Here is a 144,179-nt window from a genome sequence, read left to right as displayed (position 1 = left end):
TAAACCAGAAAGTCCATGTGGTATCCAAACTTTGGATTACTGCCATAGCACGTTGCATTTCACCTTTGATTTAAAGATCGAGAACATGTGGCTTCCTAAAAATGAAAAATTCTTTTGCTCAATTCCCAAAAGGCTAATGCAAGCAGCTGTTAAAGGAGAAATAAAAAGGCAGACACCAGAATTCCAAATAAGCCAAACTTCATACAATTGGGTCACTGATCACCTCTCCGTAACCCTGAGGAATCAGGGTAGCAAATAGGTCTCCTTCTCTCTTTAGCTGAACCCTGATCAGATGTATAATTGCTGGGTATAGTTTTAAGTATAAATCCTACAGAATATGAAATTGGTGAAACTAATAACAAAATATGGTAAAGGTAACAATGAGTGATTAAGAACCAGGCATGGTGCCAAGCATCTTATATGTAGGAGTTCATCAAATCCTACCAAACTTGAAAGGCAAGAACTAGTATGTTAGCCCATTTTAAAGATAAGGAAAGTTAAGTTGCTAACTTTAGTGAAAGAGGTGCTATTAGAGAAACAAGTAGTCTGAGTCTTTAGCCTATAGCTTTAGCTGCACTTTAAAAAATAAAGGTGATCAGCAATTAATTTTCTAAAGGGAATTTTTCCATTGGACAAATGCTTCAATATTTGCCTAAATAAAGGATTTCTCAAACAGTATCAAGACCCATATATAGATATTGAAACCTTTGCAGCTCTAACAAGCCCTTTCTGTCAGCAGATGGTGGGGACTCCGAAGAACAGCCTTGCTCAGCAGAGGTCAAACCACCTGAAGATGAAGTTTGAAAGTTTATTCAAGGACATTAAAATGCTCCTCCAAGGTTATAAGTCATGGAAAGTAGGAATGATGCCACTTAGAGATAAATGGCAGGGCTATATCGGGGTGGGGTTACACTGCTTTCTTACAGGAGGGGCTGCTTTTCCTTTCACTTAACATGCAAGTCATAACCTACATTTTCTTTTCTTTGAGATATTGTTTTAGTGGGTGGATTCAAGGCAAAGCTTCACCACGTGAAAACTCACCCTTCTCTTTCTAGCTTCTAAACTGATGTCTACTCGCTCCTCTGAGCCCTGTTTCATGTACTACAAAGGACTGGAGATTTGTAGGCCATCTACCACATGGGGAATATAGCTCCCACCAAAGTCCATGCTCTTCATTTTCCCATCCTGGAGACCCTGTGCCTCGCCACAGCCAGCCATCCCAGCAAGGAAAACGGTCCCTGACTTCTCACTTAAAGAGAAAGCCTTAGGCTGTGAGGAGAAGCAGGCCATAAGTTACCAGCTTAATTAAGCCATTACAGTTTTTAGGGTTTTTTAAATACAGGCAATTTGAATATATAATTGAGCCTGAGCACAGCCTCATCCTATGTTTCCCTTGGTCTGCTCAGAACCAGATTGTTATGGACAACTGCTGGAGTAACCTTCTGGGAGGACAGAGTCAGTTCATCATGGTCACTGTGGTCTCCACGATGGATTTATGAGGTGGCTTCTTCTCTTGGCTTGGCCCCAAAGTGGGGGGCTTGACCCCTTGAAATGCCAGGTACAGAGGTCAACCCCACAGACAATGCTGGGACGTTCAGCTTATCCCCCAATGTTCTCAGGAAGGATATACCACATGTTCTTCTGTAGAGAAGCCTACAGAATGGGCTTGGGGGAAGCATTGTCTTTAGGAAAATAATTCTCCACTCCAGCCTTGAGGTTAGCAAGAGGGAGCTAAGATCACAGTTTAATGTTCTTTAAGTTTGACTAGCAGAGGAAGAGGTCAATCTAAAGCTCTCCTTGGGGGCAAGTGTACATTTGGAGAAAGTGCAAGAAGTGCATCACTTATGCTGTGACCCTAACTCAGCACTTCCAGGATTAGGTGATTTTACTGGTTGATAGTGGTTTACTCCAACAGGGTAGAATATTTCTTGTTTAGCAGCATATTCAGCGCATTAGTTTTTATCTCAGAGATATCTGTGTATCTCTTCAATACACAGAGATCAACAAGTATATACATACATGGAGATGTTAAGAGAAATTTCGCGGTGCTCCCTCGGGCAGCATGTGTACTAAAATTGGAATGATACAGAGAAGATTAGCATGGCCCCTGCACAAGGATGACATGTCAATTCATGAAGCCATCAGGCATAAGCCCTGAAACTATGCAACTCTCAGAAAACATAGGCAGTAAACTCCTTGACGTTGACCTTAGCGACGATTTTTTTTGGATTTCTCACCACAAGCAAAACCAACAAAAGCGAGATGAAACATGTGGGACCAAGTCAAACTGAAAAGCTTCTGCATAGCAAAGGAAACCAAGACAATGAAAAGACAACCTAGCAAATGGTTGTATCTGATAAGGGGCTAGTATTCAAGACTTATCAAGAATTCATGCAGGGGCACCTGGGTGGCTCAGTTGGTTAGGCGACTGCCTTCAGCTCAGTTCATGATCCTGGAGTCCCAGGATAGAGTCCTGCATTGGGCTCCCTGCTCAGCAGGGAGTCTGCTTCTCCCTTTGAGCCTCCCCCCTCTCATGCTCTCTCTTTCTCTCTCTCAAATAAATAAATAAAATCTTTAAAAAAAAAGAAAAGAACTCATGCAGCTCAATAGTCATAAAAACAGGCTGGTTAAAAAATGGGCAGAGGATCTGAATAGACATTTCTCTAAAGACGACATACAGACAACAGACACATGCAAAGGTGTTAGAAGTCACTAATTATCAATGAAATGCAAATCAAAACCACTAGATACCACCTCACATTTGTTAAAGAGGCTGTCAACAAGGAGACAAGAACTAAGTGTTGGTGAGGATGTGGAGAAAAGAGAAATTTAGCACATTGTTATGGAAATGTACACTGGTGCAGCCATTATGGAAAACACTGTGGAGGTTCCTCAAAAAACTAGAACTAAAACTATCCTATGATCTAGCAATTCCATTTTCTGGATATTTATCTAAAAAAAAACACTAATTGAAAAAGATATGTACACCCATGTTCACTGCAGCATTATTACAATAGCCAAGTTATGGAAACAACCTCAGTGTCCATTGATGGATAAAGAATGTTTACATACATGCACGCACACTCACACACATACATGCACATGCACACACATATATGATGGAATATTATTCTGCCACAAAAAAGAAGGAAATTGTGCATTATAGGAGAACTACGCCAGTGCTGTGTTCTGTGTTTGCAGTGGAGAAAGTGTGCCGAGTGAGGATAAGTAAGTATCCTTTACTCTTGTTTAGGAAGTTAAATTCCAAAGAAACTTTCCCTGAAATATGTTAGCATACATTAGGTAAATTTTTGAGTATCTTATAATTATGCTAGTGTTCTCCCTTTTTTTTTTTTTTTTTAAGATTTAAAGATTTATTTGAGAGAGAGAGAATACAAGCCAAGTCGGGTGGAGCAGAGGGAGAAACAGCCTCCCCACTGATCAGGGAGCCTGACTCAGAGCTCCATCGCAGGACCCTGACCTCATAACCTGAGCCGAAATCAAAAGCCAGATGCTTAACCAACTAAGGCACCCAGGCGCCCCAAGATATGTACTTTTGATGTGCACCTTACACATAGTAGCACTTGATAAATCCTTGTTTTGAATCATCCTTGATAAGAGGAACACTAAAAAGCAAAATCTATGGGATATAATGAAAGGAAGAAAATAACAGTGCAGATGGTCAAATCTAAAAGGATAGGGTAACTCAGTGATGCTCTGTCCCTCCTTTGCCAGCCCCAAGTTTTACCAATTCACGTTTTGAATCCTCTGAATTTCTTCAGTTCCTTGCGCCACATGGGAGAACATGCTGTATTTCCAAATGCACCCAACCAGCTATCCAAGCACCTTCAAAGTTGAGAGCCCTTGCTTTGAAATGAGTTCACCAACTCCTGCAACTCCTGAGACTGAGGTTAGTGAGTGCTGCATGGTGTTATATATAGTAACTCCACGGCTTACAGCCAAATGCCATTGGTTCAATTACCCAGTACAGTGGTTCCCAAACTGTAGCAAGTATCAGAATCACCTGAAGGGCTTGTAAAAACAAGGTGCTAGATTCCACCCCCAGAGTTTCTGATTAAAGAGGTCTAGACCGGGACCCAAGAATTTCATTTCTAACAAATTCCCAGGTGCTATTGAGGTTGCTAGTGTAGGGTATGGGGACAACATTTTTGAGGACCTCTGGTCTAGGGGGCCCAATTGTTTTTCAGATGAATAGGAGCTTTTCTAGAAACATCTGTCAGCAAAAGTCCTTGGCACTTCTGGCTTCAGTGAAGATTTGAGTAGGTGTAATAGGGGCATGGACTATGAGCAGGAGGTGAGAAGGTCAAGTGCATTAGATTTCTATTCCATCCATCCTCAAGCTCTAGGGCTGAGAACTACAGGTATTCTAGGAGCCCAGTGGGTTTTCAGGTAATTAAGCTTTTAAAGGATGAAGTCTGCCAGCTTGCAGTTTGAAGGCAAGCAGCCAAAAACTTGTGAGAGAAAAAAGATATGGCCTTAAGGTGCTTGCCCAGAAGCTTTGAATTTATCTGATCTAACCAGGTCGTGACTTGAGGGGGATGAAATTCTGCTTGTTAAAATAATCACTTACATTTCCTAACATTTGGGGAGAAGACCTCAGGGAAAGGTAGTTCTCTTTAAACTCTGCAGATTTGTGGATTGCATCCCCTCACAGGTGTAGCCCTTGGAGACTATGTAATTAAGAAAATGGAATAGTATAGGAACATCTGCGTACAGAGTTAAGATGATTGGAATGACTCACATATCTGTCATAGAGGAACTGATGTTAGGCATATATAATCATAGCTTGATTATCAGACTATCCTAAATAGAAATAGAAATGGGATACAAAGTAAAGAGAGCTTTCTGAGCTAAGGGTTAAAGGACAAATAGAAAGCAGGTGTTCCTAAACAGAGCTTTACTGTTGCATTTATCTGCACTACTCAAGTAATTTAGAAAGAGATGCATTCATTGTATAGTCTTTTTGGAAGCATGGTTTTATTTCTCATCCTTGTTCTCCTTTTCCTTTTCAATTTTACAGATACAACCTGAGTCCCTACTATGTGCAAAACAGTGTACTAGATGTTTTGTTGGATACAAACATAAGTAGGACATGTAAGCCTCTACTCTCTTGTAAGAGGCTATAATGCTTGTCAAATTACAAAGTGTAGTAGAAAGCCACCAACACACAGAGAGAGGTACAAAAGGTATTATTTGAGGAATGTGGAGGAGGGGTTATCATGCGTTCCTCTTACAAAAACCCTTCATTAAGAGAACCACCCCAACTCAACAAGAGGCTCGATGAGACAAGAACCATAACTGTTGGTATCAGTTAAATTAATGATGCATTTTCCACATTGACCCCATAATTAGTAAGAGAGCCAGATAGTCCAAGATTCAGAAATAGAAGATTATATACCCTCCTCCTTAAAATTAATCCCCATGACCCTGAGCTTTGAGTCACACAGGTACCCTAATCCCTTAGCCAATGTCTTCAGACTACAGCCTGTTAGACTCTGATCTAGTCCCTTGACCTACATACCTGGGCTGTATGTATGCTCTTAACATGTTTTGTCTTGATATTCTTCCTTCCTGTGGATGCAGAATCTCTTTATTGCTTTTATACTGTCCAGGATGTCTCTTCTATTTCTTTCTTTGGAAAGCAAGCTATAACACTTTCTTCCCTCAGAAACAAAACTTGAATTCAATTGCTTTTTCATGGGACTAAAATATACAATCCTAAATACAAATGTTAGGGGATACTTGGAGTCCCCTTATAATTTGGGATATCTGAAGTCCTGAAAAAACAGTGATAGAGGATGCATGTAAGCCCTCCAGCATACTTTGTAACTGTGTGTTCAAGGGAGCTGGGATTTTTTTAAGTATTTATTTATTCATTTGTTTGTTTATTTATTTATTTAGAGAGAGAGAGGGAGAGAGAGAGAGCAGGGAAAGGGGCAGAGTGTGAGGGAGAAAGACAATCCCAAGCAGATTCTGCACTGAGTGTGGAGCTGAATGCAGGGCTTGATCTCATGACTCCAAGATCATGACCCTGAGATCATGACCTGCGAGGAAATCAAGAGTCGACATTTAACCAACTGAGACACCCAGGTGCCCCAAGAGAGCAGAGATTTGAAGAAGACTTCAAATGGTTGGTAGCATTTGAAATCATTTTAAAGCCAATTGTGGTGGGGATATTTGTATAATAAAATAGGCTTATGCATAAAGTATGGTGTTTTTTTTCTAGACACTGAGAGTATTGTAATATTTACCTCATCTACCCTTCATGTGTGGGCTGTCCAAATGACCGGCAACTCAATCTAAGCCCAAAACTTCTGTCCCTGCTGCTTGGCGCATTGACATTATCTGTTTGATCAGTTCATTCTGTTTCTAGTTCTCAATTTAAAAAAAAACAATAATAAATAAGTCTCACTTTTGAACATTCTACATAGGGTTTTAATTTTCTTGCACTATTTTAGGAATTGGATTAAATGTTAGTCAATTGAAAATCTTTTTTGGAATGGAGTTAGGATAATTACAAAGTTTTGTGCAGGGAAAAGTTTGTGTGGAACTGGTCTCCTTCTCAATTACATTGTTATTTTTGAGGAAAGAGGGCAAGTGATTTTTTTCATTAGCTAGCTCAGTGACCAACACCGTCAGCTGGCTGGACAATTTCCAATAATTAAAATTATTTCCCAAGTATACCCTGATAATCAACCACAAAAATATCATCAGTGATCCTCCCATGTTTATTTTGTTAAGGATCAGTTGGGGATAGTCCCCGACCTTAGAACTGAACACATGGAATGATATCTTACCACCTAATTTATCACAACATATTCTTGTGTGATAAAAGATGTCATCCAAATGACATAGTTTCTGCAAGTTATGTGCCGTGGGCATAGTCCTCAGAAATGGAGTTGAGGAGAAGGACCAGATCCAGCGATGTTACCCATCAGTGAACTCCTCCTTCTTATTCAGCTGCATTGGATCACTTCATTTTGAGTACCATGGGTACTCCATCAGTAGGATTCAAGAGAGAGCCTGAAGCATTCAAAAGATTGACTCAGCACCCCTAGCATCCTTGCTTTCTCGTGCACTGGTGAAGAACTGGGTCTCAGACCAAGAGCCTTTCTCAACCCCCCACACTTACAGCCTCACCATAATTATATGCCTTGAAAGCATCAAGGTAATTTCATTATGCCCTTTGACTCTATTCAAGCCAGTCACAGGAAGAAACCCCAGCCTCCTAGGTCATGTCCTAGCACAAGCCACTCACTATCCTTTCACTTGGATAATAGGATAGCCACTGAATATTCTCCCTTTTTTCACTTATTCTTAACAGTTACTACACACAGCATCCAGAGTGATCCATTTAGAACAAAGTCACCTATGCCTTTGCTCAAAACTCTCCATGGCTTTCTCTCCTTGAATGTAAGATCCATAAGGCAGAGATCTATGTTTTTCTTTGTAATGTCTCCTGTTGTCTGTACAAAGCATAAAACAGCATCTAGTGAGCACCCAGAAAATATTTATCAGATAGATAGATAGATGATAGATAGATAGATAGATGATAGATGATAGATAGATAGATAGATAGATAGATAGATAGATGATAGATAGATAGATAAGGGACATTTCCTCTTCTCAATGCTGCCTTCTACTGACTTGGTTCAAGTCCTTATTATCTCACTTGGCTTATTTTTTCTGTATTTATACAGTAGTATGTGCCTATAGTTCTATAAAAACTAGAAAACATAAATAAAAATAAAGAAGAAAATAAAAGTTATATAGAGTCCCATCATCCAAAGTTAACAGTTTGGTATATATTCTTCTAAGTATGTCCTGTAGTAATAGTGTCTGCCATTATAGCCCGTCCCTGATCATACTCCTCTATCAACCACAGCCTCAATGTTGCCACCAGTTGCATTGGTTTCCTGTGGCTGCCATAACAAATTATCACAAACTGGTGGTTTAAAACAAGATAAATTTATTTGCTGACACTTCTAGAGGTCAGAAGTCAAGGTGTTGGCAATCTTATGTGACCTCTGGGACTCTAGGAGAGAATCCCTCCTTTACCTTTCCAGTTTCTTATGGTTGGTGGCTCTCTTGGCTTATAACTACATCTCTCTGATATGCCTTCACATCGACGTCTCTTGTATGTGTCTGTTCTGCTCTGTCTCTTAGAAAGATTCTGGTCATTGGATCTAGTCTCTACCCAGATAATACAGAATAAACTCATCTCAAGATCCTCAACTTAATTACATCTGCAAAGACTCCTTTTTTGAATAATATCACATTCACAGATCTTAGGGATTTGATGTAGACATATATGTGTGTGTGTGTGTGTGTGTGTGTGTGTGTGTGTGTGTGTGTATATTTCCCCCCCTTTGGGAGGGGTCATGTGTCACCATTCAACCTACTACAGCAGGATTAAATTCCTAAAACAACATAAATCTCTCTGTGACTATTGTGGGTTAAAAATCCTTCAGTGGTTCCCCGTTGCCTAAGTATTCCAGACTCCTTTGCATGGCATGAAAAGCATTTATGATCTGAACCCTGCCTAATACTCCGGGAAAACAGGCTTCATAATGGCAGACAGTCCTCCGTGGCCACTCCACCCCAGTGATGTCTAAAGAGACAAATAGAAGATGGGGGATCCTTGGGAAAACTGGACTTCTTCCTAATCAGACAGCTAGAAGTACAGAATATGGAGATTTGGTATTTTGTGTAAATGTGACAATTTGAATTCATCAGTGGGTCAGAGCATGGATCATGGAGATTAGTTTACACTTGTGTTTTTCATCACCTGGAACAATACTTGACATTAATAAATTATTAATATATTTCGTTGAAAGGAGTGAATGGATGCAAGCATTGAATTCACGGTTCAAGGACTCAAATTCTTTTTCCCACCCTGCGTTTGCCTTTCTGCTGCCCCTCCTAGCTCAAGTTGTTTTCTACACATTTGCTTTTGAATCTCTCTTTTAGAAGAGTATTCTTATTTATGTCTCACTGAATTAATTTCTCCAAAAAAGGAGCCCATTATTCCTGCCTCTCTCTATTGTTCAGATGTTGTATCAGTGCAGGATGATAGGAGCCAAGGTAGAAGCTATGCTAAGTGACAAAGTGTGGAGTGTGAAATTCACATGTATTACTTAGTCATTTTCTCTCTTCTGTCTCTTTTTCCTAATGCATTAAAGGTAATAGTCTGAATCAAGCCTCTGCAGTTGTTTACTCCTTTCTGACTGAATTAGCTGGGGCAGTTCAGTCTCTCTGATTTATTGTTGAGTCTCATCTACTTTCCATTGCTTTCAGGCATATTTTTTTTTCTTTCATTCTCTTAAAAAAATTAAAATTGCCCACAGTCCTCCTCCACGGTTACTTGGTTTGACAAATTTATCAGAAAATGTAGAGAATGGCTTAGAGTAGATTGTGTTAGCTCTGGTGTATTTGTGATGCAAGATCATTAAGCTTACAGGAAATTTTTTTGAGATGGTGAGCAACAAAAGCCCAGAAGGAAGCAGAGCAGGAGCCGGATACAAGGGCAAGTGGTGGTGGGGGGGTCTGTCCCAGTGCAGACAAAAATGGGGGTGCAGGATATTTTCTTTTGAGGATTTCAAAACAATAATACTACCAAATAATGTCAGTCTACTTTTTTTTTTTTTAATTTACAGTTTACTTTTTTAGAGAAGTTTTAGTTTCACAGCTCAGTAGAGGGAAAGGTTTAGAGATTTCCCATATGTCTCTTGCCCTCCAAACTCACAGCTTCCCCATTTATCAGCATCCCCCACCAGAGTGGTACATTCATTACAACTGATAAGCCTATAATGACACATCATAATCATCCAAAGTCCATAATTCATATTATGGCTCACTCTTGTCTTCTATGGGTTTGGGTATTCTATGTCTAATGATCTATCCATCATTATGGTATCACACAGAATTTTTCACTGCCCTAAAAATCCTCTGTGCTCTGCCTATTTAATCCTCCACCGCCCTCACACCCATCCCTGCAGACTAAATCCGTTTTATGCTTTCCAGCATGCCATATAATTTGAATCATACAGTATGTAGTCTTTTCGGATTGGCTTCTTTCATCTAATAATAATAATAGAGCATGTTCAGTTTTGTAAGAAAGTGCCAAACTGTTTCCAAAGCATACCATTTTGCATTCCCAAAGTAATGAAAGAGAATTCCTGTTGCCCACATTCTCGCCAGATCTGGTGCTGTCACTGTTCTGAATTTTGGCCATTCTAATAGGCGTGTAGTGGTATCTCTGTCTCCTTTTAATTATCACTGTGAACCAATAACTCTAAACAATGTCAGTGATAAAACATTCCTTCACAGAAAAAAAAAAATGTATTTTGTTGGTCTAAGTTTTAAGCAATTATTCCAGTTATTGCTACATTTTAAAATATAGGTATAAGATCCAAATTAGTATATATTTATTATTCTTTAATAAACATTGTGTTCTACATGGAAGGTAATCATACTAACCTACCCACATTAGTTTTGTTTTTAATGTTCAGAATAGTTTAAGATTGCTGCAGGCACAGTGCATCTCTAAGGCTTATAGCACTATAGAGTTCTGCATTTAAAAAGTAGATTCAAAATAATGATAGTTCAGGGGCGCCTGGGTGGCTCAGTCGTTAAGCGTCTGCCTTTGGCTCAGGTCATGATCCTAGGGTCCTGGGATCGAGCCCCGCATCAGGCTCCCTGCTCGGCGGGAAGTCTGCTTCTCCCTCTCCCACTCCCCCTGCTTGTGTTCCCTCTCTCGCTGTGTCTCTCTCTGTCAAATAAATAAAATCTTTAAAAAAAAAAAATAAATAATAATGATAGTTCAGTGACTATAAAGACCAAGATACAGAACTTGAGTTGGTTTAATTCTGTCATTGTATTTGACCACTTGGAACTTTTTATTTGTGTTTAAAATTTTTCTACTGAAGAAACACTTAAAAGTTGAAAAAATATCAATTTGGAAGAAAAAGACATGGAAATTATTATAATTTCTGGAATTTATTATGGAAAGGAATTTTTATGACTCTGGCAAACTTACCCTGGAGTTTAAGATTTTTATTAATTATTTGTCTATTGCTTCATGTGAAAGAAACTTTTGAAACTAACATTAATAAAATGTTTTCTTCAACTATCAATAAAGACAGATTTAGATCAACAAATCTGACTATATTATCTACTGAATAAGAATGTGCAAAAAGGATCAATTTAGATGAGATCATTTACTAATTTGTAAGGTATAAAACCAGAAACTGTCATATTATTATTCATTACTGCATCCAATATGTAGGTATACAAATTCTCCCTTTGTCTAAAAACATAAACTGATGTACTTAAAATTGTTATTTTTTTCTTCTTTAACATTATATTATTTTTAATTATTTGTTAACTAGCATGATTACATATATGAATTTCAATAAAGGAGAATATCAGTTTGCATTTTCTTCCCCTCTCCCAGCTAGTATTATCTGACTAATCTTTCCATTTCATGATTATTATTGAAAATCTGTTGTATGGAAGAGGCAAATGTTAAAAAAAAATGAACTCTTCTGACTTTCAGGTATGCTGGGAACTTAAGCAGTGAGGTTAACTTGGTTGCTAAAAATGTTGAGCTAGGAAGGTAGAGGTTTCAAAGAATATCAGCGCACAGGGAAGGAGTTATAAGAACATACCAACCTAAATTCAGTAAAAAAGAGCCAACAGTGAGCTATGTCAGGATCTTTCATTTCTTATTTGAGGCCCCACCTATACATAAATGATTATCTCCAGGACCCTATCTCTCTGATGGTGTCATCCTATTTCCTTCTATAGTACAAAACTTTTGGGAATCTTGTTCCAATAACCAACTGGCTTTAGGTTGCCTGCCTACAAATGCATGGGTCTCTAATTTTGAGACAATTGAAATCATTTGGTAAATATAGAATATTAATATATGAACAGGAATATTTAAGTTAATGGTGGGTCTTTCTTTTAATCAAGACTAAAGGAAAATTGGGTGCCTGGGTGGCTCAGTTGGTTAAGCGTCTGCCTTCAGCTCAGGCCATGATCCCAGGGTCACATCGGGCTACCTGCTCAGCAGGGAGTCTGCTTCTCCCTCTCCCTCTGCCTGCCACTCTCCCTGCTTGTGCTCTCTCTCTCTGTCAAATAAATAAATAAAATCTTTATATTAAGAAAAAGACTAAGGGAAAATTAATGGAAGATTTTTTTTTTTACACATTGTTGATGTGTCTGTAAGTGAGTAGTTGGTAGTAAATAGTTTCTAATTGAGAATTGCGCTCTATATTCCAGCAAGGTGGGACAGATTCATCTAACACCTCCTTTGAAAACCTGGAAATGCTTAAAAAAAAAAAAAAAAAAAAAAGAAAACCTGGAAATGCTTCATAAAGGGTCTAATGTGGTGGGTAAGATGCTGAAGACACCCATCCCCTATGTCAGTAACTACCTGAGTTACTTCAAAAATAATCCTAATACTTGGCTGGGTTTTAGAAGAGCTAATGAATATAAACAAACAGGCTTGTCAGCATCTGGGAGGAATCAGCTGAAAGAATTTGCTAAATCTACAAAACAAGTAAATCTTTGCTTAAGACTTGCACATGCCATTAATTAAACATTTTTATTGTGTGGCTTGTTTTTGTCTTTTTTTTTAAGGGAAAAGAAACATCTTCCATTATGTGAACAGGTCCATAAATAATGAATGGATTATCCATTTTAGCTGAATGTCAACAAATTTTAGCTGGGTTCTGCAGAAACACACTGCCATTTTACTGCCTGTCATTAAAAGAAAAGGGTTTTAACACTTTGCTAAAGGAGGCCACAAACAAGAGAGGGAACATAGGAGCTAGAGAGCATTGGTTAAAAGGCAAACCACTGAAACATTTTTCCATATCTGAAATATGTACCAGTTTTTTTCTTCCAAGGTCCAAGTACAGAGCTTGACTGTGAAATTTCATCAAGGTAAGTCCAGAGACTGTTTTAAGCACTATAAGACATATGAAGTAAGTTCCTTGAGGACAAAGATTAAGTTAGGTTGTTCTCAATTATATGCTCTATTACTTATCATCATCACCACCATTGTTTGCCCAAGTCAACTGTCTTGCTCTTGATAGATGCTTAATGATAATTCTAATAGCCAATAAATATATATATTCACCGTGAACCATACATTGTGCTAAACACTTTAAATACTTTGTTTTATTTAGTTCTTACAACAAACCTATGAGTCAGGCAGGATTGTTATGCTCTCTTAACAATTCATGAGAAACAGTTGCTTTATAAGCTTGTACCAATTAAGATAACCTTTAGATCTAAGAATCTGACTCAGGATTCAGAAATAAGTTGATCTAACTTATCAATACATGGCTAAGATTTATTATATAACAGTCAATAAATATTTTTTCCACTGCTCCTCAATGTCCACCCCAGTTGCCCAGAACTCCCCACACTGATCTCTTACTTGAGTCGGTTCTTCCATTTTCCCTCAATTTTCTCACTACTCCTAGAATCCAGAACAAGTATCCTTATTTATAAACTATGGCTTAGAAATGTCCTATAAAATGGTAGTTCTAGACTGTTAGAAAAGTCTATACTCTTCTGTTAATGCCTGCCAGCTAATACAGCAAGATGGTAGGAAGAACTTTCTTAAAGGAAAGTTCTGGAGTTGGTCCTCATTAATGTCACTTCTATTTATTTAGGGATTCTTACAGGTAACAACTTGAATTATTTAAAACAACTTAATGAGGATTACTTAATGCAATGTGGAGTGTCACATTTCTCTTTAAGTCTACACAGTTTGAACTCATGTACATCATGGTTAGTATTATTACTAAAACACTAACATATTTTATTGGAACCTAACATTTTCTTGAATGCTTACTATACACTAGTGAGCACTTTACATGAATTAAATGATCTAATCCTTTGAATAACCTAAAATCCTAGTATCTTCTTAAATTTATAGCTAAGAAAGACACAAAGACAAGGCCAGCCTGTAGTGAATAACCTTCAGGAGTAAGATAATTCCCAAGCTGTGAGGAGCATTGGTGACTGGCTGCTCACAGCTGAGTTCCTCTCTGAGCAATATCCTCAGCAGAGAAAGCATAAAGCCCCAAATCATCTCCGTTCCTGAGAGGTAGCCTACAGCCAATGCCTTAAGGCCTATAAAAATCTGCCCCGCCACCCTTACCTTAAGAGATGCATTTGTGAAGATTTGCCCCAGCTCTGGAGCTCCTAATGAAATTGGCTGAGGTCTTGTTGCAAATGCATCACAGCCCAACTCTTCCTTCTGCCCAATCCTAGTGCCTTCACACCCTATAGGTGTCATTCCCAGGGGCACTCCCTAATAAACTTCTTGCACTTGAATCTCCTCAGAGTCTATTTTTGAGAAATTTACCTAAGACATTTGGTAGCAGAAGTGGCCCAAGGGAAAAAAACTCTTCAATGGGCTTTAGACATGAATTAGCCATCTCGCTGGCAATAAAAAGCCCTAGTGTTTGGTGGAGGAATGACCAATTCTTACAAGCTATAACAACGCAATTGTTAACACTTTCTAAGTAATGATTTGGACCAGAAACTGGTGGAAGGGAGTGTTGGTAGCAGCAATATGAGAAGATCTGGTAAATACTAATTATAATGACAATGTAATCTGATGGCTTCTGCTTAGTGCCCAGGATGTATTGCAGAAAGACAATAGAAGATTGAGAATGATTAATCACCAGCTGAAAGGGAAGTTAAAGGGTCTCATTGGCAGCATATAAAGAGACTTAATCTTGGTGCCTGAAGGAGGAAAACTGAGGCTCCCTTTTGGGACTTAAATTTTAAGAGTAGTAGAACGCCACTGAAGGTTGACTTATCAACCTTAGCTAATCAGCTATGCAAAGGTAGGGGACCTAGTTTGAAAGAAATGGGATCCTGAGACTTGACACAGGGCTATCTGGGTCTATGCACTCAAAAACCTTGAAACCACAGATTCCCTCTAAACATTCTTCACTTGTAGAAGTGGCCCATTCTTCCCAGTTCAAGACCAGAGCTCTCCCCTCGTCTGAAGAAAATTCAGGGGCCCTGCCTTGCAGGATTTACCTCCACCTCCCTTCCCAGCTGGCCATCAGATCAAAAGCTAGAGTCAAATCACCATATAACCTGGCCAGAGTACTGCTGGATCTTCTAGGGGAGAAAGGGATTATATCCTGAAGGAGTTTCAGGATATAACCCACATGTAGCAGCTGGAGCCAGAAGAAAACATATGGGACAGGATTCTGAGGATGCTAGATTAACAAGGGCAGAACACAGAACTGGATAATGGAGTTTATTGGTATGTGAGCACTTTCCTGTGGTACAAGATTTAATACCTGGTAAGGATTTCAAGAGATGCTGCCAACGTGGTAGGATGACTCCTAACGAATCTTTTAAAACTGATGTAGAAATTCCATAACTGGCTAGAATAAAAGATGGTACTGAAAGAATCAAAAGACTTAGAGAATGAGCATGCTCTAATGGATATATATTTAAGGTTGGTAGATATACCAGTTAAGTGATTCAGCAGGAGACCCCACAAGGTATTCCCTGTACTACAGTGATAGGGAATGTGCTAAAAAAAAAGAATCATTAAGTATCATTGAGAAGCTCAGTGGTGGTTGTCCTCCATAGGCCAGGGCTTAAAACAGAAGTTGCTCTTACACAGCTGGATTCAGTAATAGCAATAGTAGAGGCTAGTTGGTAGAATTTTCATGAAAAGCAAGGTCAGCACAAATACTCTAAGGAGCATATTAGTCTGCTCAGGATGCATAATGGAATACCATGAACTGGGTAACAGAAATTCATTTTCTCATAGTTCTTGGAGACAGGAGTCCAAAATCAAGGTATGAGCAGAGTTGGTTTCTGGTGAGGTCTCTCTTCCTGGCTTGCAGGGAGACTCCTTCTGTGCCCTCACATTGCCTTTCCTCTGTGCATACACAATCCTGCTGTCTCTTTCTCTTCTCATAAGGACACCTGTCCTATCACATTAGGGCTTGACCCTTATGACCTCATTTAACATTAAGTACCTCCTGAAAGGCCATATCTTCCAATATGTTCACATTGGAAGCTAGGGCTTCAACATATGAATTTGGAGGGGACACAATTTTATCCATAACAGTAAACATCTAGGCTAGCCACTATATGGTCTGACTATATAGAAAGCTATGAAAGTGGCTAATAGGCCATGGCATCCTGGTAGACCTGTTCAGATTCTGGAGGTAGCATATTTCATACTTAGAAATACTCTTCTGACCCATTTCCAGGTGATGCAAAAGATATTAGCTGGGTTTCAAAATAAGAAGGAGGTCTCTAATGGGTTTAGGCTATTGTGTAAGTAGTTCTGCTACTTGGGCTATAAATCCTGCAGATCCTATGGTATTAGAAATATCTATGATGGGAAAAGATGTCATATGGAATTTTTGGGAGGCTACAATAGGAGAATCAGAATATAGTGTGGGGCAGCACCAGTGGTATTCTGAAATCCTGACAAATGGGCTTCAAGTAACCTTGTGTCCATAATTTTCTAACATGAGCTGGGTTCTATCAGACCCACCAAGTCGTAAGATAGATAAATCTGGGAGAGGGCATAAGTAAGCTGCACAAGCAGGTGGTCCAGACCCCATATCAACCACCAATATTACATGGGTTCCTCTCCTTTAGCCCACCTCTGTGGCTACATGGGGGAATCACTTACCACCACGTGACAGAAGAGGAACAAAGCCAAATTTCAGCTACACTCAGCAGTGACACTAAAAGGGAAAAGGGAGGCAAAATACTCCCAGTGCTCAAAGCTTTGGCTGGTGTAGTTTTTTCCTCTTTATATGGATAGAGAAGTGTCCTGGGAGAAGAATATACACAGTGATAATGGACAATGACAAATAATTTGTCTTGTTGCTCAGGACTTTGAAGAAAAATTATTCAAAGATTGGGAACAAAGAATTCAAATAAGAGAAATGTGGATGGACCTATGAGAGTAGGCACGAAGTGCAGGGATCGTGATGATCTTGATGTCACATGTTAATGCCAACACTAATCAGAGGACATCTGTCATGAAACAGACACCAAACAACCAAGTAGACAGAATAACTTGGCCAGTCTCTATATTTGGTCACACTGTGCTAGCACAATGGATTTACAAAGCAGACATGGTTGTAGAAATGGAGGCTATACATGGACTCAGCAGCATGACTTTAACTCACCAAGGCTGCCTTAGCTACTGCTAATGCCAAATATCCAAACCTCCATTAACAAAGACCAATACTGAGCCTCCAGTATGATACCCCCTCTCAAGAAGACCAACCAACCAAAAAGCAAAACAAAACAAAACCAGCCACTTGATGACTTGATGACAAACTGATTACAACTGGACTTCTTTTACCCTAGAAAGTACAAAGATTCATCTTGGCTAGAATAAATGCCCAAGATGGATATGGTTTTGCCTTTCCTGCTCTCAGGGCCTCAACCAACACTATAATCTTAGGGATTACAGAGTATTCATACTCCAGCACAGGACTATACATAATATCGTTTCAGTCTAACAATCCTTCTTTACAGAGGTGACCGTTGACACATGACTGTGGGATCCATTGGCCCTATCACATACTATACCACCCAGAAGCTTCTATAATGCTTTTTTTAAAGATTCTATTTATTTATGTATTTATTTATTTATTTATTTATTTGAGAGAGAGAGAGAGAGAGAGCACAAGCAGAGGGGGAAGAGGCAGAGAAAGAAGGAGATTTAGACTCCCTGCTGAGCAGGGAGCCTGAGGAGGGGCTTGATCCCAGAACCCTGAGATTATGACCTGAGCTGAAGGCAGATGCTTAACCAACTGAGCCAACCAGGCACCCCTCTGTGATCCTTTTTTTTTAAAGATTTTATTTATTTGTCAGAGAGAGAGCACACAAGCAGGGGGAGTGCCAGGCAGAGGGAGAAGCAGGCTCTCCGCTGAGCAAGGAGCCTGACTCAGGACTCAATCCTAGTACCCTGGGATCGTGACCTGAGCCAAAGGCAGACACTTAACTGACTGAGCCACCCAGGCATCCCCTTCTGTGATGCTTTTTAAAGGCATTATTGAGGTGTCTGCTTAAAGATAAAGCACCATTATCAAAGATGCAGAATACACACAAAATCACCCATTTTACAGGTTTTTGTCCTCGGTCGGTAAATGCATTAGTCTAGGAATCAAGGAGTGAAATTAAAGTAGTGCTGTTTACCATCATTTGAGGTGACACTTTTGGAGAATTTGTGCTTCTCTACCTCACAGCTCTGAACTTTGCAATTTTAGAGACTGTAGTTCCCAGAGGGAAATACTTTGACCATGGGCAGAGGAAAATGTCTTAATAAACTTTAAGTTATGGTTGTTGCATGTTACTTTGGTCTCCTTATACCAAGAGATCAACAAGAAAAGTGTGGAGGAAGGAGTAATTGATTCTGATCATTTACCTGCTTTAGGGTAGCTTTTATACACTATAAACAGAGAATATGTTATACACCCAGGTCACCCACTATAATGCCTCTTGCTAAATTTGATAGTAAATACACAAGAGCAGTGGCCATGGCCTAAGGAAAGCGTGGTCACCAAGGACTCAGATCCCTCAAATCTGATAAGGGTATTCATCACCCCACCAAATTAACTTTGATACCAACAGAAGTGTTAGCTGCAGAGAATTGAGAATGGATAGTAGGGAAGAGGCATGATGAGTTGAATTGTGTCTTCAAGTTCAGCTGCAGTAGCAGGGCCTATAGTTATTCCACTCAACTTTCTCTTCTAAATTTCCCTAGTAAAAGAGAACAACAGAATCCTAATGGTGCCATTCCCACAAATTATATGAAACAATTGGATCTGAGTGGTACACATGGTGGACCACAGAGAACACTGTGTGCCTCACCAAGATTCCACCTTCACAACTAACGTACTCATTCCCCCAGCTGTTGGAAATAGTTGACAGCTGACAGCTATCGGCTGAGACCTTCTTGGGGATTTTCCTCAGTTGGAAAGAGATCACCTAGCTCCTAAATAGGATCATCTCCAGGAACTGCTTGTGTCCAATGACTGATCAGTATAGAGATATAAAGGTTTGGCAGCCCTGCTTCACAGAGTAATCCCAGTAAATCGTTCTAAATCCCAAGCAACCTGTAGATTTCTCTGTTGTGCCTGCAATCATATCGATTCAACTCCTCCTTCTGCCTCATCCTCCTCCTTTACTCCCCTACATGTTTTGATTCAACAGTGCAATCATATCCCTGTATCAGAATCTGGTTCCCAGGCAATTCCTCTAAAACAGAGGCAGAGGCACAATTGTAGCCCAGGCGGTCTAAATCCAGAGCTTGTTCTGACTGCCTTCTGAGTAGCAGGCTAAATGCCTTCTCTCTCCCCATTTCCCATTCAGTTTTGACCAAAGCCCCTTCTGTGACATTCTTTTGATGTTTAGTGGTGTGATAGATATAGTTTATTTTTCTCTGGTAGTGCCCACAGTTTGCACTGATTTCCAAAGCCTGCACTGAAAAACATTTAACAAGGGACAAACTCCCAGCTGAACCCTCCTGTGCGTAATGACAGTAAAAGGCTCCCTTCCATCTGGCTGGCTGATCTACTGCCAGTGTCCTTGACCTCTCTGGAGATGGAGCAAATAATTGTAGACAGCTTTATGTCGCCAGGTTATCACCATTAGACGATATCTTATGTCATTCTTCCACATGCCAGTGATCAGTAATGGGGTCTTTGCCTGTGAAGGGTGCATGCTCAGTACTGACACTGGGCATATTATACACATTTACACATTTGAGAGTTAAAGGAGTTCTTCATACATAGGCAGATTAGGGGTTTTTTTCCTAGTAAAAGAGAACAATAGAATCTTAATGGTACTATTCCCACAAATTATATGAAACAATTGGATCTGAGTGGTACAAGTATTTCTCTGATGGCTTTGAGAATGGTATACTAGAAAAACCAAAACAGGGTTGAAGTTGAAAAGACCGGTTCTAACTCTACTGTCTGCCTGGGTGGCCCTGAGTAAGTGGGTTGATCTCATTCTGCTTCACTTTCACCTCTTCTACAATGGTGCTGGAGAACAAGGAGCACCTCCTGGATTTTCAGATAACTTTCACCCATTTTGGCAGTGCCCTTTTTCTACCTGTTTGAAAAAACCCACAAAGACCACTTCCAAACAGAATAAGGCATTTTTTCACATCTGCTCTAAAGGAAGCAAAAATAAATGTTTCTAGCTAGGGTGGGTGCAGATTTCTCCAGACCACAACACTTCCCTTGGTGTGTATATTCTGCTTTATCATTTCTAGTCAGTGATTGTTCTAGATATAGAAAATAACAGGACCTTATACCAGGCACTCTTGTGCCTGGAGGATTAACTGGAGGATACGGCCCAAAAGTGTGAGCACAACCACATATTATGTTAAAAAGGAGCAGGTGTGTGCGTGTGTGCATGTGTGTGTTGGAGGGGGTCAAACGACAATGCTAGAATTGCCTACCAGCCATTCTTCTCAATATAGACCAATATTTAACTCCAAAACACTTCTTCCCATGGGAATTTCATCCTGATATACATTTATATATCCTCAGCTCTATATTTCTAGGCCTTCTCAAAGTGAGGAAAAAACAAAACAAACAAACAAAAAAACCCACTGAATCCATAATCAAAAAGCTCCTAACAAAGAAAAGCCCAGGACCAGATGGCTTCACTGGTGAATTCTATCAAACATTTAAAGAAGAATCAATGCCAGGCCTTCTCAAACTCTTCCAAATAATTGAAGAGGAAGGAACCTATCCAAACTCATTTATGAGGCCGGAATTACCTTGATACAAAAGCCAGGCAAAGACATCACAAGAAAACTATAGTCCAATATCCATGATGAATACAAATGCAAAAATCCTCAACAAAATACTAGCAAACTGAATCCAACAGCATATTAAAAGGATCATACACCATGACCAAGTGGGATTTATCTGTAGGAAGCAAAGATGTTGAATATGAAAATCAATTAATGTGATACACCATATTAACAAAATAAAGGCTAAAAATTACATGAGTGTCTCAATAGGTACAGAATGTTTGCCAAAATCCAACACCCTGTTATAAAAAGCTGGCAATAAACTAGGAATAGAAGTAAATTATTTCAATATAATAGAGGCCATATATGAAAAGCCAACAGCCTACATCATTAATTGCTAATATCTACTTTGAAAAAATGAAAGTTTTTCCTCTCAGATCAGGAAAAAGATAAGGATGCCCTCTTTTACCACTCCTATTCAATATAGTACTAAAGTCCTAGATGGAGCAATTAGGCAAGGAACAGAGATACAGAGTATCCAAATCAGAAAGCGAGATGTAAAATTGTCCCTGTTTGTAGACAATAAGATCTTGCGTAGAGAAAACACTGAAGAGTCCACCAAAAAACTGTTAGAACTAATCAATGAATCCAGTAAAGTTGCAGGATATAAAATCAACATACAAAAATCACTTGTGTTTCTATACACTAACAATGAATTATCTGAAAAGGAAATTAGAAAAACACTCCCATTTACAATGACATAAAAAAATACTTAGGAATGAATTAACCCAGGGGGTGAAAGACCTGTATACTAAAAACTGTGAAATACCGCTGAAAGAAACTAAACAAGATTCAAATAAAATGGAAACACATGTTTATGGATTAGAAGACCTAATACTGGTAGTTAGAATGTCCATACTACCCAACGCAATCTACAGATTTAATGCAATTCCTATCAAAGTTCCAGTGGCATGTTCTAAAGAAATAGAAAAAAACAATTTAAAACGCATATGGAACCACAAAAGGTCAGGAATAGCCAAATTAATCCTGATAAGTAAGAACAAAGCTGGGAGCATCACACTTCTTGATTTCAAATTATATTCCAAAGCTATGGTAATCAAAAATGTATGGTACCAACATAAAAACAGACATATGGACCGATGGAACAAAACAAAGATTCCAGAAATAAATCCATGCATATATAGTCACCTGATCTTCAACAGGGTGCCAGGAATACACAATGGGGAAAGGATCATCTCTTTAACAAATGATGTTGAGAAAATTGGATATCTACAGAAAAAAGAATAAAATTAGACACTTATATACACAAATAAATTCAGCATGGATTAAATACTCAAATCTAAGACTTGAAATGATAAACTCCTAGGAGAAAAAAAAGGAAATTTGTATAATACCGGTTTTAGCAATGATTCTACCCATACTGCAACAAAAACACAAATGAAATAGCAACAACAACAAAAAACAAAAATAAACAAGTGGGACTACATCCTACCAAAAAGCTGTGTACAGCAAAGGAAATAATCAAGAAGCAACCTGAAAGCGGAAAAAGCAACCTACAAGCTAGAGAAAATATTTGCAAATCATATTTATGGTAAAGAGTCTTCAAAATATATAAGGGACTTCTACAACTCAACAGTCAAAAAACTAATAATCCAAATACGAATGACCTAAGGACTTGAATAGTCATTTTGCCAAAGAAGACATACAAATGACTAAAAGGTATTTAAAGGAAAAAAGGCTTAACCTCACTAATCATCAGAGAAATAATAATCAAAACCACAATGAGATAACACCTCCCACACAAAGGACAGTGTTGGCCAGGATGTCCAGAATTTGGCACTCCTCTACACTGCTGGTGGGAATGCAAAATGTGCTGCTGCTAAGGAAAATGGTGTGGAGGTTTCTCAAAAAATATAGAGAGAACTATCATATGATCCAGAAATCTCAGTTCTGGGTATTTAGCTGGGATCTTGAAGAGATATTAATACTCCTATGTTCATTGCTGCACTCTTCACAATAGCTAAGTTCTGGAAACAACCTAAGAACCAACAGAGAGATGAATGGATAAGGAAAATGTGGTATATACATAAAGTGGATATTATTTAGCCTGAAAATGAAAATGCAAAATGCAATATGCAACAACATGGATATACCTTGAAGGCAGTAGGCTAAGTGAAGTAAGTCAGCCACAGAAAGACAAATACTACATGATTCCACTTATATGATGCATCTAAAGTAGACAAATTCATGGAATCAAGGAATAGAATGCTAGTTGTCAGGGGCTTGGGAAAGGGGAGAAGGAGAGTTACTAATTAATGAGCAGAAAGTTTCAGTAAAATGAGATGGATAAGCTCTAGAGTTCCACTCACAGATTGTAACTATGGTCAGCAATGATGTATTATGGGACACTTGGGTGGCTCAGTTGGTTAAGCATCTGCCTTCAGCTCAGGACACAATCCCAGGGTCCCGGGATAGAGTCCTGCATCAGGACTCCCTGCTCAGCAGGGAGCCTGCTCCTCCCTCTGCCTGCCACTCCCCCGGCTTGTGTTCTCTCTCTCTCTCTCTGATAAATAAATAAATAAAATCTTAAAAAAAAAATGATGTACACTTAAAATTTAAGAAGGTCAATCTCATGTGAAGTGTTCTTACAATAATAAAATTAAATTAAAAAGCAAAAACAAAGAACAAACAAAAACCCTGGGATCTAAGATTTAGGATTCAAAACGTTTAGGATCCAAGCTGTATTATTGTTACTTTAATTTATCTTTTACCACTATAGTATTCCCTCTCTGAACCATAAGTTTATACGTGTTAATAATTTGGAACATAAAATGTTTGCGAGTTTTTTGGTTTGTTTCTCTTCTTGTCCACCCTTCTCCTGCTCCTGCTCATCTGCATTTCCTGAGGAGAAACCATTGCTGACAGATGGGCTAGAATATGGGGGCCCTATTCTTGATCTTCCTACCCATCCAGTCACAGACTCTTAAAATTCTGGGACCGAAGTTTACCACTGAAGCAATGCTCGGTTCAGTGATTAAATACCAGAAAAGAAGGATATAAAGGGTCAAGTCATTTCATTAAATAATAAAGCTGTCTGGTTAATATATAATGAAGAGGAGTATTTGTTCATTACAGATTCAATCTCATCCTCCTTCCTACCTGCTCCTACCACTTGCTCACAAACAGGCTTCCTTTCTTCTGCATCTCCCTGGCTTTCCTAATAATAGTTCCAAAGGGTGCTCAAATTGACTAGGACTCACATGTTAATAAATCCAAAAATCAGGAGTACATTTAACTTACTTATTCCTGCTTAGAGGCACAATGCAATTACCAATTTACTAGAACTTCATCCCATGAGGAAGAGACTAGTAATGAAAATTCCTAGCTAGAGGAGCTTCTTAGCCAGATGCAAATGAATAAGTGTCTTATTACAGCTACACAGGCAGAAACTGATCCCCTCAAACATACTGACTAATCCCACGTAAATCTTGTATGGTGCCAAGGTCTGAATGATAGTAAGCAGCAGGCCTGGAATTCAAAGCCAGATCTATTTGAACCCAAAGGCCATGGTCTCTTGAAGAATATCAGTCTGCCCAGTATCTTCTAAACTCACTTAAATTTGGTCCATAGATGTTTTTGCTTACTGTTGAAGTCCCAGCACCTAAATCAGTGCCTGATACTTAGGAGACTTTCAATAAAAAGCCATTCAATGAATGAATACTTCTGTACACATAAGCATCTCCTGAAGGGAGCACCACGACCTTCCATCAGGAGAGGCCCTCCATAATCAGCAGCAGAAACTTGTATTTTTATATTTGGTAAACACATAACCAGATAAACACAGCTTTAGATGTGGATTGAACTTTCAGTGTCATCCAATCTCACCTCTGTATTTCAGGTTAGGAATCTAGACCAGAGAGAGAGGAAGCGGTGTGTCCTAAGCCTCATAACTAATTGATGAGCAGAATAGAATCTGATCTCAGGTTGTTCAGCTTTGTTTGGAAAAGGTTTCCTGTGCCTATTCAAGATGATGAAATGACGAGCGATCTTTCAGCCAAGTGGTAGTGGTTGAGGTGACCTCTCAAAATATTTGATCAAAACCAAATTATTGTAGTATAGTTATTTTTAATCCGTTTTTTTTTTTTTTTAAAGATTTTATTTATTTATTTGACAGAGAGAGAGACAGCAAGAGAGGGAACACAAGCAGGGGGAGTGGGAGAGGGAGAAGCAGGCTTCCTGCCTAGCAGGGTGCCCGATGCGGGGCTCGATCCCAGGACCCCGAGATCATGACCTGAGCCGAAGGCAGTCGCTTAACCAACTGAGCCACCCAGGCGCCCCTAATCCATTTGTTTTTTAACTTTTAAACTAGGTTGTAAATGAATTATGCACCACCATGACAATATCAGAGAATCTGACTTTGACTATATATTTACCATTACCAGTGTGTGTTTTACAAATATATTCATATCTTTTCACCATGTTAATTGGCATCCTTTGCTTTCCACTTAAAGGACTACTGTTAGCATTCCTTATAAGTGGTGATGAACTCCCTTAGCTTTTGTTTGGTTAGGAAAGTCTTTATTTTTCCCCTCATTTCTGAAGGACAACATTTCCAGGTAAATATACTGGGTTGACAGGGTATTTTGTTTTGTTTAATGTGGAGAAAACAGAACCCTCTTGCATTGTTGGTGGGAATGTAAATTGGTACGACCATTATGGAAAACTCTACAGAGGTTCCTCAAAAAAATTTAAAATATAATTAACATATAATCCAGTAATTCTACTTTTTGCTGTATATCTGAAGGAAATGAAATCCCTATCTCGAGTGAGCTATCTATATCCCTGTTGGAGGAGGTCATCAAGAGGATATGACTTCTGGGTTGACCCCTCTCTGGACCTGGGCAATCAGGAGGCTCCTCACCCCCTTCCCTGTCCTTGGAATGTACGCTCTGCCCATCATTCCCATACATGGAACTCTTTCAAGGATGCAGCCTTGAGAAAGCAATGCATTGTTAAGATCATCTGGACTGAATACTTGACTGAACTCAGTTGAGGACTCTATATAAACTTTAAGGGTGAGGAGGGAGATCTACTTGTCTTGTGGCCACACAAGACAAACCTCCCATGTAAATTCCCTTGGTTATTACACTTGCGGCCTACCAGTCTGAAGTGGCTTGCTTCTTTCTCTGGTTTCTCCTTGCCCTCGGTGTACGGGGGCATGTTTTAGATTTCACCCAGGAAAATTCCCGAGTTTGCAAACCAACAATACCTGTGTCCACTGTGGCATTATTTACAAAAGCAAAGATGTAGAAACAATTTAAACTGACATTGACAGAGGATTGGGTGAAAAAAAAAGCGGTATATATACAATGGAATATTATTCAGTCACAAAAAAGAAGGAAATCCTGCCATTTGCAACAACATAGGTTAACCTTACAGATACCACCCTCAGTGAAATGAGTCCAATAGAGAAAGATAAATACGATATGATGTCGCTTATATATGGAATCTAAAAAAATACCCAAACTCATAGAAAAAACACATTAGTGGTTACCAGAGGTGGGGGAAAGGGCAAGGGTAAAGGTGGTCAAAGGTATAAACTTCTAGGTTTATAACAAATAATCTGGGAATTTAATGTATAGCATGGTGGCTATAGTTAATTATACTGTACTATATATTTGAAAGTTGCTAAGAGAGTAGATCTTAAAGTTTTAATCATAAGAAAAAAAAATATGGCTATGTGAGGTGATGGATGTTAAATAACTGTGGTAATCATTTCACGATAATAAATACAAATGTCAAATAATTATGTTGTATACCTTAAGCTTACACAATGCTATATATATGTCAATTGTATCTTCATAAAACTGGAAAAAAATGAAAAGGTGTAAAAGAAATAGAAAAAAAAAATATTTAACCCATCCTACAGCAAAGACACCAACCAATCAGAATAAATGCTGCCCAGGACATGATGTCATGCTGCTCAGAGCAAGAACACCAGCCTCACATTATGTGTGTCTGTGGGCTGTTTACTTCACATCTTCTTGTTCCTCTTCCGCTCAGGTTGGTTAGTTCATCTGTAAGGATTTATCATCCTCCACTCTCTCCTTGTCTCTCCTCTCATGTGATCAAGGGGAAAGGCAGTAACAAAATGTTGTATGGGAAGAAAAAAGGCAGTTCCATGAGGCTAATGAGATGCTGGAACTAGGGCTGAATCTTTTTTTTTTTTATTATGTTATGTTAATCACCATACATTATATCATTAGTTTTTGATGTAGTGTTCCATGATTCATTGTTTGCATATAACACCCAGTGCTCCCTGCAGAACGTGGACTAGGGCTGAATCTTGAGGACCCCACTGCATAAGGAGATGCCAGTGTTGGCCTGAGAGTGACAGGGAAGCTTCTGGGGGTGCTACGGAAAACCTAGCAGGCAACCTGAAGTCCACTAGTAGATTCCAACTGTTGCTGAATACCTTAACACCTGTGCATCTCAGGAAATGAACATCTCTGGGGCACAAAATGTTGAGATACAAAGGATGGACTTGAATACCTTCCCTTCTAGGTGTGTAGTTGGTCTCTTTTCTAATTGACCAACACACTGGCTGCCCTCATGGTAGACTAAGAGGACTTTTTTTTTTTTTTTTAAAGATTTTATTTATTTATTTGACAGAGAGAGAGATAGCGAGAGCAGGAACACAAGCAGGGGGAGTGGGAGAGGGAGAAGCAGGCTTCCCGCTGAGCAGGGAGCCCGATGTGGGGCTCGATCCCAGGACCCTCGGACCATGACCTGAGCTAAAGGCAGACACTTAACGAATGAGCCACCCAGGCGCCCCAAGGACTTTTAATAATATGAGACATAATATGTTTGCTCTGCAAACATGCAATATGCAAAATAGTAATAATTTTCCATAAGAAGTAACAGAGCAGAGCTCGTGAGTTAAAAGGATTACAAAAGGAAGCTAATCCCATCAGTCTCTGTCTCATTCATTGTGGTCACTTCCCACAGTGAGTCACGGGCGAGGCTAAGAAGTGATAGCTGTTCTCCAGGCCTGACGAAGTCTGGACTTCAAGAATGGGTCTCGCTGTGTATGGGAACAGACCTCACTGCAGGAACAGGGCACAGATGGATGCACACCTGAATAAAGGAAAATTTCAAACACTCTACAGGGAAGTTGCTCTAGGGCCTTTACCTCATTAAAGTAGGAAATCTTATCAATTAGGAAAAATAAACTATAATAGCAAATGTTGAATTCCTTCCCCCGGGCATGCTTTGTTTTTGTTTTCCATTCCAGAGAAAGCTGCTTACAGGCTGGGAATTGGGCTGCCTGTCATACATCAGGTCAAAGGAGAGCAGAGGAAAGCTTAGGATTAACATGGGTAAGAAAAAAAGTATTCTCTTCAGCTGGCTGCATGGAGATATTCAAAATGTTTTGAACATCACGAAGATTCTTCCAACACCAACATGGTGACTCCTGATAGAGTCGTCAGGAGTGTTTGGAAACCAGTACGATGACTCTCCTCTCACCAACATCATGAGCCAATTTGAGGAGAACTTGACATCTCCACCGAACAAATGCCTCGCTCCTGAGAGGATCTATTTTTGTTTCGGTTTTTATTTATATGGGGAATATATTCTCAGCCACAAAGGATGCTGACCTCTTTGAGAACTAAGTCCAGGTTTTAATAGTTGTCGTTTTGTTTTTTTTTTTTATAAAAACTGGCTGAGTAGCCTTAAAAGAAATGTTCTCTCAGAAAAACTGCAACCTTAAATCAACATGCTGATTAACTGGAATATCAGAAACATAAAATTTAATCTTTAGAAGGGACTATGAAAAATCATTAGGTGTGCTGTAAGTGCCTGACCTGTTCGCTTTTTTGATTGTAAGGTAAGTGCCTGATGTTAAGCTTTGACTTCGAAAGCATCCATTTTGAAGACATGCGTCTTTGGAAATCAGAGGGGGAGATGAACCATGAGAGACGATGGACTCTGAAAAACAAACTGAGGGTTCTAGAGGGGAGGGGGGTGGGGGGATGGGTTAGCCTGGTGATGGGTATTAAAGAGGGCACGTTCTGCATGGAGCACTGGGTGTTATATGCAAACAAGGAATCATGGAACACTACATCAAAAACTAATGATGTAATGTATGGTGATTAACATAACATAATAAAATTAAATTAAAAAAAAAAAGACATGCATCTTCAGGAAACACCTTTCTGGCCACAGTACTTCCTAAGGAACCATTGCAGTCCACCCATGAAGTTCCCCTTTTAGAAAGCCTTGAGGGGCCTAGAAAACTGGCCGATGGCTTTTCCCTTTCTGTGTTCTAATTCCTGCTCCTACATTTTAAATTCCTCAATAAAGAGTGGAACCATGAGACCCTAGGCACCCCACCCTTAACCCCAATAAGATGGCAGAACACTATGTCTGCTCTATTGCTCTCTCTTCCTGCAAGCTCACTGTGTGCCCCAGGCGGCCTGTACCCTCCAGTACTTGTGAGTAATAAACCATGCTTTTTCAATATTCCCTGATCGTGTTGCCCAGGTTCATTCTGCAATCATCGTCAGAACCCCAAGGGCCAGTACAGAGACTACAGTGGTTCCAGTCGAGCAAATATCTGTGGGGGCTCACCTTGCTGAGCTCACCCAAGGTGAGCGCCCTGAGGCGTCACTATCCACAGGCTGAGACCAATACAAAGCAGGAGGCCACCTCTTCCTCGGAGCAGGAATGCTCCTTAAAGAGAATTCAGGATACCTGTATCCCTCCCTTTCTTTTGTTCCCTTTGTGGTCAGAATGCAAATAACCCCTCTTGATGCCATTTTCTTAAATCGTGGTAAAATACTTATAAAATTTACAATTTTAACCATTTTAAATGTATAATTCAATGCCATTAAATACATTCACAGTGTTGTACAACCATCACCATTATTTAGTTCCAGAACTTTTCCATCATCCGATTTGTTTTTAAAGCCAGATTCTTTATGATTCTTTCTCTCTCTCTCTCTCCCTTTCAATCTCTCCCTTCTCCTCCCACTCTTTCTCAATACAATTGATAGTCAGCAAGTATTAGAAGCTATCAATGAAACAAAATGAGGCAGAATAGTACCAGACATGCAACCACCAAGAATGTATTGAACACCTCCTATTGGATAGTTCTACCATGAATATCAAATTGGGTTGGAAATCAAGATTGTAAATTCCAGTTCTAGTGTATTTAATAACTACCCTACCTGTACTAACTTCCCCCTGCTCAATAGATAGCAGAGACTAATATATAAAGTTAACGGTAATGACTCTTTGGGACTCTCAGGTCCACTGCAAGAATGAAATGCTTTGTGTGTCAACTCCCTTTGAGAAGCATAAGTATAAGGTGTTACCTGACCTCAGGGGGAAAAAAGAGTGAAAGGGGTTTTAAAAAATTAAAAATTTCATCCTGTGGTCCTCTAGAGGGCGCCATATCCAAGAGGTGATTAACAGATATGCATAACATTGGTGTGCTAATCAATTATCCCTAACCAGAAGGGAGATCATTAAATATCTGGTTAGCATCATATCGGAGCTGGCTTCAAACTGGCACCCAAAAGATATATCCAAACCTCTTTCTTTCAGTTCTCTTTTATTATTTGACTTGATTTTTCTTTTACTCCTCCAAACATGACTCATATTTTCAACCACAGTTAGGATCTGATAAGTCTTTGTTAAATACCTATCTTTGTAAATGAATGAATGAGTTGTGAATGTATGAATAAATTATTTGTAAGCTGAGTGAGTTTTGTGATGCAGCAATGAAGAGTTTGTGGTGAACTAAGTTTTTCAGTAATTTCTTTGGAGAGGAGGCATTGACCCATAAAAATCGGGATATCAGGAGACACCATTTTCCCCCCATCCCACAGCTGGAAATGGAAAACACTGGTTCTGTGTGAATCTAGTCTGTGTGATGCTGCCATGCCCCAAAGATGAACACTTCATTGCTATTCTGCCAACTTGAGGTAGAAGGGATTACTTTTAAGAAGAACTCCTTGCTCCCTCTGCTGGCGGTATGGAGTACAACACACACATTGGAAGTCTCATTATTCATAATGGTATGAACATGGAAATCACGCAGGGCCTCTGGGATACAGAATTTATTTGGTTGAAATTAAGTGAAGAGTCTCTTACCAGCTGTAGCAAAATAATGGCAGAAAACAATAATTAACATGAAAATAATAATGGCCAATATTTGTCAAAACTAACTGTGTTCCAAGCATAATTTCAGGCACTTTACATGCATTTTCCCAATGAGGAGATTTCTCTGTGGCTGGTAATAGATTACTATAATTTGGATTGGGGTGTGAAGTAAGGAGGAAGTCATTGCTCAGTCTCATAACAACAACAACAACAACAACAGTTTTGTTTGGCATCAATTTTAGACTACCACCTTCAAAAGAGAGATTCTATTTCAAACTTGAAGATTCAGAAATAAATACTTCCTAAACACCAAGTAAGGAACTCTCAGGTTAAAAGCCACTGTACAAGTATAAATAGTGAACTTATTTTCTTGGGCTTTTTATTTGTTTTTTTATAGTCCAGGGCAATCCTATACTCCAACCTTTCAATTTTAAGAGCCCAAACTTATGTTAAAATTGGTGCTTCAATCAAAATTCATCCAAGTTCTCAAAGCTCCCATTGGAAAAGTTCCTAGATGGACCTCGTTGAGTGGAAACATTCTGCTGTTTGTGTTTTGTTTTCCATCAACTTTTTATTTTTTTGCTCCAAAATGCAAAATGCTTTGGCAGGAACTAGTGGAATCATGTTAATATATTTATGATGCAGAAATGTTTCATTTTATAAATATTTTGAGAAAGGAATGTGTAGTTAAAAGACTGTGCAGAGTATGAAAAGATAACAGACTTGGGAATCAAGCAGATGTGGTTTTGAATCTTCGGTAGCTTGGGGATAATTATAAGATACAGAGCTGTTGAAAGTGCTGAAGATAATGGTGGCCGACTCAGTTCCTGGCAAATAGCAGGTGTATCAGTAAGGGTCCAACAAGATAGATACATACATACATACATAAATGGTAAGCAGGCACTTAGGCAAGGATCTGACCTTAGGCAATCATTATGGGAACTGGTTCAGCGATGTCTGTGAGATTGTTGTCCTCATGACTGGTGCTGAGCTTGAAGTCCATAAGGCAGGAGGCAGGAAGAGCAGAGTATGTAAAGGAGAACAAAGACAAACTAGAACCTACAAGCAAGAGCTGAAACTTAGGAAGACAAACTAAACCCTGTATCAGTTCTTATTGACTGTGCCTTGGTGGTGTGGGTGTCCTGCAGAAGCTAGACACACATGGAGCTTGTCATGGAGCTGAATACACACATCTGGCCAGGGAGGCCGATAAGCTAAAGGAGGATCAAGGAAAGGTGGGACTATTGGTGCCCATTCCTGTCTCATGCCAATAAGGTAAGCAAGCCAATAAACAGCAGTGCGTACAACTGTCAGATAGTTGCTGCTTTGCTTCTTCCCTCCAAATCTCACAAAAAAAATCTCTTTTTTGGCCCACTCAAATCAGAAGCCTAGAAAAAAAGAGAATTTTGGAGATGTGCTTTACTCTAGCCAAGTAGACATATTACAAAGCAACCATAGTACCAGTCCGTTAGCTGCAAGTTACTGGTATCTGTGCATTATTCATGAGGCACCCTCTCATTTAAAAAAATTAACCATAGCTAACATTATTTAGTTACAGAGCTTTATTTGGTGTCTAGTAATGGGGGAGATAAGATACAATCATGACAAACAATGAAATACATTGTAGCCTAAGAGAAGTGGCAGATGTAGGTAGAAAACCGAATTCCACCTTGAATTCTAATGTCCTTTAGTTGATAGTGCTAGACAGTAGTTCTGGGTTGAGAAGGATTCTGAGCTGTATTCGTTCAACAAATTTTAGTGACATCCTATTCTATGTGAGACACTATTAAATGCTACGCTACAGCAGTGAATAGAAACATCAAAAAGCCCTGCCTTCATTCTAGTAAGGAAGAGAGCCAATACACCAACAAGTAAGCACAATAGATAACAAACATATTTGAGCTTAGCAGAAAGAATGCTGTAATCTGTAAGTGATGTCTGGAGTTGAGAGTGGCATCCCATGGGAGGACATTTGTTCTCTCTGGTTTAGAAGGGCAAGACAGTGATGCTGCTAGGAGTGTTCAGGAAGCTTTGAGGTATGGGCAATGTTTGACCACTGAAATCTAGTCCATCTTTCAAGACTCAATTCAAAGTTTCTTTTCCACTTCAAGAAATCTCTGCTCTGAGAAACAAATACGGTGTGCTTCAGTTGATCAGAATGGTTGAAGGAGAGGGTCCATGTAAGTGTAGCAGGTGTAGGAGTTGTGACTGAAAAGAAAGACCAGGGTTAGGTTGAAGAGGACTTGAATGTAAGGCCTGTTACATAACATTTGTTTTACTAAGTTGTGCAGTATGGATTATTCCAGAGGCTCATAAAACCAGCAGTGATAGGACCCATGTTGGAGTTCAATCCCCTTTCTCCATGTGAGGTTGATTGTGAAGATGAAAATCAGTAGGCACTAAAGGTAGTTCTTGTTAAAACTAAATTGGAATGATTGATTTTCCTCTGGATCATTTAGATTCCTGAAATCGGTGGGCCTCATTATGGAAAGAGAAATATTTACTCTTCACTTAAAGTTTTATAGCATAGAAAGAAACAGATAAAATCCAAATATCACTGGGGAAAAATGCAAGAAAACCAGGTCTTTATGTGGCCATTTAAGGTAATAATGTGGCACATAAAGAAGGGTTAATGTGCCCTGACTGCTCTGAGAACAAATTTCATCATCAAAATAAAAGCTCAAACGCTGGTAAACTTGGTGATTGTGGGGTGGGGTGGGGGTGGGGTTATGACTTAAAGTGAATTAATCCAATATCCGTAAAGAAAGTTCAATGGATTCCTCCGCACCTCCAGAAAGCTCTACTCTGAGAAGTAAAAGGTGTTTGGGGGAATCAGAAGTACATTAGACTGTCGGATGAAAAGAGTTTTTCTGGGGCACAGGTAGGAGACATGATTGAATAGGTTCTTCAAGTCATCGTAGAACATGCAGACATTATCTGGGACATGTAATATATGGTGCAAAAATACCTACTAGTAAAATACAAATGCCATCAATAGCAAAAAAGAAAAAAAGAAGGCTCAGAATCAATGATTTGTAAGAAAAGTGCTGGTTGACTAGGGTGGGTGGCTTTAGAGAAGTGGAAACATCCAAGTTAGGTGGGTCCAGAAGGGAAAGGAAGGCTAACTAACACTTCAAGTAATATAGATATTTAAAGTCAAAAGTTCTTTTTTTTTTTTTTTTTTTTTTTTTTTAAGTAGGCTCCCTGCCCAGCATGGAGCCCAACATGGGGTTTGAACTCACAACCCTGAGATCAAGACCTGAGCTGAGATCAAGAGTTTAATGCTTAACAAACTGAGCCATCCAGGCACCCCAAGTCAAAAAGTCCTTTGAGACTGAAATTCCAATTTTTGAAAATTGAGGGCCAATATAAATGCTTTATCAGACAATTTTTATATGTTAGGTAATATATTTTCCTGTTATTATATGATAATCCAAGTAATGGTTCCAGTTCATATTCTAGTCCCAGAACCCGGCACCAGGGCTCAGGACATTCAATTTTCAGACCAGGGCTGGGAACAATGTCAGAGAACTTGGATTCCCCTCCTGCCAACAAGCCCTAGTCTTTGGAGCCTCTGACTATTGCAGTGGAGGATCATTTATATCATAGGTACTCAGTACTGTATATACTGATACAGTCTAGAATTCATCTGGAGTAATATTTCAACAAGACTTTTTGAAAAAGATAAATTACATAGTCTTTTATCCAGATGTGTATGTTCCATTATCCCTGGACAGGATATTTCAATAAACTTTCTGATCAATTTGTGGAAGGAGAAAAACAATTAAAGCACATGGTACCTGGTGAGAGTCTCCTGACTGATTGTTGAGAATATCTGGTGCTTTTGCCCATGCAGTATCCACTACCCTTCCTACATCAGCACCTCAATTTCCCTTTAGGGAACTTACTCTCTCTTCACGTGAGCCAGTCCTTGGCTTCAGAAATCGACAAAGGTACGGGTTTGGACAATCAAAACACCACATGCCTTTGGCTACAGTGATTGTTTTATGGATAGGCCTGTGGCTCAAAGCCACTCCTGTGATATTTTCCCAAAAGTTCCAACGTGAGGTGCTCTCTTTTCACTGGATCACTTAAAAGGTTCAATATAAGCCTGAAGCTAGTTTGGCCACCTTTCATGTCTGAGAATAAAGCCGGTACATTGGAAAACACAGTGAAGATATAGAAAAGACCACTCCATGACGATATTGAATGAGAATCTGAATGACATTTACGAACTGGTGAATTCCACTTTCAGTTTACCATAGACTGAATGAGTTTTGCTGCAAATAGCAAAAACTTAACTAATATGCATATAAAGAAAATACGTGTGTAAAGAAAAAATAATTTCTTACTGGATTAGAATCTTATAAAAATATCACTCATAAGACATTATCCAATTTCACTGATAATGAAGATTTAAGAAACACAAACTTTGTTTAATTGATTTATCTGAAGTCTCATCATAATAGTATGTTAATAATAATGGCTAAGATTTAATGCTAATATTGAGGACAAGAATAGAACTCACTTATCTGGCAGACAGTTCTTCAAAATCTGCTAAAAAAGTAATAATAATAGTGATAGTACTACTACTACTACTACTAATAATAATAATAATTTGGGGTGGATTCTAGCATAGATGCAACCCAAATTATTGGTCACTAATATTGGTTGTAAATGCAAAGGTCAGTAGATTATTTACCATTTCTAAACATGTGAAAAGTTCCTCAACATGAAAATGTGCTTTCCACATTTTCTTCAGAACTTCCTTAAAAACTGAAAGCATTTTATAGCCCTTTTCACAGAAGAATAATACAATCTATGTTCAGTAATTCAAACAATAATGATTAAATTAAGTTACTCCTCATATTGACATCCCACTTATAACCAATGAGTTGCCCACAACTGTCTTGAAATGCCTTTAATTCGAAAGTACAGTATAAGTGAATTATCACACTTCAGAGCCAAAGATAATTACATTCATTTAAAAAATGAAAGATACTGTCAAATTGAAGGTTCACAAAGTCTAAAGTATTAAATCTATTTCTTTATGATATATGGGGTATTCAAAATCTGAATAGTAGCATGCAATTAGAAATGTTAAAAAAAGGATGATCAATTTATTCTTTCTATATAATTTAGGAATCATATATAATAATAAGTATTATTGGGATTCACTGAAATTATTGATAAAATAACTGTGAACACCATGAATTTAGAATGTACCTTCCCACTAGGAAGTTGTGAATGCTTTTTACTACTTTCATCTTTTTAGGTGTTTTAAAACCACAGACATTAGGTACAGCATATGTCCAAAACTATTTATCCAACTTACAGATTGAAAAACACAAATGGAATTTAAAAACAAACAGAAAACAGAAATGGTTGAAGGAAAAAGGCGGGGGGCAATTATCATTGATGGAAGAATAATTCATACTCTTCTATGATGCATTAATAACAAAACCCCAAAGATTCCAATTTTAAAAAAGGAACAATTAAACAACTACCACTAGGAAATACAGATAAATAGCAAAAAAAGAAAAAGAAAGAAAGAAAAAGAACATGCAAAGTGACATAACAATGATACAGCAAGCTCTTTCTAGTAGGTGAGCCAAGAGAATAAAAGAACAAAACGCATCACAGTAGGAAAAATTCAAATAAAATTACTGGTGGAATAAATTTACCAATTTGCCTTTTATCTTATAAAAATTTCTCACAATTTCTGCTCTGCTGATGGCATCCTGACTCCTACCCCAGCCCACCAACAGAATGATGGCTGACTTATTTTTAAATATCATTTTTTTTCTGCTATTTTAAGTGGCCAAGTTGGAGAAATGAAACCATATGTAGTAAGTCTACCAACATCTTCCTTAATAAATAAAAAAATATATATATATTTACAATTATATACACTTGGAAATAATACATTAATATATTACAATATGCAATATACCTTAGACCATAATATATTATGCACTATTTTTATTTGAAATATATAAACATATATTTAAAATATATACTATATACTATACATCATTAATTGTAAATAAAATGATTGTATATATTACACACGGAATGCTATTATATTTACCGTGGATTTTTTTTTTTCCAAATGCAATTTTATTCAGAATGGTGAGGCATAAATAGATGAGTGAAAGTGTCCCGTTTACAGTGGGGAAGAGGGCCCAGAGCCCTACTGTCCTGGCTTCCTCCTCATCCCCCTCTCATGTGTATACATCTCTCAGAGTAGCTGCTTTCCACGGTGGGAAGAGTATAAACCAAACACTCTACGAGTGAAAGGCATTAAGAGATGATGCTCATGACATGGAAAGCTGGATTCACATTATTCCCAATGTCACTTAAGCATATAAAATCAGTATTAAATGCACACCTGATGCATGGGGGCTCACAAGCAGTCTCCACAAGAACATTCCTGATTTTTGATTCTTGATTCCTATCAGCGTTGAGCTCCCTCTTGAACTCTAGCAAAGACAGTGACTGTTGCTGTATATAGATAGGAAAGGAAAAATTCCACAATCTGACTCGAAGTTAGCCCTGGGGCACTTGCAACGTCAGTTTCTGCAGTAACCATACTGTTCCCTAAATTCTCTTCCCCATGCCCACTTCTTTACCCCAGGCAACACTGATAGTATCTTAGGTGATAACGGAATTCCATTCAAGAATATTTCTAACCCCTGGGCATTTCAACTACAATGATCTACTATTCTTCAAACTCCACCTATTCTTTCTTTCTTTTCTTTTTTTTTTTTTTTAGATTTTATTTATTTATTTGACAGAGAGAGAGACACAGTGAGAGAGGGAACACAAGCAGGGGGAGCGGGAAAGGGAGAAGCAGGCTTCCTGCTGAGCAGGGAGCCCGATGCGGGGCTCGATCCCAGGACCCTGGGATCATGACCTGAGCCGAAGGCAGACGCTTAACGACTGAGCCACCCAGGCGCCCCCTCCACCTATTCTTAATACATGTATCTTGGAGTGAACCAACTTGGGAAACCCCATGTCCTTTCTTACTATTTTATTAATCTAGGATTGCAAGACCCTATCTAATATGTCCAGATCACCCAGTTCTTATAAAACACAACCACCCAGAATAGAAAAAGTTGAAATTAGGACACTTTAAAATAATGGCCTAACCATAGTTAATTTTCTTGGTATTTACTATAAAAAAAAAAGAATCCTGATGAACTCTTCAGTACGAATATGGATGCCACTTACTAGCATTTGTACAGAATTTCGACTTGAATTCAACCGTAATTAACTAGGCCATTAATTTAAAGTGCGAGAGCACGAGATAATAAAACATCAGTTCATGTATAAAAGACATCTTAGTTCTCCATGAAAACAAAAGACTGTCTCATACAATTGCTACTTAATTTGTCTTAGTCACAAACGGAGACAGAATCAGCCCAGGGGAGTTTTACTTTCAGAACATGTGATTCTACTTTCCGCATGGTGCCATGGACACAGAAATTCCGTTTGCCTTTAAGGAGCATGAAATACCATGATATTCACTAGTTGTATTTCTTTTCTAAGCTGGACTAAAATAGTTGTGGCTACTCAGGGGCTTGGCAGGTAAAGAAGGAAAGTAAAGAAGGGAAGACATTTATTTGTTCACCAATAAGGCAAATTATAGCATATCTTATGTCTTGCAGCTTCCCTGTATATTTGCCTGATGTTTATAGTGGTGTTAATACTTTCTCAGGGTTTTAGCAAATGAGCTACAAGTTTAAAGAACTGATAAATTTGCTAAGGTGTTAACTAACTTGTCCCTTGCCTTTTGGGACACCTAAACATACTAATTTCCTAATAAAATACTCTTTAAAATTCTTAAAAAAGAGAGAGACATTTCAAGACTTAGAATTACCAGCATCAGAACAGTGTTTTCTTCCTCCTTTCCTGAAAATGTCTCCATTTTTGTCAACAGTGAAGCTGTGGTTGAGGTGACCCCTGTTCCCTGTCACTCACCACACTCTATATACCCATTGCCAATATTAGATTAGCCATCTGGCTTCCTTTCTGCAAATTCAGCTCATCTTAATAATCTCCTCTGAATCCTTTCCAAACCTTTTGTGTCCCTCTGTATTTCGGGGACACTGATATGGAATTAATTATGAAGTGCAGGAATATTTTGCAAGCATAAAATAAAAATCACTTTATCAGTGTATAGAGACATGTAATGATGCTCTATAAGGTTTATGCTAGTTTTTCTCATACAGCTGATTTTAATTTTTTGCTCTGCCTTAAAGAATCCTCTAGTCTATGTCCAAATCAATATTCCCTAAAATGAATATAACAGTTTCAGGTATGTATACATATGTGTGGACTTCACAGAAATTGAGACTATGGATCCTGGAAATGCAGTTAGAGTCAAGTGCAAACAAACACAAACCTAGTATACTAACTCTAAAGTCACACATCTGCAGTGGCAAAGGTGATGTTTTCACTTCCAAACAGAGAGTTCAAAATAGGAGACAAGAGAAAGATAGGCATAGAGGCCAAACAAATTGGAGAGAGAAATGAGAGACAGACAGACAGACAGACAAGCTCACAAAGGCAAATGAGATAAAGCCTATTGTCAGCCAGGAAACATGTTTAGGAGCTCCAACTTACCTTTATGTGTGTGAAACTTTTTCCACCCATGGGGTTTCTTAAATAATGTAAGTCTCTAGACAAGCTAGTTAGAGACACCTTCAATATGATAGAGGACATTTCCAGCAGTTTACATACCCTGCAGGGAAAAGGGCAGCACTTAATAACTGTTATTTAATGGTAATTTTACATAGCAGAGAAAAGATGTTTCTGCCCTTTCTAAATGTGGGTAAACATGGTTTTAGAGGCTTCTTGAAATTAGATGACATACATATATTTGTAGGATTTTATGATACAGAGTAATGAAAAGTTTGCTCCACTACAGTCCAAGACAAAGGGGACATACTGACATTTTTATAAAACTCTGCTTTAAAAATGGAGGGTCTCAACAATGTGGTTGGACCTATAAGGTATTATGCTCAGTGAAATAAGCCAGACAGAGAAAGACAAATACTGTATGGCTTCATTTATATCTGGAATCTAAACACACACACAAAAACCAAATGAATAAATAAACAACAACAACAAAAAAAGAAAGAAACACAAAAATATAGAGAACAAACTGGTGGGTCACTAAGGGGAGGGTGGTGGGAGGATAGGTGAAATGGATGAAGGGGATTAAGAGGTAAAAACTTCCAGTTATAGGGCGCCTGGGTGGCTCAGTTGGTTAAGCGACTGCCTTCGGCTCAGGTCATGATCCTGGAGTCCCTGGATCGAGTCCCGCATCGGGCTCCCTGCTCGGCGGGGAGTCTGCTTCTCCCTCTGACCCTCTGGACCCTCCCCCCTCTCATGTGCTCTCTCTCTCAAATAAATAAATAAAATCTTTAAAAAAAAAAAAAAAAAAAAAAAAAACTTCCAGTTATAAAATGAATAAATCACAGGGATGAAAAATACACCATAGGGAATATAGTCAATAATATTGTGATACACATTATAGTGAGCATTTCAGAATGTATATAATTGTTGAATCACTATATTGTATGCCTGAAACTAATTTAACATATGCCACCCATACTTCAATTAAAACTATAATTTTTAAAATGGAGAGTCAGGACAATAAGAAGCCCACAGAAATGGAAGAGAGCATTTGGAACCTGGAATTTGGGGAATTCATCTTTAGCAAAAAGTTCAAAGAGCAAACAGTCTTTAGATTTCTTGGTTTAGGTATGAGCAAACAAGAGGCAGTTCCCTGGTTAGCAACGATTCTGAATTCCAACCTAGTGCTTTACCAACAGACTTTTCCTAACAGAGGACTACATCACTTAGTACAATGTAAAATTGGTCAGTCTTCAAAGGCTGAGTATGTCCTGACACATCTCTGAAGAGCTGGACATTCCCAAAACTTCTCTCTCCAGGAGCTTACACTGTGTAAACTCATAACTATACACTGTGGGTGCTTTACATAAATGATCTGTAATCCTCGTGTCAACATGACATCGTTGGAAAGCAGAGGAAACTGAGTCTTGGAGAGTTTAAGTAGCTTATACAAGCCACCTACCAGCCCAGGTGTTTAACAACCGTACGGCTCAGGTGGATATTTGATGAAAGCTATCTTACCCCCCAAATAATTTCATTACTCCCAGGACATAGGGTGTTTCAGAAGCAGAAATTTAGAGGTTGCAGCAGCTAGCTTCTGCATCATTCATTCATTCATTCATTCATACAGTTACTAAATATTACTGAGTACTGCCTGCATGCCAAGCACTGTGCTAATGATGACGGCAGTCTTGGGGAAGGATATATGTTAAAAGCTGCTAGATATGTCTCTCTTCCAGGTCAGTGAGAAGGATAGGCTGCCTCTAGGAAGCAGTAGTTAAGGGCTTAGAAGAAGTTTTTCAGGGCCGTGTGATATGAGCAGCTCATTCACAGACAGCATGTTTATAAGTCAAGAACATGAGAGTGAGTATCTCATTTTGAGGACCACAGAAATTTTGAATGTGTGCATGTAAACATGCCTATAGAAAAAGATTTTAGCAGTATCAAAGAGTATAAAGAAAAAATGTTCAAATGGCTCATTTCTTAGGCTTCTTCAAGCAGCAGCTATAGTAAGTTGAGTACAACTGGTTTATGTGGAAGGGGATCCCAGGAAGGCTTCTTAGGGGAGTACGGAATTGAGTCAAGGGAAAGAATCCAGTGAAGGAGCCTTAATGAGGAGGTTACAGCTGAGAGCAATTAGATTTGCTGAAGGCCTCTGGAAGAGCGAGGAACGTGCCTCAGACCTGTAACCACTGTACCTCAGAGGAAGGAAACTGGAGTGTATATTTTCTCAATACCATATATCATTGGCTGAGGAGTCTACTCCAAGACTTTATTTTTCCTTTCTTCCAGATTGTTCCATATATGGAGCTCGAGAAAGATGGGGGACAGTTCTAGAAATTTGCAGCAGAACACTGTCAAGCTTGTACAGGAAAAATGAAAGCTAAGGGGTATGGAATGACCCCCATGCCACCATCCATAGCAAACACTGTCAACAATCTGGTAAACCTCCTTCATTCCAGTCATCTGTCAACAAATGCATTTAGCTGTGCTTTTCTGTGATATGTTTTTATTAATTCACTCAAAAATATGTCTTAAACATCCATTTATATTAAAAAAATCTCTATAGTTTTTTTTTTTTAAGATTTTATTTATTTATTTGAGAGAGAGAATGAGAGAGAGAGAGAGAGCACATGAGAGAGGGGAGAGTCAGAGGGAGAAGAAGACTCCCCGCTGAGCAGGGAGCCTGATGCGGGACTCGATCCTGGGACTCCAGGATCATGACCTGAGCCAAAGGCAGTCACCCAACCAACTGAGCCACCCAGGCGCCCAAAAATCTCTATAGTTTTAAACAGCTGCATGATGTGCCATTAACTGTGTGTTGTAATTAATTTGTCCAATTCCCCTATTGATGGACACTTGTTTTAAGTTTTTATTATTATAAATATTACTGCCATAAACATATTTTGCAATACTTTTAATTTTTGCACTTTTCTTAGATTAAATCTCTGGATCAATGTGAATGCAAAGTTTTAAAAAAAATTCTATCATTCTCCAGAAATGTTTCAACAATTTATATAGTCATTAAAAGTGCATAAATTTGACCATCTCAAATCATTCTCAGTAACTGTGAGCTCTCTCAGTCTTGTTAATATTAGACATTTTATTGTTTTGTTTATTTGTGAGACGAAACATCTTTTTCCAATGTTCACTGACTACTGTATTTTTAAAATCTCCTTTTAGATGTTTTGCTAGGGAGTCTATTAATGTGTTCATTGTTTTATTTTTAATTGACTCTTAAGACTTCCTTATGTTTTGGTGATATTAACCTTGTGTCTGCCACAAGCATTGTAGATCGCTCTTCAAATTAATCATCCATCTTCCAACTTTGTTTCTGTACATGAGGTAAAAAATAGGTTATTAGTTATTTTATGTGCTATGTTGAGGAAGACTATGCCCATGTCAAAATTATGAACATTTTTAGCCAGATTTTTTCTGGGATAATTTCACAAACTCTTTTCCAAAGAAATTATTCCAGGAAATATTGATCAGAATATCAAGAAAAAGCATGTTTAGGAATCAACTAGTTCTAAGAACATCAGATTCAACATTTTGAGCAAGAATCCTTATTTCAGGGCTACTCAGAGCTTTTAATATGTTAATAGGAATTATAAGTCTAAGGGAAATAGAATATGCCATCTTTCCAAAATATATTTGACCTTGGATCACTTAAAAATATTTTTTCTGGTTGTATTTATTAATGTCATTCAAACAAATGTTCTATAGGACACTATTTTGGAAGACACATAAAAAAGCAAAATCATGAAGGGACTAGAAATGTTTGACTGGAAAAGATGTAAATATCTTTCTAGGATTTTTGTCTGATAAACTTGGTAGTAATATGGTCATATTTATTAGTATAAATCAATTTTATCTTATTATAACTCTAGTCCAAAGCCTAGTTATCTTATTGAGAATTTAAGTACAGATTAAATATTTCAGAATCCTTATATGAAAAACAAAATTCTGAACATAAGGTCTAATTTTTGTTTTGCCTTTTTGGTCTCCTGGTAATATTTCTAACTTATGCAAACCTTTAGATTTATCTCAAGATATTACCATAGAGTATTTTAAAATAGTCTACATGCTAAGATTTCAACTGAGTCAATTAAAAATCTTTTAATTGTACCCTCTTTGCCAAGTATTATTGCCAAGTATTATTTTCATTTATGCTCATTTCATGAAAAGGAAAACATAAATGTGGTTGATGTTAATGTTGCAGTATGAATAAGTTAAAAACAGTAAAATGATATTCAGGAAGCCTCAGGAGAACAACTTTTAAGCTACCAGATTTTAATAGCTGGAAACAAACTTGAAAGTTGACCAGCCATCACCTTCTACAAACCAGGAAGTGGGTTGGCTGGCCGGGTTGGGCAGAATAGAGAAGTTCCCAGAAGACTTCATAAAGAGAAAGCTCCATGTTAATCCTTTTGAAAGGACACTTTGGCAAAAAGCATTCTGCTAAATTGTAGAGCTGAGATTGAAATAGCATTTAATCATTTTTAAGGACAATTATCACAAAGTAAAATGATTTGTAAATGATGTCTAAAATTCGTACCCACAAGTTAAATTTTATAAAATACTCTCTAACCTTCCTTGATGCAGAATTAGTGGTAGAAAAACCATGGACTCGTTGCTCATTTCTTTTATTCAAATCAGCCCATTAGAGAAAATGAGGTATGTCTTCCATTTAATCTGTAAAACAAAATTGTCTTTGTGCCTCTCTTTTAGCAGATTATGCTAACTACAGAGTTTTATGCAACTTTTCCTGGAAGATCCTTGGATGAAAGGAGGAGAGAACTTCAGGTTCTTAGATGCAGTAACATCCTCTCTTCTCTCTCTCTGATGCATATTATACATAAAATATATTAAGAAGATACTTTAATGAGAAACTATGCATATGAATATGAAGGTCCTATGGGAAACAGAAATAAATCATGTTTAAAAGTATAGATATTTCTTCCACTGGCCTTCTGTCTTTTGAGAAAGACAAGTGATTCTAGTAAGATGAAAGTTTATGAAAAGTCTTGGTCAGGATCATACAGCCCTTCCAAACCCATATTTCATGTATCACAAGGAGAATCAACTTCTCTGAAGCCTTTTCATTATAAGGAAGAACATTTCTTCTTCTGAGACCATGTCCAAAGGGATAATGTATTTACATATGTGTGTATTCCTGTGTGTCCGTGTGTGTGTGTATTTTCTAGGTGTAAAATTAATAAAGAAAAGCAAATTCTCTTTTAAAGGAAGAGGTGAATGTGGTTTAAGATAGATAATTACTTAATTAGAATGTCTGGGATGTTTGTATCAGACAGGCCTTTGTGCTTTCCTGCCGATGGGGTAATTCTCACTTAGCACAAAGTACTGCTGTTTATATAGTCATCTTTCAAGGTCATTTACTCACTATTTGCTATTTCTAGAGCATTCTGATTCCTCACCAGGCATGCTGGGGAAGTGGCATCCTTTAGAAATTGGGCTGATTTGTCCTATATCCCCCGATGTGAGCTTTTCTGTTTAATAGGGTGCTGTCAATGGGAAGTCAGGAAGAGTTAGTGTATTTTGCCTTGAGAATCAGATCTAACAATTGAGATTATTAACATTTCATTCCTTAGGACTATGTAAATTTCTTTTACTAAAAAGCAAAAGATACTGATAATAATCAACTTTCCTCTTACTGATTCAAGTTAGGAACTTAGGAGAAAAGAAATAATAGCGAACATTGTTGAATTCTGCTTTCATTTGTCAGACATTGTGCTGATATCTCATTTGCCAGGTATTTTCCTAGACATTCTCTTTTAATTCCCACCACAACTGTATAAGGTCAAATCCTATAAAATTATCCATGTGACAGTGGGAAAACTGAGGTCCAGAGAAATAAAGTAATTTGCCCAAGTTCACTCAGCTAATAAGTGATGGAGCCAGAACGGAAACCCAGGTTTATCTCTGACTCCAGGCACAAGTTATTAACCACGATTATATACTGCCTCTGTGGAAATTCAAGAGAAAAAACAAGAACATTCAGGGTTTTTTGTTCCTTAATAATATTTGTTTAATCATGCATTAAGGCTTTTATTCAATAAGCTTTCAACCAGTTCCTATTATATCCAGGAAGAATTCTGCCTCCATGAGGCTAAGAGGTAAAAAAAAAAAAAAAAAAATCTCTTGAATTCTCAGAGTAGAAGAGTGTCTGACATACTGTAGGTTCTCAATAAATATTTTTTGAAGGAATGAATTAAGGATTTAGGCAAGAGATGACGGAATCTTCACATCGTGAAAGATTGCTGGAATTGAGCAAGTGATAGTTAATTTCCTGAGGTCTCCTTACATGGAATATGAATCTTAGAGTAATGGAAGGTAATATGGAAGAGGGAGTCAGGGAAAAAAAAAAATCTGAAATGTCTGCTCTTTTTAGAGCTTGATGATTCCCTACTAGGCATCTAGAGAAAGCAACATTTTTCAGTGTTTGAGTTAATTTGCTTTCTTCAACTTTCATTTATGGCTCTTAAAAAACAAGACCCTCTCAGTCTTCCCTGCTGCCCTCAGACATGAAGTAAAATAATTCTCCCTGATTTCTTAGAACAGCTCCCAGTAATTTTGGGTGCATTTATACTATGTGGAGTGTTACTTCCCATGGGCATTTCACAGAAGACAGAAAAGTAAGTCCTTCAATGAATCTCTAATTGTAGGATTTTAGATGTCAGAAGTCATATAGGAAATGTATTCACAGTGGGGAAAATAAGGCTGGAATTTTTGGGTGGGATTTCTTCTTTGATGCCTGAATTGATTCCATCTAGGGAGATATTAATTTTTCTACTAAGTCAATCCTTCCAAGTTGCAACAATCTGGTGGCATTCCATCCACTTTCTTTCAACTTTTCTGCCACTAGGACTCATTCATTCATGTATTCATTCATTCACTCATCATATGTGCCAGACAGCGAGGATATACAAAACAAAGTAATACAACCCCTGAGCAAAACAAATACATCCCTTGCCCCAAGGGGACTTAACTGTCAGTGGAGAATGCAAACATGTAAACAAAAACCAATAAAGCTCAAATGTGATAAGGACAATAATGGGCATACAGTGGGCTGGAGAAGGTGGGTGGGGGGCACATCTGAGACAAACCCAGTCTGATCTAAGGGGATCAGAACAACTCTTCAGTAAGTTGTGATTTTTGTAAATGAGATCTGGAGGATGAAGGGATAACACCAGGCCAAATGCACAGAGAAGGATTTATCAGGCTATTAAATCCATCAACATCTGGGTCTTTTGTCCTTCTTCAAAGTTCAGGTTGGCTAGAGTGTGAGGGATAAGGTGGTGAATGGTAAAAGGTGAAACTAGGAAAAGATGTCAGTAATATGGTGAGGAATTTGGACCTTAACTTCAGCCTTTGTGATGTTTCTGATGGGTTTTTAACCCAAGATAGACATGATCAGCTGAGTATCTTGGAAGTATTACCCTGTCTACAGTATGCAGGGAGGATTGGAGAGGGGCAAGGCTGGACTGAAGGGACCCACTGAGGAGACTGCTCTGCCTTCTGAGTATTTCCTAAGAGATGACTATGATCTAGGAGGGATGGCTTAGGTTTCCAGAACAGCTGACTCAGGACACAAACTTTTTAACAGACAAAGATATCTTAAAATGTCAACCAATCCTAATTATATGCCTGTTCTGCACTTAGCACCATTAAATAGCTTGCTGTGAAATCAATTTGACCCTACTTACCTTAGAATTCTTTCTTTTAGTCACTTTTCATAGATGTGGGTGATATTCTTTACCAGAGGATGCTCCTTTTTCATGGGGAAAGTATTTTTTTTCAATGTCAACTCTGCCTGGAAAATGTAACATCCAATAGCTATATTAACAAAGTTCCTTTTCCGAATTTAGTAGCTTTAGAAAGAACAGAGCATCCTTTTCTTGAGCTCAGAAATCCCCTTGGCCAGGGAGAAAGTGAAATAGCCAATTATAAAAATCACTATGTTATCATAACAAGAAGGCTGTAGAAATATAATGCCATGCATCCACTTCTCCATAAGCATAGTATGAGGCAAGCAGAGTTCTTAACAGTTCTTGAGTGAAAGACATAATTTATCCTTCTGGGCCCTGGTCATTATTTTCCCTTCGTTTTCAGAAGGAGGTCATTTGCTAAATGGAACCCAACTGCACTAAAAAGGGTAAAGACCTTCAAAAAAGAGAGCAATTCATTCTCTTCCTAATCCCTTATTATGGCTGCTTTTAACTGTCCCCTCCAGTGACTAATACTATTATATGGCTTAGTGTTCAGTTCATATGGCTGTGTATAGCTTTTTAATATTTAAGGGGTCTTGTGTGTGTGTGTGTGTGTGTGTGTGTGTGTGTAAGTGTGTGGTAGGGAGGTAGGGGAAGGTACTTGTGATATTGGCTTGTGAGTAAATGGATGGGTGAAGGTGGAAGGCAGTTCTTGAAGCTGATTGAACAACATAACCAAGAAAGAAGCGTCTTGGTTTAAACTATCCAACTACTTCTCTGGATTTCTTCCCTCATGAGCTTTCAAAATCGATAGAGGCTCTGGCTGTGAGCTAACCCACAAAAGGAGATCTGATCTCATGTGGATAAAAAAGTGCAAAGCTGCTTCCAAGAAATAAAAAAAAAAATAGCCTTAAAAGAAATTTTTAATGCAGAGCCAGCCCCAGTAGTTGGGGTGGGCCACATCAAAGAGATTTGGAAAGTCCAGAGAGGAACTTATTTTAACGATAGCACCAATGCCTTACAAATTGATTAGCTATTTTAAATATTAACCTAGAGAAAGAGAAATGCTGGTAAGGCTGCAATGTTGATTAAAAAATTGTTTCTACAGGGTGAAAATGGCAGAATGGATTACGGTCCTGCCTTGTTATTTTGTGACACCTACATTGGGGACCAATTTGAATATTTGTGTCAAAATGACATTGTTCTATTTGCATGAGGCAATGGTTGCAGTTTAAATAGCAGAGTGTTTATTGACATAAGCAGTTAGGTGAGGATGCACTTCAAGGTATGTGCAGTGAAATTTGCCACCTGTGGTTTGCTCCTGGGACCCCAGCAGCTCTCAGAATGAAGGACATGCTCCGAGCATGTGCTTGAAAGATGTGAGGGTGGAGGAGAGTGAAGGAGAGAGAGCAGCTTAATCCATTTCCAAGTTTTCACTGAAATTGGCCCTTGCGGCATTTTTAATTCACATCTGGAGGAAAATTAATATGGCCACAATTATTAACACATTCTGAAAGGAATAAGTCAAGAGCTACTTAGAATGCACAGGTGTCATCAAAATCTCAGCAGAGAAGTGTTAATGTGGCGCGTGTTATTTTAACCTCCCCAGGTGGGCTGCAGCTAAGAAGAGGAAAGAAAAGCATTAAGGGGATGCTTAAATACAAAATGTTAATTTTGCAAGAAAGGAAATCAGTGAACAAGATTAGAAGAATCCGTTGGTAGAGGAACTGAGAGACTTCAAAAGATTACACAGGAAAACCAAAAGTAAATCCCTGTCTTACAGAAAAGAAACCTAGCTCTAAAGAGATTTACAGTGGCAGAGAAAATGTCTCGGCTTTTGTCTCAGGAAGGCCCTATAGTTGGTTCATTCTCTTCCCCAAAGAAATTTATTTTTGATTAAATCCTTAATGACAGAATTTGACTTTGAGTAACATGCTATTTTACTGAGTATCTTACAGCATGAACACATTTTGTGCTTCCTATTTGGTATTTTTGGGATGTTGAGGTAACCCTCTATTTCTGAGGTTTTTCATCTAGAATCTGAAAGTTTGGGAATCGGTTTTATGGGGCTTTGATTTGGATAAAATACAGTAGTGGTTTTATAGAATTGCCATTCCCTTTGGAAAACCAACTGGTGACCAAAGTGCTAGAACTATCCAATGACTGGGTGCAAGGCCCCTCACCTAGGAGATTGACAGAGGCCAGGAAGCCAAAGATGGTGATTTTCCAGAAAACAGACTGCTAAGCAGCCTCATGGCTGAAGGCAGCTCCCATCTTTCTGTCATCACACTCTCATGTCAAACCTTGGCATCTTATGTGGTATGTTTTACATCCTGAAGCAGGCATGTGGGAGGCAGCAGGGACTCTTGTCTGCCTGGGTAGGGAATTAGAATCCAGATCCCTGATAAGAAGTTGTAGTTGTGGTAAAATAGGGCCTGGACTGTGTTTGTGAGTGTGTGTATATGGTTGAGGGGGGTTGGAGAAATATCAGTGGAGGAGGGCTTCCTTAGTATTGAAAATGCCATAACGTCTAGGTAGATGGCTTTACCATTACTGTTTTGCTTTCTATATGGCAACCAAGATCTTATTAGAAATCAGCACCTGATATCTAGTTATGGCACCTGTGGTTTTGGGAAGTGATTAATAAACCTGAGTGAATTTGCTCTTTCTGAAAAAGACGTGTTTCCATCCCATGGCCTCTCTGTGCTGGTACCATTTCCTAGCTGATGGGTAAGAAAGGGAATAAAGTATTTACAGCAAGAATAGGTACAGTGGAATCAAAGCTATGATCCCACGGAAAATGAACTCCAGTAGCTCTACAGATTTCTCATTTGAGGCAGGGCTTATTCAGAAAGAAGTTCAGATCATTTGGATTTTCTCAGACCAAGTACTCTGGAGGGTCTTAGTTTCTTTGTTGGCAGACAACAACGGACACACAAGGCGAGGGGATTAATAGTCTCAGAAACAGGAAGGAGTAGGTCCCGCACCTTGTGGTAGAGTCTCCACTGCCACCCAGAATCTGGCATGACAGATGCAACCCAGGGATGGCACACCTCAGTTCAGGATAAAGCTGCTCGTTTAAGATTATTAATGAGTTCTGTCCTCAAATAGGCCCTGGCGTATCACGATTGCCTGGCGAATGAGTATTTTCTCCTGGGGATCTGAAAAAAATGCAATTCTGTTTCTGCAGCTGCCTAATAAAGCAATGTAACAATAAACACTCTATGCGAAATATGTAAAATTTTCCCCAAAGGGAAGAAGATGTCCTGTAGTGGTTTATAATGAGGAAATCCAGGGAGGATCTTCCAATAAACAAGCACTACCATAAAGGATAAGTTTCCCCAGCCATGAGACCTAATTAGTGGAGTCAAGTTTATAGAGAAGGAGACACAGTCTAACTGCTTTTCAGTACCCCCTTTAATTTAAATTAATTTAAGTTAAAGGCTGGGGTTAGAAGAATAATACATTTCATCATCATTTTTAGTAATAGCTTTATTGAGATATAACACACATGCCACAGAATCTATCCCTATCACAATGATGGTGCTTTTTAGTCTATTCACAGAGTATGCAGCCATAGACACTATCTGATCCTGCCTTTTTTTTTTTTTTTTTTTAGTTTTCACAAAATACAAAAAAATCTTTCTGACCCAAAAATTTCAGATATCTTAGGGTGTCTTTATACCATTTCTGATGGGGACTATTTACCGGCAAAAGTTTGGCCATTGTCAGACTTGCAATAGATTTAAAGGAAATCCCCTCAACAACAAACAGAGAAAAGTATCCACCTTTGGATTGTTGCACTGAACATTTGCCCACATTTCTTAGGCAGGTGAGATTGTATTAGTAGAAAAGGTAACACATCATGATGGGAGTGTGGAAAGAGAACTTAATGAGGGTTCTCTGCAAGGCATACTGCTTAGAAGCTTGGCCAAGCCACTTAATCTCTCTGGGCTGTTTTTTTCTCATGTGCACAGAAGGAAAATCAAATATTTGCTGAGAATCCACTATGTAAACAGGGTGCTATGATAGCAGTGGGTTACAGTGGGCTACTTCTTAATGCCCTGGGAAGTTCTCCTTGGGTGTTGACATGGGAGCTGAAATATGTATGTTGCAAAAGAGGCAGGCAAGTAAAGCTTGGGGGGTACAGCCTTTCAGTCAGAGGGTAAAGCCACTGTAAAGGCCACATGGCTGAATTGCACTAACTGGGTGGAGGGACACAGAGGAGCTCAGATTGACTAGAGCAGTGAGCAGTGGGGAGAGGGGTGGAAAACAGACAAGAAGTCAAGTTCTAGATCATGCAGGGCCTTGTAAAACACCACAATAGGCTTGGATTTTACTCTAAGATCCCTGTTTAGGTACTAACTGGCTCTAGGCAATAAAGACTTGGGTTAATATTTTTAATAGATTCATGCTATGTGAAGAAGGGAGGCAATAAAGGAAGCAAGGAGGTAAAATGGGAAGCTGCTGCAATGGTCCATGCAAGCTGTGATGCTGGCTTGGACTAGGGTGGAAGCACTGGAGGTGAGGGAGAAAATGACACCTACCTTTGACACCATGTGCTTCCAATAGTTTTAATGAGGTTCAAATGAGCCAAGGAAGCTGATATTGATTAAGTTATAACATATTGCAGGGCCTCTGGGCATGATTTTTAAAATATGTTTTATTAAATCTTCCCAACAAACCTATGAGATTAGTAGCCAATGAATGTAGTGCTTGAAAGTTATAAAGTGCTATACAAATATAAGGAAATGGTACCATTACTATGATAGTTATTGCTATCCTTCGTCTCTTTGGGTCCACCATGGATGCTCTGGTAACCCTGAAAATGACTTGTATACCGCGTACCCTCTTCTATGAGCAAATGGTCTGCCTTCTTATATTTTCCATGAATCTTTATTATGCTGTCTTTGAAGAGGGCTTTGTAGTTAATCAGCTGTAAAGTTTAAAATTCTAAATCTTGTCTGCACAGCACATCATGTCTTAAGAAATAAAGAGCATCATCCTTTCATGTGTACAAATGTAAAAAACTAAAACAAAATGAAAACGAAAACCTGTTGAATACATTTGGATTCCACTGCATTTAAAAAAGCAGCCATTTGTTCAATATAACGATAAAGTGCTTTGAGTATGCCAAAAAATGAGCATGTGTTCTGCTCTCAAGGAATTCAGAATCTAGTGGAGAAGACCAATTAGATCAATGATCACAGTAATTAGTCAAATCATAACAATTAACATCTACTGAGAACAACACATGCCAGGCATTATACCAGGCACTTTACATTTAATATATTATGCAGTCCTCACAAAAACCCTATGAGGTTGGCAGGTTAAGTAGCCCCGTTTTACAGGTGGGAATTCTCAAATAACTCATGTGATAAATGGTATGAGAGAAAATTAGGTGCAAGAATTACAGAATAGGGTGCCTAGATCTCTTTTCATTTTTTCTTTAAATAGAGTGTTACTTTTTTAATTTTTATTTTTTAAAGTTTTTTATTTAAATTCCAGTTAGTTAACATACAGTTTAATATTAGATTCTGCTGTACAATATAGTGATTCAACACTTCCATACAATGCCCGGTGCTCATCACAAGTGCACTCATCCCCACACCCACCTCCCCTCTGGTAACCATCAGTTCGTTCTCTATAGTTAAGAGTCTGTTTCTTGGTTTGCCTCTCTTTTTCCCCCTATGATTGTGTGTTGTTTTTTTTTCTGAAATTCCACATACGAGTGAAATCTGAATTTGTTGTTCTCTGACTTATTTTGCTTAGCATAATACTCTCTAGCTCCATCTACGTCATTGCAAATGGCAAGGTTTCATTCTTTCTTATGGCTGAGTAATATTCTGTTATATACATTATGGAAATAGCCCAAATGTCCACCAACTGACAAATGGATAAAGAAGATATATTTATCAAGTTGGTGGACATTTGGGCATATAATATATAAATAAATAAAGATAAATGATATAAAAAAGATAAATAAATATGCTTTCTGTATCCATTTGTCAGTTGGTGGACATTTGGGCTATTTCCATAATTTGGCTATTGTAGATAATGCTGCTATAAACATTGAGGTGCATGTATCTCTTTGAATTAGTATTTTTGTATTCTTTGGGTAAATACCAGTGGTGCAATTGCTGGATCATGAGACAGTTCTATTTTTAACTTTTATGGAACCTCCATACTGTTTTCCAGAGTGGTTGCACCAGTTTGCATTCCCACCAACAGTGTGAGGGTTTCCCTTTCTCCACATCCCTGCCAACACCTGTTGTTTCTTGTGTTGTTGATTTTAGCCATTCTGACAGGTGTGAGGTAATATCTTGGGTTGTTTTGATTTGTATTTCCCTGATGATAAGTGCTGTTCAGCATCTTTTCATTTGACATTTTTCCAAAAAACACTTTTCCTTATATAGATGTGTCCCTCCACAGGAATCTCCAATTTCCTCAAAATATCCAAACTGTGTGCCAATGTATTTGTCGACAGTCCACTGCATAGACTTACTGCTACAATCACATGCTTACTGATATCAAAAGTGACTTGTTGACTGAAACCAGTATTAATAAACAGAAACCAGAGATTTAGGAAAAAGTAGAGTTGCTTGTCAGAGAAAGGAGCATTTTGGTCCTAACTTTATTTCTATTATTAAAAATTCATAAACTTTCACATTATCTTTAATGACATACATATCTAGCTGAATTTATTATGCAGTATGCATAATGTTCAGAACCTCTATATCCCAAGTAAAGATCATTCTGCTACTTTTAAAACAATGAAACTATACTGCTTTACTTATTCTGTTGATTTAGAAGGTATGACATTTTAAAGATGAAGTTGTAGTTCAGAGAAAAACAATTTGATCATGGTCACAGATCAAGTATATGTCTGAGATATATCAGAATTTGATTTTTCTGACCTCTACCAATTCAGAACTCTTTATTCATTCATTCAATTATCTCTTTATTTATCTGTTCACATATTCATTCATTATTTTTTTATTGAGCACCTACTATGTGCTACATTTGGTCTTTAGTATAGGGTTATAACAAAGAACAAAACACACAGAAAAACTGCTCTCATAGAGCTCATGTTCTAATGAATGAGATAGGCAATAAACAAAATAAATAGGTAAATATATACTATGTTAGATACTGATAGATATTAAGTGGGTTATTACAATACAATTTTTATTGGAGGAGAGAGGGCAGAGCATGATATTTTAGATAGGTCAACCTGAAAACACCTCATTGAAAATGTGACTTCTGAAAAAATAAAGCATAGGACTGAGTTCTTGAGGATAACTGGGGGAAGAAAATTGTAAACAGAAGGAATGGCATGAGATAAATCTCAAGGCAGACATGTAATTGTTAGGTCTGAGGAAGAGAAAAGAGCCCAATGTGGAAGCAACAGGGTGACCAAAGGAGGAAAGATCAGACAGGGGCCAGAGCATGTACCACTTTGAAGGTGACAGGATGTGGACTTTCCACTGAGTGAGAAGTAAAACACATGGAAGGTGACTACCTATCTCACTCATACCATATTATGATGCCCTGAGAGGTCTCGTGTCTATGTGGGACACTAACTCTCTTTTATCAACAAAATAATGTTAGATCAGTTATAGAAAGTAATAATGTATGTGGCCTTTCACTTTATGAAGCTGATAGTTCTATGAATGACAAGGAAATTTAAATAGAAAAGAAAAGAAGCATGTAGAATTGATTTGAACCCACTTTAAGACTTCAGTAGAAGGGGTGATGTGCTTTTCTTCATTAGTTTCATCTTTAAGGGAGGCATAGAGCTACATTTCTAAATGTGGTAAAATAAATAACATTAAGGATATATATTGAATGATTGAAAAATCAAAGCAAGATGGCATTAAGTCTTTAATTCGCATGCCTTTTTATTAAAAAAAAATACTGGAAAGACTTACCTCACATTATGTTCCAGCAAAATGAAATATGGCCTTTTAATGAGAAATGTAATTTTCCTGGGTTATAAAAGGACAACAAAAATGATAAAGCCAGTCAAAACTACTAGGGTTCTTTTTTTTCCCCTCTCTCCCATATGTCCACTATTTCATTTTGATATACTTATCAAGCCCTTTAGTTTCCCTTTGGGAGGAAAGAGGTATATTACTAGGAAATATTACTCAACATGTATTTATGGCTGTCATTGGTTTCAATAGTGAACAAACATAGAATGAATTTTTATTTGTGTCTGCTGTTCTTTATAAAAATTAAATAATCAACTTTAATTTTTTTTCCTATTTGGATCCTAGATTCCCTTTACAAATATTAGCTAGTCACACCTTAGCACCTTCTGGAGAGACTGGTTTATGAAGTGACAAGTTAATTGAAAAACCAAGACATCATCACCCCAGTCACCAGGCAGGAGAGAGGAGCAGAAATAGGCAGCTTATGTGGGCTTCCTAGAGTTTGCTCCAGTGTGGAGCATACTTTACAAGTGGTGTGATTATTCCAAAGAGGGCAGATGCATTTGATAAACAATAATTGATATGGGGAAATACAGGGGCGTTCACCTGCATCAGGAAAGACCAGAGCTGAGTGCACTACTGCTTGCCAGTTAATTCTAGAAGAGTCCTAAAAGGAGGTAGATATGTTAGTAAAGGAGCAAAACATCCTTATAACAGATCAAACTGAATCTTATATTGATGACTCTTTGAGTAGTGTGGCTCATAGAGTCCTAGGATGATTTATACAGTCTAATCAACCACCTGGGAAATTTTATTTACACCTGTGCAACCAATGAGCTAGATAAGGGACATAAAATAGTGTCCCAGGGGTTCATTTTTGTCCAAGATTTATGGGACTCACAAAAAGTCTCTTTTCCCTGTCTAGCATTTTTCAGTTTCCTCTGATTTCAGCCCTTCACCAAAAATAACACCAACAATACCTACCTCATATAAAGGCTATCAGTGGAAGATGTGGCAAGATGATTGCAACATTATCATGACAGTGTATTTTATATTTTATACCAAAATCTACTTTTAATTCTGGGAAATCCATATAACTTTTGACCTATGACGTTCTTCACAATCAGCCCATAAAACCCGAAAATTTTAGTTGTAAAATTAAATATTCAGAATGCCTTGGTAATACATATCTACCAGAAGAATGATAAAGTATTCTAACAGAAGAGGATGTTGTCACACTGTACTACATTTGATAGATAATGAGACACAGGCTGGAGAACTCTGAATTTACTTCCTGCAAAACAATAGGGAGTTGATATATGGTTTAGAACAACTGTAATTCCAGATCTCTATTTTTTTTTAAGATTTATTTATTTATTTTTGAGAGAGGGAGAGAGAAAGAGAATGTAGGGGGGAAGGGCAAAGAGAGAATCTCAAGCAGATTCCACTGAACAGGGAGCCCAACGTGGGGCTCCATCTCATGACCCTGAGATCATGACCTGAGCCAAAATCAAGAGTTAGAAGCTTAACCAACTGAGCCATGCAGGCACCCCTCCTGATCTCTATTGCTTAAGAGGGAACCTCCAATTACATTATTAGAATCCTTATTCTTTGTTTCATAATTCATAAGCAGTTTGCCCATCTATACCTGCAAATAAATTTCTGGTCCTTATGTTAATATTTATATCTCTGAATTCCTAAGATTTCAATGATAGAATGATCATTGACTCTAACTCACCTTTCAGAGGCAAGATCTAGAGTAGTCACATCTCACAAGTGTTTGTAGATGGCCGAATCGATCCTGGTAAATGTCCATGATATAGTGTGAAATTATACACACATATATACACACATAATTTAGCCTACATACTTTTTTCTTAGCAAATACCAAGTATTGTATGCCTTTGCCTGTTCTTCATTTAGCTCATCCCTACTTATTTTATAAAACCCGGGGCACCTGAGTGGCTCAGTCAGTTAAGCATCTGCCTTTGGCTCAAGTCATGATCCCAGGGTCCTGGGATCAAGCCCCTGTGTTGGGCTCCCTGCTCAGTGGGGAGTCTGCTTCTCCCTCTCCCTCCCCCTGCTTGTGTTCTCTCCCTCTCAAATAAATAAATAAATAAATAAATAAAATCTTTAAGCAAAACAAAACCTAGCTCACACATTCCCTCCTCCATCTCACTTCCTGACTTCCAGTCTGAGTGAGTGGTTCCTCTACTTGCTCCCACAGCACAAATTCATGTCTTTATCAGTACACTTATCACACTGAGATGAAACCTTCGATTTACTTCTCTATTTTCCCCCCATTGGACTCTACTCTCCATGAAGGAATGAGCCATGTTTTTATTTACTATAATCCCTCTTATATGATAAGCTAGTTAATTTAAACATGATCTTGAGAGTAACGGAAAGACAAAGAACAATTTCATGTAGGGAAGTGATACAAATAGATATGTTTTCTGAAGGTTCACTTACTCTGTGACATGAACTATGGCTTCTAGATGGTGATGACTGAAGGTAAGAAGAGTTGGGAGATTATTTCAATGATTTAGGAAATAGGAAAGAGTTTGTGCTAAACTAGAGGACTACTCTTGAGGAGGTGGGGGAAGGAAAAAATTATATTAAGTTTAAATCATTTAGAGATTTGTAAGCTGAGTCTACTTTTTCCCTCTCTCTTCATATTTAATCAAAGATATTTTCTTGAGTTCCTAGCTTGTATTTTAGAAAAGATGCTGGTAACATTCTCTGAAACAAGAAACAGAGGAGAAATATGCAAAATCAGGTACATTCAGTTTTGAACATTTTGAACTTGAACTTTTTATTGCTATGCCCCTCAGGAATCTCAGAATGGAGGGGAACATGGTACCATCCAGGAAGAGTACATCATATGGGAAATATGGAGGCTTAAAATGGAAACCTAGAAATAAGAATGCTAAGTGACGAACAAGGAGGGAGGCAAGTAGAACTATTGAATTGCAAACAACACCAAGGAGAGCAAGAGGAGTTGTTGGCTACCATTAGGTTGTAACACATGTCATTCTTTACCTGCATTGATCTCCTGGGGTCTCACCCTGCAGTTCCCTGCCATTCTTAATCTATAACATGGATCTGCCCAGTAACATGTGAAGAAAGAACTGTCATTCTCCAAGGAACATGCAGCAAAGACAAAAGATTAGGTGAGACTCTTTTCCTTCCCTTCCCCAGTGTGGTGCCCTCATAATAAATCAATTCTTGCTTTCATTTTCCATCTGAAAAACTCAATTCATTGTAAATTGAGACAAATAAAACTCTACATAATACAAATCGCATTCGAAGCGTTCAGTGCTTCGTTGGCTGATGATATGGAGAGATTGTTTTATCCGCTTTGAAGGAAATATTCATCACCATTTTGGCAACTTTGTCACTCACATTTGGAAGCATCCCTTATGTTTAACTGAGGAGAAGAGGCAAGGATGAGCTCTTAAAATAAAGGTGTAAAGGTGGAATCATTCTGGGCTTTGCTTAACCACACAAATAAACAAACAAACCAAAACAAATAAACAAACCAAGGAAATTAAAGTATAATAGGTCATTAATATCTACTAGTGTTACTCATAGGTTCTTCACAAAATAAAAGCATTGGAAACAATTTAGAAAGTGATGTAGTGAAAGTGGAAGAGGGAGAAAGTTGCATGTTGGGATAGTAACACATCAGCCCCATGTTCCACCAGGAACTCCATTTCTCTCACTACTTGAAGCTACTCATATAACAGAAACTCTCGGTTGGATTTAAAAAAAAAATCTGAAAAATCTCTCCTATTTCTTTCAATTTCTGTGAGCTCTAGCTATCAGCTTTCTAACTGATTCTTTAAATTATTCCTTATTCCATAGTGTTGTATAATTTATACAGAATACTCTCTCCTGTCTTGTATTATTTAATTCTCCAAAGTGTTTGGTGAAAGGATTTTATATTAAAGCAGTGACACAAAATAAAGCAGCATTGTACCAGTGTCTTGCATCTTTAATAAAGTTGCTCTCCAACAGCGTTTCAGTAAATGAAATGTATCCAGCAATGGCAAATTTTCATATATCAAAGATATGGTCTGACCTGCTCTGGGACATAAAACCTAATACTATAATAGAGCCCAGAGGTTTGTGTTTGATTTGATTTGGATTTCTTTCTTTCTTTTCTTCTAAAGAAGATATTACCTAGTTTCTAAAATAATAATCATAAGAGTAAAAAACCCATCCCATCCAATGACAGAGAAGAACCATCATTAAGATTGAAAGCATCCAGTGTCAATGTAAGATCCTAAGCCTTTTGAGAAAAAAAATGCATATATACACATACACACACACAAAGCAAGGAAGGGAAAGGGGCTTTGTCAACCTTAATTATTTATAACACATTTCCAGGAATGTTCCAAGCCTCATTCTGTAAGAAACTGTCAAACATGAAACACAGAACAAAGAGAGAATCCCTGAAGGACTTAGTAAAGCGTGAGTGAGATTTAAGGACACATGTGTGTAGACAGAGTGACTTCAAATGCCCAAGAGCAAATAGTCACGGGAAACAAATAGAGTCACCCTACTGGTGAGAGGAGATGGAAAAAAAGGCCTGACAACCATAACATCGCCTTCCTGATCATGTGACACTACTGCTACAAATCAGCCTGCCTCACCATTCCAGGGAGAGCTGCTTACTATAATGGGAAATAATGGTCTTTCAAGGCCACAAAAAATGCAATATTTGTCTTATAGAGAGAGAGTTTCTTTTTCCCTGGGTAAGCATCTCCATGGTAAAAATTGAAGGGCACGGAGCAGATAGCTCTGCTCCCATATAATGCCTAATGAGGAATCAAAGTGCTCAAGGCAGTGCAAGGTTCATCTACTTCTTTTTGGAGTTTGGAGACATGTTAATCTCCAAGTTTAAGAGTTTTCTGTTGAAAGGTAAGTATCTCATGGAAGAATAACACCTAAGAAATTGTCAACTAACTCATGGGGCAAAGGTCCTATGATGGTCAGAGTCAGATGATGTAAGTGGTGATAGAAATCACAAAGGTACCCAAGGTATTTGACCTATTCAACTAGTCCTTAAATAAGGACTAGTTTTATTTAAAAGTGGGAAGGGAATATCCCAATGTATGCATATATATATATATATATATATATATATATATATATACCACATCTTCTTTTTCCGTTCATATGTCGATGGACATTTGTGCTCTTTCCATTGTTTGGCTGTTGTGAACATTGTTGTTATAAACATTGGGGTGCAAGTGCCCCTTCGGATCACTACATTTGTATCTTTGGGGTAAGTACCTAGTAGTGCAAATGCTGGATCATAAGGTAGCTCTATTTTTAACTTTTTGAGGAACCTCCATACTATTTTCCAGAGTGGATGTACCAGCTTGCATTCCCACCAGCAGTGTAAGAGTGTTTCCTTTTCTCTGTATCCATGCCAATATATGTCTTTTCCTGACTTAATTTTAGCCATTCTGACTAGTGTGAAGTGGTATCTCATTGAGGTTTTGATTTGTACTTCCCTGATGTTGAGCATTTTTTAATGTGTCTGTTGGCCATTTGCATGTCTTCTTTGCAGAAATGTCTGTTCATGTCTTCTGTCCATTTCTTGACAGGATTATTTGCTTTTTGGGTATTGAGTTTGATAAGTTCTTTATAGATTTTGGATACTAGCCCTTTATCTGATAAGACATTTGCAAATACCTTCTCCCATTCTGTCAGTTGTCTTTTGGCTTTGTTGACTGTTTCTTTTGCCAACAATGTGGGTGGATGGAACTAGAGGTCATTATGCCCAGAGAAATAAGTCAGTCAGAGAAAGACAATTATCATATGATTTCACTCATATGTGGAATTTAAGAAACAAAACAGAGGAACATAGAGGAAGGGAAGGAAAAATGAAATAAGATGAAATCAGAGAGGAAAACAAATCATAAGAGACTCTTAACTATAGGAAACAAACTGAGGGTTGCTGGAGGGGAGGGGTTGGGGGGATGGGGTAACTGGGTGATGGGCTAAGGAGGGCACTTGATGTAATGAGCACTGGGTGTTACATGCAACAGAGGAATCACTGAACTCTACCTCTGAAACTAATAATACATTATATGCTAATTAATTGAATGTAAATGAAATAAAATTAATAATAGAATCTCAAAAAAATAAAAAATAAAAGTGGGAAGGGAAGACATGGACCTACTTTCCCATTACCTTTTTTATTTCCAGTTCCTTCCTTCCCTTGAGTTCCTGCCTATGTAAATGCAATGTTTTTAGCTTTGTCAAGGAAACCTGAAAGTCTGAGAGAAAGGTGACTGCTTCTTTTACCATTTAAAATTTGGAGATTAAATAAAAGGGCACTAATCTTTTAAAACCTACTATGTGTTGGGCACTCTGCTAGGCACCCTCATATATGCTAATCCCTATAATCCTAAGTCTATCTTACAAAATATTATTCTAATTTTACAAAGCAGTAAAGAAGTCTTTGTAAAAGAAACAGATTTGTTCATGATGGTGTAACTAATAGCTAGCAAGCAAGATTTGAAACAAATATCCCTATACACACTACATAAATATTATTTTCAAGATGAGAAAAGAAGTTGATAGAGTCACTGGGGTACTGATAAATGTCCTTCCTTCCATCAAAATGAATAGAATGGATAGAATTTTCACAAGTGTATTTATTTCTTTTCCTCCTTTTTTCTCCCCATCCTTTATTTCTTCAATAAATGTTTTAGGCTGAGATTAGAGGAGTGGACAAAACAAAGCCCCATTCTTGGGACAGTTATATTCCAATAGGTAGGATACAAAAAGTAAACAAAGAAATAAATATATGTTGGGTAGCAATGAGCAGCGTGAAAAATGTAAAACCACAAATGAAGTTAGAGAGTGAGGAGCTAAGGCCATGTTTGTGATAGTTTTGGTGGTACTCTCTGGGATGTCCTTGTCATAGCATATAATTTAAGCAGACCTAAATGAAATGAGTAAGCAGAAGGAATAGTAAGTGCAAAGGCCCTGAGCAGAACCTCACTTGGAGTAATTAGGAAGAGCAAAGATTTGAATCAAAAATGACTGAAGAACAGGGAGATAGGGAGAAAATAAGAGATTAAGTCAGAAAGATATCTAAAGGATAAATCACATAGGACCCTGCAGGCCATGGTAGGGCTTCAGCTTTTAGGCTGAGTAAGAGGCAAAGCCAAAGGAAGGTTTTGAGGTAGAATAATGACATGATCTTATGCAAGAGATGGATGAAGCTGATAAGAAGTATTCGAAGTCTGGATATATTTTAGTTACAGCCAACAGGATATACAAATGAATTAGATATGGACCTCAGCTGCAGCAACTTCTTCCTAGAAACATCACCAAAGGCAAGGGAAGCAAGGAACTATTGGGACTTCATCAAGATAAAAAGCTTTTGCACAGCAATGCAAACAGTCAACAAAACCAAAAGACAACCAACAGAATGGGAGAAGATATTTGCAAATGACATATCAGATAAAGGGCTAGTATCCAAAATCTATAAAGAACTTATCAAACTCAATACCCAAAGAACAAAGAATCCAATCAAGAAATGGGCAGAAGACATGAACAGACATTTCTGCAAAGAAGACATCCAAATGGCCAACAGACACATGAAAAAGTGCTCAACATCACTTGGCATCAGGGAAATACAAACCAAAACCTTAATAAGATACCACCTCACACCAGTCAGAATGGCTAAAATTAACAAGTCAGGAAAAGACAGATGTTGGCAAGGCTGTGGAGAAAGGGGAACCCTCCTACACTGTTGATGGGAATGCAAGCTGGTGCAGCCACTCTGGAAAACAGTATGGAGGTTCCTCAGAAAGTTGAAAATAGAGCTACCCTACAACCCAGCAATTGCACTACTGGGTATTTACCTCAAAGATTCAAATGTAGTGATCCAAAGGGGCATGTGCACCCAATGTTTACAGCAGCAATGTCCACAATAGCCAAACTATGGAAAGAGCCTAGATGTCCACCAACAGATGAATGGATAAAGAAGATGTGGTGTGTGTATATATATATATATATATATATATATATATATATATAAATATATATATATTCCACACAATGGAATATTACACAGTCATCAAAAAATGAAATCTTGCTATTTGCAATGACGTGGATCGAACTAGAGGGTATTATGCTAAGCTAAATAAGTCAATCAGAGAAAGATAATTATCATATTATCTCACTGATATGAGGAATTTGAGAAACAAGACAGAGGATCACAGGGGAAGGGAGGAAAAAATGAAACAAGACAAAACCAGAGAGTGAGACAAAAAATAAGAGATTCTCAATCTCAGGAAACAAACTAAGGGTTGCTGGAGTGGAGGGGGGTGGGAGGGATAGGGTGACTGGGAGATGGACATTGGGGAGGGTATGTGTTATGGTGAGCGCTGTGAATTGTGTAAGACTGATGAATCACAGACCTGTACCCCTGAAACACATAATACATTATATGTTAATTAAAAAAAAAAAGAGATGGAATATGTGAGAAAGTTGACAAGAAAAAATTCATGGCATGAGCCACTGTAAGCATGTTGTACACCAAAAATTTGGGTGAAGGTAGGAATACTCTGAGGTCTTAAACCTAGCTATGGTATTGGTCTACAATATCATCCTACCTATCCTGTGGATTTTGTAGTCCTCTTTCCTTTGACTTAGACCTATCGTATTGAGATTCTGAAGACATCTTTTGCTATCCAATTTATACTGCATTATCAATTTGTTATTCATACAAATTAGTTCCAGGGCAAGTTTGATTTTTCTTTCCTCCTAGTTTGCTTGAAATCTTAAAAAAATTGTTTAAGTCTGAATCTGTGTAATAAGCCCTTTAGAAATGAAAATGCCACGTTTAATGGCACAAGACATATCATATAGTTGGGATTCTTATACTACCAGAGAAATGTTCATTAGAAAGAAATCTGGCAGCAATACTGCCATTGCTAATTCAAGTTAAAAAAATCTAACAATGCAAATGTAAAGCCAAGAAACTGTGTTTGTTATCAAGTTATTCTATCAATGAAGAAAATTTCTGTGCTGCAGATTCAAACTTCTCCAGGAATTGTCAGGCAAGGAAGAAGAGATTCTATAATTTTTAGAATTCTTGTGACACCTAAATTTTCAGTTGAAATCAAAGTTTCCTGGGAAGGGGCAGCGATGACTTCTTTAGCCCCTATATGCTAGATACTGTTCTTAAATTATTGTAGTATTGTGTGGATACCATGCATACTGAGGCAGTGTTGAATGCCCAGCTACCACTTTGCAAGTACAGACCATATGTAATTATAGAATTTTCCAACTCATTTGTTTCCAGATACTGGTGGAGTAGTTGGTGATCTATGATGTGTGGCTTCTGATATCTGCACAAAACTGATCTCAAAACTCTATTTACCTCAAAACTCTATTATTTGGGGCTTGGTCATGAGAGGCTTTCCCACAATCCACATACATCTTCCTTACATTTCTCCTTTATTTTTTTTCTATATGCTTTAAAACTTAGCTAACTTTTTTTTTTAGAAGTCTCTATGCCCAGTGTGGAGCCCAGTGTAGGCTCAAACTCATGATCCTGAGATCAATACCTGAGTGGAGGTCAAGAATCAGACGCTTAACTGACTGAGCCACCCAGGTGCCCCTAAATTTAACTGCTTAAGCCCACTTTTTAAAAGCCCATTTTTAATTAGCTACATGACCTCAGGCAAGTTACCTCATCTGAGTGAACCTCAATCCTTACCTAAAATGGAAAATTCAGGTGGGGAGCAGGGCATATATAAAATAGCAACTTGGTACACATGAACATTTTCACACCAATTGAGAAGTTCTGCACAGAAGCACATTGAAGTAGTAAGAGCCAAAGTACTTTGGCGGTAGGGAGATGCATAGAGGGAATTTCTATATTACTTGGGCACTGAGTTGGGGCAGTGGAGAAAATATTAGCCAGATTTGACCCCAAAGATTTATCAGACTTTTGTTCTAGAGCTGGCATGACAAATACGTGTTATTTCATTTGCAAATTCCAAATCATTGTTATTGGCTTCCCAGAGCAATGTGTTAAGAAGTATTCTAATGTGTAGTTTGGACTAATCAGGACCAAGATCCATTACTGATTTCATGGATCATATTGATGCAATAATAACAAAGTGAGAAAATGGAGACATTGAAGGACACTATTTTCTAGTTTTCCCTCACATTAGACAGCTGGTTTTAAGGGTTTTATTATGCATTGACTCCATTTGAACATTAGTGGCTTTATGCCAAATGTATATGACTGGATTCCCTTGAAGGTATTTTCTTAGTATGAGTCCTTGAGTTTTTATGTTCAAATTATTTGTCTTAAATGCCTATGTAGTTGTTCTCCAGACTGCATAATTAAGAAGTATTCATTGTTGACATAAATGGCTCTACCTCCATTGCAAAGAGCACTATAATGCTTTAAGATAAAAACCTTGACTGTTTAAAAAAATTAGATTGCATTTGAAAAACTAATCCTTATTCATATTGGGCTATTTAAAAATTACAGAGAAGTAAAATGAATAAGTTAAAACCCTGTACAACCCTGCATAAATTCAGAGTTTGATCCATTATATAATATTTTGATCAATATAATTCTATCTTGTTTCCCATCACATGTATAGGTATTTGTAGATACATATGTATATTGGGGTGTATTTAGATTTTTAAGCAAATACAGAATTGTGTACCTGCACATCCCCTTTTATGACAGCTTTAAAAACCTTAATATAACCATTTAGTTTCTTATTTCTGTTAGAAAAAAAAAACAAAGACATTTTAATAAATGCTACAAATCCTAAATGACTAAGAGAATGGGAGAGTAGACAATGGCAATGGAGCAATTTAAACAGATTTGGGTAGATGCAAAGCAGATGGAAGAATGCAAAATGATTTAACAGAAAGGAGAAAGATGAAATTTAGATGCTGAAAGAGGAATGATACCAACAAATATGAAGCCTAATCATGTTGGTATTCTGGAAAAGTCTTAGATATAGTAACATTTTGAAACTCTTAAGGCACATGTGAGAAGGGCACTAAAAACAAAAGGAATTATTGAAAAGACTAAAATTATCCCAGATGTCTTCCTCCATTTCACTCAGGTAAATATAACTCCTTTCTATCTACCAGTGAGGAAAGGTTTATTCCCTTGAGAATGGTAACTAGAAAGTCTTTGCAGAATTATGGAACTCAGACATTGGAGGGCAGGATGATGTAGTTCACTGACATTCAGGAATTGACTAACACTGACCAGTGTGACCTCCACCTCACAGAACACTGGCTCTGAGGTATATATCTCTAGGCAGAAGATTGCAGAATTTGCCTCTAAAGAAACTTACTCATCCAAAAGAAAACATCCCACACACTGACATTCAGGATTTTCCAATAAAATGGCCACCTGGTCACCCAATAGTGAGACCCACCATCAACAAACATGGAGATTCCAATCAGCTTTTCAGTAACTTACTGTAAACTATGAATACACAGCCAGGTCATACCAGATGTTTCAGTAATATTTTTAATAAGAAAGATAAAAACAACTAATAAAAAAGAAATAAATTGGTAAAAATAGGGCCACTGAAAAGAATAGAAGATAACCTCAACAGTAAGATAATTAGCGTGAGCAAATAGAACCAAATGATATACAAAAAGGAAAGATGGGAAATATTAATACTATGAATGTTAAAAATAGGATAGCAGAGATTTGAAAGTCAACAGAAGAATTGGAAGATAAACTTGGGTAAATACTACTAAGACTGGAAATGGGCAGTATGTTAGTTTCCTAGAAGTGCCATGACAAATTAGCACAAACTTGGTGGCTTAAAATAACAGAGTTATTCTGTCACAGCTCTGAAGTCCAGAAGTCTGAAATCAATGTGTCAGCAGAGTCACATTCTCTCTGAAGTGTCGGCGAGCAAATCCTTTCTTGCCTCTCCCAGCCTCTGTAGGCTGCAGGCATTCATGACTTGTGACAACACTCCAGTCTTGGCCACTAATTTCACATAGCCTTTTCTTCTCCCTGTGTGTCTCTCTTTCCTGTATCTCTTATAAAGACACTTGTCACTTAACTTACAGCCTCCCTGAATAATCTAAGATGATTATCACTTGAAATCTTTAACTTAACTTTTGTTAAGTTAAAGAGCCTTTTTTCAAAGGAGTCCATATTCACAGGTTCTAGGAGTTATGATAAAGACATAATGTTTTGGGGGTCACCATTCAAACCACACAAGGACAAAAACATAGGAGAAAAAATACAGGAAAATTAGAAGGTCAATTTAAGATACTTTATATCTAACAGAAATTCCAGGAATACAGAAGCACAAGATAAGAATGCAAACCTTCTCAGAACTGATGGACATGAGTTTTCAAATGAAAGGCATTACTTTCCATTTTAGCTCCAACACATAGAGTATAAGGAAGTCATAATTCCTATCCTTATATCAAGAAAAAAAATCTGAACAAACTGAAAATGAATGACTTTCCTAGACCCAGCAGAAAACTGAGTTTGCAGGGTTAACTGCCACTTTGATATCTGTAGAGACAGACAAATCAGAAAGCCTTAGAGATCTGCTTACCTAGAGCAGAAGCTATTAGAGGCATAAACTGGTAGGTATACTTTATTGTTATTTTGATAAATTGCTGGAGTCTTGAGTATGGACTAGCTTGAGAATCAAAAGTTCCTGGGGGCCTCAGTTTCAGATGGAGCCCTTATATTTTAATAGTCTTTATTTCCAAGAACCTCATCATGTTCCTGTGACTGACGAGGATCTGATAAAGCCTACGGTCCTTGCAGGGAGAAGGGAAGGGTAATCCTTGTGAAATATGCCCATAGTGTTCTTTATAACAAAAGCCAACTCTTCAAGGTTGGGGGCCGATTTTACCAGAGCTTATCCCAGAGCTGTGGAAGAAGATTCTTCTCGTTTTATCTCTCTCTACCTTCCTGTCTTAACAAAAGAGGAAGTAGGGAAGTGATACAGGAAGAAACACTTTTCAAAGTCAGAAGCCTGGGACATAGACCAACAAAAAGACTGAGATTTAAGTAGAATACTATAAAACACTTCCCCTCTCCTGTACCTTCACACTATAAAACATAGACTTTACCTGAGAAGGAGTAATTAGGGAAGCCCAAGCTCACATGGAATATTCATCTAGATGGACCATATTCTCAGCCATAAAATAAACCTTAACAAATATACAAAGTATATTTTCAGACCAAAATGGGAATAAACTAGAAATCATGACAGAATGATGGCTGGAAAATATTCAAATATTGAGAAATAAAACTATATACTTCTAAATAATACATGAGTTAAAGAAGTATCAACAAAAAGTTAAAATTATTTTGAACTAAATGAAAATGAAAACACAACTCACCAAAATTTGAGAAATGCAAAGAAAACAGTGCTTACAGGGAAATATGTAGTATTAAAAGTGTAATTAAAAAATAATTATCTAAAATCAATAACCTAAACTTTCATTTTAGAAAACTAGAGAAATAAGAGAAATTCAGGCTTAAGGCAAGCAGGAGAAAAGAACTAATAAAAATTAGAGCAGAAATCAGTGATATTGAAAAGAGTAAAACAGTTGAGTAAATCAACTAAACTCTAAGCTAGTTATTTTATTGATGTCAATAAAATTAATAAAACCTGTAGCCAGACTAATGAAGAAAAAAATTTTAAAAAGACACAAATTATCAGTTTCAGAAAATAAAAAGGAGTCATCACTACTAATTCTATGGATATTAAAATGATAATTAAGAAATACTGTGAACAATTCTATACCATCAAATCTCATAATTTAGATGATATAGTCCAATTCCTTGAGAAACACAAACTACCAAAATTCACACCAAGGAAAATAGCCTGAATAGTCTTTTATCTATTAAAGAAATGGAATTAATAATAAATAATCTTCCAAAAAAGAAAATAAAAGTTTAGATATTTAAAGAATGTATGGTGATTCTACAAACATTTGAAGAAGAAATAATACCAATGATCCACAATCTCTTCTAGAAAATAGAAGCAAAGGGGCGCCTGGGTGGCTCAGTTGGTTAAGCGACTGCCTTCGGCTCAGGTCATGATCCTGGAGTCCCCGGATCGAGTCCCGCATCGGGCTTCCTGCTCTGCAGGGAGTCTGCTTCTCCCTCTGACCCTCCCCCCTCTCATGTGCTTTCTCTCTCCTCTCCTCCTCTCTCTCAAATAAATAAATAAAATCTTTAAAAAAAAAAAAAAATAGAAAATAGAAGCAAAGTACATAATTTTGAACTCATTCTATGAGGTTAAATTTGTGCTACAATCAAAGCCAGACAGACATTATAAGAAGGGAAACAACACATCAATATCCCTGATGAACACAAATAAAATATTCACAACAAAATATTGCAAATTGAATTCAATAATGTGTAAAAAGAATTATGCACCACAACCAGGTAAAATTTATTTCAGGTACATAAGAATAGTTCAACATTAAAAAAAATTAATCAGTGCAATCCTCCACATCAACAGATTAAAGAATAAAAAAATATATGACTATATTAATGGATACAGAAAAAATATTTGACAAATACCAAACAAACAAATCTCCAAAAATAAAAGCAAAAACAAAAAACCCTCATTCGTAACAAAAGCTCTCAGCAAACTAGGAAGAGAGAGAGACATCTACTTGAATAAGAACACTTACATAAACCCAATATTTTATATCATACTTAATGATAAGACTCTGGACACCATCTCACAAGATTGGGGGAAAAAAAAGTATGTTCTTTCTCATCTCTTTTACTTGAATATCACACTGAAAGTCCTAGGTGGTGTAATATGACAAGAAAATGAAATAAAAGGCACCCACATTAGAAATAAAGAAATAAAACTCTCTTCTCAGACCCAAAAAATCCAAAGAATTGGCAAAAGAACTCTAGGAACTAACAAGTAAGTATAGCAAGATCACAGAATATTAACACTAATATAAAAAAATCAATTGCTTTCCAAAAATACTATTAATGTAAAATTGGAATTTTAAATTTAAAAAGCAAAACCATTTATAGTTGTGCCAAAAAATATGAAATATTTAGGTATATTAAGCAGGTATAATATAGGCACAAATTTAACAAAATCTATATGGAGAAAATTAAAAAACTCTAATGAACAAAATTAAAGAAAATCTAAATAAATGGAGAGCTAGTCTGTGTTCATGGATATTAAGACTCAATATTTTAGGATGCCAATTTTTCCTAATATGATCTATAGATTACAACCTTACTCAAAATTCCAGCAAACTACTCTGTAGATGTTGACAAACTGATTTTACAGTTCATGTGGAGAGTCAGAAGATCCAGAATAGCCAACAGAATACTGAAGAACAAAGTTGGAGGACTCACACTACCTGATTTCAATATTTATTTTAACACAGTAATCAAGACAGCATGGTGTTGGCAAAAGAAGAGACACATATATCATTGGAACAGTAAAAAGAATCCAGAAATAGAACAGTGCAAATATAGTCAACAGTTCTTTGACAAAGAAACAAAGTCAATTCAATGGAGAAAAGATAGTCTTTTTAAAAATATATATAATCTCCTAGACACAGACCTTGCATTTTACATAAAAATTAACTAAAATTGTATCATAGATCTGTGAATCAGGAGAAAATCATTACAACTTTGGGTTTGGTAATGAGATTTCAAATATAATTACCAATACCATTCATGAAAGAATAATTTGGTAAATTAGATTTTACTAAAATTAAAAGCTTCTGCTTGTGAAAGACACAGTTAAGAGAATGAAAAGGCAAGCCACAGACTAGTAGAAATGTTTGCAAAATATATGTCTGATGAAGGACCTATATCCAAAATATACAATAAATGTTAAAAACTGAACAATAATAAATACATAAGCCAATTAAAAAAAGAGTATAAGAACTGAACAGATACCTCATTAAAATTTACATATACCAAATAATCATATGAATAAAATGCTCAACATCGTTTGTGGTTAGGAAATTGCAAATTAAAACAATGAGATACTACTAAACATTTATTAGAATGTCCAAAATCCAAAACACTACCACCAAATGCTGGTAAGACATGGAACACCAGGAACTCATCCATTTCTGGTGAAAATGCAGACGGTATAGACACTAAGGAAAATTTTTAGTTTGTTAGTTTCCTACAAAATCAAGCACAGTCTTACTATATGATCCACAATTGCATGCCTAGGTTTACCCAGAAGATTTGAAAACATATCTACATAAAACCTTCTTGTGAATGTTTATTGCAGCTTTAATCATAATGGCCCCAAACAGGAAGCAATGAAGAGGTCCTTAAGAGATGAATGGATTCACAAGACGTGATACATCCATCCAATGGAAGTTTTTGTCTGCATCACCCATTTGATCAGCACAAAAAACCTAGAAGACCATTTGTAAAAAAACTAATTTGGTTACTCAGGAATGGTCTTTTTTTGTTTATTGTCCTTTTCTATTTCCTAAAGGTAAAAGATTGGATAGGCCCTCTATATTCATATGTTTTGTGATTGCATCTCTTTTGATTTGAACATGTTCTAGAAATCAGGGTACAGTGTCCATAGACTGCTGGTCCGAAATCCTGACCTTAAGCTCTGAGCTGTAGACTGCATATAAAATGTCTCTCAATATCTACTTAGATCTTATAGCTCTTCAGAAAAGAAAATCCTCTGCCCTTTATTTCAGTATCTAACAACCCATATTTTTAAAATATTTATTTTATCTAATCCAGGGTTTCTTAACCAGTGGTCTGTATTGAAATCACCTGCTGTAGGGTTTGTTTTTGTTTGTTCATTTTGTTTTTGTTTTTTTTTTTTTAATTGATGAGAGATTCTGATGCAGCATATCCAGAATGAGGACCAAATTTTTATGTTTCTAAGATATTCCATGAGTGCTTCTGCGCTCACTACCCAGTAGAGACTGCTAATTAAATCAATCTCACTAGGCTCCGAACCTAGATCACATAAAGAAATTTTTAGCAAAATTCTACCGCATGGCACAGGAAAAGTCTGGCTGACAAGTAGAATAATAAGAATACCATTACTGTTTGTGGAAAAGGGAGCAGAGAACCAGAAGGAGCCTGTGAAACCCTCGGAGCAGTCTTTTTGAGTTTCAAACAGTGACATGTTGTTAAACATTCGATATATCTGAAATTGAGTAGGTATCCCAATGTGAACTGATGCAGGCTTCTGGGAGAATTTTGCCCAAGCCATCTTACACTGCTACTTGAAATCTGCAGTGAAATTGGATGGAAGGTTTTGTTTCAATCTGTTCCAATATTCCTTGACATGCACATGAATCCCCATGTAGGATAAATTAGCCGGAAAGAATAGGAGCTGAATGAGAAGGACTGGCAGGCAGTCTTTTTGAATCACATACCAAATCCTATTTACACTTCCTATTTGTCGCTTCTCTCATAGAAATGGACTCATGTGTGAAATGAAAGAAATGTGGGCTTATCACTAAAACTCTACCTTGGAAAGGATGACAAGGGAATGGATTGATGGATGGGAAACACAGAAGCCTACACGAGTTCTATTTACCAAACCAATGAACATCCTTTTATGCAATGAATCTGTCTAATAATTTGTGTTGATGATGATTTGGTAGCAAATTAAAATTAATTAGTGAAAATGTCCTTTCTTACTGTGCTGATGAGGCTTCCAAAACTGTGCTCTGTTGATTTATCTTCTGAGAATTAGTTACCTTTTTGCTAGCCACATTCAGAACATGGCACCTTCCTTTCTCTCATGGTGTTTCCACACTACTTTTCTATTCAATGGGTGATCCCTAGATCAGTGATATTAGTATCAGGTTTTCATGAATGTAGAGTCTCAGATCCCATCCTAGGCCTGTGGAATCAGGATCTGTCCTCTACCAGTGTCTCCAGATAGTTAGTATGCTCATAACTGCAGTTTGTGGAACACTGATGTAGTAGGTGTAAGTCAGAGTGTTAGGTAAACAGACTAGGAGTTTTAGATTGTTACACTTAGTTGAATTACCCTGGGACCAGCTTATGTTTTTTTTCCTCTTGTTTTGAAGCCATGGTACTTTGATGATCAGTTTTTTCAGGAATGGTTACCACCTGGCTTATACTTTTCAGACTCCAGTCCAGAATTTTCCCAGCTTCAGATGTATATCCAACTTTTCTCCTGCTTTGACTCCTGCTATATCCCTGGAATAGCTTTATCTATCATAGCACTTGCTTCATTGCACCAAAGTTATCTGTTTATCAGTCTCTCCTACCAGACTGTAAATTCCTCCATGACATGATTTATACCTATATCATTTTTGTGTAGGACACTAACAGTGACACAGTGTGCTAGACACTGTGGGCACAACGAGTACTCCAATAACTTCACTAGCAGAAAAGAGTGGAGGTAAGATAAATTAGATGATAGGTGGTACAATTAGATAGGTGGTTGCCAAGGAAAAAATGCTATATTGGGCAGCTTTAATGAAGAACTAATATCTAGGAAGAGGGAAATGATCATGTAGGCCTGTACATCTCTATCTTGTTTATTGTGTTCAAGTCTGGGTTTTAATCTCTGGGAGCATTTGCGCATGACTCTTGTATCTAAAGTTTTAAATAGCACTCAAGTCTGAGTTCCACCCCAGACCAACTGAGTCAAAAAACCTTGGTGGTATGGGCCAAAGCTTTGGCATTTTTTTTTTTTTTAATTCCTCAGTGAGAGTGCCTGGGTGGCTCATTTGGTCAACATCTGACTCTTGATTTTGGCTCAGCTCATGATCCTCAGGGTCCTGAGATCGAGCCCTGTGTTGGGCTCGGCCCTGAGTGTGGAGCCTGCTTAAGATTCTCTTTCCCTCTGCCCCTCTCCTGCTCATGCACAGGCACGCTCTCTCTCTTTCTTTCTGTCTCTGAAAAAAGAAGTAAATAATAATAAAATAAAAAAAAACCCACAAAACTCCTCAGTAAATGTTTGTTATCCACTGTTCTAAGAGGATTGTCTAAAACCAATATATAGGCAGAAAAGAAACCAAGATGCTGAAAGTTTTGAGAATCAAGAAATTGGTTTATCAACTGGATTATTTTGACCATGAGTATCCTGGAACAAAAGTGACTTAGTGAAAGCAACAGAGTTAGCTTTCAATTTCTATAGAATTGTCATGTGAAAAGGGGTGTTTTTCATGAATCCAGAAAGTACAATAAAGATCAATAAAGAGAAATTTAAGAGAGGTCAGTTTCAATTCAATATATAGTAGGTATAACATTTTTAAAGACACATACTCAGGTGTGAAAAAGAAAAAAAGTATCTTTATCTTATCCTTCTCAAACTCAACTTAACCTCTCTGTCAAACCCCCATTTTACTTGATGCAGAACCTATAATCTTAGTCATTTCTGGTTAAACTCAAGTGATTCAGTATTTTCTCAGTCATTTCAGGTTTAAAGTTTAGTGAAGTCAAAATCCTTCCTTTTCCCCCCCCCTTAGGTTCACAGCTAGATTTTGCATGGCATATGTGAAATCCTAGTTTCATGGAAAGATACCTTCTCCATGGACTTTTCTCTTTTCCAAGCAGGGGTCTGCTGAAATTTAACTTGTCTTTACTGGGCTGTGGCCACTGAAAGGGTGTGTCCAACAAAATGTCCACATATCCAATTGGGGTTCAGTTTTATGAGTCATGGGGCTTTTCGGCTCTGGTAAACCTACTTCAGATATATCAGCTCACTCTCTCAGATAATCTTTGAACCCTTCTGAGGGGCACAGGAAAATCTGAATGTCTCTGAAACTATTGCAGGGCTGTGGGAGCTTCAGGGTTGCCTTTTCTGCCTCTGGCATCATGTTCAGTTAACTCTACTGATTCCTGCCTGAGTTTCAGATGTATGGAAACTCAGAACCTTCCTTTCTCAAATACATTTGATGGTTCATCCTCCCCCAAACACACCCAAGTGTAAAAATCACTAGATAATGCTTCAACATTATCATCCAGTCACGTAAAGTAGGACTTTTTGTCAAGTTTATCTACCCAAAAGTAAAATAGTCCAGATTGACCACTTTTAAGGAAATGGTCAAGAAAATCCAAGATTATGGTATAAGGTTGGATTAAATAACTAGTTCCTAACTGTTTCTAATGTCACACAGGAGAATCTCCTGGAGAATTTTTAAAAGCTCAAATTCCCAGAACCTCTCCATTTTTACTTATTCAGAAGTTTGAAGAAGGAAAGGTATTTATTTTTCTGTAGAGCCTCACTCACTAAAATTACTGTAATACTATAGTGCACACAGTTTCCATCCAGAGAATATTCTTTCCCTGGTAAATATTCTGTGAGAGATCTGTTGACTCAGTTCTCAGAGAAAAACAAAGAGGACAAAAATGATTATTACAGTGTCCTCATGAACGATGCACTGGGCCAGCTCCTGGTACCACCCTCTGGGGTTACCAGTCTTTACACTGCTCTGCTTGTCTAGGCAGAAGGAGCAAGAAAGAACAAGGTTACAACTCATAAAGAAGTAGTGAGTGTACAATCATTGGGACTTTGCTGAAATATTCTTTCTGAGCGGGGCGCCTGGGTGGCTCAGTTGGTTAAGCTACTGCCTTTGGCTCAGGTCATGATCCTGGAGTCCCTGGATCAAGTCCTGCGTCGGGCTCCCTGCTCAGCAGGGAGTCTGCTTCTCCCTTTGACCCTCCCCCCTCTCATGTGCTGTCTCTCTCACTCTCTCTCTCTCAAATAAATAAATAAAATCTTTGAAAAAAAAATATATTCTTTCTGAGCTCTGCTGCAAGAAAATAACCACTCATAAAACAATCTTCTTTCCTTCGGGTAAAAGTCAACCCTCCACAAGGGAAGCAAAGGAAAAGGATGTGCCAAGATCAAAGGTGCCTCACTTTTCCCAGGGAGTTTTTGGATGTCCATATGAGGTTGTATTTTAGGTATCTGCTTGTGGTTAAAATACCTAGGTAAAACTGGTGTGTGTGTTCCATGTGTGTATATTTCCTGCCTCCCTCAAACCATAGGAGCAATTTTATATGCAAATGTTTTTGCAGTCATCAGGTTATTTAGTGAGATTAAAATGAATATACTTTTATATCTAAAGTAGAGCAGTAGGCTAGACAATTCACATATAATCATTTTTTTTTTTTTTTTCCAAAAACAATAGATGTTACTAATCACTTCACTCAAGCCAGGCTTGGTGCACTTGCCTGTATGTCTTATGTTTTACTCAGGCCCATCTTACACCTTTGCATCTGCTTTCACTGCCAACTAATTATGTCATATTATTTTAGGGTGGGAGAGTCTGGAATCTATTTTTAAGCCTGGGAAGGGAATAAGTCTCAGGGAAAAATTAAAGATATGAAAAGAGGAGGGGATGGTTCTGGTGAGGATGGCTGAAGACAGACTTGAGTGTATCTGATAACAATCGGGATGTACTGTTACTTTCTAGAGAAGCCACTGGCTAGGGCAGAGAGCACAATATATTAAACTTGAGTAAATTGAAATGTTGATTAAATGTGTCTCACCTCCCATAGTTTGGTTTTAAGTTCTGAATTATAAAAGTCTGGAGTTCTCCATGACAAGTTCTCTTCCCTGTAAACTTTCCCTTCACTGGGTGTTTTCCAATGCCCTGTGAGCTTCCCTGAGCCTCATGCAGCCCAGATCAATGGCAGAGCATGGTCTATACTTGTAGAGACATAGATCTTTTAAGTAGGGAGTTCTAAATAGTAGAGTCTGTCCAGAAAATATAAACTACCCTTCTCTGTTTTTAACGTCTGACATGCAATGGAGGCAGGTATGATAGAAAGTGCTGCCATTATTTCTGTTAAATTACCATCTTTCAGGTAGAAAAAGATCCAAAACAGAAAAAAACATGGATAGGAAGAGGCACATAATAAAAAAATCAATATGAATCATCTTCCACTTGTAAGTACCTGACTTCACTTGAGCCCCTACAGGCACAAAGAAAGAATTAACTCACTGTCCCTGACAAAGGGGGAACTCATAAAAAGGAGAAAGAAAAAAAAAAGAAAGAAAAGGGAAGTGAAAGTCAGAAAATGGTTAATTCCCTGATTTCTCTTTCTGCTGCTTCATTATTGGTGTTTAGAAATGCAACAGATTTCCGCACTTTGATTTTGTATCCTGCAACCTTTCTGAACTTGTCTATCAGTTCTAGCAGTTTTTTGGTGGAGTCTTTGGGTTTTGTATATAGAGTTTGATGTCATCTGCAAATAGTGCGAAGTTTGACTTCTTCTGCTGATCTGGATGCCTTCTATTTCTTTTTGTTGTCTGATAGCTGTGGCTAGGACTTCCAGTACTATGTTAAATAATGGTGGTGAGAGTGGACATCCCTGTCTTGTTCCTGACCATAGAGGAAAATCTCTCAGTTCTTCCCTATTGAGGATGATATTAGCTGTGGGTCTTTCAAAGATGGCCTTTATTATGTGAGGTATGATCCCTCTATCCCTACATTGTTGAGAGTTTTTATCATGAATGGATGTTGTACTTTGTCAAATGCTTTTTCTGCATCTAATGAGAGTATCATATGGTTCTTGTCTTTTCTTTTACTAATGTGGTATATCATGTTGATTGATTTGCAAATATTGAACCACCCTTGCAGCCCAGGAATAAATCCCACTTGACTGTGGTGAATGATTCTTTTAATGTACTATATGAATCTTTCTCAAAAAATTAAAAAGAACTACCCTATGATCCAGCAAATGCACTACTAGGTATTTACACAAAGGATACAAAAATACTGATTCAAAGGGGCACATGCACCCCAATGTTTATAGCAGCATTATCAACAACAGCCAAATTATGGAAAGAGCCCAAATGTCCATCAACTGATGACTAGATAAAGAAGATATGGTATATACATACAATGGAACATTACTCAGCTATAAAAAAGAATAAAATCGTGCTATTTGCAATGACATGGATGGAGCTAGAGAGTATTATGCTAAATCAGAGACAAATACCATATGATTTTCATTATATGTGGAATTTAAGAAACAAAACAAATGAATACGGGGGAAAACAGGAGCAAACCAAAAAGCAGACTCTTCTTTTTATTATTTTATTATTTTTTTATTATTTATTTTATTTTTATTTTTATTATTTATTATTATTATATAAACTGCAATATTGGCTTTTGCAATAGAATTTAGTGATTCATCACTTACATAAACACCCAGTGCTCATCACAACAAGTGCCCTCTTTAATACCCATCACCCATCTAGGCCTATCCCCATCCACCTCCCTCCATCAACCCTAAGTTTGTTCTCTATCATTAAGGGTCACTTATGGCTTGTTTTCCTCTGTCCTTTTTTTTTCCTTTTCCCCCTTCCCATATGTTCATCTGTTTTCTTTCTTAAATTCCACATATGAGTGAGATCATGGTGTTTGTCTTTCTCTAACTTGACTTATTTTACTTAGCAAAATACACTCTAGTTCTATCCATTTCATTGCAAATGGCAAGATTTCATTCTTTTTGATGGCTGAGTAATATTCCATTGTGTGTATATATACCACAACTTCTTTATCCATTCATCAGTTGATGGAAATTTGGGCTCTCTCCATAGTTTGGTTATTGCTGATGGCGAAGATGTGGAGAAGGGGGAACTGTCTTGCACTATTGGGGAACGCAAACTGGTACAACCACTCTGTAAAACAATTTGGAGTTTCCTCAAAAAGTTAAAAATAAAACTACCCTATGATCCAGCAATTGCACTACTAGGTATTTACCAAAAGGTTATGAAAATACAAATTCGAAGGGGTACATGCACCCCGATGTTTACAGCAGCATTATCAACAATAGCCAAGAACAATAGAGAACACACTGAGGGTTGCTGGAGGGAAGGTGGGTGGGTGGGGGATGGACTAAGTGGGTGATAGGAATTAAGGAGTGCACTTGTGATGAACCCCACATATTGTATTTAAGTGATGAATCACTGATTTCTACACCTGAAATTAATATTACACTGTATGTTAACTAACTGGAATTTAAATAAGGTTTGGAGAAAACAAAAGAAAATAGTTAAAATAAAAATGATTCTGTTCAAACTTAATTTATAACCAAGAAGAAACTAAACATAAATTTCTAAATAGTTTTGTTTCCTTATTTTCTTTGACCTTCTCATGTTCAAGCCATGCCTGATGCTAGATGCTGGAAGCCACCCTGTATAGGCCCAGAGAAGAAAATGCTTTGTAATAGGACAAAAAATTTAAGTAACTTGGACCAGATCACACAAGTAAGTGATAATGGGGTGTGTGTCAAGATTCAAACTCGGGGCGCCTGGGTGGCTCAGTCAGTTAAGCGGCTGCCTTCGGCTCAGGTCATGATCCCAGGGTCCTGGGATCGAGCCCCACGTCGGGCTCCTTCCTCAGCGGGGAGCCTGCTTCTCCCTCTCCCTCTGCTTGGCACTCCACCTGCTTGTGCTCTCCCTCTATCTCTATCAAATAAATAAATAAAATCTTTAAAAAAAAAAAAAAGATTCAAACTCAAATCTCTTTCTCAATTGCCTCGTGTAAAATGGGGTAATGGTACTCTCTTCATAGGATCATTGTAAGAATTAAATCTTATTATATAAAAAAATTGCATAATATAAAACTTACATAATATAAGAATATATATAACATAATAGAGAACTTCAAAAACTAATACCATGGGGCGCCTGGGTGGCTCAGTTGGTTAAGCGACTGCCTTCGGCTCAGGTCATGATCCTGGAGTACCTGGATCGAGTCCCGCATCGGGCTCCCTGCTCGGCAGGGAGTCTGCTTCTCCCTCTGACCCTCCCCCCCTCTCATGTGCTCTCTCTCATTCTCTCTCTCTCAAATGAGTGAATAAAATCTTTAAAAAAAAAAAAAAAAAAACTAATACCATTATCATTGTTATTATTAACTAGCAGTTCAATAGACTTGTTACCTCATCAAACAGGTACTGACTTTCTTTTTTTTGGCAAGACATCAAAAATAGAGGTGAGGTTTTTATCAATAACAAAGATAATAATATCAGAAAGGATAAAGTAGTTTAGGCCACAATAAAAAACAAAGTTCAAATCTCAGTGGGTTAAAACAACAAAGGTCTAAGTCTTGAGCGTCAGCTGGGAGTACCGCTCCATATCATTCTTGTGCCTGACTCTAGGCTAATGGAACATCCCTTTCTTTCAGTGATGTGCTGGTCTTTGTGGCAGAGGAAGGAGGAGAACAGAGATCAGCACACTGTGGCCCTTAAATCTTCCGCCTAGAAGTGAGAGGGCACTTCTGGTTACATTTCATTTACCAAATGACCACCTGGGTAGGGAATCACAATGCTATGTGTGCCCAGATTGAGAGAACCAGAATATTTGTGAGACCCAAAGCAAATCATCATACTGACCATATGCTAAAGTCCCACATGACAGTTACAGTGATTTGTGATTTTATACAATATTCCATCATCATGACAATTCTGAATGAGGCCTGCTTCCATCCCCAATCTATAGATGAGGACACTGAAATTCAGGGCAGTTGGAAAACTAACCCAAGTACACAGAGTTAGTAGGTCACAGAGCCAAGATCTGAATTCAGATCTTGTGCTACAGTGCCTCTCTTATCTACTCGTGGATTTGGAAACAATTTGATCCTGATGCTTTCCTTCCTTGAGTGGTACCATAGGGCAGCAAAACATTTTGAACATAGTGTCATAGCATATGACACATAAACAAAAGTGCTCTGCAATAACATAAAGAAGAATTGCTCTGAATTAGGACTCTGCATCATCCTCAACATCATAATCATCTTTCTCATATTAAAAAGAATGTCAGGCAGATGAATAGATAAAGAAGATGTGGTATATATATACACAATGGAATATTACTCAGCCATCCAAAAAAAAAAAAAAAAAAGAAATCTTGCCATTTGCAATGACAGGGATAAAACCAGAAGGTATTATGCTAAGTGAAATAAGTCAATCAGAGAAAGACAATTATGATATGATGTCACTCATATGTGGAATTTAAGAAACAAAACAGAGGAACATAGGGGAAGGGAGGGAAAAATAAAACAAGACAAAATTAGAGAGGGAGACAAACCATAAGAGACTCTTTTTTCTAAATATTTTATTTATTTATTTGAGAGTGAGATAGAGAGAGAGAGTACGAATCGGGTGGAGGGTCAGAGGGCAAGGGAGAAACAGGGAGCCTGATGTGGGACTCGATCCCAGGACACTGAGATTATGACCTGAGCCTAAGGCAGACACTTAATGACTGAGCCACCTAGGCGTCCTACCACAAGAGACTCTTAACCTTAGGGAAAAAACTCAGGGTTGCTGGAGAGGAGGGGGTTGGGGGAATGGGGTAACTGGGTGATGTAAAGAGCACTGGGTGTTATATAAGACTGATGAATCACTGACCTCTACTTCTGAAGCTATTAATACATTATATGTTAATTAATTAGATTTAAATAAAAAAAAAAATGTCAGGTTCTGAACCCAACAGGCTTGCTGCCATGCTCAATTTGAAAACAATAGGCATTCAACCAATGGGGGTTACTAGAGTAAGCTAGAAAAGGTACTAACATTTCCATATCTTTGCCCATTTAGTCTTCTCAGCAGCTCTGTGAAAAGGTATTATTACCTCTACTTCCAGGTGAGAAAACTGAGGCTGAGCGAGATCTTGCACTTTTCCCCGGGGTACCACAGCTGGGACCCAGGGAGGCTCAGTGATAGCTCTCCCATCCCTGGATCCCACCGACTCTGCTATGTCCACAACATAGTACTACTTCCTTGGAGTCTGAGTACTATGAACCTATGGTTTTGAAGTGTTTACCCGGGATACTCAACCCTGGTCTCTCTGTGTACATTTCTCTACCTCCAAGATCGGCTATCCCATTCTCTTGCCCTTTTGTGTTGCCAAGGTAGGCTTTTTGAAAACTGTCCAGTTTTTGACACCCACTGAGCATGTAAATGTCATGTCACCACCTTTTTTTATGGGAGCTTCCGCACTAAATGTGCCTGATTTCAGTGCCTGGCATACATTAAGTGTTCAAGGAATTCTTAACAGAGTACGTGATAGGAAGGTACATGGACACTAAGCATGCTCAGTTCCTTTTAAAAAATGTGTTGACCACCTACCGTAAGCCTTTGCACCAATAACATACAAACAAATTTAGGTCCTAATCCTTGAAGAGTTCTCAAACGTGGGAAGTAAATTAGAATATAGTTCTATTCTTACACTATCACGCCAGACTTTGTATCTCTAAAAACTCTCTAGAAATTACTAGAACCATCATTTATTTAAGAAAGGTCAATTGGAGTGTGTCCTCCCAGATGTGGAACTTGCTATTCTCATAAAAGTGGAGATAATGGAAAAAAGAAGTTTCTAGTTATGCCTCTGACCATACTTAAGGGCTTTCTCTTCCTCCACATGTTTGAAGAAGCAAAGCCAGATGGATTTGGGAATTGCACATATACGGGGAGATGTTCTGTGTATTTCAGAATGCTTTTCATTCGATAATTGCTCCTAATAAAATAGAAACTGATATTCTCCTGTAGTGTTTGGGGATGGCGATTTTGTTCTAGTGCTTTTATTGATTTGACTCCATGTCTTTTTCAAGAATGCTATTGCCTCTAAAATGGTTTAGCTAAGTTAAAATAAGTTAAAATAATAGTGGTGATTAGCTGTTTGATGGGATTGGGAAAACAAGTGCAGGCAGATCAGAACATTAATAATGAACGGGCGTTTTAAGGGTGTACATAGAGCAGGGAGGTTCTATGGTGTAACATCATATTTTCTCTATCGTCTATTTGGGATTCCTATTTGAAGTTCATAGAGGTTGATTATATATCCCTCTGTCTTTACCTGTATTAATCTGCTTCACTTTTGAGTAACCTAAAAACTGCTTATAGACAGCACTTGGCAGCGAACAGCCCTGTTAGAGATAGCTCTGTATATTTAAACATTTGATGTTAGCTAGCTGCCTGGTAAAGTGAGTTAAACACAGCCTAATGTTTGAGGTGAATAAGAAGTATACAAGAGTGGTTAAGAAGATTGGTTCTAGCAACACAATTCCTGCTTTAATCATGACTTTGCTGTTACTAACTCTGGACCTATTTACTAACTCTGCAATGAAAATACAAGCAGTATTAACCTCATAGGGTTGTAATGAGATTTAAATAACATTCTACAAGCAAAATGCTTACAGGAAACAGTGTGCTATAAATGCTATTTATTACTATAGATCAGAGACCTCACAAATATTTTACTTGGTGACTAGATGATACCCTGCTTTTCCTGCTTTTTAACAGGCATTTAAGGGAGGGCAGAATTATTTCTACATAGGGTATTGGAAAAACAGAAAAATCACAAGGACCCACTAACAAGAGGTGGCGCTAGAGCTCAGGTACATCCTAAAACTGAGTCTAATGCCTACTTCCCTCCTCTTTTGTTGTTCATGTCTACTAACCATGGTATCTGTTTCTTTTATGAGCAGGGGAATAGGTTTTGGTAAGCCAAATCCACAGCTCTGGGGAAGGGCTCAGGCAGGAAGCCCTTGAGCATCTCTCTCAGATAATGCCAAAAAGCTCATGCAAATATCGTCTGTTGAGGCCTCAAACCCATAGGTAATGCCACCATCTAGGCTTCCATGGAGGCCTTGCAGAACCAGACCCTTATTACATTCCCTGTCAGTCTCATTCCCTGGGCCTTGAAATTGGACCATGCTAGGGGAACTGCAGGCTCTTTACTCTCTTGGAGGGAGCTGTTCATATACCCAAGACATCATCATCCTTCCTGTGGCTAGTATGGACGCCCTGCTCTGCTTGGATGGAAGTCTGAAGCATGATCTGAGTCTCATTACATCCACATGGCAGGAGCAAATATTCCTGGGAGAGAGCACTAAGTATATGAAAATATGGAAGTGTGAAAAGCACATTGGATTTCTGCAACTATATATCCATGGGATTAGCTAACAAGTGAACTGAAAGAAAATCAAAGAAACCTGACTTCCATTGCTTAATTGCTGCTCCCATTGGCCTTGATCTGCAGCACTAGGGACGCACTAAGTGTGGAGAGTTGAAGATCGTGGGGTATATAATTGGTATATTGGTCAGAGCCTGGGTTTATGATAGGTTCTACGAGCTTAAATCTGGACTTCACCACCTGTTAATTTTGTCAACTTGGACAACTTGTTCATTTCTGTAAGCCTCTGTGGTAGAATCTACTGGTCTGAAACACATTGATTATACCTGTTTATTGGGTTGTGGTAAGATTAAATGTGATGGTGCATGCAAAGTGCTCAGCATAGCATGTGGTTATACATAAATGCTCAATAAACTTTGGCAATTAATTTTCAGGCTCTGAATAGCAAATTAAACAGCATTTGTATAGCTGTTTTGACAAATGAAAATAAAGCACACAGATATAAATTCCTATAAGATGTTTTACTTGTAGTTAGATTGCAAGACAATAGCACTATAGAGGAAAAATTTAAATATCTACTCATTTTTCTTAAAACAAAATTCTTAGAACCAGTTTTTTTAATTGGGAATTTAAAAATTGTCTTCCACTAGTTTCCTGATAAATATATTTTAGTAACTAGTAAGCTATGGCAAATTCTTTACTCATTGTTAATTTGAAAAGTGCTTCCCAAATTTGGATTATCCAGGGACTTTTATATACAGATTATTGGAAACTATTTTAGCAAATTGTGAAATCAGTTAGTCCTGGAAATCTGTTCTGAAAAACTTCCAGAATTGTTTCCAATGGCTTGTCAGGTTTTAGAACCCCTGACATAGATCATGTTTCAAGTCTGAAGTCTATGCATTTTCTTTGTTTTATGCTCAAATAATCAATTATAGTTCATTGTGTCAAACATCTCTACCTATAATATTTTCTTTCTCTTCAGCTTGCATCCTTGCCTAGGTTATAATTCTTAGCACCTAAGCTGTCACCACTGTGTCTTCATGGCTGTCACTCTATTTCCAGCATCTCTGTATCCAAAGCCATCATTCCCTTAAGCACTCAGCAATCCCAACAACATTTTCTTTACAGTTAGTTAAAATGCATTTGTAGCCAAGATGGTAAGGCAAGAAGTGGGCATGGATTAACTATTACAAAGGTGACAAAGAGTGAAATGATGGTTTAGGGTACATACCTAGTAAATGCTCTAAGATAGTATGATATGAAAAAAAAATAGCATTTCTATGTACCATAAATAATTCCACTATATGTATATATATGGACAATGTATTATTCACCGTTAACTACTAATTCTCAGTGTTAGGGCAGGGCTGGGTTCCACCTGGAGATGGGGAGAATGGCACCCTGCTCTACTCTCCAGAGGTAGATGGGCTGATACCAGGAGCCAACAAAGTGTCTCTTGAAAGTATCCGATTAACTCCTGTCCTTCATTTACAAACTATCTAAGAGACTATGTGGAAAAAGGGGATTCTCACTCCTCTGTCATGCTCCTTATCTTCTCTCTTATTGAAGACATATTTTAAAAGTAACCTGGCATGCAGATACTACATGGCTTCAATTTGCATAATAAATTGTTTTTGACATGGAGATGTAGCTCCAAAGAGATGAAAAGACTTGTGACCCAGAATTTAGCATTTTATCTGTGTTAGAATAGGAAAATCTATTTACATATTTTTCTTTATGTTTTTTTTAAATACAAAGAAATAAACTTTCTTAAAAAAATTGAGATCTCTATATTTTGAGAGCTAAAAGTGGGTATCACATTTAATTGCAAAGTGTGTATGTGCATATTTTCTATTATTGAGGTTTCAAAAATCCAAAGATTAGTCATTCAGCCTCAGCATTCAGTCAGAATACAGCTGTGTGGGGCTATTGATCTTTGCTAAATTTGGTGCAATACCTGAGTTTTCTTTACTTCACCACTGGACACAGGTAGAAATTATTGATCCTCTGACCCACTGGATAATATAATAACCTATTTAGGAGGGTTTTTTTGTTACCACTTTTTAACCTGTAAAATAGTGTGTAAAGTTGAGGTGGATGGATGTCACTGTAAGTATTAAAGAAATTTAAGGAGGAGAATGGGAATACAAAAATCTGAGGATTCAAGAAAGGTTACATGGAGAAGTGGGAGCTTGAAGTGGGTCTTGATAAATGGTTATGGTTCAAATTTGCAGGGATTTCTGTTCAGCAAGAAAAGTGTGTCATGGTATTGGAGGCAAGTTAATGGTTCATATATTTAGTTTTGTGTTTATTTGCTGCTTATTTTTTCTGTGAAAATTTATTTGCAGTGTATCATAAAATCTTGAGTGTAGAGTTTGGTGAAATATGTACACACACATACATGCACATACACACATAAAAGTGGAGGGTATAGACACCTCCAGAACCCAGTTTGTTCCCTTGTACCCCTTTCCAGGTAATATCCAGATACCCACAAAATATCATGACTCCTATAACATAGAATGGTTTTACCTATTCTTCACCTTCATAGACAAGGAATCATGTAATAGGTACCTTTTTGTATCTAGGTTCTTTCATGCATTCCATGCCTAAAAGATACATCTATATCATTGCACACAGCTCTAGATTGTTCAATGTAATTACTTTATAGTAATTTATTTATCCACTCTCTGGCTAATAGACATTTAGATCGCTTTTTTTTTTTCCCCCAGTTTGTGTCTATTGTGAACATTCTTGTAATTGTCCTGCAACCATCTGCTTTTATTTTTTTTGGGACTATACTTAGAAATGGATCTGCTGGATTATAAGGCAAGCATGTTAATTTCCAGTTTTCCAAAATAGTTATAAAAATTTACTTTCATAACATCAATGTATGAGATGAGATTTCCAGGGCCCCATACCCTCATCAACAGTATTGTTAGTCTTTTGAATTTTAAGAAATTTAGAATTATCATATCTTCTTAATAGATTGACCCTTTTGTCTTTATAAAACACCCTTCTATAATTTTAGTAATATGTAGTGCATTAATGTTTGTGATTGATGAATTGGATTAATGAAGTAATGATTAATTAATGAATTAACTAATATGGCTCATATTAGTTACAGTATTAGTTATTAGTAAAACTGGCCAGGTTTTCTTTTGGTTAGTGTTTATATAGTCATATTTTTCAATCTTCTGTTTTTTTTATTTAAGATGTTTCTCTTGTAAGCATCATTCCTTTTATCCTACCCGAAAGTCTATGTCCTTTAACTGAATAGGCTTTTCATTGTTTAATGTAATTGTTAGTATTTTGGGTTTCAAATTTATACTATGTCTATTTTTCCCATTTGTTCTTTATTCTCTCTTTCATTTCCTTTCCCTCCCTTTTTCTTGCTTTTGTTCGTATTAATCAAGTATTATCATCATCATCATCCATCTCCATAACTAGGGTGATATATTTTTAATTTAGGATGATCTAGACATTATAATGTGTATCATCACACAAAAAATAATGTTAAATTCTAATAGAAATTTTGAAAACCCTGGACAATGAAAAAAACTTATAAAATGTTAATTCCACTTACTTCCTTCATACTTATGTGCTATTGGTGTCCTGTATTTTAATTTTAAATTTAAATCACACAAAACATTTTAATTACTGTGTATGTAACCAATATTATTTACATTACCTCCTGCATTACCATGCTTCTAATTAATACTATTTCTACATGAAGAATTTGGTTTACTATTTTGAATGGGGGTAAGACTGTTCGCATAAAATTCCTGTTTTTATTTGCCTCAAAACATTTATTCTGCCTTAATTTTTGGAAGAATATTTCTGCTGAATATAGAATTTTAAGCTTGAAGCATATTCTTTTACATCATTTAAGGTAATGTTTTATTCCTTCTTAGAGTGTCTCATTCACAAGTCAATTGTCTATGTGTTGTTATAATATAAATGGAAATAGCTTTCCATTTGACTTAAAAATTTTTGCCCTTCCAGTTGGTTTTAATTTTTTTCAATTTTTAAAAATTTTTTTCATGTTCTTATGTATATTTTTCTTTGATTACTTTGCTCTCCTTGATTACCCAGTCATCAATTATGAAAACTTTTGGCCAACATCTTTTTAAATATTGCTTCTACCCCACTCTTTCTCTTCTCTCCATCAAGACTAAGAAATGCATTTCTTAAATATTTCCACCATGGTTCATGAACCTTTACTTTTTTTTTTTTTTCCAATACTTTCCATCCATTTTGTATCTCCATGCTTTAGTCTGGATATTTTGTTCTTACTTATTTTCCATTTCATTAATCTTCTCTTCTCTTCTGCTGTATCTATGCTATTAAACCCATTAATTGATTTTTTCATTTAACTTATGATATTTTTAGTTCAACAGTTTTTATATATTATAGGTTTTGGTTCAATTCTTTATCTTATCTCCTTTTAAAAATTAAAATGTCAAATATTTAAAAACATAGATCTGAAAACTCCAGATCTGAATCTATTTTTATTGTGGGGTTGGTTTGGTTCTTTTTTTTTTTTTTTTGTTCTCCCTCTTTTTTGGATTTCAATCTGGTCCTGTCTCCAGGTATTTCTGATGTTCTTGCTTTACAATGAATTCTGTCCATATGGACAAGAGCTTTCAAAATCTCTGGGGTGTTATTTTTATCCAGAGAAGGTTTGGTGTTCTCCTGGCAAACAATTAATGTAAGAGAAGATGGCCTTAATCCAGTTAGCTTTAGAATGGCTCTAGCTTGGGTCTCAGTCTTGGTGAAGGCTTGTCTATATGGAATGCTCTTACTGTTTCAGAGCAGCCTTCTTACTCTTGCAACTGAAAATCTGGGTTTACAAATCCTTATTGCTCTCTGCTCCAATTTTTGTCCTCTCAGCACTATTAGACCATCAAAAGCTCAGCTTAACTTTTTAATTTCTTAGCTTTCACTTTCTGCAGTCTTCTAGTCCTCTTGCTTCATGAAAATTCTGAATCAAAAAAAGCCTGAGGAGGAAAGTGATGGTAATTATGAGGCTTCCTTCTCCAGGTTCCCTTTTCTCCAAAAGTTTGGCCTTGATCATACCAATTTCTAATTTTTATATCCCCTCCCTGTGAAACCACTGAAAGCTCAGAATCCCCAATTTTGAGTATCCTCTCAGCCCAACGATGCTTAAGAATGGCAAATGCGTTAAGGAGAAAAGTAATGGAGCATGTCTGGCTTACTTCATTGTGCTGCCAATTTCTTGGAACTCATGACCCATCAAATCTTGACCCTCTCAATTGCTTTCTGATGCCTGCAAACAGTTTTTCGGGGGGGGGGGGCGTATTTCTTTCAACATCAATAGTTGCTCTCTATAGAATGGTTTGATAAAAGCTACTCTGCTGAAAGCAGAAGTCATTTGCAAGCTTTTTAATTTTTTTTCCCAAGATTTTATTTATTTATTGGAGAGAGAGAGCTCGAGCAAGAGAGCACAAGTAGGGGGAGCAGCAGAGGCAGAGAGAGAAGCAGACCTCCCACTGAGCAGGGAGCCTGATGTGGGGCTCGATCTCAGGACCCTGAGATCATGACCTGAGCTGAAGGCAGCTGCTTAACTGACTGAGCCACCCAGGTGGACTGGCAAGCTTTTTAATTTTGTCAACAAATCAGGCATCAAGGTGGCCAAACTGAATGTAACTATCAAACTGTTATTCATTTACTATGAGAGTAAGAGGCAAAAAGAAGCACTGGCTCTCTAATGTTCCACTGATCTCCATGAAACAGTATCAGGAATGGGTCAGGTAGAAGTAGCACAGTTGGGGAAAGTGTCCCACTAGGAACATGCCCCAAACAGAAGGATCATCTTTCAGTAGACATGGACAGGAGGGAGGGAGAGAGGGGAGGGCTTGAAATAAAAAGGAACTGAGTCAAAGTGGAGCAGAAGTGCCTCACCCAATAATGTATACTGGTATAAGCCAAGTCTGATGTCTTGCCAGGTGAATCCTTATAATGGCCTATGAATAGGTCTGAAAGATCACACATAGGCTTAGAGCCAAGCTCATCCACAAGGATGCTGTTTACACTTCAACTCTCTCTACTCTCACTTCTGTTATCTTTGTTGTTATTATGCACTTCAGCATAGCCTACTTGGCTAAGTACATTCCATTTCCTTGTGATTCATTAGTCCTGTCTTCCTAACTCTGGGCATGGATAATCCAGGCCCTATCTGTAGAAATGGTTAGCTTCGTCCAATATCAGTTTATTTATGGACATTAGTGAAATATTAGTATGCTGTGTGCGTATGTGTGTAAAATATGCTATATGTATATATTACATACATATATGTATGTATATATCGTGTGCTATATATATTATCACATGTCATATGTATGTGTATATACTAAAAAGTATATATATGTAACACGTATATATGTAACATATATGCACACATACACATACACACACAGGTTTGATGGATGCTTTTCTGAGAGAAATTCTATAGGCAGACTACTTTAAAACAATTTAGTGGAATGTTGGAGAAATAAAGTTTATAAACTTCTAAGTCTAGAGCTTATCATTCTGTCTTGATTTTTTATTGTTATTTATTTTTTTCTTTCTAGATTTTTAAAAAATATCTTTACTCCCTTCTTCCTGTAAAAGGAAAAAGTGCTGAAATCAGCTGTCTCTGGATGACACCGAGAATTTTCTGTTCAAAAGCATGAGTACTCTCTTAACTGTTTTTCATCTCTTAGGGGATGTAGTCAGCCCAGGAATCTAACTCAGTGCATCAGCTCTACGGTGTGATACAGCAACAAGTGGTGGTATAGCATGGCTATTTTTCTGGTCGTAAAACAAGAAAAAATAATCTAATTTTTACAAAAAAGTACTATGCAACAGAAATAGAGTATATTGTTGCATGCAGTAAAAACTATCACATCTGCTACTCTGTGCAAGATAAGGGCTTCCCCCAAATCCACTTTCATTTCTGTTAGCGCTGCGTCATCCTCATTGCTCCTGTATCAGATTTCTAGTACATAATACAGTATGAGGAAATAATGAGATCTGGAGTTTCTACTGATCATATAACCTACAGCTAAACCTCCCTGACCTAGTAACTGTCAATCTCTTTGTATAGTTTAACATTTCAACAAAATAAAATGACTCTCACTTGCCCGCCACCCCAACCTCTACCACAGCACACAAACCCACTGCCTGGTTTAATCAGGTGCTAGGGCTGTACTCCAACATTAACCAAAGGAAAGAAAGGCTACAACAAGCTATGGGGAGGTCTTCAGCCTGCATGTCAACATCGGTTGCTGCCATTGCAGCCTTGCTAGGAGCTACAAACATAGCTAGACAATATCATGAACGTAGAAGACAAGGTTACATGTACCAGGCCTGTCTTTATCTGAGAGCCAACCTTCCCCCATATTGGATCACTGGTTCTGAGAACCAAGGTCTGTTCAACGATCTTAGAGCTCCCACCAACTATGACAGAAGGCAGAGTAAATGTACTAAACTGAATATTCTCCATAAAACTCAAGGTGTGTGTACATGAGGAGTGGCAATGGAGTGCTGGCAACAGCATCTTGAACTTTTCTTGCAGGCCTAAGATGAGGCTGATTTCTGCATGACATATTTCTTATCTTTTTTTTTAAGATTTTATTTATTTATTTGACAGAAAGAGACACAGCAAGAGAGGGGACACAAGCAGGGAGGAGTGGGAGAGGGAGAAGCAGGCTTCCTGCTGAGCAGGGAGCCCAATGCAAGGCTCGATCCCAGGACCCTGGCATCATGACCTGAGCCAAAGGCAGATGCTTAACGACTGAGCCACCCAGGTGCCCCAACATATTTCTTATCTTAAGTAAAAAATCCTGAAGTGCAATTTAGTAGAAGGCAAGATGCTTCATGGTCTCTCAAACCCAGTAAGATTATCTTGTGAGTCTCCTGGGATCAGAAGGTATTTCTACCATATCAGTTGTGTCTTTGCTCTTATATTCCACAATGCGTTGCCAGGAATGATCACATAAAAGGAATTTAATTTTTCTTTTTGAGTGGAAGATTCATAAATATGCCCCAACCTTGACTCCTGCTTAAAGGAATACAGAGGTCATGGAAGTAGAAGTTCTCCTGCAGGCCCATCCCAAGGATTCTTGAGTTATTCTGTTTTTCTTGGACATTGAATGACTTGAAGATATCTTGGCACTGCATCACCATGCAATACTTGGCTAGACCCACATTTCCCATTTTTGTCTTGAGCATGTACAGCTCAACTGTAAACCTCAGGCCACTCTGTATGCAGTCTGTTTAGCAGCACAACAGAGAAAGCATTAGCAAATAAAGCATCTATCCTCTGAAAATCAATCCATGTGCCCAGAGCTGACAAATTATACAGTATGTAAACACAAGCAGTGCTATATGAAACAGACATGGGCTCTAACCATAGCAGAGGGTTATTTTTATGGAACTCTTTAGCAAGAATTACTGAAGTGAAAATAATTTCAGGGTTTTTCTTTGGTCTTTTTTTTTTTTAAGTATGTCTTCCCTTGAAATAAAATCCATATGGTTACAAAAAAGTACACAAATCAAGTTTACAGCCAAATAAATTTTCAAAAAGAAGGGGCGCCTGCGTGGCTCAGTTGGTTAAGAGTCTGCCTTCAGCTCAGGTCATGATCCCAGGGTGCTGGGATCGAGCCCCGTGTCGGACTCCCTGCTCGGTGGGAGGCCTGCTTCTCCCTCTCCCACTCCCCCTGCTTGTGTTCCTGCTCTCGCTATCTCTCTCTCTGTCAAATAAATAAGTAAAATCTTTAAAAAAAAATTCAAAAAGGAAAAACATCCTCCAACATACATACCGATCAAGAAACAAAAATTACCACTCCAGAAGTTCTCCTTATTTCCCCATCCAATTATTTGTTACCACTCCCCCTGGACAACTAGAATCCTGAACTTCAAACACCATAGATTAATTTAGCCTATTTTTAAAATTTTATATAAAGGGAATCAGGTAGTAGGCCCTCTTCTGTGTCTGACTTACTTTGCTCAACATTGTGAGATTCATGTATATTTTCTGTTTTCATAGTTTATTTATTCTCAACTCAGTCTAGTTTCTATTACCTGAATATACCACAATTTATCCATTCTACTTTTGGACATTTGGGTTGTCAGAGTTTGGGAGCCATTAAGGATAGTCTTGGTGTGAACAGTCTTGCGTGGGTTTATTTTTGTTTTTTTGTTTTTGCAAAAATACGCATTTTGATTTGTTAGGCACATAAGAATGAATTTCTGCGTAAAAGTTTATGGATATGTGGAATTTGAGAAACAAGGCAGAGGATCATAGGGGAAGGGAGGGGAAAAATGAAACAAGACAAAATCAGAGAGGGAGACAAACCATAAGGTACTCTTAATCTCAGGAAACAAACTGAGGGTTGCTGAAGTGGAGGCGGGCGGGAGGGATGGGGTGGCTGGGTGATGGACATTGGGGAGGGTATGTGCTATGGTGAGCGCTGTGAATTGTGTAACACCAATTAATCACAGACCTGTACCCCTGAAACAAATAATACATTATATGTTAATAAAAATTTTAAAAATTTATGGATATGATCAACTCTTCTAGTTCATGACAAATTTTCAAAAAACGACCTTACAGATATATTCCCCTTCAGGAGAGTATGTGACTCCCAGCTGCTTCATGTCTTCACTAATGCTTGGCACCGCCTGCTTACATTTTACCCATCGGGGCAGCTACGCAGTTGCAGTGCATGGTGGTTTCAATACACATTTCCCTGATGATGAGGGAAGCTGAGAAATTTTTCAATGTATTTTGCCATTTGAATACGCTTTCCTGTGAGGCGTTTGTTTGAGTTGTTTGTCCATTTTTAATTGATCTCTTTTCCCCCATCTCACCGATTTGTGCTATTTTACGCGTGTATCTATCTTTCACTGTACCAATACCAATTTATGACTTACCACGGTATATTTTGATTAACAAAAATTCTTTTTTTTTTTTAAGATTTTATTTATTTATTTATTTAACAGAGATAGAGAGAGAGCTTAAGTAGGCAGAGCGGCAGACAGAGGGAGAGGGAGAAGCAGGCTCTCCGCTGAGCAGGGAGCCCGATGTGGGGCTCGATCTCAGGACCCTGGGATCATGATCCAAGCCGAAGGCAGCCGCTTAACCAACTGAGCCACCCAGGTGCCCCTGATTAACAAAAATTCTTAAGGTAAAATTCTTCTTTTTATTACCTCATGGTTAGCACAGTCTGTGTCTTGTTTATGAACTTTGGGCTTATCATCAATGTCATGAAAATATTTGTTTTTGTAAAACTTTTATTGTTTCATCTTTTATATCTACAGTCTGTCTAGAATTGTTTTTATAAAGAGTGGGAGATAAGGAATCAAGATTTTTTTCCCTATATATATGTCTAATTAATCCAGCACTATTTATTGAAAAGACTGTCATTTACATCACAGCACAGCAGTATCATATTTTTATAAACTAAGTAGGTCTGTTTGAGAAGCTCTATCTCATGATGCTGATTTATTTCTTTATCCTAGGGCCAATAATATACTGTCTTAATCACTATAGCTTTGTTATAAGCCTTGATATTTGGTGAAATAATATTCCATATTTATTGTTCTTCTTCAAGTTTATCTTGGCTATTTTTGAGCTTGTTATTTCCATACAAATATTAGAATCACTTTGTCAATCTCAAAAAAAAAGTGATACTTTTATTGGAATTCTTTCAAATCTATAAAGCAATCTAGTATGAAATGACATTTTTATAATATTAAGTTTTCAATTCATAACATGTTATATCTCTCCATTTATTTAGTTCTTGATTAATTTTTCACAGTAATATTTGTAACGTTTAGTACACATCTTTTTTTAGGTTTATACCTATGTTTTGATGGGGTTTTTTTGAAGTATTGTGATGGGTTCAGTTTTAATCTAAGAAATCATGAGCTACAACCTATATGTTCTGAGAAAGACATTAGCAAACAATAGTCAAACAGTGAGAGATCCACCTATTCACTAAGAGGTCATTCTAAATATCTAGTATGGGAAGTTGGATGTTCAAGTAGTATTGGGATTCTGGAATTAGACCGCTAGAATTTGAATGTTAACTCCACCATTAATAAATGTGCAACATAGGACATTTCATTAATATTTCTGCACATCTACTTCCTCATCTAGAAAATGGGAGTAATAGGGGCACCTGGGTGGCACAGTTGGTTAAGTGTCCAACTCTTGGTTTCGGCTCAGGTCGTGATCTCAGGGTCATGGGATCGAGCCCCGTGTGGGACTCCGCACTAAGTGTGGAGTCTGCTTGGGATTCTCTCTCCCCTCTCCCTCTGCCCCTCCCCCCTGCATGCCCTCTTTCTCAAATAAATAAATCTTTAAAAAATCAAAGAAAATGGGAGTAATAATAATATATAACTCATTATGTATTGAGACACTTGGAGATGGTGCATGTCAAACATCTAACACAGATCCTGGCATATAATAAGTGCTGAATAGATGCTGATCTTGACAATGATGATGATGATGATGATGATGACAGGGACAACAGTGGCGGTGATGACCATGATCATCATCATCATATATTTGTGAGTCTTGAGACGATTTTTCCCCTCCAGCTGTCACTGATCTTATTCAGAACTCATCATGCGTGTTCAAAGACCCTGGGTTATCTTTACCTGTTGTATTCATACCTCTGTAGGTCATGAAGACATGCATGTGTTTTTTCGCTGGCAAACCACATTTGAGGGTTCAGCAATTCACCAAACACCTCGTTGACCTAGGTCATGTAATTAAAATACTCTATTGATACATTTAAAACAAATAACATGATTTAGGAAGAAGATCTTTATATATTTACTCCAAAACTGTGAGGCTTGATTCAGATTGGAAAAGACTACCCCTTGGAGTGTATTGAAATCATCTTGGAGATTTGGAGTGCATTGGAATTTCCTTGGAAAGGGTAAATAAACAGGTATTTCTATGCTGCTCTATTTTTCCTTCATGTACTTATTTTTTTTTCTGTTTGCACAAAAGCATTTCCCTGGAGGCATGATCTTCTATAGATTATCAATTTACTTATTCTTTAAAGTAGTTTGATAGAGATTGAAAGTCTGACTCTACTTGCATTTTTAAATATTTTCTTAAGAATTTCTTGTTTCAACCAAGCTTTTATATGCAATACAATACATAAGAGAGCAGAAGCCCTTGTACCTCTCTGCGTTTGTTCCTGCTGCTCCCTCTTCCCAGACTGAATTGCTCCATCCTCATGCACTGTATCTGGTGAAGAACTGCACACCAATCACAGGCCCTGCCCCATCTCTAAAGTCCTGCCTAAATTAAGGTGTTTTCTTTCCTCTCCTAAAACCTTATGCTACCTGATTATGTGTATTCATGCTTATGCTATATGCTTGTGCAATAATAATTGCAGTAATAAAAAAAAACACTAAAATATGTTGATCCTTTACCACGTGGCAAGCACTATCTTAAGTACTTTACAATATAATATCCTATTCAGTCCTCTCTAAAAGCTTTACAGGACAGACACCATTATCCTCATTTTACCTATAATTAAATGGAGGCACAAAAGCATGGTTAGTGCTTAATGGAAATGCGTGTCATTTTCAGGATGTAGCTTAAAGAAAGTGTGTGGCTCTCAAATTCTTTCTTCTCTTTCTCATTGGCATGTCAAGGGGAGCAGAGGGAAATGAAAGGGAAAATCCCTTACAAATGAAGATATTTTTCAACAGATTGGTAAAGTGTGGGTCTCTGGGAGAATGTCTGTGGCGTTCACAGGCTCACCCTGTAAATCTTTATTGCTTTTGTTGTTTGCCTGTTAATCTCTGGAATCTCTTGACTTTTCACTCCCTCAGACTCTCACCCCCACAAGAGGCAGCCTCAATGACTATATTAGTCACAAAACATGGTACACCTCTTTTGGGATTCCTGTCTGGCCTAGCCCCCCTTAATTCCGAAACATAATTCCCCACATAAGGGGGCCTCTGCCACATTTGAGGTGTCGGGCACTGACTCAGTGCGGGGCCAACGCAATTTATCCTGGGAATTTAGATGCAGGATTCAGAGGCGCTAGTCAGTTTTGACACCTTCTAAAATTGGGATGTTAAATTATGAAATCAGAATGAGAGTGGCCACATTTGGCATATTCATGCTAAGCAGAGAAAACCAGTTGAGAGAGAGGATATGATCCCATTTCACTGAAACAAATCAGAGACTAGAGGCCTTGTATCTCTAAAGAAAGTTAAATAATAGCTTTTTCTCCTATTTGTTGGTTCAGTTCCCCATGACCTAATATTTACTGATTTATCCCTGGGTTACCTGAACTATTCCCTAGATCCTTCTAACACACTCCCCTCTCCCTCCATCACTTTTTTTTTTTTTTTTTGGTATGTCAACTTGATGCTTTTCTGTTACTTGCAGCCAAGAAGAGTCTTAAATACATCATAAGACCGTTCTTGAGAGAGTTGCCTTTTGTCTCTCCCTCACCTTGGAGCCCTCTCTAGACTGTCCCTTGGCAAAGCCATGGAGCAGAGGAGGGTCTGCATGCCAAATCTGGCAGCCCAATCTTTCTGCTTTTCTCATTTCTTTTGCTTCCATCTGGCTCATCCTAAAGACATGCAGCACACTCATGCTTCAAGTTTAAACCTTACTATTCTGGGGACATGTGCATGTTAAAGCAGAAACGTGAAGATGCTGATTAATACAAATTACTACTGATATAATCAATACAGTAATGCTTTCTCATACTGTTATAGGATGATATAAGCATATACCTCAGCTCATATGGTGCACAAAGCAATCCTGACACGGATACTTTCCTCTCAACTTTTTCTGTTTGTTCATTTCCAGTGTTGGCTTTATGGTAGCAAGCACAGGGTTGTCAATGCTGTCCTCCCCCGCCATGTAAAGACCAGAGTGTGGACAGTGTAGGAGTTGCTAGGGTCCCAGCTATTATCCCTATTTAACAGAGGGACATTAATGCACAGAGAAATGACATGATTTGCTCCCCGAAATATACATAGAAAACTGGTATGTGAATTCTACCCATTCTTCAAGGTCAGTGCCTTCATGACACTGTTGCTTTCTCCAGCTATTACAGTAATCTCTCTCTGCTCTGAAATTTAGATAGCTTGAAACACATTGTTCTGGTCTCAATTCTAGATCAGCTTGGCCCAAATGTTTTTTTCTGGAATAGTATTTAGAAGAACGTTAGTTGATGTTGCGGGGGGTGGGGGAGTGTGTGTGTGTTGCAAATGTATCTTATCCCCTCATATAAGCCAAGGAAGACAGACTTGAACAAATTGCATTTATTTACTGCAGGACTTCTCAGAGGTTTTTATGTGTTAACATGCCCTGTGGATTTACAAAAAAAAAAAAAAAAAAAAAAGCCTATAATATCAGGTGTTTACTAGCCCCTGGAATTGGGATAAGGCAGGGATAGCATATCTATCATGATTTCTTAAAACCTCATTCCTAAAAACACAGTCTGGGAAATGCTGGTCAAGACATTTTCATTTTTCTCCCTCAAATTACCTTTTTTGGTGTGTCTGTGTTTAGCTACACCATCTGAAAAATTTAGAAAAATGATCGAATTTACCCAAGCCCTTAATAATCTTTTATGTGCAAGGTTTCTAGAAAAGTTCTCAAAGACTCACAGAATCATAGGGATCTTAGAAAATTATTTCCCTAATGTTTTACATATGGCAGTTGTAGAATAATATACCAAGTCTAGAAATGGTAAGCAACTTAGCCAGAATTACTCATGTAGTTAGTGATTGAACCAGGGTGAGAATCCAGATCCCCACACTGGCAGCTCATTCGTCTTTCTGTTACTCCCCCGGACAGCTCACAGTGTATTGCCTTCCTGGGTCAGGATCTCTTAAAAACCTCCAAACATATGCCACGTGGTCAGAAGAACTGAGCCATGAATGAATCAGGTCACCCTTTCCTTCCCCTCTTCCAGGAATAAGAGAAAGTCTTACCGCTTCTTTCCCCATGGATGTCAACAAGTTAAAATTATAACTGGCAAATGAAATTTAATTTATACTTTGGGACCATAGAGTGCAGTTTAATAAATGGTAATTGCTATATGGGTATTAGCATCATTCTGAAAACAAAATAAAACAATACAATCAATAAACAAAGAAAAAAATGCCAGAAGCTTTACAAAATGTAGAGTAGGAACAGGGACAGGTAGATTTATGGAATGATAAGTAGCTAAGAAGTGAAATCTCAGCCCCATTCAAATAAATTTCAACCCGTGTAGAAATGTGTAAAGGTGGGGGAACTACTCAGATTCATGATTCTTAAAATAAAAATAAACAACAGGGTTTCAGGAAGAGTTTCAGGAAGAAAGGTTGAAATAAATGAATTTGGGAAGGTAGAAAGGTGGTTACAAACTTTCTCACTGAAAACAAGAAAACAGATGGTGTGGATTTATACAGACATATGATGTATTGATTATTGGCTAAATGGCGTCTCTGGGTGAGATGAACATTTTTTAATACTTTCCCTTATTAATCCTCATGGTATCACTGTGCTAGAGATCCCGGTGTAATCCCAGACCAGCACAATTAGCAGCACGTGGCTGCCATTGAGAAAGGCAAATTCTTCGTCCCCACCCTAGTATTTGGGTATCAGAAACCCAGCAATTGGTGCCCTGACCCGGGCTCTCCAGCTGATTCCCGCACACACTGAAGTTGGACTATTTCTGCACTGTGTCCATTCTAAAGATGGGAACGCCAAGACTGAGGCATGTTATATAATTTGTCCCAACATCACTCAGCTCACATTGTGGTGGACAGGGCATTTGGACTCAGGTCTCCCTAACACTAAAACCCATGCTCTGAACCAACAGACTCCGTAAACAATACGACCAATACAATCTATAACCCTTCTTTGATATGGTGTTTGTATTTCTGGCCTCCATGGAGATTTGGCTCCTAAGCAAATAAGGTATTAGGATGGAAACTGAATTCTCCCAGGAAAGGGAACAAGGGAAAGAAGGTAATAAAGCCTTCCTACCACGAGAGAAAGAAACAGCTGCAGAATCTATTCACCTCCGTGAAACAACTCACCAAGAGGGAGGCGTTCAGCAAGGCAATTGGGGTGAAAGCCCTGAAAAATGCCCCAGTCTTTCCCTGCCAGGTTTATGAACCACTTTGGCAGGCTAACAGCAACACATTATATGTAATAGCCAGTTTACTCTACCTTGTCTGCCTTTTATTTTCACAAGGAATCCTTGTTATTCAGTGGAATTAGCAAAGGAATCCATTACATGCTGGCTACAAAGACTGCACAGTATTTATTCCAGTAATAAAAAGTCTAATTTTGCAATAACATGGCAATCTTTGGAAAGCGCTGGCTGATGGAATCCAAGTCTGGCAAAAGTAGCCTCTTTTGGTGGTGCTTATTATTATGGCGCCCGTGAGAAGGCAGGGGGGTGGGGGCTTGCTTGCCAAGTAAGCACTTTTACAAAACAAAACAAATTCTCTTTCACAGAATCCTAAAATGGGAAAAATGGGGAAACTGCCATCAGGCTGAGAGAGCAGAAACACCAAGGGGGCAGGCTTGTAATTAATGTGGCTGAGGCTCACTGTATTTAGTGTCCTTGGCAAATGCGCTGACTAGTTTGCCACCTGGTCCTATTCCTCCCTTCCCGAGCCATTGGCAGGTGCCTGGTGCCATCAACACGCCTGTGGTCGCCCAGCACCCATTGTGATTCATGAAAACCAACCCACACTAAGCAATTTATAGAATATCAGAGCTTAAAGGGACCTGAGAACTTGCTTCTTACAACCCTCTTATTTTGCAGGTAACTGACAAGTTATCAAAGACACAGCACCAGGACTTTAAATCATGCCTCCCGGGTGTCTTTCCCCTTTCTTTTCCCATAGTCTCATCAATTAATGTTGTTTTACACATCACCATTTCTTCATAGAACAGCGTTAACAGCAGATCCCTAGACCACATTAAAGTTGTACCGTAGATTCAGTACTCCTTATTTCACCAGCGGAAATCCCAGCGGTATTCATTGATTAGGATAGCAGTTGCTTCTTTCTTGATCTGAAAGATGTTTTAAAATTCAAATTTCTAATCTGACAAAAAACAGCTGTGCGTCTCTTTCCCAAAGTCTGACAACGCTAGACTGAGGACAACTTATTTTTCTCATCCTTCCCATGCCTCCAGAGGCATTAACTACAAACTTGCTTGCCTTTGTTTCTTAAACAATGGCTCTGGTGCTGAAAGGATTTAATAAGTGTGCCGCAAAGCTTTAGTTCTGATTGCAAGAACACGAGACTGATCTGTTGTAATTGTATGTAAAACTAGCACTCCAACTAACCCCAGGACTCTATGAGCTCTGAGAGGCAGCTTCATTTCAGAGACAGATCCCCACCAGAACACAAGGGGGAGGGGGCAGTCTAAACATTAACCAGAATGACTAACTGCTATCCCAACCACAAAGAGTGAACATCTTTATAAAGTACCTAAAATGGTAATGGGTTATGGCCTCTATTCTTTACACCTCTTCTTAATTTAGCAGCTACTCTTAAAGAGTAACAGTGATTATTCTGTATACCCTTATTTGAGGTAAAATGCATAGTAGATCCTTAGGATTTTAGCATAACCAAATATTAGCCCACTTTATAAAATTTATATCGAAATTAGTGAGCCCAAATTATCTTAGATTTTAGCCAGTGAACATTAAAGTGAAAGACTGACTCCTAATTTATGCTTATGGTGAGGAATGGATGGTGTTCTTCTTCTGCTCACTGGAAGGAGCCATATATGAGTTGGACTTGTGGGAGCTTCTGTCTAGGTCACGGCCATGAGTAGTAATTAGTAATCATTGTGTTTGAAATTTGTAAGTAGTTATTCATAGCATCTAAGTTCAGTCAATAAATTCATGAATACCTCTGATAAAGCACAGCTCAGTTAAAGGACCATTTAGTTAACTTGATTGGTGGCCTTGCTTGTTCTTATTCACCTGCCATTGTGTTATCTTCCACAGCCTGTGCTCTTGATCCCTTTCCTCCCTTTTGACCTTCCCTGCTACCTTCTGGGGAGCATCATGGCCTTCAATAAAGGTTCTGAAATAAAAGCGATATATCGACTCACTAAATTCTACTCAGACCCCTTGCATATTAACAGGTCTGTGGAGTCTGTGTAAATGCTTATAATAGCATAGTCATGTGAAGACAGGAGCCCAAATGTTGTATTTCAGAGCAAGCTTTCAGCCATCTCTCAGAAGCAACAGTTCAGAATATAAGTGATATTAAATGGAAAACACATACGAAGGAGCACGAAGTATTAGTTTCTTGATAACTAGCGTCCTCTTAATCCACCCAATGCTCCCCATTGCAGACCCATGGGAACACCTGTATCTACCCCGATACACACAGTAAAACATCTTAGAATGACCAAAAATTGGGTAATTTTTGTTACTGACACTGTTAAAATTATACTTATTTATATTTCATGTAGATTCCAGACATTCTGTAAGAGACCATGACCCAAGGTGGATCCAGTGCCTCTCCTTAGAGAGATGATATGAACAGTATGAGTCCCTTCTTTGCTGATCTTAATTTGGGCAGAATAAAAATGCCCACTGGTCAGAAGGATGAATGTAAGCTTTGATGCAAACAACTTATTCTGAAAAGAGAGGATCCTTCCACTAGGATTCCTCCCCGATGAGATTAAGAAATCTGTGATTTCTGTAAAGGATGGAAGAAATGTAATTGTGAATAAACAAGCATGCTGGCAATCCTTTTTGAGACTCTGCTCTAATGTAACCACAACAGAAAGCATGAGAGACCATAAAGTTTTTAAATCACTGTGCAGTTCCATTTCCCACATCCTTGTTTTGCCACAGCAGTGCTCTTTCACTGTTCCTCCTGCCACCCACATAGCAACTTATTCATGTGTAAAGGTTAAAGCTGCATAATTATGGTAGAAACACATAACAGCTACACAGCCTGATGTATTCAGCACTTATTGGAGGGAGTAAGGGACGATTTCTACACATGGAGCAAGAAGAGACAGAGAAGAGTGAGAGATGAGAGAGATGGGGGGAGGGTGTTGAGATTCTCTGCTTCAGACAGGACAGAATGACTCCTGCAAAAAAAAAAAAAAGAAAGAAAAAAAATGGAAGTTTGTGGCCCTGCATCTGATAATGGCCACAAGTTAGAAACTGGCCACATCTAACCCTATAGGACAGAAAGAAAGCTTTACTTTGCAGACATCCAACCACCATTCCTCCAAGGACAACTCATGGTAACATCCGGTATTTTTAACTCAAAAACATGGGTATACTGATAGTAGGAAATGAAGATTTATGTAAGCGATCTAGTTTAGAATTTCCGTCTAAGAAAGGCACTCATTCAGGCACGTGGTAGGGGCAAAGTAAATGCTAGCTGAATGAAATGAATTGTACCTGGGGACTAATTATGTCAGAGGTGTATTGTTGCATTGGCTTAAGCTAAATATGAATATAAATATAAATATAAATATATATATAGTTTATATATTATAGTTTATATATATAGTTTATTATATATTATATATATATATGGAGAGTTCCTGAAATTCTTTAAATCTTGGAGAATTGGTCACTGCTAATGAATTGGGAATTGGTCCAGGAAGATAAAACTTACCAGAAAAAGAAGATAGATTGGTTAGTGGCTGAAAATCACTTTAAGGCAGAAATTTTAATGGCTAGGATCACTTTCCTTACAAATAAACATGAAATCAGTGCCTGAGTATAACCTACACATTATAGATGAAAGAAGACCCTGATGAAATGCCCAGTGTTTATATTATGTATTCTTACAGCAAATTCTGTTTGCTTTTTAATTTAAAGAGATGTATTGGCACCATCTTGGATAATTTCTATAAGCATAATCCCAGAAGCACCATTGTACTTCATGGAATAGCAGAAAAGTCTCTTGATAGAAAAGGAATGAAAACTCTCAATGCCTTGACATGACATTTATTGATTCCTCATAACTAGCTCAAGGTGAGAGAGAAAGGGAGGGAAAGAACCTAAAATCCCAAGGAATATAATGTAAGGATCACAAGAGAGCTGATGATTTATTTAATATGAAATATTTATATTACAGCTGACATTAAATAAGCCCTCAATTGATACCTAATTTTGTTAGTGAGGAAATTACTGCTCCCCAAAGAGTCAAATCTAGGCCAAAACCCCACTTCTTCTGGATCATCTTTCACAACTTATTTGCCATTTTAATTTCTGACTTGGAAAACTATAATCTGAGTTAACAATGTCCATAATGTGTGAAGGCAAAATTCCCCTGACTCTGGTCACTGGGCATGCTTGTCAGTATCTGATCATTTTTGCCTAACTTCTAGTCACTTTTCTACCTAACTTAAGCCACAGAAATTTAAATCTGTGGGTATCTATCTCCTTGTAGAAATTTGGTGCCTCCTCTAAAACTAGAATTGTAGGGCTACCTATAGACAGAGGCATCCTGGGCTTAGAAATGCTTTTAAATACTTGCTCATAAGCATTCACCTGGGCTTGAATGGATGGACTTAAATGAGGAAAGGGTAATATTGATGAAGATGATGATGATGGTGGCCATAACAGCTCACATATATTCTAGCCACTGTGCTAAGCACATAACCATCACAACAGCTCTGTTGTTACTCTCCATTTATAAGGGAAACCAAGATGCAGAAAGGCTAAGTAAATGCACGTTAGAATCCATGTCTAAATCCAGATGTGACTGATTTATATGCCCTTGATCACTAGAAAATGTTACCACCCAAATGAAGAAACCAAAGAAATAGTCCTTATCCTCCAACCCAGCTGGATCAATGGATATTTCCTCTGAAATTCTCTTCCTGATGCTCTTCTTCCAAAAGATTTAGAGATGTTCTTATTTATTTTTATGTTGTTGCTTATTTACTTGAAAGCCACACAGTGGTGATGTGATTCTGATTTTATTAATTAGGTGAGGAAATAGAGAAAAGTATGATTAGGGTTACTGATGAGGTCTATAACTGATCAGGTGATTTGCAGCTCCCCATCTTTCTTCTCCTCCAGATCCTTGCCACCAGCATGCTGCTGTGTTGCTTCTGTAAGTTTGACTATTGTAGATACCTCCTGACAATGGAGTCCTGCAGTGTTTGTCCTTCTGTGACTGACTTAATTCATGTCACATAACGTCCCTCTGGTTGATCTGTGTTGTTGCATTTTGCGGGATTCTCTTCCTTTTTAAGATTGAAGGGTGGTGAACATTATTTAAAAAAAAAAAGCCACCAGTGTTGAGAAGGATGTAGAGAAAAGAGAATCCTCATGCACTGGGGAAATGCAAACTGGGAGAGTCACTATGGAAAACCTTACCATATGATCCAACAATCCCACTTCTGGGTATTTATCCAGAAGAATTTCAGTCCAGTTTCCTAATTTGGGTATCTTTTTACAAAGAATTATTTACACCACATTTAAAATATGTAATACACACATACAAATACTCTTTACTGTTTAACATTAATTTTAGTTCTAAAATGCTTCATTCCCAAAGATATCAGTAAGTTTCTGCGTACCTGCCTGTCTTAAAGCCTGCTTACAAGTACCATGGCTGCAGAGAAATGAAAGTTTAAATAAAACTCAGGCAGTGTGTGTGTGAAAACATGAGAGTGGAAATGAAATGCCCTACTTTTATGTGTGACAGTAAAGGTATTACAAGACCCACAGCATTTCCCAACCTGATCCAGTTATATTGAAAAGTCAGTAAATTCTTAAAGGCTTGGAATTCTTAGAATTCATCTCATTTCAGGAATCTTCCCTTATTATACTTTGTCAGTCAAATTATTTCTTTAGCATTGTTGTTGAAATGTGACACCAGTCATTGATGTCCCTTCTGGCTCTGCTGAGGGACTGGAGTCAGGTGGAGGAGAAAAGGAACATTGGATCACTGTCCTTGATCAATAACCTATAGGGACTTCCAGCAGAACAAAATCTCAGCAAAAACTCTTATATTCAATGGCACTTTTAAAAAGGCATTTCTTTGTTAATATTAACTTTGAAGGCTACTCAAAATGTAAGACTTTTTATTCTGGGGGGGTGGGGTAGGAGTTGAGAGGGTGCTGGTGCTTGAATAGGGATGTTTACCTTTGATTTTATTATTTTAACATTATACTTAGCCTTGTCACAGAAGTAATGCATACTCACATAAAACCTCCAAATAATGCAGAAGCACTGGGAAGGACTCAAATCGAAAAATCATAAAAAATCAAAAATTATACTGATAACATACTTATTTGACACTTACTTTTGTCATTCACCCTTCTAAGCACTTACATGGATTACTACCTCATTACTCTCCACAGCCACCCCAGGAGACAGTATTTTTAGTGTCCTCATTTTATGGATTAGAACACCAAGAGTTAACAAGGCTTAAATGATTCATCTAAGACTGCACAACTAGTAAATTGCAATTAAGCTCTAACTTCATGCTTGTGTACTTTCTAAGTGAATGCTATTAACCACTAGTTTGTTTTTTGTGTGGTTTGTTTTTTCTGATTTCTTTTTTTTAAGGTTTTATTTATTTATTTGACACAGAGAGAGAGAGAGAGAGAGAGAGAGAGAGAGAGCTCACAAGCAGTCAGAGCAACGAGGGAAAAGCAGGCTCCCCGCCGGGCACGGAGCCCGACATGGGGTTCAATCTCAGGACCCTGGGATCATGACCGGAGCTGAAGGCAGCCGCTTAACTGACTGAGCCGCCCAAGGGCTCCTTTTTTCCGTTTTCATTCAAACTTTCAAAATATATGCTCCTCCAAGCTAGGAACAGCTCAAAAGTCAGTCAAAAATACATTCTGTTTTTTTTTTTTTTATGTTATGTTAATCATCATACATTACATCATTAGTTTTTGACGTAGTGTTCCATGATTCATTGTTTGCGTATAACACCCAGTGCTCCATTCTTGACTATAAACTTAATGTGAATGTTTATCTAATTATTTACCTATTATAGCTTACTACTTTTTTTTAATTTACCTTTTTGTCCCCCTTTACTAATTTTACCCACCTCCTACCCCCTGCTTCTGGCAACCACCATTCTGTTCTCTGCATTTATGAGCTTGGTTCTTGTTGTCATTCTTGTTGTTTACATTCCACATGTAAGAGAGATCATATGCTATATGTCTTCCATATACTTCAAAAATGAATGTTATTAACCACTATTTTGTTTTGTATAGCTATTTATTCCATGGGAAGAAACCAAGGCATTATTCTAAAGAGATCCATCAGATTGCCATGGAAGAAAAAAATGCAGACCAATCTTGTCTCCAAAGAAATTATTTCCAGTGGAAGAAATCATACATAAGAAATTTCAATTGCAAAGTAATATTTAGGAGAAAGTTACATGCAGAAATAGAGGCTGTGTCCCTAATAGCCACCTCTGTCTTTATTCTGTCGCCACTGCCTGACGCTAAATAACTTTGTCTTAGATTCATAGCTCACACATATCGAATACACCAGATATTCCCAGAAACATATAATGAAGGGATCAGAAAAGCTATGATTTCTTCTCTTCTTGAAGTATATGCAGAGCTACCATTAATTTCCCTCCTGCTCTTCTTTTGCTGAGTTTCAAGATTGTGTGAGATTTTGTAACTTGCTTCCAGAGTGACTGGAAATGTAAATTAAGAAAAAAAAATTATAAGTTTGAAACTTGGTCTTTTTTTTCTTTACTTCCTTCTCTATGTCAGACATAATTTTACCTCCAATTCTTTCTGGATCTCGAGGACTTTCATATCTAAAAGCAGGACGTGAGAAAGGTGGGGGTGGGGGGATTGAAAGAGCAAAGTTCCTTTTTACTGGTCTACACTCCTATAAACAGAGATAAAGTATACTACTTTGGCTTTCATCATAGCCACTGCCTCTTTAAGGCAAAAATAATGAATTTGACAGATCTTGCTCACTCCACTACTTCTATGAGGGGTTGCTTAGCAACCACAGGACATTGGTGAGAGGGAAATGTTAGAGCAGGTTGCAGAAAGAAGGAACTATCATTAACTCTGCAGATGTTAAATATGATCCAGCTCCTATCTTCTTTTCTTTCGTGTTACCTAACGGTCAGTTCAGACCCAGAACTCAGTGTTCGCTATTCAGTCCTTTACCCTTTAAGCCAGTGGTCCGATCAAACTAAAAAAAAAGAAAAAAGAAAAAAGAAAAGAAAAGAGAGATTGTTCACAGAGCTGAGGGAGTGTTATGGTTACAAATAACAATGACCTGTATGGATATTATAACTCTGATCTTTCTCACATTTTTCAGGTGAGAAAAAAAATGACTAACCAAAAAAACAAAATATTTCAATAAGTTTCATTGGCTAATTTTCACTTTGCAGTTGGATTTTGGACCTATTCTCTTGCTCACAAGATGGGCTTGACCTCATTAGAAACTAATTCTATGAGTTTTTGAGTCCATGGGATAAGAACATTGGACTATTTCTGTGAGAACCTGATTCCCTTGATAACCTGCTGCCACAGGATTCTGTTCTTTTACATATTTAATGTTTACATAAATTATTATGTATACATAAATGATTATCACTAACCTTTATTTGACCAATATCACTAACTTTTATTTGACCAATATCTCTTGATGATTTCAAATTATTCTACTTTTTAGTTATGGAAATAGATATTCAAGTTGTTAAAACAATTCAAAGATAATAAAGTCTGGGAGATCAAATTTACTTCATAAAATAAATGATAACCAAGAGAGCACAGATTTTATTGTGTATTTACTAGGCGCCAGGCTCAAAGCTAATTGCGTTAACGAAGTATTCCATTTAATTCTCATAGCAACCCTTTAAAGTGAGTACTATTATTTTAGCCACTTTTTAAAAAGGAAACAAATGTTTACTATCTTGTTCAAAATCATAGCATTTTCAGTGGTGGAGGAAGTGAGTGAGCCTAAATCTGCTCACCCCAAGAAGCCAAGCAGGGAACCCCAATGCCATTCTATTTTTCTAAATGTTGACTGTCCCACAACTTATTCTTCAAATATAATAACAGAAGAAGGAAGGGAGGGAGGGGAAAATGTTATTACCTGGTATTAGGGTCTTAAAACTTAAGAAAACAATAAAACCATGCCCTCATCTTCCGATTAGTGTCACTGAAAGGCATCAACTTACTTCCAGGTGATAGAATCCAGGACACATGAGTGTGAAAACATAAAAAAAAATAAGATATTTATGGTATGGTTTTTTTTTTTTTTGTCAGAACTAAATTCAAATCAAGGCTCTACTTGTGTCTCTACAGTTGGGCTGAGTGTTTTAAACTCTCTACACTTCAGAGTCATAATCAGCAAAATGGACATTACAATACTAGGTTTGTACGGGAAACATTTTATAAAGTAAAATTGCATCATTCCTTTCCTATGCATACAAGGCATTCGACATATACTGGTTAATATTATTTTTAGAAAATGAAATAATTATGAATGATTAAGGATATTTGAAAATCTTAAGACGGTAAATAGTCTCTGTTAATGGTAGGAGAAATCCACAAAAACTGTTCATGACTGATTTCCATGGTTCTGTAATCGTTCATACTTAATTTCATTTTTCTGAAAATTATATAACCAATTCTTCAAATCCAAAAAAATCTAACACAGTAATCATCCCTTCTTAATAACACACTTTCTGTATGGAACACACACTATAGCCTATGATCAGCTTAGGTGCAAATAGAACAAAGTGCCTTTCATCGAGGATTATAAGAAGGAGAAGGCACATGCACAAGTAAATATGACAAGGCAAACAAACAAAACTGCTTAATGGAGTTTATTTAGAGAGGAAAGTTTCACTTCTGGCTGACATATCAGGAAAAAGTTCCTGAAGGAAAGAAAATATGAACAAGGCCTCCTTAACTGGGCATTTGTAGGTGATTTGGTGGTGGTGACTTTTGTTTTTCCCCCTCCATACAGCAACTGCTGATCCCTCCTGTTATAATACAATCTTATGATCTTATTTTTATTTAGGGGACTTGCTCTCCCTCAGTTTCAGCCCTTGTGGTCTAGGAGGGCTGACTCCATCTGGTTATGTGATCTGGGCCCCTCGAGAGAGTGCATGCTCCTGCCCATAGTACTTAGTCCAGGGGTTGACACATAATTCATGACAACCAGGCCAATGAGGCCCATTCTCACTTTGACCCAACAGAAAGCTGCCTCCCTCTTCTATAAGACTGGTATCTTCCTACTGCTCAACAGTGTTTCTATGGCTAGAATCTATTCTCATATCCCTACTGTTGATGATGTCGTTTAAGCACTGAGTTTAGCCATGCCTGAAGCTAAGCCTCCACCTTCGGACTTAACCTGTGTATTTTAATTATGTAACTCTATATGTATTTTTCCCTACCCATTTTTGTTGCCTTTGTTTTACTTTTTGATGGAAGTGATACAGAACTTTGTTTATATTCATAACTGATATAGCTTTGAAGACCAATAAAATTTCAGCACATGAAGCGAGGGACATATCAATAGTGGGAAAACTGTAGGCAAGGGCGTAAGCTAGGCAAAGTGTTCAGGGAGTAGAAATGTCATGTCACCAGCCTGCTCTTCTATTAGCAGCTGAAACAGTTACTTCCCTTCAGGACAAAGGCTTTGTGTTGGCTTCCTCACCCCAGACAACTCCTGCTGCTTGAGTTACTCAGGCCCACTGAGCCATGACGCCTTCTACTAGTGAGGAAGAATGTGTTCACCCTTGTCACTGAGCTACATGACTTCCATTTCCATGTAGCTCAGTGGCAGGGACTTTTTTTTTTTACCATCTCTAGGACGCTGGCACCAGGTTTTTCACATGGTTTCTGGCTTTTCCTCTTTAGCCATCTGGACTCCAATGAAGAAGAGAAGTCATTTGGTGTTGCTTCAAAAAGAGGCAGCTGTGTCCTACGAGATGGCCTCATAATATTAATTAGGTGTGATGAATCTTTTTGTATTCACATTTATGTGCTAAACCCAAAAGGTGCTGGAGACACAGGCTTGGCAAGGTTCATCCCCCAGCAAACAACTCTCAGGGAGAGAGGGAAGGAATGAGGAATACTGCTGGATAGAGCACTAGGACTCTTGCCTTATCAAGATATTGCCTCCTTCTTACTTGTTCTAGAGAGTTTGATGAGTAGGTAAAACAAGATATACGTAATTAGAGAGAAGGAACACGGACTTCCTTCCCCCTAGCGGGAGCTCACTGCCTTTCATTCCTCTCCAGAGCATCAGTCTTGGGTCTGAAGAGACTGCTGTATTCAATATCTGGCCATTAATAGAATGCCTTTCTCCTCCCGCTCTGAGTCAAAACCTGACCCACTCATTAAAGACTCAGTTCTGATCTCACCTCTCTGGCTTAGTTTCCCCAAAATGCATCAGCCCCCACAGGTAGGGTGAGTGAGGAGGATGCATCACACATAATCTGTCACTAATAACACAGTCATTTGTGAATAACTCATATTTTTCACAAGTTAGACCCCATAGAAACATCATCCTCTCACTGTCTTTGCTATGTGCTTTATTTACTGAAATAGGGGGAGGGCTAAAGTAAATGTGGTCAGAAACTGTAGGTGAGTGTGGTCAGAAAATCCTCTTTTCTATTTTATATGTTCCAGATCTCACAATTCTTACCTCCTCTACTCTTACCCTCACATCCCAGTTTTTACTTGAACTGCAAGAGACTCCTAACTCATTTTTCTTCTACTATTTTCTGACCCCCACTCTGGAACATAACCTACCCATAAACCTCTCCAGTGCTTCCAAAATGTAAATGAGATCATGTCGCAGTAAGGCTTATAACCCTTCAATAACTTGTCAACATATTATGAATAAGAACCAGCTTCTACATGATCAGCCCTTGCTTTCTCATACTCATTTCTCACCCCTCTGCCCTTTGCTCATACCAAGGTAAACAAAATGAGCTCCTCATTATTCCTTGAACATATTAAGTAACTTCCAGTCTAAGGGTTTTTGCACTCACCACTCCTGAGAGGAATGTTTATCCCCCAGATAGTCACATAGCTTTCGCCCTCATCAAACCCACGTCTCTGTTCATAGACCAAGTCCTCAAGGAAACCTTTCTTGATAATGCTATTTAAAATGGCAACTTCACCACTCATTATTCCTTTACCATCAGAGAAGTCAGTATTCCTTGACATTACCAGACCATACAATTGTTTAATCTGCCTCCTCCACTAGAATATAAACTCAATGACGGCATGGATGTTGTAATGATTACTATGTTGTAACGGCACCTTGAACAGTGTTTGAACAAAGTAATTACTTCATACTTATTGTTGAATAGCCTGCAACATAAATTATCTATTTGAAAGCCAATAATGTGTTTAGCATTATTAAATGTGGCCAATTGTTGTGTGTTCCCTGGAGTAAAATAAACAATGGTATCCAATTATGACTGTCTATTTATAATAAACACACTGATGCTTAGAATAATACGTGGAGCATAGCAAACACTATATGAGTATATAGACATGGATTTACTATGTAATACTAATAGAATGCTCACGAAGGAAAGTACTGTAATTGTCTCCATGTTAAATATATGAAAACCAAAGCATATGTAGTTTAAGGTATTTCCCCCATGGTCATGCAGCTAGTCCATTGCAGAACCAAGAGAGGAGGCCAAGTAAGCTGACTCCAGATTCTGTAATTCTCCCTAGAAGGCTATACTCTCCCATATTACCGCTGTTTGCAATAGATAATGCTTTAAGACAGTGAGTCTATCAATAGCAACTAATCAGCTATTATCTTTATTATTCTTTACCATCTCTTCTTATCTTTTTCTTTTTTAAAAAAGATTTTATTTATTTATTTGACAGAGAGAGAGACAGTGAAAGAGGGAACACAAGCAGGGGGAGTGGGAGAGGGAGAAGCAGGCTTCTCACAGAGCAGGGAGCCTGATGCAGGACTCAATCCCAGGACCCTGGGATCATAATCCAAGCCAAAGGCATACACTTAAAGACTGAGCGACCCAGGTTCCCCTACCATCTCTTCTTATCAACCCAACTAAGATAATAGGCTGTGAGCAGTATCTAGGTCTTCTGTCACCCCACAGTGCCACACACATAAGATATACATGAGAAGTATCTGATGATTGTTTAAAATTCAGATACTCTAGAGGGACTAATTTTAACAGCTACTTAACCTATGTCTTTATTGACTCCTGGTTGAGAATGGAATCCTTAAAAAACCAAATCCAGATTAAGCACCTAACTGTGGTACAAGAAGAAGGGATATATGAATATGGAAGGGAAGAGAGAGTACTTACGTCAAATTTGATGTCCTTTAAAAGTTTGCTCTTAGAGTTTCATTTCTCTCTCTCTCTCTGTCTCATCAACACAAAATGGGGCAACTTCTCTCTTTTAAGACAAATGTATCTGGGGTGAGAGTTTCTGGAATGGTAGAAAATACTGCAAGCAATTCATACTTATGCATTAGCACCTTCTCACACTTCTGTGAGCTAGGAGTCCGCCTCCATCATAGATTCTCTTCACTATTGCATTTGCCTGTGACAACACCATGCCAGATGCCAATGGTACTTGTATCCTCAAAATCTATTCCAAGAAAGAGTAGTTTTTCATAGAAAAGGTTTGCAATAACAAATGCTCAGTAACCATTATCACTCTTTCTTGCTGTAATATCTAAAATGGTGACATAAATTGAATTAGTCATTTATGATAGTATTCATATTATGCTATTTGACCTTTCCTATTTGGCATAAGTTTCTTTTATTTGAAAGCAACTGCAGTGGCATTTCCTGGACAATTCAGAGGTCTGTTAGAGCTCATTTTAGCCTTTTCTCCTATTTAAGAAGCATGGATAAAAATGTTTCTTCTTGAGAACTACTTAAAGTATTCCACTAGATTAACTCACCTTCCTTCTTCTGTGAGCAAATGTTATATTCTGTTTAGGAGGTCATAAGTCAGAGATCTGGAGATCTCAACTAATCTTGATGTGAAAATTTCTGCTATGACCCCAGAAACCTTCTTCGAACTGTCTTGCCTTCTTATCCTGGAAAGATATCCAGGATAAGAACTGAATTCACCAGCAAGGACCTCTTCGGTTGCCCTTGGCTTCCTTGTGATTTGCAGAAGCAATGTGTTTTTCATTTGTTTGTCTGTTTGTTTTAATTTCCCTGCAGGTTTCTTGTTTCTCTTTATTCTTCTTATCCTATTCACAACCCCAGTCCTTGGCATTTTCCCTCCTCCCTTCCCTTCACTTTCTACCATCTCAAATAGAATGAACTTTATAAATAGTAACTTGACTCAGTTACTATTTATAAATAGTATTTATAAATACTATTTATATTAGTATAATATATCTGACTTAAACCAAGGAAATAAAATAGAATACACAAAGTTTCCCCCCGAGAATGTTAATATATATTTTAAAAAAATTGTTAGCTTTAAAAAAATCAGATAGCTAAGTGCTAAATACTGAGGGAAGATCGGATGTGTGTGTACTGCGTATGTGTGTGTGTATGCACACACATATCTATAATACATACATATATATATCTTTGTATTTATACATACCTATTTAACTTGCCTTGCCTTTGTGAATGAATAAAACCTAGTCATTTAGTACAATTTAGATAAGCAATGCCCTCTTTAAACACCTGGGGCCTTCTCTAAATGATGCCACCACAAATGTTCGATGGAGTCAATTTAGTGAGACAATCAGGTGAAGCAGCTATTTGGCACCACGCAGACAAAACATGGGTGAATAACTAACTTTTCCCACTTAACTTGTTTGGGTATCATATAGACTTGATCCTGTAGCGACAAACTAAGAGTATAGCCTTTCTGATATTTACCAAATAGCTAGTTTTAATCCTCTGAAATCCTATACATTATCACAATAATTTAAACCTATTTTTCAGTGAAAGCTCTATGGCATAACATTGTTTTAAAGATGTTCTCCATGATGAAATGCAAAATATCAAGTTATGTCTTGAAAACACATGACTCTCTTGGTAGGTCCCTGTGAGGATTCCTATACACCTCCTCCGCTCCTTCAGGCTGGGAGCTCCATTTGCCTGACTACATACTGAAATAGTAATCAACATTCCCCACCTCATATTTTTCACCTCCACTTATTCCTTAGCCAACTGAAATCTAGTTTCTTCTTTCATCATCCCTCCAAGATGGCTCTCTCAAAGGTTAGCAATAATCTTTGAATTGTCAGATGCAATGACTTTTTCTCAGCCTTTATCTGGTTTCAAGTCTACATAAGTTGACCGTTTTGACTACCTCCTGTTTGAAATTTTGGCGTTTATGCCATCATTCTCTGTTCTAGTTCTGTGGACAATCTCTCAGAATCTTTCACCAGTTCATTTCTCTCAGCCTGTTCCTTAAGAGTAGGCATCAAGATAAAGTCCTGTTCTTTTGCCCTCATCTCTTCTGACACAACACTTTTTTAAAAAGATTTTATTTATTTATTTGACAGAGAGAGACACAGCGAGAGAGGGAATACAAGCAGGGGGAGTGGGAGAGGGAGAAGCAGGCTTCCCACGGAGCAGGGAGCCCGATGCGGGGCTCTACCCCAGGACCCTGAGATCATGACCTGAGCCGAAGGCAGACACTTAATGACTGAGCCATCCAGGTGCCCCACACAAGACAATTTTTGTTCATAGCTAAGGTTAGCCTTTTCTAGACATGAAATCTCTGCCTATGTGGGTAGTCTGACAAACATAAGCCTTCAGCCTGGATCTCTCTGAGAACTGAAGTTGAAGTGCTGAACTGCCTGCTAGGTATTGCTATCTGGATCTCCTATGGATGCTAACCAGGCTGCCATATCAAATTCTTTATCTTTTTTTTTTCCAGATGTGATCTCCCACCCATAAGGGGTAAATTGATATTAATATGCTCTATGTTAACTATACTATTAAGAGTTAACACATACTAAGTTCTTCCAGTATTTTAAGAGCTTTTATATAATGCCACTGAATCCTTGCAGGTACCCTTCAAGGTAAGTACTATCATTATAATTATTTTTAATGAGGCACAGACATTTTTCTAAGGTCATCCAGCTAGATAGTAGCAGACCTCGACTTTGAACTCAATCTGGTTGAAAGTGGGTAATTAAAATCTATACTATTCTGTACAAAGGTGGGGAGGGCAGAGTGAAAAAGAAGAAGAAAGAGCCCCTCTTAAGCAAAAAGTTGGCAGAAACATACTATTCATTGCACCGTTTGCTTTTCTGAACCAGAATTGAAAGTTTATTTATTAAAACCTATGTTGATATATTCACTGTGAATGATTTAGTATTGAGTAATATGTGTCTCAAACTTTTCTGGACCATTCCCTTAATATGGAGGCCAATTTGCTATCCAATTGGCTCCATATCAAGAAAATAGATGTTACGTACATTAGATTTCTGCATTCTTTTTAATGCAATTTATATATAATCATAGAACTTCAGAACTAAAGAAACTAAGAAAAACTAACAACTAAGAAAATCCCTTTGCTTTATAAAGGGACCGAGAGTGTTCAAGTAACTGTCCATAGTCACAGACCAAGTTAGTGGCAGAACCAGGAATACAACCCAGATCTTAAAATATCCAGGCCCTTGTTTATTCTACTGTATCATATACATATTTTTCATAACCTAAGTAGTACTTGAGAATATTATTGTTTTTAGTGGTTAAGGTACTACTCACAATTTGAAACTTATGCTATCTTGTACAGAGTCTATCCTTTCTTAATTATCACTTGTTGGGCATCTCCTATATGTGAGATTTGTTTTAATATTTCCATGCAGCTCTCAGCAGTCTTTATGTTAGTGAAGAGCATGTAGAGGTTTAGGGGAGCTCAGCATGGATTTTTCCAAAAGCTTGGGTTGGAATGCCCCTGGCTGGGCCCAGGAGAGGTGACCTATCTGGAGAGAACAGAGTTCAGTATTAGTGGAGACCACAAGGTGGTGTGGCTGAAAAATGAGGAGAGGAAAGGGGAGAGAGCTCAAGTTGGCCACTCTTCCTCCTCTATGCCTGAGTCATTCCCAGAGGGTGCAGGTACAAAGAATGGGCACTATCATGCCTGAGGAAAGAGAACCACGCATCAGTGGCTTCTAGCTGACCTGTCACACTTCTGGCTAAAGCACCCATTCTTCAGAGCCTAACATGGGAGCAGTCAACATCCTACATCTCATATACCTGATAATGACCCTCTTTCCAAGAGTCTGTGCCTTTGACCTCTACAGATTATAAAACTGGCAACTATCATTACCACTTGATTTTTCTTTTAAACTCTGCATTGCTTTATCGTGGACCAGCTTTGAGGTGAATGGAGCCCTTTTATAATTTTCCTTTCATTTGATCCCTGTAACAGCCAAAGACCTGAAGTAGGGCACGAGCTATTACTCCATCTACAGATAAAGAAATTGACAGAGCTCTACACTGATGGTCAAAAAAGACAGAGCTGATTCTGGCTCCACCACTAATGAACTAATTAACTTTAGCAAACCACGTACCTCCTTGGATCACCTCTTCTTTTCAGGGTGCCTTTTTATCCTAACATTCTGAGTCTAGGTTTCCCAAGTAGATGGTATGGTTGTGATACCATTATGCATTCCCTCTATTTTTATTGAGGTGGGGGAGGAAGGAAAGACAAATGTCTAACAATGTTTGTAATTATATGGCATTATTATCCAAAGACAACATACTCAAAAGAGGTGAATATCCCATTCCTCTCCTGAGAAGAAAGTCAGACGGAAACACTCATCCTTTGTTTTGAATCTATACTAAATACTAGGGACAGATTTGTGGCCAAGTCTGCAGGCATTTAAAAACATTATATTAAAGAAATAAAATAAATAAAAATTTAAAGAATAAAAGCATTATATATATAGCCTCAACACCATTTTTTTTTTTCTTTTGCTTCTCATATCTGGTTTTGGTGCTAGGTGCAAAGAAAATAGCCATTTTGATAGATTATAGGTAACCTTACCCAGTTCTACTCTAGCTGCTGTCCGTATGCAAACATTATACTTACAAGGTAATTGTAACACAGACATAGCTTTTTATAACTTCTTTTCATTTACCTTCACATCAAAGCCATGCTTTTTAGTGCCATCTCTTCTGGCTACATAATTTTATAACTAGTTAATGCATTATAATCTATCCTGCCATTTGTCATTGTTGGACATTTATTTTCAACCTGTTTTTAGTTGTCATTGTGAGCAGCCCTGAAACACGTATTTTCATGTGTATGGCATATATGTCTTTTATGATATGAGTCCCCTTTAAGTAAGTTCCCTAAAGTGGAATTAATGGGTCAAAGGCAATGAGCATTGTTACTGCTTTTTAAATATATTACCAAGCTTCTTTCTAAAAGCAATATAAGAATTCAGAAGTTTGGATGCTCACTAAAGAGGAGCCATCTAATTTTTCTTGAACCACAAGCAAAATTAGAAATCACCAAGAGCTGAGAATTTTCAGAAACAGGGAACACTACTTCCTTTTCTAGTCCTAGGAAATTACCAGAAGGTCGGTTACATATCACTTAGTGTCCTAGGTTGAGACTTATTCTCTGTGTTTAATAGTAGAAGGTGGTTAATTGACTTAACACTACAAGTTCAAAATGATAGGAAATCAGAAGTAGGGAGCTTTGTTTTGTTTTTGTTCCCATGAAAGCAGACCCTGAGACAAACTTAGGAAGACTTTATCCGAGAGGCAGCAAGTTGAGGGAATGGTGAAAGAGAGGGATTGGGGGGTAACCAATAAAGGTGTGTTAATGTGTGAGGGATGCTTTAGGGACCAGGTTTCCAGCCTCTCTGGGAAGCTTCAGGTGTCTTGTCAAATGAACTAGCCAATTATTCCATAGAAGTTGGGGAAGCAGGGGTATTTATTTACCAACTTCAGTCAGGTTGCCCTGGGTGTTCCAAATTCCAGCATTTTCAGGGTGGCCTGTTCTCCCAGATGGAAAAAAATCTGTCAGACAGAAAAGCAAAGATAGAGGTCTTTGTGGCAAGATGCTACCAGGGTGTTCAGGAAATGTCCACTGAAGCTAAAAGTGAGATTAGAGATGATATGGGACCAGTTGTGGATGGTGAGGCTACACACCTGGGAGTAAGGACCTCTTGCTAACATTGCCCCATTCAAAGGAAGAATGGATCTAAGAACTGTGCTCTTTCCTCTGGGAATTTACCAAGCCTAAAGCAAGTCCTTGGCACTGTATCATGGTCAAAAGTGTAAGAGCTCTTATACTGTAGAGTTGATATTAATGTAAATATATCAACTGAGCCAAAGACTTGAGAATAAGAGACTCTGGTTCATTGAATTTTCAAGATTGACAAAAATACATACGTATGTATTTCTGGTTTTAACACTTGAAAATAGTTTTCTACAGTCTGAGTTGCTTCATATGTCTTAATGAGAATAGTCCAGTAAATGTGAATAAATAGTTGTTTGATATTTAGGACTTTGTAAGGCATTAAAATGGCCTTTCTGAGAGTTAATTTTCCTGATCCATGAACTAAAGATAGAAAAAAATATATGGGAATTGGAGTTGAATGTGAATTGAGTCCAGGACATATACTCACTTTTTTAAAATCTCCTTAAAAATGTTCATTTATTGATTTCTGTTACCTTTTTTTTAATAAGAAAAATGTACAGCCATAAGTAAGGTTAGCTGAGAAATCATGCTTTTTCAAATTGTACTCCTTTAGGTTTTTATCCTGCTGAGTTAATAATATATGGAAATACTTAGAACTTCAACTATTCTCTGAGCAGAAATCCAAAGATAAATTAGAACAGTTAGTAGAAATAATATGAATGAAAGAGGATATTTTTTTGGCTTGAGCAAATTAAACTAAAAATATGCAAAACATTAGAAAAAAGATAACTTTGTGCAATAGAAGGGAGATTAGTCCTAAAATAATTACACAAAAATCATAATCACAAGAAAAAAGTTGGCTGTGCCTCTCCAAGCTCTATGAGGGCAGAGGGAATTTAGGTCAATAAAATGTGAGTATTATATGGGTGTTTGAAAGGCTATCCCTGCTGTGGAGATGGACAGACAGATCAGGCTGTTTTTGTCTCACATCATTAAGCCTAAAATCATCTCACTCACTCTCCTGTCTCTAATTCCATACTAATCAAGCAACCTTCTGATTATAATTTGGGTTCCCGCATTGGTCTGCCTACAGGGTGAGAATGCTCTGGCCATGCTTATGCAAGTATTCCAGTCAGGGCAACTATACTTCTTATTGCAAATTAATGAATTAATATCCTTATTGACATCATTTCCATGAAAAAAATGGAGGCCTCTGTAATAATATAATTTGGCTTGTATGCCCAGAAGACAGAGGTCCACAGATACCATGTTATCACAGAGCGGCCTCTCTGTGGGGTTTCTCAGGGCATAGCCACTGAGCTCCACTCCCCAAACTTCAATGACGGCTGGGAAGGCTTCCTATTTAAGACATCTATTTGCTATTTGTTCCTGACCATTAGCCTGAAAACTCTCACAGGTAAAACTTTCTATCGAGCTCTCAAAACTTCATCTATGAAGTGAAGGCTTCCTATTTAAGACATCTATTTGCTATTTGTTCCTGACCATTAGCCTGAAAACTCTCACAGGTAAAACTTTCTATCGAGCTCTCAAAACTTCATCTATGAAAAATCTAAAAGACCGATATCCCTCATTATTACCTATTTATATACTTCATTGATGAGATGGAAAAAAAAGGAAAGGATGATATTTTTTCCCCTTACTAGACACTGTTTCTGAGATCATTCAGCAACCTCACACAAAACCCAGCTCTAAACCTCCTGCAAAGAGGAAAGGTCAGATAGGGAAGTACATGAGACAGAACATGCAGTAGCTTAGGGGAGTGTTTGTTATCAGATACTCTGGAATATCATTGCCTGGATTTGAATTCTGGCTAAGCTCTATATGATCTATACCAAGATACCTGATCTTTTCTATGCTTTAGTTTCCACATCTGTAGAACGGGGGCATTGATAGCACTTGCATCACAGGATGGTCATGGTAGTTTAATTACATAAAAAATTTAAATTAAAAGACCACATAGTGTTTGCACATTTAAAAAAAAAACTTATTGCACTTACCAAACGTGTTAGATGAGTGGCATAAAATTCTATTCTTATTTTTTAAAGAATTTATTTATTTACTTGAGAGAGAGAGAGAGAGAATGCATGTGTGCATGCTCCAGTGTTGGGGAGGGGCAGAGAGAGAGGGAGAGAATCTCAAGCAGACTCTGTGCTGATCGTGGAGCCTGACACAGGACTCTATCATACGACCCTGAGATCATGACCTGAGCCAAAACCTAGAGTCAGACGTTCAACCGACTGAGCCACCCAGGAGCTCCTGGCATAAAATTCTAGACCCTGGACTAGTGGCCTAAAGTTCCAGACACAAGTACTTGACCTACAAGATTTATAGACCTTTGGGACCAACTGCACCCTATTATTCTGAGTGGCTGCTGTGATGAAGTAGCGACTTTGAGCCTCTGTCAAACCCACATTAGAAGCCTCCTTGATTCATTCACTAGATTTCCATGAAGCAAGGACAGTGTGTGTGGACAGAGTATCTGTTGCTATGCAGTGCTGTTGGATGTACCCCCAGATCTGCCAAGGTGTTGTTCCTAACTTGTCTTGATCCATAGACCCTAGTCTACTATCCTGGGTCGAGCAGAAGAGCCAGAAGAGCATATAACAGATAAATGTGTTGACCTCTAAGATCCTTCCAATTCTGGATATGGACTGTGAATCATGTCTATTCATGAACATCCATGCAGTTGACCTTCCCTCTCATTGGCCACTGGTCTCAGAGAAAACTGAAGCCTTGTGCCAACCAGCTGAGATTCTTCCAGACAATGAGAAATTTGATGGCTGGCTGTTGCTCTGGGTTATGATGTCAGTTCCCACAACTTTCGAACAAAAGGCCCAAAGTTTTAGACTGGTGCTGTTTAAGCATTTTATTATCTGTGGGCAAGACAAGCTTGAGGTAAGTCTTATTTACTCTATAGAATTTTATTTCTGCTATGCTAGTAGACTATATTTGAAGAGGGTGTGTTCAAAAAATAATAATTTCCTTAGCATTCTCTGGACTTGTCTGCATCTTGTCAGCAACTGTTATTTTATACATCTTCAATGAAATATAGGTAGCCTACTTGGGCATTTTCCAGGTGATAGAAGGTGAAATGACTAAAAATAGAAGTGTTCTGTCTTTCCACATTAGTCCATCTTGCTTATAGTCTGTCAGCAGAGTTGCCCGGGTACAAGCCTAAGTATTAAAACTGGAAGAATGTCAGCTGGGCTGGATGTTTGCCAGATTTGGTGTGATGTAAAGTATTTTAAAATTTGTAGTGAGGACTCTTGATGTAATGTGCTGTTCTGTCTCAGCTGAGGGAAACAATTACATTTCAGTCTTACGTAGATAACTGTCTTTTCACATTAACATAACTCATACTTGTGCACCCACCTTTACAACTTGTAATATTACTTATGTGTAGTAAAAGTGAATCTCCTCATTATTTCCTAATATGCAGGCAGGCCTGGAAGCCCCACTTTAAAAATATATGCAGTGAATGCCCCAGTTATTTTCACAGAGGTATTTATTCTTACTACTCAGGTTACAGAAGAGCATTATGCTCGCTTTCTAATGTGCCTGGCTTTTACACTTGATAAACCTAAGTCATTCTGTAAAATTCACAGGAAACGAAAATTTATTTTTGGAAGAATAGTGGATTGGGAGTAAGAAGATGAGCCAGACGTATTAGCTCTTCATCCTAAGCATCTGTGATTCTAACATCTTCCCAACTCCTGCCAACCTCCTCAAATTCTTGGTCCTCCAGGATGTCTCTCTTCCATAAATGGAAATGATCTTGCAGATAAAATCTATCTCGCAGTTCAATGACTCCACAAGCAGCACAGTTTTTGGGTTTTTTTTGTTTTTAGTCAGTGGCCTCTTCAAACAGCACTGGAATGCACCTGTAGTCCCCAAAAGCAGCTGAAAATTCTATCATCAAGATGGTTTCATTTGGCTAAACATTACTGTTCCTCATCAAACGCACACATCACTTGAGGGACCAAACACTGCTAATAACATCTTGGTGAGGGTATTAGTTCGCTCAACTAATATTTGTTGAGTGTCCATTATGTGCCAAGCATTGAACTTGTGGAAATATGGCATTTTTAGGTGGTAGGTGCATGCCTTCCCCTGAAACATCCTGCTCATTTTGCTGCAGAAGCAGGATTCATATTAAAGTTTATGTGTGGAAGTTTGCTCTGGTATAGCGACAGAGCAGGCCTTATTTAAATCCAATTCATGAGCTATTTAACAGTCAGCAGTTCCTCGAATTTAACTCCTTGACCTTCTTGTTTCATTTATAAATAATTTGCATGGCTGCTTCAGTTCTGTGTTTGGGGAGTAAACTGAAATCTATTTACCAAAATGATTAATATCCACTCCTACTCGGTGATATAAAAAATATATAAAAATTTTATCTTTTGTAAATAACTTATTTGCTTGAAAAATCAGGTAGCTTAAAAAGACTGAAAAGATCTGCTTTTTGTTACCTGTGTTTAATGAATCATGAAGTAGAAGGGCCCTAAAGGTGTTCAAGTTCACACCCCTAATTCTGCACAGGAGGGCTGAAAAAGGACTGGGGGCTGACCCCCAAAAACTCCTTCTACATCCTCAAACACAAATTCCTCTAAGATTTTTGCAAATACTAGTTTCTCCGAAGATTGTTTCATTCCTAATTTTAGCCAACAGGGGGGGAAAAAATCGATGTCAAAAATAATGGGATGGTCTTCTTCCCTGAGTCTTGTTCATTAGGAAAAAAAGGGAAAGTTGAAAAGTCCAGAAGTTCGGTGTTAACAATTACTAACATTTGTACTGCTACTTTTGTGTTTTGTTATGTTTGCCATTATCTGTGTTCCACTTTGTTGACTAACTGGGATGGATAGCTCTTCTCCTCTGACATGGATATGAAACCCAACAGCTAGAATTTTTATATCATTTTAGATTTTTTTTCCACCTTAGTGAGTTAATTGTTTGAACTTTGTGCTAAGTGAAAAACAATGTTCTTGGGACCTGGGTCTTCTCTTGCTGTGTGATCTTAGGTATATTCCTCCCCATCTCTGGGACTCCATTTCCTCTTTGGTACAAAGAGGGAGAGACAATGGTCTCTAAAATGCCTTCCACCTTGGACAATTCAGAGTTGTGATACTCAGACACCAAGGCCCCTCCTTGGTGGGTTGGCACAAGGCTGGGGACCGTCTCAGGGATTTGTATTTATTTATCTCTGTGTGCAAACTTATCAGTACAGCTTTTCAAGTTGTTTGAAAGGGTCAGTCCTCTGAGCAAAAAAAAAAAAAAAGAATTGGAAAAATAAAAAAGTTCAAATCCTTATCCCCGGCCTCCAGCTATACTGTTGCCAATTCGTTTTTAAAATAAAATTTAGATCTTATTTTTGTCCTGCTTTAAAAATATTTTTGATTTTTTGGAAAAAGTCCAAACTCGTTAACAAAGCCTCTGAGACCCACCGCATGTGGTGTCAGAATATCTTCAGGAACTCACTCTTTTTTTTTTTAAGGAACTCACATTTTTCAGAGTCCTCTAGCAAATTCTCCCCTTTCTTTTCACATTCCAGGATACTTAAACGTTCTCAGTTCCCATTTCTGCTCTACCATGCTGCCTTCTCCCTTTGCCCAAGGACTCTCTCGTCCCCTGTGCCTGGCCAGGCTGACTCCCACACACCCTCTACATTTCAATTGCTTTGGGGCACATTTCCTAAATACCTTACTCTCCAGAGACACTGGTTCAGGTACTTGTCTTATTGTGCTTCTGCAGCTCCCTGTATGCCTTCTCTTAGGTCCTACCCCGTAGTGCACCTGTCGCTAAGAACTGCATTTATGCATTTCCATTTCATTTTCTGATGCAGCTGTTAGTTCTTAGTATAGCGCAGGATGTAGAACAAATGTTCTGTAAACATGTGTGGCATGAATGAATGAAGGAGTGGAAGTAGAAAGACACTTATAAGGCTTCATAGTCCAAAAGATATCTTTCTCCATATCCCAACCAGCCAAGGTCTTCTACAGCCTTCCATAGGTTACAGTTCCTCCACAGGATCAATAGTAGTAGTTAAGTGGTCAATAAAAACAAGGGCACCATCTCCAAAATTGTTGGGGTCAATGTAGAGCATGAAATCAGCCATAATACCTGGCTTGCTAAAATGTAAACACAGAGCCCGCTGGGGGCAAGGGAGGGTTTCAGAGAAGGGCTTGGGCCTTTGGAATGCCCGAGCCCGCGTGACCACTCTGCGGTTGGAATGCCGCGGGGAGTTGCCTTCCTCGAAGCTCTCTTAGCCCAAACAGCCATGCTGTGATCTAAGAGATGTGTGCATTTTCCCTTAGGCTATGTTTAGTAGAACACACAGATTAGCATCTCTTATCTTTCCCATAAATCCTCCCAGTTCCAGTCAGACCCCTTGTCACACATCACGGGCTTGAGAAACAGTGATAAGGATTTGTGATTATCCTAAAGGACCAACAAAAGCAGGAGCAAAGAGCAAAAGGTCTTCGTCTCTGAGCGTTGACCACCTTGCCTTCTCTTCTCTTTCATGGCAAAGTTTGGAGTCATCTTTTATCCATCGGTACAGGGATTGCTGGCCATTCCCAGCACAACATGGCCCAGATCACTATCCTGGGCACAGCTTCCTGAACACCTCTCCTAACCACTGCTTGTATCAGGCCATTCTTCTGTTCTAGTATGTTCATTGTCTCCCTGTTTCCAACCATTTCGATTGCATTTCTTTTCCTTTGGTTGACATGAACTATCTTACATTATTACAGCCCACACAACCCATTCCATGATTCCTTTCTCCTTCTCAGGTAGTACCGTTTACGGCAAACACTTGTACGCTCTACTGTGACATCCACATGTTAGTGGTTATTCCCATTTCTCTATATTCAGATATGATTCTCCGTTTGGCCTGAAATGTTCCCATTCCCTACCACCAATCCCAACCCTTCTCATTCTTCAAGAAGCATTGTGAACCTTTCTTAGACCATTTTAACTTAGCAGGTTATTAGACCCATCTGTTAACATCAAAAAACCTCTACTTCTGGGATCTCAAACAAGTATGGCCTTTGTCCTATAACTTTTGTTTGACCCACAAATATGCTGTTTTATTTATTTTTGTTTTTTTATTATTATATTATTTTAGAGAAAGAGAGAGAGGAGGGGGAGGGAGAGAGGGAGAATCTTAAGCAAGCTCCACACCCAGTGTGGAGCGGGACGTGGAACTCAATCTCATGACCCTGAGATCATGACCTGAGCAGAAATCAAGAGTCAGAAGCTTAACCAACTGAGCCATGCAGGCGCCCCATAATATGCTTTTTTAAAAGTTAATTAACTACCAAATGGTAAAAAGAAAAGTGTTTGCACAAAAGTAAGGATTGGTGTTAGTAAGGATTCAGGGTAAGGATCTTTTGAAAAATATCAGGACATCTGGCAACAGTGGGTGGGACCAGAGCAATAAGCATTGATGCTGAGATGCCCCCTCCACTGTTAGATGGTTTAGTTTCAACCATCCTCTGCTAGCCCTTCTTACTCAGTACGTTAGTATCCTGGCCCCTGTATGAGCTTGCAACCCTTGTACAGGGTAGTTTGGGAGTGGTGTAAGAAGAGAATTACCCACAGAAGTGAGGGCAATGCTCACTGTGAACTCCCCAGCATAAGTTTATTACAACGGATTTTTTTTTCTCTTAATATTTTTCAGGGAACACCAGTACCAAAAGAACTTATGATTTGTGTTTTGTTTCTAGAGAGAATTCACACACCCTTGGTTGCCACTGAGAAAACAGGGAGGTACAATCAGAGAGAACTTTCAAAAGGCTTCAAGCTACTGCTTAACAACATATGCTGTCTTAAAAATACAGGAATTTATAAAAATGCCAACTGTTGGGATTTCAATTTTCTATTATAAATCATTCTTTTTTTTATTTTTTTGACAGTTTAAAGCTGACACACATAATTATTTCTTGTTAGGTACTGAATAGAAAAGCCCAGAAGATATTGGTGAGGCTGCTCAGGGGTTGGGGTGGGGGGGGAGGACAGGAGGCCCATAAGTAATGAAGGCTTTCCTGCATAATAGCAATATTGTTGTTCATACTATGTGATAATTATTAGTTATTAGTTAGTTACATTTTTTTTCAAAACACAATACAGTTCTGCTCTATCTGTGCACAATTTAGAGAGTAGCTAGAATTTCTTTCATCATATTATTGCTGCAAATTTTATTTGTGAATACCTCCCAGAGTATTCAGTGGACAGTGAACAGTGGCTCAGTCAAGAGACAGAGAAAGGAAAAAAAAAAAAAAAAAGAAGAAGCCTCATGAACCTCGCAGTTGCAAAATTTCATTTATTCTTGGGGTACCCAGTATCAGGGAAATACATGGGAACTGAGAGATGGAAGATTTAGACATAGTATATCGAAGCATTTTTAAACTACATTAAGTCTCTGAAGATAGTCTGGGTTTCCCCAGGAGTTAGTGAGTTCTCGGTCACAGAAGATTGAGAAGACACTGGATGGTCATTTGTCAGTGAGTAGGTGTTGAAACATCTAATATAGGTCAGAGCACAACTTCTCATGTCACTTCTAGACCATTCATAGTTGTGTAAGGCAATTTTGTCTCTCAAACTCCAAAAATAAATCCATTCATATTTATCAAAATTTTAATAGTGGTCTACACAAGGTGGTGGGGTTTGGACTACCTTTAATTTATTTAGACTTGTTGAATTTTTAAAATAAGCACATACAATTTCTAAACAGGAAAAAAAAAAATTACAAATCCTAAAGAGAAACCCTCACTTGGGTTGCCTGAGGAAGCCAGCACCACTACTCAAACTTAGAACATCAAAAACAAAACTTGCAATTTTTGGAATAGCTAAATACTACAAAAAAAAAAAAAAAAAATAGATGAGATACCTAATGCAGCCTCAAAACCTAATTTAAATACCATCTTCAGGAGCACCTGGGTGGCTCAGTTGGTTAAGCGACTGCCTTCAGCTCAGGTCATGATCCTGGAGTCCTGGGATCGAGTCCCGCGTCGGGCTCCCTGCTCAGCGGGGAGCCTGCTTCTCCCTCTGACCCTCCCCCCTCTCATGTACTCTCTCTCTCTCTCATTCTTGCTCTCTCAAATAAATAAATCTTTAATAAATAAATAAATAAATAAATACCATCTTCAGCATCAAGTATGTCCTGGTTATCTCAAACAACAACCCAGCATCTCTCCCTCCAGCATTCCCTATAGCATATCCTATAACTAACACCTGTTTAACAACTTATGACCTAGAATTAATTATCATCTTCCGTGTGCTTATTCTGCCTACTCAGCTAGCCTGCAAACTTTGAAAAAGGTGTCCCATGATAGCAATTAGCAAAACACTTAATGGACTTGTACATACATAATTTAAATGCTTCTAGCGTGTGTATTGCCATTTCCCAAACAAAGATGACCATGTCTGTCAGTTTTTTTCATCTTTATAATATAGATCTCATTTAATTGCAAACAATGCCTAATGACAGATACATTAAAAGGCATTTGCAGGAAGGTTTATGCAGATATATTGACTTTTTTTTTTCCAAACAAAAGGTATCTGATGTTAAGTCATCTTTCATAGTTTGTGTGTGCGTGTGTGTGTGTGTGTGTGTGTGTTTCCCCAATATACAATAATGAAACAACAGCCCCCACACAATAATCAGGAACATATTTGCATTACCTTTTAGAATTAATTATATTTATTTTTAATTTTCTCTTGCCTCTCTCAAGATAAAGTACTCATTTTTGGTTAAGTTAATGTTCTTACTGTCTTTGCTATTCTTATTTTCTTTTTTACTATCCCAGAACACAAACTAATGAGAAAAGAGGGCATAAGACATACTTCAAGGGTATATTGGAGATCTGGGTTGTCACCCTTCAGAATTGATGATAAATACACAGAGATAGATAGATAGATGATGATAGATAGATAGATGATAGATAGAGATAGATGATGATGATAGATAGATAGATAGATAGATAGATAATAGATAAATTTACAATTGGGGTATAGTTATAGCCAAAAGATACTTAGAAATGTCACTTCAGTTTCTAATAAAATATCTTTTTCAAAAAACCATAAATTTTTTTATTTAAAAAATATTTTATATCCAGTATAGTTAACATACAGTGTTATATTAGTTTCAGGTGTAGGATATAGTGATTCAGCAGTTCTATCCATTACTCTGTGTTCATCATGGTAAGTGTACTCTTTCTTAATCCCCTTTACCTACCTATTTCACCTGTATTTTAAATGAAGGGTATTGTGATAGACCAGGGTTAATGCTAATATTGGTCTTTCTTGGTGTGCTTACATTTTTGTAATCACATTCATCTCTGGATGAAATGATTGAAGCCAATCAAGCTCATTCAAAATTTTTTTTCCAAGAAAATATAAATTAAATATTACAGCAGATGCTATTGGTGCAATTCAGTATAGCAAATTTTCAACCTTCACCCCAGTGGCACTTAGATGATGACTGACCAGTGTAGGGTACAAAAGACCAGTACTTGCCTCAAAGTTGGACTAACCTCATGGTACAATTTACACTTAAGAGCTTCCCAAGGGATCAGTCTAAGGCTAGACCTCATCTGAACCAATATATTTACTGCTTCTTCCCCTTCTCTAATCTGCTTCCCTCCCTCACAGATATCTCCACAGAGCACTCCTCTGACAAACTGCTGGCACACAAATCCGTATTTCAGGCTCTTCTTCTAAGAAATAAAACCTAAGACAAATAACCTTAAAATGAGATTGAAAGAACTAAACTCTGTGTCTTGACAATCAGCCTTTGATAATAATATCCATAGCAGATAAGAATGTTTAGGATAGTCATAATGGAGAGGTCATTGAGGTTTTTACTTTGGACTGGCATCTCTCAACCAGAGAAATTTTGCCCAACAAGCAACATTTGGCAATGTCTGGAGATATTTTTAGTTGTGAGAAGTGGGGTGAGGGGAAGGATGCCACCAGCATCTAGTGCACCCAAGTGAGAGGTGCTGCTAGATGTTCTGCAATGCACATGACATCCTCTTCCAACAGAGAATATTGGGCCCAAATTGTCAATAGTGTTACTATTCAGAAACCCTGCTATAGATCCAACATACTTTTAAATTCTGTACACCTGCATGTGTGTATAAATCTGAGTTACACTACATTAGCCCTATTGCAAATCTAAAGAGAGTATATCCATTTTTGCTTCCCTTACATCATGGATTTTGATTAAAACCCTACAATTTCGAAGTACAAAAAAATCTACCCAGACATAGCTTGGGATGCATTCAAAAAATATATAGGAACAGGTGATTTATCAAGTCAAATTTTCTTTGAGCAGATACTTAATTTTCTTCACTGAGGTAATTGCCACTTCCTCTTGCTTTGCACTTCCCATCCTGTGTGAAAAAAGGACTAAGTCATATCTAGCCTGCTTTGAATCATGTACCTATAAGAATTATTTGTGGGTGGATTTTGTTTTGTTTTGTGTTTTGTTTTTATTCGCTGGGCACAATGAAGTTAGAATATTGTGTTAAAGATGTAATTATGTATCTATGCATATATATGAGAATATGCCCACTTATACATATGTGTTTGTCATTTTCTATAATTTGGTCATTAACATTCTCAGATAATTTGAATCCTTCTCTTTTTGGCAAGAGGAAGCTGAATTAAGTTTAAAATTCCATTTTGTGATTTCAGAACTGGCACCACCTTTTTTGTACAGCCTTAGTAAGCCAGGGCATATAGACCACATGCCCAAAAAGCAACAGTGAATGTGATTTCTGCCACCATAATTCTTGTCTGTTACAAAGCCCATCTCATTGTCTTTGAAATATGTCCCTCAGCTCATCCCATCAAACCATGCAGGGGTGGTTTGAAAGGGCTGACTCTTCTTTGTGTTGGTTCTGAATCCATCTGGCACTCTGCTGTAATGGATTCCTTAGATTATCTGGATGCCAACTGATGAAGGAGGTGCTGGTGGCCCTGCAGCTAACAGATCCCTCGTGGCTTTTAGTGGGGCCATACAGAATCCAGTAAAGGCTTGGCTTGTGGGAAAGGGGGCCCTGCCGAGGCAGCTTAGGCAAATTTGACTTATAAAAATTCAAGTTTACACAAATGCTGAATAATGGACAGATTATGGAAAATAATTCTTCCTTTGTGGATTTAATGATAGAGTTCCTTTAAATTGCATTATCCAAGTGCATTTACAATATAACTTCATTTTTTTTTTAAATCATACAGAACATTCCAGGAAATGGTTGTTTTCAGCACTAAAATTATAAATCATAGAAAGTGTCGAGAGAGACCTTACTGATCACACAGCTTAAATTTTAACATTGTAACTGTGAGGAGAAGTGCTCAAAGAGGTGCAGTACCTAATAGTCCAGATGCCTTCAACATCATGGAAACCTTGACTGGATAGGTTCTGTTTTATAAAGTGGTCACACACCTAGAGGGGGTTGGCCTGAGCTAATGTTGACTTTCCAGTGCAGAACTTCCCTTCCTTTGGAGAATTTACACAGCCATTGTTGACTCTGGGAATCACGACTCCCTTAGGGCTCTTTCACAACTCTTGAGTCTGTTATTACCTTCAATGCCAAAATTATCAGCCTTCCTAGGGAGATAATCAATCAACTTGATGGTTCAATAAGTGCTCGTTAAATTGCATTGCACCAAGTCTGTTCACCCATCCATCCACCTGTGCTAGACTCTGGGGATATCATGGTGAAAAAATATAGAGGTTTAAGTAGATCAGATACTCTCTTGATGAGTTTTTCTGGTACAATTCTAATGCCAAGGTGAGCTATGGCCACAGCACTCCAAAACACTTCCCTTATCTGCTCTCTGAAGCTTGAAAGTCTTTAAACAATAATGGGCATCCTTGGGAGGCAACAAGTTCTCAGGAAAACCAAGTTGTATAAGCATTTCCCTGGAATGGAGAGTGAGGGTTGGCTCAAGTATCAGGCTAAATTGCTGGTTACGTATCCATTGTTCTGGGCCTCAGTGATGCTTGTCTGTGTTACAGCTATTCCTCCCTCTTTCTAGGAACTGACCCAGTCACTTGGTTATGAGGGTTGGCCAGAACCTAGTCTAAGCCAAATGGAATATCTCTACCTTTGGACCATATTGATTGATTTAAAAAATAGGCTCATTATCCATGTTGTCCAGCCAAGGCATTCTCTAAGACTTTTAAATTGGGACCTGGGATTTTCTCTGAGCCTGGAGCTGCCAGTGGCCCTGTTTCTTACCAAAAGAAGGAAACAGAACTCCTAGTTAACCTCCAAGAAGTAGAAAGAGCCTCCATGCATGAGAAAATCTATGTCTAGAAATGATTAAGGATGATCAAGTGGTTAAAAATACACATTTTAGGCTAGACTGCCTGGTTTCAAATCCATAGTTTTCCATGCATTCTGAGATCTTGAGAAGGTTATGTATCTTCTCTTTAGCTCAGTGTGACTTTAGGTATGATGAGGATATAGTATCCACCTCATAGAACAATGGCAGATTAAAGATGGCCTCAAATTCTTTGATACTCCTCTCACTGAGATTTGGGAAGACTCTGTGATTGTTTTAGAATACAGTAAAAGTAGCATTGTGCCAGTTTTGTGGCTCAGGTCTTAAGAATCTGGCAGTTTCTACTTTGTCTCTCTTGTAATACTCCATTTCATACCCCTGAGCCACCTTATACGAAATTCAACATCCTACTGAAGAGATCATGTAGAGAAGTTATGAAACTGTGTGGAAAGTAAATAGGGCCTGGCTGAGTCTAGCCTTCCAGCCATTATCACCAAGTGAATGTGCATGGAACCATTTTGGATGCTGTAGATGAGCCCTGTCTTAGTGGAAAACTACCCAGTGATAGTCAATGCTGTATGGAGCCATGACCTGCCTGAATTCCTGACCCATACAAACTTGAGATATAATAAAATGGTTGCTGTTTTCAGTAACCAAGATAACCAAAACAATCATTTTAAGATTAAAGTTCTATGAATAATGCCTGCCAATAGCAATATTTGATGAACTAATTATCATTGCCATAGTTCTGGTCTCTTCTGAATTAATTTGATTAATTCACTCCTTACTAAATATTGAGCTATTCTTCTCTTAAAAATCCCCTAATTTATTTGTAATCTATTTAGAGTTAGGGTCTTATCGCTTGCAAGTGGGTTCAGACTAATACAGTATTTAAAATTCCTGAGATTCTAATTCTATGTGGATGGTCCATCACACAAGTCACACAGAGATAAATATTTTGTTTTCACTTTTGTTCTCTCTTTTTAAATCCCTAATTTTTCTGTATTGGCTACAAATCTGTGGCTTCATAATAAAACCAAACATCAAAACAAACTCTTTATCCCCCAAAACTTATAAAGTCATAAGTTCTGCCTTGTACTTTTGTCTTATTTTATGTTTTTTTATTAATATGTAATTTGGGGTTAACAGATTGTCCATATTAACAAGCATGTCAATGAAGACTACACCTTTCACATTCCTCTTTACCAAAACAGTGAAACAGAAAAACAGAGAGAAAGAGAGGAAGAAAAGAGTAATTCACTCAATGGAGAAGAGATAGTAGTGCTGCTGGTAAGCTGATGAAACCAAATAGTAGTCCTCAAGGTCTTGAGGAAACTGAGTAAAGGGAGTGTATACACACCTATTATTAGAAGATCTCAGATGCTATCTCCAAACCCAGCCTTGTTTATAAATAAGAATAGCAGGGAGAGAGGGGATTTTATCCGACATTTTTAGAGGATTTAAATGCCATATATTTCTGGATGGATTTGAAAAATGTTTTCCTAAAAATGCATCAACATGATTGTTTTGGTTTGTTGTCTTTTCTAAGTGAGTCCAAGAGATTGGGGTGAGAAGTGGGACCATGGGGGGGGGGGTGCAAGATCTGTATTGATTGATTGAGAGTTATTCAGGCCAGAAGACCAGCAGAAGATATATATACTGTCTTTCTGTGCCATTTAAACCCATATGAAATGGGTGTTCTTGATGATAGGCACAAAAGCCCCTGGTCCTCTGCTAGACTCATGTTTTATACATCTTATGAAGGAGGTGACTCTACCATCTTCCCAATTAACTCTATTACCTGCTCACTGAATCATGAAGACTGTTTTATGGGAACAAGTAATTTTTAGAGGAAGAAGGAGATGCGTATTAGACATGAATAGTTGTCTAGATAGCATCATTTCCCCATTCTTCTCTCCTAAAAAAGTCCCTTAGGTAGCCTGTGTGCCTGGAGGAAGATGATTGGATTCAGAGTTCAGAGTTCTTTTTTTTTTTTTAAGATTTTATTTATTTATTTGAGAGAGAGAGAGAGCGTGTGTGTGTGTGTGTGTGTGTGTGTGAGAGGGAGAGAGCATAAGCAGGGGGAGGGGCAGAGGGAGAGGGAGAAGCAGACTCCTTGCTGAGCAGGGAGGCCAATGCAGGACTCAGACCCAAAGGCAGATGCTTAACTGGGATCATGACCTGACCCCAAGGCAGATGCTTAACTGACTGAGCCATCAAGGTGCTCTCATTCAGAATTCTAAGGGTAGGACTGATTAGCAGGAGGAAGGTAACACTCTTAAAACAGTGCTTGACCTAGAATTGGGCATCTGACTTGGTCCAACAAGGCTGAAAGAAAGATCATTTACTCCATAATTTTGAAAAAAATCTCGTTTTAAATTTTTGGCTGCTTGATGGGAATAAACAAACAGGTAATCCAAATTATTACAGGCAACCATCTTTCCATAAATAAAACTATCCTGATGTTGAAGCCAATAGTGTAATTGGCAGAACAGAGAAACAGACCCCTAATAACACTACTGAGCTGATGAATTAACATACCTGAATCGTGCCCTGATACAGGAATTATTATACTCAAAATTTCACTTCCATAATCTTTAAGGCAGTCAAAGAAGGTGTTTCTGATACTTACAAACCAAAATCTTCCTGAATTGGGAAAGAAATGACATTTGAATACTAAGAAATCATTCCTTATTTCCTGCAATTAAATTTAATAGGGGAAGAGAAAGTGAAAGAACATATAAGGACTCAGGATGACAAAAGACAAGACAGAAAAAGGAGATTGGAAAGTCACAGAAAGTGGAGATCAGCTGAGCTCAAAGAAAACCTCTTTGAATTCACAATTTCCCCACAAGCAGTTTTAAACCTAGCTAACTCTAGACTAGATGGCTGCTTCTTTTATTTCACAATATTTTTTTTAAATCCCTATCATATACTTAGAGTAGTCAAAATCATAGAGACAGGAAATAGAATGGTGGTTGCCGGGAGCTGAATGGAAAGGGAGGGCAAGGAAATTAGTGTTTAATGGGTATAGAACTACAATTTTATGAGACAAAAAGAGTTGTGGAGATGGATGGTGGTGATGGTTGCACAACATAATGAATGTATTTAATATCATGGACCACACACTTAGAGATGGCTAAACTGGTAAATGTTAGGTTACAGGTATTTTACCACAATAAAAAATTAAAATAAAAAAAAAAATCCCCATCATGTACTAAGCCAATAGAAATATAAAAGATAGATACTTGGTGGTCAAGAAATTTTCAATATTAAAAAGTTCATAATAACCTCTAAATTTTTAATAGTTCCTTTTACTTCCTTTATTTAATCCTTAGAATAATGCTATGGGCATGCATATATTTCCCCATTTTATGGAAAGGAGTCAGAGACTCAGTTTCCATAGTCATATAAAAAACAAGCTGTGAAATGTTCATCATCATTAGCCATCGAGGAAATTCAAATCAAAACCACATTGAGATACCACCTTACACCAGTTAGAATGGCAAAAATTGACAAGGCAAGAAACAACAAATGTTGGAGAGGTTGTGGAGAAAGGGGAACCCTCTTACACTGTTGGTGGGAATGCAAGTTGGTACAGCCACTTTGGAAAACAGTGTGGAGGTGCCTCAAATATTAAAAATAGAGCTACCCTATGACCCAGCAATTGCACTAGTGGGTATTTACGAAAAAGACACAGATGTAGTGAAAAGAAGGGCCATATGCACCCCAATGTTCATAGCAACAATGTCCTCAATAGCCAAACTATGGAAAGAGCCGAGATGACCTTCAACAGATGAATGGATAAAGAAGATGTGATCCATATATACAATGGAATATTACTCAGCCATCAGAAAGGATGAATACCCAACTTTTACATCAACACGGATGGGACTGGAGGAGATTATGCTAAGTGAAATAAGTCAGGCAGAGAAAGTCAATTATCATATGGTTTCACTTATTTGTGGATCGTGAGGAATAGCATGGAGGACATTAGGAGAAGGAAGGGAAAAATGAAGGGGGGGGGATCGGAGGGAGACATGAATCATGAGAGACTATGGACTCTGAGAAGCAAACTGAGGGTTTTAGAGGGGAGGGAGGTGGGGGAGATGGCTTAGCCCAGTGATGGGTATTAAGAAGGGCATGTACTGCATGAAGCACTGGGTGTTATATGAAAACAATGAATCGTGGATCACTACATCAAAAACTAATGATGTATTGTATGGTTACTAATATAATAAAATTAAGTTAAAAAAAAAAGCAAGCTGTGAAGCTAGGGTTTCAGTCTACCTTGTTCTTTACACTGCACTATCCTCTTTGGAGAATAGGAGATTAAGATTCACTGTCCCCAGCTATCTTGGTTATTGTAATCCCATTTTGTAGAGGAAATTTTTAAGCAATACAGTGATAATAAAATTCTCCCAAGGCCAACCCTTTGAATGACACCAAGAGAACAAGTAGGACTAAGTTGTTTGTTAGATGGAGGGGAATGATCCAACATATGATATGCAGTCACAGAACTAGAAGAGAAAAAATGGTCTAAATTGAGATTGAATCCATTAGCTCCAGATTCTAATGACAGCACTACATCAGAACTAGTATCCTACTGCCTGGAAAAGGACCAGACCAAATCCTTTGCTTTATCATGGTGTCCCATCTTTTCTCAGAGCAGAAGTAGAAGACACAATTTTGAATCACACTTCCTGAGAGTTGTTAGTGCACTAAGTATCAGCGAATGAGCTCTGCTGGTTGCAAATAAGACTGACAGGAAGCTGTACTAATTGCAACACAATTAGCTAAATAATCATGGAAGGGCAAGGTAATAAGTTGGAAAGTGAAGAACAGAGTAGGCAAAAGTACAATGGATCATCATTAGTGGATCACTTGTGATTTTTTTTTTCTTTTTTGCATGGCTCCATTTACCCGTCATGCCCCAGCTAAGATTTTTCTATAGTTGACCATTGCCTATAGGTTAATATCTAAACAATTAAACATGCCATATATAGTCTCTTACAATCTGGCTCATGTCAAACCTTCTGTCTATTCTTATCATCTCCTTCTAGCATTATATATAGTTCCCTAAATTTATCAGCTCTCTTATATCTTTAAATTTTCATTATTACTGGAACATTCTCTTTACATCTCTTGGAAATATTAACTCTTAAATGCTTCCAATTCTTATCCATTCAGATAATGATAGATACTCCACTTCTGGATTTCCCTGCTGTCAACATTTTTAAAGTTCTTTTAAATATTCTATTCATATTTAATTTCTTTTAAAAATCTCACCTGCATGGGCAATTCCTGAGGACAGCACTTTGTGTTGCTCACTGTTTCATTCCCAGTAGCTGATATGTCATCATTATTAAATAATTATTTTTTTTTCAAAGGTTTTATTTATTTGACAGAGAGAAAGACAGCCAGAGAGGGAACACAAGCAGGGGGAGTGGGAGAGGGAGAAGCAGGCTTCCCGCTGAGCGGGGAGCCCGATGCGGGGCTCGATCCCAGGACCCTGGGACCATGACCTGAGCCGAAGGCAGACGCTTAACGACTGAGCCACCCAGGCGCCCCTAAATAATTATTTATTGGATAAATTCTGAATGACTTTATACAGTCCTCTAAATATTTATGCACTCACTTTCTCATGAATAACTTGGCTGTCAGGAAGGACAGAATTTTCTGCACTGGGTGAGGTTAGAGCTCATATAATTCAAGCAATATTTTTGCATTATAAGTCTATGATTCAATGTGTTACTAATAAAAAATTAAGTTGCATATACCTTATTGTTAGAGATGGCAGATTGAATACATATATTTCTATTTAATCCATTCCCTAAGCCCCATAAAGATGACAGAAATGTTTTAAAGCATGAAATAATATGGAATAAAACAACGGGGGATGAGACAATAAAAAGATTTTGGAACCTGGAAACAAATGGAAAAGTGAAAACTGACTTAGCAAATCCAAGAAATCTGAATTCTGTGCTTAAAGTGAGAAAACCAAGAAGAAGCCTGACATATAAATCCCGAAAAGACTTAGCACTTGGGGAAAACAAGTAACTCGGAAGTGGGGATTAACAGGGACTAAGTGTCTTGTTTGATGATCTCATTAGGAAAGAGTAAGACCCACAGATAATCTGCATCACTCTGTATAGTCAAATGGCTAATGAGCTGATAACTAGAAGTTTATTCTCTACAGGGAGTGAAGTAGATAGTGTTTACATTTGGGATTCCAGACACATTTGAGTTAAATAGAAAAATAAGAAAAAATTTTAAAAAGAGGGAGAGAGAGAAAATTAAGTGAAAGTTTCACAGAAAATGTTCAATTTCTTTTCCAGTCTTCTCCTCCATAGTTCACAGAAAACTAGCAGCCAGTTTATAGCCTCCAAATGGGAATACTAAAGCAGTTCTTGGGGATATCTGACCAACTGGAGCTAAAAGACTAAAAAATACTGACATTAATGATTCCCAAAGAAACAGCCAATTCAGATGATGCTAGAGTGAAGAGCTCCAATCAAATGCACAGGGTTTCTGATCAACTCTTTATTTGAGCAAAAAATAAGGCTTACTAGGCATTTGAAACAAGCATTGGATATTCAGATACCAAAACCAAATGAACAAGTAGCTCTTCTCAATGTTAGTTTCTTTATTTATTATCATGAGTAGTTTCTTTATTAATATTCTCAAAAAGATAAGTAGATATAGGGTATCTGTGCAACAAGAACAGAAAGCTACCTAAAGAGACATGCATAGAATATATATGAGATCTTGATGATAGGAAAAAATTAATAATAATAGAACATTTAGAACATAAAGTTAAGGCAATCACCTTAATCATGGAGAGCAAAACAGAAGAAAAGTGATGAAGAATAGGAGGTAAATGATTCAGGAACTACAATGTCTGAATAATAAGTAGTCCAGAAAAAAAGAGACAAAAGATAATAGAGGGAGGATATCACCAAAAATATAATTCAACATTTTTCTTTTAGAACTGAGAGACATGATTATCCAGAAAAAAAAGACACCAAAGAGCATTACTGAAAATTTGAAAACATGATTGATGAAAAGAAAATTCTAGAAGCTTCCGGATAAGGAGAAAAAAGATTTACATAAAAAATTATAAAAAATAATGGCTTGGGATTTCTCCCATAATAGCAACTGCAGCTGTCAGAATGGCATAGAAAAAATGTCTTCAAAATTCTGAGAATTTTTTTTTCAAGATAGAACGGTATATTCAGACAGATTGTCAAGATACTTTGAGTTGTGCCAAAATAATAATAATAATAGTAATAGTAATAAAATTTACGTGCTATACACTCTCAGGAAGCTACAGGAAAATATGTTGTTCCAATATGAGGGAGAAAACCAAGAAAGACCACATGTGATGTAGGAAATAGAGGAGTCAGCAAAAGAGATTAAAAATTTCCTTATAATGATGTTTTAGGGAGTTTGCACAATAACATTTGTTCACTAGATTTAGAGAGCTACTTTTTAGAATGGAAATGGCTGGAAGGGAGATATTTCTTTAAGAAAATGAAATTTATAAAAATTTAATTTCATTGAAGGTACTGAGAAACAATTTGCTCAGCTGGTGAAGAATTTGGGATTGGGTTAATGATTCCCTCTTATACAGGAAAGGAAACCAGCTGTGTTAAATACTACATGTCTCATCTGTGAGCAGTGTCAACATGGTAAGAATAATTTAAATAATAAACATTGACTGATTTTTATGTTACAACTTTGTCGGAAGAATGTGGGGCAGGGATAGTCAGGATGGTGATGAAAGAGAGGTACATTCTTATCTTCTTCCATTGCAAGAAGGCAACATTTTTTTTTAAGAACTTTATTTAGAGATTTTTTTTTTCCCCTGTATGGTGGTAATGACTCTCTTCCATGTGTTCAATCAGGAAGAAGCTCCATCTTCTTCAGCTTGATATCTAAGTCAAGTTTTCTTCAATCTGACATCTAAGTCAAGTTTTCTTCAATCTGACGTCTAAGTTTATCACTATCCAAATCAGTCAAGGAGCCTAGAGGAGAACCCACAGGAAGTTCTGAAGGAACATAGTAAGTGTGAGAGAATCACACCATTTCTGTCCCAACTGAATTGGTAGAACTCGGTCACATGGCCATTCCTAATTGCCTCAGAGGTTGGAAGTGAAGCCTAGCTGTGTGTCAAGGAAAAACGGTACACAAATCTTGGTGAACAGTTAGTATTTCTGCCACAATTTGTAAAACCATTTGATTCTTTAAATTAAGTCCATGAACAGCCTATTGTTTCAGTTGTGATTTTTTTCTAAAATGATAAGCAGACCAAAGAGAGTCATTAAAATTGATCAGTCATAGATTATATTTACCTGGCACTGTTTTGATTATAAAATTTCATGGAAGTTACAAAGTATTTCTTCTCTGGAGTCACTTTGTTCTATGTTTCCTATAGGGGAAAGTCAATGGCCCTTCCTAAGAAGACTAAATTAAACAGCATAATCCTAACATAATGGCAGAGAAGGTGGAATTATCTCTATTTTACATATGAAGCAGCTGGATTCTTGAATAACTGATAGACACAAAGTTGGTCATTTACTCACTCATTTCTCTGATATTTATTAAAACATCTACAACAGGCCAGTCATCTATGTGCAACAGATATGACAGCAAACAATCTAGATAAGCTTCTGCTCAGACAGAACTTTAATCCTAGGGAGGCTGTCCAGCGGCAGAATGAAGATCCTAACTCAGGTCTTCAGCCTGGGAGTTCAAAAGATCCCCAACAGCTCCCACTGTGCTTCTCTGGCTCATATTTTTCATATCCTCTTTCATCAGTTGCACTGAAATAAACTCTCTGCAGCTATACAATCGGAGGGGGCTTCTCCTATTTACAGAGTCAACAAAAGATGCAAATTCTCTTTGGGAAAATTTCTGTGAGTCAAAATCACACCCTTTTTTCCCCTAGCAGCTTTTGACAGATGCTTCAGACCAGCATGAAAAGAAAGACATGCATATTCTCTTTCTGGATCTCCATTTTTTCCCCCCAGTGATTACAGAGGCACTTGTGACAGGCACCTTTATTTCTGGCTGCCTCTAAGACTTGTGAAGCATGTTCTTCTATTCAAACAGACCTGGGACAGTCTGGTCTCCTATGTTATGATGTCTGTAAGATATTTATCCAGCTGCCTGAAAATCAGCAATTGTTTCTGTTTCCTTCATTTGGGAAAACATCACCCACCGACATCCCTACTTGCACTTAAATGATGTATGCTTAGTTGGTGTTAAGTTTAGTGAAAAAGAATCTTTGCAGAAGAGTCTAACTTTGCACTGAATATCAGAACAGTTACAGGGAATACAGAAATTCTAGAAAAGTTGTCCTCAAGGGATAATCATTTAATCCATTGTCCAAAGCAGAATAATTTGAGAATGAGAGGTGATGCTGTTAACACCAGTGATGCTGAGGCCACAAATATAAACAGTATTCTGGACCAAAAGGAAATGTGAGTATTCAAGAATGATTTCACTTTCTTTATCCTTTGATGAATGAATGGATAAACACAATGTGGTATATACATCAATGGAATATTATTTAACCTTAAAAAAGGAAGAAAATTCTGACGCAGGCCACAACATGGATAAACCTCAAGAACATAATGCCAAGTGAAATAAACCAGTCACAAAAGGATAAATGCTGTATGATTCCACTTATAGGAGATATCTAGAGTGGTCAAATTCATAGAAACAGGGAGGAAAAAATGGTGGCTCCTAGGCACTGAGGGGAGGGGGAAATATAGACTTAATGTTCAGTAAGTACAGAGTCTCAGTTTGAAAAGATGAAAAAGTTCTGGAGATGGCTGGTTGTGATGGTTGCACGACGTGAATGTATTTCATGCCACTGAACTGTATATTTACAGATGCTTAAAATGATACATTTTATGTTACATATATTTTACCACAGTAAAAAAATGATTGACTTCACTTTATTGGGAAAATATGAAAACTAGGACCAGAGTATCCCCAGGGACTGTGGTCCCAGGCATAACACATTATGATCCTAACTAAGAATCACCAAAGTTAGGGTGTGGTTGAATCACCCATTGCTCCCCTGTGTCATCATCATTTGAGGAAAAACATGAGGATTCCAATGGAGATTTCCTCCTGTCAAAGCTGGTCACAGAACTCAGACAGCCTTCCCACCTCCCTCCTCAGCCCAGGTTTGAGTACAGCCCAGATGTTAGTGAACATGGGAGGCAGAAAATCTGTAACTAAGAGAGAAGCAATCTGCTCACTCCCCCAAAGTGATTTGCTTATTACAGGAAGCAAGGTGAATTCTCTCTTCCTGAGAGTAAGAGGCCCAGGAAGCCAAGAGGGAGAAAGATCTAGGAGACCAAGAGGAAGCCGACCTTACACGGTCTGGGTTTCAGATGGCCCAATCTGCCTTTCTATTAATGCCTCAGAGATGTCAGATTCTGCTCAGGCTCAACAATCACCCCAGAGACACCCACACTCTACACCCAATAAAGAGGAAAACATAAAGGGATGAAAGAGAGAAGTGAAAATAAAGATTCCTCTCCAACAAAAACTACTTTAAACCTTTGCTTTTCCTATAGCCTCTTAGAAATGCACAACAAACATTTTCCTTCTTGTTAACATCTGATGTTGGAAAGTATTGGATTTTCTTCTTTGCCTGTGGCCCATCATTTTCTGTGCATGCCATTCTGTTTCCCATTTACTCCTGAGTGGTACACAGAAGAATGAATCTTTTGGAGTGCACATTATAAAGAGGGAGGGGGTTCAGGGTTCTTAGATGCAAGTTGACTTGTTCTGGAACAGTGCCAATCCTGCATTCTATTTACTTTAATTCTGCCTTGCACAGTTGATAAACTGATTCATGTCTTTATGACCTGCCCCACCCTTCAGCCCCAGCTTTAGAGCAAGCTCCTGAATCATTCTTTCCATAAGAATCCATGCCACCACACCTTAGGGGTTCCATAAATGCCACTGCTCCTGGAGACTTTATTAAGTCCCCCTACATGGCCAGGGCATGGCCAGGTCCCTGCCCCAAGGGAACCTATTATTTAATAACAATCTATAGATTCTGGAACAGCTGGTGTCAGAAATGCCTCCTCACAGGCCCAGTGGGGCCTCCAGGAGGAAAGACTTTCAAGAAGATTAGGAGATGAACATGTTCTGAAAGACAGTGCACAGTTAGCCTTGACTGCAAATTGGGCATTTTATTGCATTTGTCTGATGGATAATCACAGATAAAGACTTTGATCTTTATCCCCATGGCAGCAATAAGAAAAAAAGCAGGAACTCTGCGTACTATCTTTTATTTCTTTTTCTTGCAGTTCCCGGAAACAGAACCCATTAAAATGCTCAGAAGAATCTCTCTGTTGTGTTCTTAAGCGTCAAATCAAGTGTAGCTGCATGTTACTGCCCTGCCCCTCCCACCCCCCACCCCGCCACCCCCCCACCCGTCTCCTGCCAATGCCACGGTAAGGAGAGAGGGAAAGAAGAGTCTTCTCCCTCAGCAGAAAGACTAATGGATGGGGAAGAGGAAGA

General features: G+C 37.9%; 1 non-coding gene across 1 annotated transcript; it reads left to right on the top strand.

The window, feature by feature from the left end:
• The first annotated feature begins 2,045 nt into the window (after nucleotides 1–2,045).
• LOC116644165 lies at nucleotides 2,046–2,152 on the top strand. The gene has a single exon (XR_004301712.1). It is a non-coding gene; the product is annotated as a U6 spliceosomal RNA (small nuclear RNA).
• The last annotated feature ends 142,027 nt before the right edge of the window (nucleotides 2,153–144,179 follow it).

This window comes from Phoca vitulina, unplaced genomic scaffold, assembly GCF_004348235.1.
Source record: "Phoca vitulina isolate PV1807 unplaced genomic scaffold, GSC_HSeal_1.0 scaffold28, whole genome shotgun sequence".
NCBI classification, from domain to species: domain Eukaryota; kingdom Metazoa; phylum Chordata; class Mammalia; order Carnivora; family Phocidae; genus Phoca; species Phoca vitulina.
This window is presented reverse-complemented; position numbering and strand designations above follow the sequence as displayed.